Raw genomic sequence first — 144,179 nt, 5'->3', positions numbered from 1 at the left:
GTACTCTCTCTCTCTCTCTCTACTCCATAATCTCTTGTATGTGAAATCTATCTCTCTCCATTAAATAATCTACTCAAAAATCTATTTAGCTACGTCTTATTTTCTAACAGTTTTGGCCAATAAGCGAGCTAGGCATGATAGGGAGAAAGAGACACAAGAAGAGAGGGAAACAAGAGCAAGCAAAGGAAAGGCTAAGGTAGAAGACAAACAAGAAAGTATTAAGAGGCGGCGAAGAAGGAAAATTGGTCCAAAGGACTACCTCCTTGGCCAAGGTGTTGAAGACTATGATATTGTCGACGACATATGAAATCAAAAGGCAAATATATATTTTGGTCAGTTGGTGGCTTTCAATGCTAGATTGAGGAGGCAGTGGACCAAGTGTGTGAGTACGCGGCTTCCTTCTAAGAAGGAAAAGCATCAAAGCATGGTGTCATCTTTAAGGGTTGGTCACCCAGTGGATATGGTGCCAATAGTTGAAGCTATGCTGGGAAAGAAGATGGAAGTGCAAGCATATGTGGATGGTGGTGCCCAGGTGTGTGTCATGACCGAGGCTATCATGAAAGAAGCAGGTGTTAAGATGTCAGTGAATGCTTTGATCCGTATGAGGATGGCCAACCACAAAAAGGCAAGGTGTCTTGTAATAGCTGAAGATGTGAATATAAAAGTCTTGGGGATTGAGTGCTTGGTTGATTGCTATGTGATGCAAGCGGGTGAGAATGCGTATCCAATCATTTTAGGGAGGCCATGGCTTATAACCCTTGGTGCTAAGCAGGATTGGGGCACAGGCTTGATCACCATCCCCGACAAAGAGAATGGAAGGACCATTGTCTACAACATTAAGACACACGAGAGCCGTACACAGCCCTCAGTGGAGATGCAAGATACGGATTCAACGGAAACCACATCATACGATAGTGATGCTTCGTCTACATCATCAGAAGAAAGTGTAGAGGAAGGCTTGATGCAATTATGTCCTGATCTTTTTGGGATAAGTGTTGAAAAGGAAGCATCGATGCATGATGTGAAGGTCAAGGAGGAGAAGGATAGTCCAAAAGCAATTGTAGAGCCTGCCAAAGTGAATGTAAGGAGCATGCTAGGAGAGGACTTGACAGAAAAAGAAAAAAAGGAGTATGAAGACATGTTCAAGGAATTTTCAAAGCTATTCGCCACTGAATATACAGAGTTGCAAGGAGCTAAAGGAGTCGAGCATAGAATCAATCTAAAAGAAGGTGCCAAGCCAAAGGTTCAAAAGCTTGAGAGATTGGGGGTCATTCATGAGAAGGCACTTCATGAAGAGGTGATGAAGCTTCTGGAAGCAGATTTCATCTTTCGAGTGGAGGAGTCTGAATGGGTCTCTCCTGTTGTTATTGTGCCCAAGAAGAACGGAAGATTTAGGATATGTGTCGATTTCAAACCTTTGAATGCTGCCACAAAAAGAAATCATTATCCACTACCTTTTCTAGATGAAATCCTCAATCAGGTTGCAAGTCATGAACGTTACTCAATCATGGATGGATTTTCTGGCTACTTTCAGATCTTGATAGCGATTGAAGATCGATTGAAGACGACCTTCATTACTCCTTGGGGTTGTTTCGCCTACAAAAGAATGCCTTTTGGGCTGGTTAATGCATATGCTACCTTCCAAGGATGGATGAATTAGAGTGTTTGGTCCCTACTTGGGTAAGTTCATTCGTGTTTTCATGGATGACATTGGGTGTTATAGCTCAAGGGTCACACATTTGGAGAAGTTGAGGTTGAGTTTTGAAAGGCTTCAACAAGAGGGTGGGCAACTCAACCCAAAGAAGTGTAAGTTTGCTCATGCTAGAGTCCATTTGCTAGGACGTGTGGTTTCCCAAAATGGAATAGAAGCTGACCCAGAGAAAGTTAAGGCTTTATTGCTTATGGATCCGCCCAGAAACACAAAGGATTTGGCATCATTTGTGCATAAGCTCAAGTACTTGTCACGTTTTTTCTGGATGCTATGTCAGTATGTGTATCCTCTCCAGAAATTGAGTCAAAGAGTTCAAGGGTTTGAATGGAATGAAGACATGCAACAGGCTTTTGATGGCATCAAGGAGGTATTGTGTGCTTTACCAACAGTGAGTCCTCCCGACTTGCAGTCGATTTTCTATGTATCTATTAGTGTGGGGTCAGTAGCTTTTGGGTCGGTTCTCTTAAAAAAGCAAGGAAGGAACTTCAAGCGAGTTTATTTTGACAGCAAGATGAAGAATGTAAGCTAGTTCTCCTACACGGAAATGGAACAGTGGGTATTCACCTTGGTTCTTGCTTGTCGTAGGTTTAAAACCTATTTGTTGCCCCAAAAGTTCTATGTGCTCACCACATCGAATCTTTTTCCGGATGTAGTACAACATTTAAAGCCTAGCAAGCGCATCTTAAAGCGGACTTTGGAGCTTCAAGAGTATGAGTTTGAGTTTAAAGTGGATCATTCTGTTAAAGCTCACTTGGTAGACATAGTCGTACATAAGGGGGGCGAGCTTCCATCTTACCCAAGGGTTGACAAGGATGATAATGAAGAGGAAGTAGATATTACAGATGCGTATACAATGATGTTTGATGGTGCATACAGGAAAGTTCTTCAAAATGCAAGTGGTGGGGTAGTCATTAAGAACCCAAAAAGCGATGTAATCTTTTCTAGAGCTTACAATCTTGATGAAGCTGAAAGTAGCAATGAGGCCGAGTATCTCACGCTTTTCCTTGGGTTGAAGCAGTGTGTTGATTTTGGACTGAAGAGGATCATTGCAAAAGGGTATGCATTGGTAGTCATGAATCAGTTGCTTGGTTTGTGGAATGTTAAGAAAGACAATTTGAAGAAGTGGTTCTATGGCATCAAGAAGCTTTTGCATGAGTTTGAGAAGATACAGTTTAAGCATGTTCCTCGTGAGCAGAATAAAGAAGCTGATGAGTTGGCTAGGGACAAGTTGGATGCCTTGGTAGCTCCTTTAAAGGTCAAGGAAGCCTTGTATGCAGGAAGGGAATAATTGCAAGATGTAGAAGTATTTCTTGGTAAAGGGCAATGTCCAGAGGGCGTGTCAAAGGTTCAGCGTAAGAGAATAGTTGCAAAAGCAAAAAACTACACATTGGTAGGTGAGGATCTCATGCTTTATGGCAAGGATAGCATTTTGAGAAAAGTGTCGTACAAAGAAGAGATAGGCTTGATTTTGGTGCACTGCCATGAAGAAACAGGCCATCAAGGCAAGGATCAGGTTGTCTTTCGTGTTTTGAGAGCAGGTTACTATTGGCCCTCTATGATGAGAGATGCTTATTTTTTGTGCAAGTCATGCCATAAATGCCAAGTGTTTGCAAATCGGAAGCTTTTGGCTGAGCCTCAGAAAGCTATAATGTCTTTTGATGCATTTGCAAAATGGGGAGTAGATGCTGTAGGTCCAATGCCAAGGACCAACAATGGTAAAAGGTATATCCTTGTGGCTGTGGACTATTTGACAAAATGGGTGGAGGCAAAAGCAGTAAAAGATGTAACAGCAGGAAGAGTGGCCTCTTTTTTATATGAACAAGTGTGTTACAGGTTTGGAGCTCCTATGGTTATCATTTTTTATCGTGGACCAGGGTTTAGGGGAAAACTTGTTGCTGCTCTCATGGAGAAATTGAAAATTCAGCATAGGCATTCTTCCCCTTACTACCCACAATGCAATGGGTTGGTTGAGAACTGCAATGGTCAAATTGTGAAGATGCTATCAAAGTATGCTAGAGAGCATCCTAAAGAGTGGGACTTGGACTTGGAAAAGTGTTTGTGGGCTTATAGAACTGCGTATAGAGTGTCAACACAGTTTACACCATATGAGCTTGCTTATGGAAAGGAAGCTCTTATGACCATACAAGTACAGTTGGATTCCTTGAGGTTGTTGCGTAGAATGCAAGGTGAGCATAATGACAAGCTGCAAGAAAGAATTCTTTCTCTAGAGTTGCTGCGAATGAATAGAGAGAAAGCCAGTGATTATTATCTTCAACAAGCAGAGACAAGGATGTAGAAAATGAATAAGAGGCTGCCAAAGAAAATTCTCACCTTGCATTCTGCGCAACAACCTGAAGGAATCCAACTGCACTTGTATGGGCATAATGACAAGCTACAAGAAAGAATTCTTTCTCTAGAGTTGCTGCGAATGAATAGAGAGAAAGCCAGTGATTATTATCTTCAACAAGCAGAGACAAGGATGTAGAAAATGAATAAGAGGCTTTGAGAGAAAGAGATCAAAGAAGGAGATTTGGTGATGAACAATGATTCTCGCTTGGATTTTACTTTTCAGAAGAAATTGAGGGACAAATGGTTGGGTCCATACAGAGTGAAGCATGTATTTTCTAATGGCACCTATGAGTTGGAAAAATTCTCTGGTGAACGTTTGCGCTACAGAATAAATGGTTATAGACTGAATAAATATTTTGCAAGGGATGTGGTTCCATATGCAAATAGTCTCTTGGTTGAGCATAAATGCTCTACCTAGAAGGTGCGCAATGATGATAGACCGCTTTTGGCGTGTACAAAGTAGCGTTTATATGCATGGTCATATGTACAAAAAGATGTAAATACATGCATTCGGGATCTTTGCAAAGTGGTTTCAAGTTCAAAAAAAGATGCAACGTGTACACATTGTGAATAGTCAGGTTCGTGAGCTAGCAATCGAACACATGTACATGCCTGGATAGGGTATCGGGGCCTTCGATATGGTTCTAGGTGGCTTATTTTGGCTCTATATAATGTGTTTGAGCTTTCCATAATGTAAATAATGCAAGTGACAAGTGTGGGTACTCTCATCCCGCTCGAGAAGTTTGACACATGCGGTAACTGTCTATTTGCGGTGCCTGATCTGCGATGATACATGCATCGCCCTAGAAGTGGTCAAAAATGGAATGTGGGGATGTGGAAATGTGCTTTGGGTATCGAGGATCAAGTGTGCAAAATTTGGTGAATTTTGGAGTCCGCCTGGGGTTTTTCCTGCGAAAAATGCTCGCCAGGGGTCAAAACTAGCCAAAACTGGGCCAAAAAAGGTCAAAAAATGGTCCAAAAAGGTGTGAAATGGCTTCAAATTTCCACGTCACTCATGGTGCCATGATGGTCCAAGCCGAGGGAGGACTTTGGAAGAGATATATCAACACTTTCACCCCTCTGTGTGTGGGAGGAAGTAGGGTTCCTACAGGTGGTCTAGTGCAGTCCCGTTGCGTTCGCGTCCTGTTTTCGAGTGTGTGGAGGAGTGAATGAGAGCTTTCTCTCTTCAATTTTGCACTTGGGAGAGTCTATGGGAGTTCTGATGTTTCCATGGATGTGTGTATGCAAGGAATTGAGGGAAGAAGGTGCAGCTTTCTGCAAGAATATGTGACCCTGTATCGGTGCCATTAGGGTTGGCGCTACTCCAAAGAGTCCAACAGAGTGGAGTTTGGTGAAGTTTTTGCAATGGTTTGAGAGTGGCCTTTTGTGGCTGGAGTTTTTGGGTTTTTGATGGTTTTTCTTATATTTTTTGGTCACCATCAAGTGTGATTTCAAGTGTTGATCACCTCGACTCACCTTGTAGTGTCTGTGGGCAGGCAAGGGCTTGTAGGTCGAGGCGTTTGGAGTTTGAATTGAGCTTGTGGGTAGAGTTTTTAGGGAGCTTTTGAGTGGTAGTGAGTGAGGTGAGGAATTCAAGTAAATTCCTTGTGTTGTGTTGAGTTGTCTAGGTGTGTGAGTGTGCGCACGACATCTTTTGCTCCATCAGCGTCATCTTTAGCTTAGTCACCAGTAGCTCCAGCATATGCTTGCTTGCCTTCTCTTATTTTTGTGAGCTTTGGAGAGTGGCAGTAGGATGAAAAATTCTTTGGGAGTGCTCGTAAAGCTTAGTCTACTCAGTTTTTTGATTCGAGCTCATTTCGGCCTCCATTTCCACTACAGGTAATACTACGTAGGCTATTTTGTCATTTTTTGCAAAATTTGTGTCACTTTTGTTTTCTGCATAATAGGTCCCTTATAGTCTTCTATGGTTTGTGCTATATAGCATGTGTTGTTCCGGCTTCATTTCTCCTCTTTTTGGGTAGTTTTCACATCAGGTGCAACATTTGCCATGGCTGACAACAACACAAATGGGTTCAAGATGTTTGCTTTTGAGGATAGATTGGATGGGGACAATTACCCTATGTGGGATTATATAATACAAGATGTCCTTGTGTTAAAAGGTGTCTAAAATATTGTGCAGGGCATTGATGTACGTCCTAGTTCTCAGGATGTAGCGATATGTTGAGGATGTTGCACATTTTGGTTTGCCTACGGCTGTTGCCTATGGATGAGCAAGCTCGTTGGGATGTACAAGCTCGTGCATTATATTGTGAAGTGCACTATTACTCCTCACATTCATTCAACAAAATATGCAAAACAGGCTTCTGATATTCTGGTTGTTCTTTATGCAAGTCGCTATAAGGCAAAAATTGCATTGCTGCGTAAAGAGCTGGAGTCAAACATTATGCATGAGGATGATGATATGGATACTTTCCTTGCTGATGTTAAGGATATCAATGAGCAACTTATTTTTGCAAGCGAAGTCGTTTCTAACAGTTCACTTGTGCAGATTGTTCTTAATGCTTTGCCTGATTCTTACCAGACTTTTGCTAGTACTTGGGAGACTTATGACCCAAGGAAATCCAGAAGTTGTCAAGTTTGATGCATTATGCACATGCTGTTGCAAGAGTCACTTTCTAGAAGAAAAAAATAGGACTAGACAGCGTGCAGTTGAACGATCCCTTATTGCTACTCAAAGAAAAGGTAGTAAGAGCAATGTAGCCACTTCTCATGGTTCTTTTATGAGTGGCAAATCACCTATACCTAATGCTTCTACTGGCAGCAATTCATCTAAAATTTTGGTGAAAAGGTAAAAAAACGATGCGTTTCCATTATTGTAAAGGTAATGATCACTTGATCAAGCAGTGTCCTAAGTTGAAGGCCAAAGAGGCTAAGAAGATAGAGGTTGGTTCCACTACAAATGCCGGTTCCACTACAAATGTAATTATTGTTGAGTCTTCTGTGAAGGAGATAGTGATGTTGATGTTGATGCAGAATGGGCTTTTAGTGCATAGTGCACTTATGATCCTTCTCTCCATGATGCATGCATGTCAGTTGTTGCAGATTCACATGTGTGGTATTTTGATAGTGGTGCTACAAAGCACATTACGTCACATCGTGATTTGTTTATCCCTCTTGAGTCTGTCCCTCATGGGAATTCAATCACTTGTGCCAATAATGCCTCTTATCCAGTTCATGGAGTTCGAAACATTGTGCTTACTACTATAGATGGAAGTTCTTTCACACTTGTTGATGCATTGTATGTACCTGGGATCAAAAAGAATCTTTTGTTTGTATATGCACTCGCTAGACTTGGTCTTGTAGTCAAATTTGTGGATGATAAATGTACAGTACATGATCCCAATTTTGGTGACAAAATTGTTGCATATGGAATTTTATGACGTGCATGGTATAAGCTTACTTGGTTTGACAACTGTGGGTAGAATTTTGCAAATGCAATTGTGGATTCTAAGGCAATTTCAGATATGAAAAACTTTGGCATACACGTTTTGGGCATCTGAATTTTGCCAGTTTGCTGTGTTTGCAAAAATTTGATATGGTTGCTTCTTTGTTGCCTCTTGAAGCACCTATTAAGCATGTTTGTGAAGGCAGTATCTTGGGAAGATGCAGTGTTCAAATTTTCCAAAGGATGGTTCAGATAGGGCCACATGCAAGTTGCAGCTTGTGCATAGTGATGTTTGTAGGCCCATGCAAACTCCATCCTTGGGCAATACCTTTACTTTGTGACTTTCATTGATGATTACTCCAAGCATTCATTTGTGTATTCACTTAAGGAGAAGTCCAAAGTGTTTTTGTGCTTCTTATGCTGCTACTTGCATGCATGGTTTTCCTATAATCAGTCGTTGCCAACCTTCATGAGACATTTGGTTGAACTTTGCTAGTGCCTATGTGGCACTAATGAATACCCTTGAACCATGTACATCTCATGTATACTCACTCTCTCTCTCTCTCTCTCTCTCTCTCTCTCTCTCTCTCTCTCTCTCTCTCTCTCTCTCTCTCTCTCTCTCTCTCTCTCTCTCTCTCTCTCTCTCTCTCTCTCTCTCTCTCTCTCTCTCTCTCTCTCTCTCTCTCTCGTATGTACATCAGTCTAATCTCTACTTAGTAATCACTTAATCTCTTAGTAGTCTCAAAGGAAGGTTTATTATTTTGTAGATAATACATATAAAGAAAATTATTCCTTGAATCAAGTGGGAATGATGGCAGAAGTGGGTAATTCCAAGGTTGAGAAATTAAATGGAAAGAATTCCAACATTGGAAGATGTAGATCAATTTCTAGCTATGGCTGAAAATGTCTTGAAATGTACTATGGGCACCCTTTGTTTTGATCGAGGGGGGCAGTATATGTCTCGTGAATTTAATGCATTTTTGGCTAGTCATGGGATAAAACACCAATGTACAGCTTCATATACACCTCAGCAAAAGGGTGTTGCTAAGAGGAAATTCGGGTCTCTCTCAAAAATGGCAAGATGTATGGTCGAAATTCAAGCTTTACCACATTTGTTTTTGGCTTGAGGCTATTATGTTTGCCACTTATGACTCAAGGAAATCCAAAAGTTGTCAAGTTTGATGCATTATGCACATGCTGTTGCAAGAGTCACTTTCTAGAAAAAAAAACAGTACTAGAGAGCGTGCAGTTGAACAGGCCCTTATTGCTACTCAAAGAAAAGGTAGTAACAGCAATGTAGCTACTTCTCATGGTTCTTTTATGAGTGGTAAATTACCTATACCTAATGCTTCTACTGGCAGCAATTCATGTGGGAATTTTTGTGAAAAGGTCAAAAAGATAATGTCTTGCCATTATTGTAAAGGTAATGATCACTTGATCAAGCAGTGTCCTAAGCTGAAGGCCAAAGAAGCTAAAACGAAAGAGGTTGGTTCCACTACAGATACCGTTCCACTACAAATGTAGTTATTGTTGAGTCTTCTGTGAAAGGAGATCGTGATGTTGATGTTGATGCAGAATAGGATTTTATTGCAGAGTGCACTTATGATCCTTCTCTCCATGATGCATGCATGTCAGTTGTTGCAGATTCACATGTGTGGTAATTTGATAGTTGTGCTACAACACACATTACCTCACATCGTGATTTGTTTATCTCTGTTGAGTCTTTCATGGGAATTCAGTCACTTGTGCCAACAATGCGTCTTATCCAGTCCATGGAGTTGGAAACATTGTGCTTACTATTGCAAATGGAAGTTCTTTCACACTTGTTGATGCATTGTATGTACCTGGGATCAAGAAGAATCTTTTGTTTGTATATGCACTTGCTAGACTTGGTCTTGTAGTCAAATTTGTGGATGATAGATGTACAGTACATGATCCCAATTTTGGTGATGAAATTGTTGCATCTGGAATTTTATGTCGTGGACGGTATAAGCTCACTTTGTTTGAAAAGTGTGGGTAGAATTTTGCAAATGTAATTGTGGATTCTAAGGCTATTTCAGATATGAAAAACTTTGGCATAAACGTTTTGGGCATCTGAATTTTGCGAGTTTGCTACGTTTGCAAAAATTTGATATGGTTGCTTCTTTGTTGCCTCTTGAAGCACCTGTCAAACATGTTTGTAAAGGCTATATCTTGGGAAGATGTAGTGTTCAAAGTTTCCAAAGGATGGTTCAGATAGGGCCACATGCAAGTTGCAGCTTGTGCATAGTCATGTTTGTAGGCCCATGCAAACTCCATCCTTGGGCAATTACCTTTGCTTTGTGACTTCATTGATGATTACTCCAAGCATGCATGTGTGTATCCACTTAAGGAAAAGTCCAAAGTGTTTTCGTGCTTCTTATGGTGCTACTTTCATGCATGGTTTTCCTATAATCAGCCGTTGCCAACCGTCATGAGACATTTGGTTGAACTTTGCTAGTGCCTAGGTGGCACTAGTGAATACCCTTGAACCATGTACATCTCATGTATGCTCTCTCTCTCTCTCTCTCTCTCTCTCTCTCTCTCTCTCTCTCTCTCTCTCTCTCTCTCTCTCTCTCTCTCGTGTATGTACATCACTCTAATTGCTACTTAGTAATCACTTAATCTCTTAGTAGTCTCAAAGAAAGGTTTATTATTTAGTAGCTAATACATATAAAGAAAATTATTCCTTGAATCAAGTGGCTAATACATAAAAAGAAAATTATTTAGTAGCTAATACATATAAAGAAAATTATTCCTTGAATCAAGTGTGAGTGATGGTAGAAGTGGGTAATTCCAAGGTTGAGAAATTAAATGGAAAGAATTCCAACATTGGAAGATGTAGATCAATTTATAACTATGGCTGAAAATGTCTTGAAATGTACTACATGCACCCTTTGTTTCGATGGAGGGGGGCAGTATATGTCTCATGAATTCAATGCATTTTTGGCTAGTTGTGGGATAAAACACCAATGTACGGTTCCATATACACCTCAGCAAAAGGGTGTTACTGAGAGAGGAACATTGGGTCTCTTACAAAAATGGCAAGATGTATGGTCAAAAGTCAAGCTTTACCACATTTGTTTCGGCTTGAGGCTATTATATGTGCCACTTATGTACTTAATAGGTGTCCTACGAAATCTTTGCAATCTATGACTCCATATGAAGCATGGCATGATAGAAAGCCACCTATTGATCACATGTGCGTTTTTGGGTGTTTGGCTTATGCTTAGGTTCCACAAACGCAATGCAGAAAATTGGATGATCAGGCACAAATAGTGGTTTCAAAGTTGTAGTGCAGTTGCGAGCAGGGGAAACACATAGAGTTTAGGATAGGACTAGAAAGAGGGAGCAATAGAAGTGGATGGCTAGAAAAACGAAGGGAAGTGGGTCCCAATGGAAACTAATCCATGTTGATCAAGGGATGTCTCATGAAGTATGGGCAAGTATGAAGTATGATTCATCCAAAGGGACTTAAATATAAACCTTCAAAGGATAAGGCTAAGGAGGTTTGGAAGCAAGGAAAGTTGGATGATGGGTAAGCAAGACAGGTAAGCGCTTTGCTCACGATCAAAGCATCAAGCACTTATCACAATGTGATAACATTAAACAAACTTAGTGGGAAAATCTTACCTACTATGAGTGCAATCAACCACAATCACTAGAAATTAGAAAGGAGAACGAGAGGGAAGACAAACCTAGGGGGAAATGTCCCGGAACAAAACCAAGCATTTTGGGGGGGGGGGGGGGGGGGGGGGGGGGGGCAAAACATAGAGGTAACACTTAGCATTATTCTCCACAATTACATTAGAGGGGTTCATGAAGGGGCTTCTAAGAGCTACATCAGTCCACTGTTTAAAATCGAAGAACCTTGGGTTGAAAATCAAAAATTCCATCGGAGGGATTCATGTAGAGGCTTCCAAGAATCACATCAATATTTCTTAGTGGTCGAATATCAAGATGCTCCACTATTTAAAATCAAAGAGCCATTGGCAATTGGAATTTACATTAATGAGCATATCTCTTTTGTGGAAAACCCATTTTCCAAGCTCTGCTTCAATATTGCTTTCTCAGTCATGTTTCCAAGAAGCTTTTAAGATCCTATTGTTTTCATCTACTTTCTTCTTTTTGCAATCTTTGATTACATGACTTTGTTACTTTTTAATTTTCTTCTAAGGACCACTTTCCTTTTGCATTTTTTGTGAATGCAACATCATCCCCACCTTGCTCAGTCTCGAGTCACAGCTCTTTCTCAAGAAACATTGAGCTCAACTCCTCAAAAGTAAGAGGTTTTGGATGAGCTTGAGTATTAAACTTGTAAGATAAAATTACAGCAAGTAGAAGGAAAGTAGAGAAATATTGTAAATTAAACAATGGAAAGATACAATGTGATGGCATGTGTTTAGTTCATTTGAATTATCTTGTTCTGCTCTCTAAACTTGTTCATTCATGCATCAAGCCTTTGGTGCTAGGCATGTCTGATTTTGTATTGTCCAATTCTATGCCACTTGATCATCTCATATCTGAAGTTATGAACCACTAATTAGATTTGTCAACTCATTTGATACTCAGATTTTGTATCTAATCAACATGAATCTAGCTCTAGAATAGCAATCAAGCTCTAGCTCATTCAATTTTTGCAATCACAATGGTGAGCTATACTCTTGACAAAACTAGTTTTCAATCAAAGCTAATCAACTAGTCACAATGGGTATGTCATCCAGCAAGAGGAAGGAGAGCCCCCATAGGGTATGCTCTGTGTCAATGATAATCACATAGTATTGTTGCTAAAGGATTACAATAGGACTATGTTGATCTTCGGTCGTGCTCTTAGAGTGAGGACACATAAGTGTACCCAACCATCATTGAAGTTAAAGCACACCAAACTTCAGAATAGTGAGTATTTGAGTAGAGCATCTTTAGAGAGGCCTGAAAGAAACTCACATTCACACAATGCTTGCCATTCTTTCAAGAAAGAAAAGGCTAAGGAAGAAATTGATGCAAGTGAATTAGTGAAGCTTAGACACATACATTCTGAATCAACAAAGTAGCACTACAAACGAAATGAGCCTAAAATAGTTACATAGATGAAGACTGATTATGGAGTCAAGCCCCGTTATTATCAAGATAAGACTAATGACCAAAAGATTGCATTCCCAACATTTAGAGGCAGCAAGAAGGATGACCTTGATGTCCATATCCAAGCCTTTGAAGAATATGTTGACCTCAACCATATCGGTAAAGAAGACTGGGCAGAGCACTTCCCTCATACACTGAAAGATGCAGCTAGAAAGTGGTACTATCACTATCCAACATGTCTAAGAAGTTGCAGCAAGTTGAAGAAAACATATATTTTGGAGTATAGCAAGGACAAAGGGGATGAAGGCATCCTATGTGATTTAGACAAAATATAGCAGGGTAAATTGTCAGTAAGGTGTATAAAGAAAATTAATGAGCTCACTAGATAGTTGCATGTTCCACTATCTAGAAAAAAAATGAGAGACTCAATTATTAGTAGGTTCAAGAGCAAGAACTTAAGGGAGAAAGAAATACCATATCCAACCAAGAAATTCAATGAGTTGGTTCAAAGAGTTCTCAAACTAGAACAACATGCCAAGAAGAAGAAAGGCCAAAGATCTAGAACTAGCTCAAGTTCTTGTGAATCCTCTTCAGAAGATACAATGTCAAGCTCCAATCCATTTGATGATGATGATAAGCACTATGAAGAACCACTCAAAATCAAAAAGAAATATTCCTAGAGAAAGAAATTGAGGAATCTTCAAGACAGATCCCTAAAATTTCAAAGTCCGGACCTTCACTTGGAAAGGTAGAGACCTCGTGTGTCAGATGAAAATCAAACTAGCATCGCACTAATGAATGCATTTAGTGTACATACTATAAAGCTTATGGTCATCTATGGAATAATTGCAAAATCATAGATCATTTTAAAGAAGCAAAAGATGTTCCATTATTTGCACTAACCAATCCTAAACCTATTCAGCAAGAACAAGTTGTTGAGAACCTAGGCAATGGAGCCAATACTAGTAGAATGGCTGGGAGAGGAAGATACTATAATATCTCTAGTAGAGATAGATAAAGAAGAGATTTTACCAACAGCTAGAATTTTAGTTTTTATACATGTGAGAAGTAGGAGCACTTTTTAGTGCAATGTCCCAAAAATGTGAAGGCTGAAGTGACCAAGGGGAAGACGGGAGAGCCAATACCAATGCATGCAATCACTAGGATCTCTAGTGTTGTCATCAAAGAAATCCTAGAGGAGTTAGGCACTCAACCCAAACAAAGCAAACAAAACCAAAAGTGGGAGAAGCAAAGGGAAGTGTTGAAAGCAAAAGGAAAGCCAAAGAAATGGATGAATGGTAAGAGCAAAGAGTTTTGTCTACTCGGATAAGTCAATATTTGGAGCGAAGAAAGCCAGAGAAACTAAAGTGCTCATAGGCCCAATCCATTCAAAGTCATTTTCTAATATATATATATATATATATATAGAGAGAGAGAGAGAGAGAGAGAGAGAGAGGCATGAAGGATGGCATGTTTGGCACATCATGTTTTAGTGAGAGATATGGCTTCCAAGTATTTTTACATAATTCCCATATCCCTAATTGTTTTCATTCATCATAATACTTATATATTCCACATGGAGTTTAGAAGACTTTAAAATACTCCCTCCTCTCTCTCTCTCTCTCTCTCTCTCTCTCTCTCTCTCTCTCTCTCTCTCTCGCTCTCTCTCCAAGTGAGGGAAAGCAACCAAGCATTAGGTGGATTAACCTTGAGGCTAATACAAAGATTTTTGAATGTTGGATACAGATCACATTGGGGTTGTGGATGTCTAGGATTTTTCACCTTCTCTTAAGGATATGTCAAATATAGCATTGGGTCGAGAGGAGGTGGTATCTATGATTGCCATAGAAAAACCTTGATGACGAGACAAGGCGATCAATTTGGATGTGTTGATTCTAAACAAGAAAAGGTTTCTTGGCCACATTGATTTGTGAGTGGCCATGGTGATGTCTATCCAACCTCTCCTTAGCCAAGATTTGACAAGAATGCTTCTCATTTCCACATAGAAGTCCACCCCTTTGGGCAAACAAAATTTATGTATTTTTGCTTTGGAAGTATATGTAATGAATTTTATTTTATGATATGGGTAAATGAGCTATCAGTTATATACTTTTTCATCAAAAAGGCAGAATAAACGCTATTTTCATGACTTTTTGGTGAAATTTCCCCTACTGTTGATTAGGTTGCTACAATTCTTGTCATGATGCATTTGCCTGTCGTCGATGGAGGCCAGCTCTAGCATGGAAAATCTTAGGCATCTATAATGAACAAGTGTCGAAAAGCAAAGAAACAAAGAAAATGTGGCTAAAAGAACAAAGCCTTGGGCTCAAACCTTTGAGAGCTACATGCCAGCTCTAAACTTTCAGTGAAAGCTGGACAAAAAAAGCAATTGATTCATAGAACTTGAATGAATTTGTAGATATTGGACATTATGTACTAAAGAAAAGATTCTACAACTAACACGTCATGCCAAGTTTGACACGATATGGGTTTTTAAACACTGCTCATTTTTAACAAGTTTCTTTAACCATTGATGTATTTCATTCAATTGCTTGATGCTAATGTGTTGTAGAGCAAAGTGGTGCCCGATGCCAATGTGCGTGGTTGAGCTGGTTAATAAAGTTGTTAGCCATAAATTCAACTATATTAAAAAGTACATTTGCACATGAGAGTTGAAGTTTTTGGTGTAATCTCAATTTTTCAAGCCTGTCATGCCTTAAGAAATGGTAACAAGAGTATATCCTTGGAAGACCAGCTTATTTTAGTTATGTGAAGATTAATTATTTTGATAGGTCAATATTGTCCAAGGCTAGTTATCCTTTGTATAGTTGACTTTATGTACTAGCCCAGTCACTGGATAGCCCAATTTGTATTTTGTAGCAAATTCTCGAACATCAAACCGCTCAAACAATGTTATGTCATCTACAGCTTGCTCAGCCTCACCCTGCATCAAACAAAACCCAGATTCAAGACTTGGGAAAAAAAAGTCCAACTTGTTGCATAAGTGAGATATATATGCAGTACGAGTTCTAATAACTACCTTCAAAAAAGGTACATTAAAATATTGCAAATGGAAAATTGTTAATAAAAATAAGCACGAACAATGACCAAAGAGTAAGAGGTCACAAAAAATTTAATGTTGTATATTCTGTGAGTTAATAGTGTTTATTTTCCTTAGAAAATGACAATAATAGTTTGGAGGTTTGCATAATATGGCAAAATGACGTTAATTTATCTAACTTAGCACAATCAATGACCAAAAATCACAAAAGAGTTGTATTGTACAAATTGACAATAAACAAACTCAGCACAAACCTCACCGAAACCCGGCCGGGGGGGGGGGGGGGGGGGGCAAAAATGCAAGCATAGCATGTGAGTTCAAAATGAGAGATTTTTATTGGGTAATTTTAAAAAAAATAAATGTAATTTTAAAAAGAGGTTTTAATTATATTTTGAAAAAAAAATTGTAAGTTTCTTTACAAATGGTTATTTTATTACCTTAGAGCATGTAAATATAAGGATTTTTTAATGCCCTTTGAACGCACGTGGTGTAGGAGATTTTTTGTAAGTGCCCCTTCCCCCCTCCCCAAAGAAAGGCACGAACAATGACCAAAGAATAAGAAAATCACAATTATGTGTCTTGTATATTCATTGATATAACGATAATTATTTTTTATAAATGAAAAAAATAATTTGTATCATACATTTAATTTTTCGAAAATGAACATCCTTAGACTTACCTGTCTAAAGACAAGATTGTAATAGTGATGTATACCAATGTCACTATTGGCAAAGTAATAAGGTTTGTGTGCACGAGTATAAGGCACCACAACTCTTCCATTATCAGCAATGTCTGGTCCCAATAGAAAACACACAATATTGACAATCAAAAATTTAGATGTATCATAAATTTTCGTAACCTCACAAAGATGTATCAATTGTTATATTTTCTTACGTATCACAAATGCCAAAAGTATAGTTACTCACGCTCATAGGACTTTATGGATCCTTGAATGTCTCTTACAAGCCAATGCAAACTTGTTTTGGCAATTGGTTTTTCTGGTGTATACTCATCAACATCCAGAAGCATGTAAGTATAATTGTCATTCCCTGTTAAGTCGCCGCCTGTTATAGTTACAAAGGGTGTAACCTTGGTGTCCTTTGAATGGAGAATATCCCCATTATCCAGACATGAGTACTTGTTATAGCAGACATATAATGTGATATTGTTTCCGTCATCGTAAGCATCAAGCCAAGGGAGCATGATAGTGTCAATTAAGTTGAAGCCTCCGTACATCTTCCCTACTTGCTCGGAATATTGGAAATTGAGGAGAGTAGTGAAAATGAGGATAATTGAGGTGGTTTTGATAGGCATGTTGGCTTTGCAGTTGCTGTGCCCGAACTATGGGTTTGCGGGTTTCAATTAGAATGAGTTGTCAAGCTATGGAACGAGTAGAGGACTTAAAAGCCACCATATACAGAGTATATGGTTTTGAAATCTTGTAAGAAATGAAACCCTTGGGAACCATTGCATTACCAACACCACCATCCTTGTTTTATAATGTAAGCTATATTGAAAGCCACAAAAGTTTTGTGCACTTTGTGTGCATGGTTTAACACACAAGGAGCAACTTGTGAAGAAAGTTAAGACGAATGATACTTGAACTTAACCTACGTGAATGTGTACAAGGAACATCTAGGTTTTTCTACACAAAGTTGAATACAATTTGTGTGCATTGCTTTGCCAATCAATAAGACAATCAAATCCAAATTCTTGTTATGCTCGTCACACAAATGTGCTCTTCAATAAGTGAATCACATGTGAGAGACATTACTTCTGCATTAGCTTGTCAATATGCTCAAGAAAGTCATCATTTATGATAGTTTATGGCTTCGAACTTTGAATTTCCTCGTTGGAGGCACTATCGTGGGTGCTTAAAGTCTCAAGTTCAAATCCTAGTGGCATTCATCTTATTCTATATCAACTCAAAAACAATAACATATTGTGCACACTGGTGACCATATGAAGATCATGTGCATGCACAGAGACATGAAACGGAGGTCCTTAATTTCGGAGAGTTCACTAAAGTATATGTAACATAGCACGTGAACTCAACATAAGGGATTTCATATTTTTGTAAAAGTTATAGAAACATGTGTACATCACGCCTAAAAAGGGTACTTTGAATCCATTTTGGTGAAATCCCTATAACGGACTCAATATCTTATGGTTATGGTTGGAAATCCCTATGTGGTAGAGAAGTGGGGAGATGTTATCATATGGACCAATAAGGGACTCAATATCTTATGGTTGGAAATCCCTATGTGGTAGAGATGTTGTCATTAAATAAATACAAAAGGAAGATGTGCCAAAAGGACCACCTATCATTCAGCTAGAACATTATGTTTTAATCATTTTGATATTATTGAATGGAAAATGGAGGGCATGCCCATCAAAATGCATTATTAAAATCCAATGGAGACATCACCTTTAATTTAAGGATCTAATGAATTTCTTGTCAACTTTTTGATTTTAAACATACTTTTTTTCTTGTAAAATTTCTTTTCATTTACACACAACTTCTAACTAAAAATTATACATTATCTTTAAATGAAAGAATTTTTTCACCACTAAGATTTTTTTTTCAACTTTTTGTTCTGATATGCAAATGTCACCTTATTACTTTAGTGCATGTATTATTATTAAAGATTAGGTTTAAACATTTTCAATGTTCATATCTATCCTCAAGATATTATGGATTTCTTTCATTTAATAGTATGCATCATTTTATTGTGTAAATTTTTTTATTGATATATTTATACAAGAATTAGATCAACTTCTAAACTCTTACTAATGTTTTATATGCTCTATATTTTCATGAGGTCAATTATTATAACACTCATACATAAGGGCATAAGGAAAAGCAAAGATTTTTGGTGCAATTCCTTTACAATTGAATTGAATTGTTGGTGTGTGGCATTTGAATGTTTTTGGATTTTTTGTATGCATATGGGAGTGTCCCTGCCCCCTCACTCTCTCACTTTGTTGGAGTCGAGGTAACTCTCACTCTCTCTCACTCTCTCTCTCTCACTCTCTCTCTTCTGTAGGCCGCCGTAAATCTTTACTTCTTTGTTTTTTTGGCAAATTGCACAACTCTCATGCAAGGTGATAAAGAACATCCGTGAGTGCCAACAGGTCACTTGGCCGCATTCAAATTGATGATCCTCGTCACCAAGATGAATGCTCAAACAACCAAGCTAGCTCCTTTGAATTATTCTTTTAGAACGCAAAAGTAAAGTTTCACCTTGCATAATTCTAGTAAATTCTATACATTCATACATGCATATACACACATATTTATATTTATATATACACACACAAACATATATTAATGAGTTTTTTTTTACTCTCTCTCTCTCTCTCTCTCTCTCTCTCTCTCTCTCTATATATATATATATATATATTATATATATATATATATATATATATATATATATATATGTGTGTGTGTGTGTGTGTGTATGTATGTATGTATATATGTATGTGTCTGTGTGTGTGTATGTATGTATGTGTGTGTGAGCGCAAACCATGTTAGAGGGAAGAAAAACCAGTGAAATATGTGAGAACTTCGTTTGAAAATCTTGCAAATTTAAAAAAAGTTCCTAGTATTTCCGGTGTGTTTCTTTGCGAGGAAACTCATCGCTTAATAAAAGAGAAATTCTCGAGCAATGCTTCACCTTATATCATTCTAGTTAAACTCAACCGAATGATTTTATTTCTTTTCTTAATTTAGGAAGTCACCATGACACGTGGCAGAAGTAGGATAGTCTAGCAGTGTCCTCTGCAGTCACAGGCACGCACAGGCGGAGAGAGAGAGAGAGAGAGAGAGAGAGAGAGAGAGAGAGAGAGAGAGAGAGAGAGAGAGAGAAGCAAGGGAGAGGGAAAAATGAAATGAAATAATGCTTGGCCGCCTGTTCCACAGAGAGAGAGAGAGAGAGAGAGAGAGAGAGAGAGAGAGAGAGAAATGAAATAAAATGTTATATTAAATAAGAGTAAGGTTTGGAGACGAATTGCTTCATTAGTTTTAGACATAATTGCACTTTTTTGTGATGTGTCTCAGCTTAATATCTTGCCGTTTTCAATTTCCAAAATGCCGGTTCACGGCAAGGCGAAAAGGAGAAATTCCGCACCATAATAGAAAAAATTTCGCCCCATAATTTCTAAAATTTCCTCTTGGAAAATTCAAGGAAAGGAATTTTGTATGGTCGGGACTTGGGAAAAGATGGACCATGGCGGGCGGTTGTTGGCAACTGAGCTTAATATCTTGCCGTTTTCAATTTCCAAAATGCCGGTTCACGGCAAGGTGAAAAGGAAAAATTCCGCACCATAATAGAGAAAATTTCGCCCCATAATTTCTAAAATTTCCTCTTGGCAAATTCAAGGAAAGGAATTTTGTATGGTCGGGACTAAGGAGAAGATGGACCATGGCGGGCGGCTGTTGACAGCTGAGCTTAATATCTTGTTGTTTTCAATTTCCAAAATGCCGGTTCACGGCAAGGGGAAAAGGAGAAATTCCACCCCATAATAGAGAGAGAGAGAGAGAGAGAGAGAGAGAGAGAGAGAGAGAGAGCAGACTCAGTGTAGCCTGCACCTGCACGCTTGAAAAGAGAGAGACACTGGCTGCACCTGCGCACTCGGAAAGAGAGACAAAGAAAGAGAGAGAGGCGGCCGGCTGTTGACAGCTGAGCCTCCGGACAGTGCTCAGCTGAGCGCAGAGAGAGAGAGAGAGAGAGAGAGAGAGAGAGAGAGAGCAAACTCAGAGGCGGGCTGAGCGCGGAGAGAGAGAGAGAGAGAGAGAGGAGCAGACTCAGTGTAGCCTGCACCACCTGTGCGCTCGAAAAGAGAGAGACACTGCATGCACCTGCGCGCTCAGAAAGGGAGAGAAAGAAAGAGAGAGAGGCGGCCGGTTGTTGACAGCTGAGCCTCCGGACAGTGCTCAGCTGAGCACGGCGAGAGAGAGAGAGAGAGAGAGAGAGAGAGAGAGAGAGAGAGAGAGAGAGAGAGAGAGAGAGAGAGAGAGAGAGAGAGGAGCAGACTCAGTGTAGCCTGCACCTGTGCGCTCGGAAAGAGAGAGACACTGCCTGCACCTGCGCACTCAAAAAGAGAGAGAAAGAAAGAGAGAGAGAGGCGGTCGGCTGTTGACAATTGAGTTTCCGGACAGTGCTCAGCTGAGCGCGGAGAGAGAGAGAGAGAGAGAGAGAGAGAGAGAGAGAGAGAGAGAGAGAGAGAGAGAGAGAGAGAGAGAGAGAGGAGAGAGAGAGAGAGAGAGAGAGAGAGAGAGAGAGAGAGAGAAGGCTCAGCTGAGCCTCCGGACAATTCTCAGCTGAGCGCGGAGAGAGAGAGAGAGAGAGAGAGAGAGAGAGAGAGAGGAGCAGACTCTGTGTAGCTTGCACCACCTACGCGCTCAGAAAGAGAGAGACACTGCCTGCGCCTGAGAGAGAGCGAGAGAGAGAGAGAGAGAGAGAGAGAGAGAGAGAGAGAGAGAGAGAGAGAGAGAGAGAGAGAGAGAGAGAGAGAGAGAGAGAGAGCAAACTCAGAGGCGGGAGAGAGAGAGAGAGAGAGAGAGAGAGAAAGAGAGAGAGAGCAAACTCAGAGGCGGGCTGAGCGCACGGAGGAGAGAGAGAGAGAGAGAGAGAGAGATAAATAGATAGATAGATTTTATTATCGTCCTCGGAGGTCAAATATGACCTATGGGACCAAAGTTACATGTGATGTAGTATGTGTATGGTTGATGAGTGACTCTCGATGCTTCAAAATTGTAGTGATGAGAGTCGCAATGGAGAGCCCACACTTTGGCTGGGAGAGGAAAGTGTGTAGGTCTAAGTTATGGCTGAAAATGTGAGAGAAGCAAGTTCGAATGTGATCAAAAGCTGAGCACTCTAGTAGTGTGTGGTACTCAGACTCTCGAACTTGCAATGAGCATAATGTGCACAATCGATTTGACTCTTCTCCATTGCCCTAACGCCCTATCTCGCATCGAAGGAAATGGGAGCTAAGCCGAATTGCCGCGATAGTGCGTATCGCGGACAAGGGAATAGGCTCAAGCATATAAGTGTGAGTACGGTTTCCTCTCTCAGCGAAGAACATGGTTTTGTAGCTGGGGGCAATATAGGTGGTGTAATGTATGAAGCGTGACCCACTGGATTTCTCCCAAGCCGTAATACATTGGCGTTGTAGAAAAGCTTCATTCACTTGAGAGTCAATTGAAGCATCATGTAGCAAGTGTAATGCATCCCATCTCCCAAACCACTTCTTTATGTCTTGCATCCATCCCGTGCTCAAGATCTTGCTTTTATGCGTCTTTTGAACTTTTTTGCTTGCTTCCCATGCAATTGTAGGACGTCGATGTGAGGGGTTTTGACGCATCTTTATCATGTACTCCACAACCCTTTCCATGCCCATAACCTCAATTGGAAGAGATCCCGACTCAAGAAGTAGGAGCATATATGGTGTTTGTGTCTTATCTTGGAGAAAGTTTGTAAGAAAACGCTTTTGGACATTCTCAAACTCTTTCCAAGTAGACTTTGAGATGCTCCCGCCCCACACTTCAACTCCATAAAGAAGAACCGGTGTCACCAATGCATCAAAAAGATACTTCTTGAGAACCCAGCACTTGATGTTTCCCGCATTACACATGTTCTCAAATGCATAATATGCTCTCTTTCCCGCTTCCAAACGACGCATAGCACATTCATGCCACTTGTGATTGGATGGAACCTCAAGGCCAAGGTACTTAAAGCTCTCAAAAACTTCAAGTGTCTCGTTGTTGTACACAATGCATGGCTTCTCCTTATGGTTGGTTTTCACAAGCATAACCTTTGTTTTGGATTCATTTACAATCAGCCCACTATGCAAGCAAAAGTTCTCAAGGACAACCATAAGCTTTTGTGCATCTTCTAAAGTGTGTGCTAGAAGCACTACATCATCCGCATACAAGAAAAGCATGATTACCGCATTGCAAATAGTGACCTCTTCAATGCCTTCTTCTTGCATAAAGTCAAGTACCATTTGTTCCAATTGATCGATGCATAGACCAAAGAGAGTTGGTGACAATGGACATCCTTGTTTAACCCCAATAGTGCTTACAAAAATTTCTGAAATTTCTCTTCCCATGCGCAATTGACAAATCACCTTCTCATAGATTCGAGAAACCGCAAGCATAAACTCACTTGGCACTTGGAGTTCTTCCATCCTTCTCCACAAATTGTTACGTGGAATCATATCAAAGGCTTTCTTAAAGTCCACAAAACAACAATACAATCGCTTTCCTTTTAACCGACTTTCCTCCATGAGAACACGAAGAGTGACAAGATGATCAATGGTGCTATGGCATCGACGAAAACCCGCTTGTCCCTTTGCACGCTTGTCATTCTCTTCATCCCAATCACTCAATTTCATCTCCATTATGCACCCGAACAACTTTGCCATAAGAGACCCAATCATTATAGTCCGGTAGTTGCTTACATTCTTTACATCCCCTCCTTTATGCAAAGGCTTAATCCAATTAGTACTCCAATCATAAGGCATACCATGTTGAAGTGCAAGGTTGAACATATCACACATCCACTCATGGGTAAAATCTCCCGTCCATTTGATCATCTCCGGCTTGATACCTTGAAGATCTCCCGCTTTGCGAGTGGCCAACTTTTCAAGCCCACCGCATACATCCTCAATAGTAAAAAAAGACGGCATACATGGGAGTGAACCATAAAATGGCATTTTTTCAGTATTTTCTTGCTCATATAATTGCCTACAATGTGTGTACATATCCACTAGACTCAAGTTACCAAAATTCTCAACCCGCTTGCCTCTCAAGTTTCTCCAAAATCTTCCACATGCATGTGCCTTTTCTTGGACTTGAAATTCTTGTTGCTTTACTTCCCATCTTCTTCTCTTCTTTTGAATCAATGCCTTGTATGTATGCAAATGACTTTGATAGTTGTCTTTGTCTATATTTGCATCAAGCTTTATCAAGGACTTTCGAGCATCTTGACATTCTTTATCAAACCACCTTTTACGTGATCTATCTTTGTTGATACCATGGAGATGATTTATGGCAAAGAATTCTTCCGCACAAGAACAAATAGCTTTCTTGAAAGCTTCCCATTTAGTTTCCAATGGTGCATCACATTGAAGCTTTGTCATCCATAATTTTTGCTCAACCATTTCAATGTACATTGGTGCCCGTTTGAAATCCATACATAGTGATAACTTCTCTTTCCTTTGGCTGAGATTATCATGCTTAGTTGCTTCTCCGCATGAAAGGTCAATACATAAGGTGCGATGGTCGGATTCCGGGGTCCATTGACCAAACATAAAACTCTTTATGCGATACATGATGGCTTCAGAGAGTAGCATATAGTCAATCACACTATCCCCATTATGTCTCCTACATGTAAATCCATTGGTTCCACTCCACAAAGATACACCATTGGCAATGAGCATACCCATGCTATTACACATGTGTAAAAGTAACTTTCCATAGTGATCCGGCTCTTTCTCATCCATTGAAGTACGATCATACAAGTGAACTTCCTCCAACTCCCTTGAAATGTATGGCATATCAAATTGTTGAGTATCATGTTGCAATGTTTTTGTGCGAGCATTCATATCCCCAAATACAAAACATCACCTTCACCTTTGAAATAAGCAATGTCCTCTTCCAAATCAGAAAATGGTTGATCTCTATCCATGTAAGCATAAAAGGGAGAATCATGATGAGGAATGTAGCAACCGGCTACAAAAATGGGTGCTCTTTTTGGTGTCATAATTTTCAGCCATACATAACGTTTGTGCTTGTCATCTTTCACAATTGATACAAAATCTTCCAATCCTTTCTTAACCATACATGCTAACCCTCCTTGTCCTCTTCGTTGCTTGAGATTCTTTCACCACATCAATGAATGTACATTGTAATCCTCCAAGCCGTTAATCCTTTGTGTATCATGCTCCCAAGTTTCAACAAGAAGTACAACATCGGCTTTGCTTGTTAGTTCATCAATGCCAACCCCCGCATTCCATGGGTATCCATTACAATTCCAAAAGCATATTTTCAATTGTAACTCGGTCTCATAGGTCACGCATCCCTATTTGCTTGAGAGAATTTCCTCCTCCTTGGGCACATTTTCTTCATGAGAGATCTCCTTGTTTTTATTATTCTTTTCCTCATATGCCTTGCGACGCATATTTTGTTGCTTAATAGTGCGATCTTCACATACAAAACATTTTGTATCCCTCAAATAGATCCAACTATTATCAAGGATAATCTTTCGCTTGGTCTCATCCGGCATGGTGCATACAATTGGCCGTTCTCCCGAGCGAGGAGCTCCTTGCTTCCCCACTCTATGTGCTCCATAGACCATAACTCCGGACATGCCAAAGTGGGTTTTGAAGAAATCTTCAATAACAATGGCAAGAGAAGGAGGTGTCTCTAACTTCTCTTCGGGAATTCCACGAATAACAATGTTCTTGGAACGTCACTCCCGTTCCTTCAACTCCTCCACATCCACATTCTCAACATTCTTTGTTTGAACCATAGCTTGCATGAGTGAGGAATTAGAAACCACATTGCTACCACATACATCATCCCAAGACTTGTTTGTGCATACATTTTTCATGTCGCATACATCCTGGCTCATAGTGTCAAATTTCTCCTCTTTCAATACATGGTCATGCTCTACTTTGCTCATCCGCTCCTTCAAAGCATTCAAGTCCACAAGAGAGCGTTTACATTCCTTGACTTCCTCTTCAAGTTGCATCAAACGTGTTGTTTGCATCTCAAGTGTCCTCTTGAGATTCTCATTCTCAACCACAAGTACCCTTAGTGTGCCATTCTCCATTTCAAGTGCTCGTAAGTCTTCGCCTTGTTTGTTTACGGTCTCTTGCAATGATACCAAGTACGCCATGATCATGGTTTTCGATGTCGTTGGTTGGGTGGTTGTGTTGCTATCTCCACACTTAGGAGATTTTGGATCATTTTCCACAATGGTTGTGGACCTTGTTGAAGAAGAAGAACCCTTGCGAGTGTCGGAAGACATTGTATGTAAAATAGGAGATGAGAATCAATTTTGTTGAACCTGTTCACTTCGGAAATGCTGCTACAAAAACGACTTCCATAACTCTGAAAATTTTTGTCTTTACATCAATGCGTAGAGGACTTCGTGCTCTTCGATTAAGGCTATAGATCACCCAAATCGGAGTTCGGATGAAGAAGTTATGATCAAAAGAGTGGACTGTTGTCTACTAGGTCAAAAAACAGCTGCGTTTTTTGAGAGAGAGAGAGAGAGAGAGAGAGAGAGAGAGCAAACTCAGAGGCGGGCTGAGCGTGGGGGGGAGAGAGAGAGAGAGAGAGAGAGAGAGAGAGAGAGAGAGCACTCTCCGGAGACTCAGCTGAGCCTCCGGACAGTGCTCAGCTGAGCGCGGAGAGAGAGAGAGAGAGAGAGAGAGAGAGAGAGAGAGAGAGAGAGAGAGAGAGAGAGAGAGAGAGCAAACTCAGAGGCGGGCTGAGGGCGGAGAGAGAGAGAGAGAGAGAGAGAGAGAGAGAGAGAAAACTCAGAGGCGGGCTGAGCGTGGGGGGGGGGAGAGAGAGAGAGAGAGAGAGAGAGAGAGAGAGAGAGAGTAGATTCAGAGGTCGGATTTCGGCGATGTGCTCTGCACAGCAAGAAAGAAAGCGAGAGAGAGAGAGAGAGAGAGAGAGAGAGAGAGAGAGAGAGAGCGAGGACTCGCGCCTGGCTGCACCTCCGCGCTCGAAGAGAGAGAGAGAGAGAGAGAGAGAGAGAGAGAGAGAGAGAGAGAGAGAGAGAGAGAGAGAGAGAGAGAGAGAGAGAGAGAGAGAGAGAGAGAGAGAGGCGGTCGACTGTTGGACAGCTGAGCCTCCGGACAATGCTCATCTGAGCGCAGAGAGAGAGAGAGAGAGAGAGAGAGAGAGAGAGAGCAAACTCAGAGGCGGGCTGAGCGTGGAGGAGAGAGAGAGAGAGAGAGAGAGAGAGAGAGAGAGAGGAGCAGATTGAGAGTAGCCTGCACCACCTTCGCGCTCGGAAAGAGAGAGACACTGCCTGCACACCTGCGCGCTCGGAAAGAGAGAGAGGCGGCCGGCTGTTGACAGTTGAGCCTCCGGACAGTGCTCAGCTGAGCGCGGAGAGAGAGAGAATTTTAACTATTAACAGTATACATAACACATGAGATATTCTACAAAGACCTTGGCCTACAGATAAAGTACAATCTCATGTATTTCTTTCGACAATTTATCCAAAGCAAATACATCATAGTAACAGGCCATTAAAGGGTAGGATGGTCCTGTTATAGTCCAATAGTTACAAGTACAGCACTTCATCTTCTTAATCAATTGCCAAGGAGAGGAAACCCTTACCTGCATCCACAGTAAGAAAACAAACTATTCGTTAGCTTCCCGACAGCATTGCAGGTAACTGGGGTGACCTAGTTGTCATCCATGTCACCAAGGTATCAAAAAAAGAAAAATCATGCTGCTAAGGTTTAAAGTGATTAGTAATATTTTGTTTCCCTAAACTAGGATGGAATTTTGAAACAACTTTCCAGTTTCATTTCAAGTAAAAATCCTTCCTTCCGTACTTTAAAATTTAGTTTTTATCGATCAAAACAATGTTCATGCTATATCATTTGTTTTTTATGTTATTGTGAAGTCAGGTCTTAGTGTTTTCCCTCCAGATTAATCAATCATTAGCATGGCTGTCTGCCTCTACCAGTATTTCCACCATCAAAAATATTTCAAAAAGCCTATTTTAATGAATTAAAGCAATCTTTGAGTCACAGCTTTTCTTTAAAAGCCAAAAACCCAAACAGTAATGATCTGAGATTTTAGTCAGCAGACAAAAGAATTTTTTACCACCAGCATTTTTATCGTCCGGTTATGCTACCATTTAATCATATAGAGAATAAATAGAAATATATTTTGCAACCCCACTCATTCAAGTCGAACGAGGGGCCCATATCCCTCATGTGTTTCCAAAATAAATCCCTAAACCAACCATTAGACCAACCCATGTTATGACTACAGCCTGCTGTCGGTTCATTTCTACGCAATAGAATGCTCAACTATTAGTATTTTATTGCTTTACATAGCCTGCAAAATAGAAGTCAGTCGAGGGACAAACCAGTCCGTTCCCAGACCAATGTCATCCAACCGTTCAAAACACACGCTGTATCGACTAAATAGTATAGATTTGTAAGAGCCAGTCCCAAGGTCATGCAACCCTATCCCTATAAATGAAAAAGAGCATATGTATATAGTCACTCAATCAAGCTAGTGTGAGAAAATGCATCAGCACGAAAAACCTCCTAAATCCAGATAGAAAGAATATGAGCATATGCATACATTCACATCCAATCCAGTCATTCAATTGGTATATCTCTCAGGCCAAAAAAAAGACCAAAAGCTCCTAGCTATTACAAATACTTGTATGTAAAATATGGCTTTTAGAAAAACAAATAATTGCCATAGCTACCAGCGAGTAAAAATCAGAGAAAAAGAGTATGGCTCCGGCAACAGCTAAGACCAACAAAGGCCATTAAAAAATTTTCCACATAGAGTGGGGAGCCTTTAAGCCGTTCCGTTCCCAAACCAACTCAATCACCAGAATATGCTTCAGTCCTAAACAACTCATTAGGTCAGTCCATCCTATCCGTCAATCATTGCAAGACAAACTTAATACTTAAGTTTAAGCATCATAATTGTATATACGAGGCATCAGTTTAATAAACCAGCAATCCAGTCGAAAAAACCAATCATCCTATCCAACATACCACTTCCATATAGTGCCTAGAGTCAAGGTAGACCAATCCCAAGAATCGGCGGCAGTGAATATAACCAGCAAACCAGTTGGCAAAAATAACCCCAAGACCAGTAGAGGATATCTTACCCTACCATATATCAAACATCGGCAATGATTCTCACAAAACAAATCATTAGGTCAGTCCAAACTACCCGTCAAAACACTGCAAGATAGACTTAATATTTAAGAGTAAGCATCATAGCTGTATCATATTAGGCATAGGTTTAAATCACCAACAATTAGTCGGAAAAAAACCAGTCATCCTATCCAACATACCACTACCAGATAGTGCCAAGAGTCGAGGTAATCCAATCCTAAGAGTCAGCAGTCGTGAGTAACACCAGCAAACCAGTCGGCCAAAACCAGCATAGGATAGCTTACCTTACCATATATTTACCAACGGCAAGGATCCTTACATAGTCAACAATCAATCTCAGTCCATCCACTGATTAGACACATCACTACCAGATAATGCCAAGAGTCAAGGTAGATCCAGCCCAACCCCTCAAAATGAGAGAGAAGAGTAGTCCAACAGCCCGAGACTACACCTTGTCTCAAAACCTTACTTCTTAACGGATATACTGAGCCATGCAACAATCCAAAATAGAAGCTTAAGCTTTTGTAAGATATCCATAGAAAGAAAGACAACTCAGTCTGCAAAATAGCTAGGACATTATAAGAAATCATACATTACCCCATACCAAACACCGGACAGGATACAATCCATCCTTTTATTCACCACATTCAGTAGAACACCCGAACAGTGTCAACCACTACTCAGATACAAGGCCAGTACAACCTTTTAAACACATTGGATTACCCAGGACGATCCATTGAGCTATTGTGAGAAACCCAATCATACCATATCCAAAAAACCATAGAGTAAGCCTTGCTACAGCCCGAACCACAAGCTTCCATGTTCCCCATTAGAGATAGAAAGCATATTTTAATTATTTTGCAAAGTTTAAACCGAAAATGGTGTAAGCAACATCAGTGAATTACCCAGCAAAAAAACCTTCATTTCAAACCGTTATATCAAAGCATACCATGCCCAAAGTGCCATTCAACATTAAAATCACATAGGGCAATTCTGTAGATTCGGCCAGCGACTTTAGGAGCCATCACCAAAGGACTTGCAGAGATGAAGCCACTCACAATCTCAACAGTATTGAAAAAGATAGAAAGGAAACCCAATGCGGAGTGGAAGCTAAGTGAGCTTAGGCTCACTCACCTTATATAGTATTGCCAAAGAAAGTCCGCAGTCGCATTCAACTGGCCGTGGAGCCCTCTTTGGGGCAGATGGAGAGGCTGGCTGGCAGCACATTCGATTCCCCCCCCGTCCGATGCCGGGCGGTGCTCTGTGCATGCAACCCAAAAACAGTAAGCGGCGCTACCTTCTGCCATTGAAGTCATTATGATGTGATGTCACGCCTCATTATGCAATGAGATATTTGGTTAGAAAAATGAATACCCTCAAGGCGCCCAAGAAGTCTTCTTTTCACACAATAATATCAAGGGGTGAAAGAAACCCCAGGTAGTTACCATGGATGAAGAGTCGCCAATCCTTTAGCAGGATACAGAGAGAGAGAGAGAGAGAGAGAGAGAGAGAGAAAAGGGTCAGAGTAAACCAGAGAGTTACAATGTAGTAGATATGATATCCAATCCGATCTAGTCTAGTGTTTAGACCAAGCCAGAGATAGGATGTGGTAGATCAAATCCCGTTGACACCAAGTATATATATATATATATATATATATATATATATATATATATATATATATATATATATATATATATATATATATATAGAGAGAGAGAGAGAGAGAGAGAGAGAGAGAGAGAGGAGCAGACTCAGTGTAGCCTGCACCTGCGCGCTCGGAAATAGAGAGAGAGAGAGAGAGAGAGAGAGAGAGAGAGAGAGAGAGAGAAAGAGAGAGAGGTGGCCATCTGTTGCTAGCTGAGCTTTCAGACAGTGCTCAGCTAAGCGTGGAGAGAGAGAGAGAGAGAGAGAGAGAGCAGATTCAGAGGTCGGATTCCGGCGATGGGCTCTGCATAGCAAGAAAGAAAGTGAGAGAGAGAAAGAGAGAGAGAGAGAGAGGACTCGCAGTGCTCGTAAAAAACCTAGGTTTAGTGTAGTCCCACCTACAAATTTTGAAATTCACCTCTAAATTTTTTATTTGAAGGTAAGAAAACCTTCAAATATTGACACTTTACCTCTGTTGTTTCACATATGTAGGTTTGCCAAGTTTTTGGCAAGGAGGTCCCGAGGGGGGGGCCATTGCTGGAGATGGCCTTCTGCCTTTATGTAGCACAACAACCAAGGTGCACGGCAGCCAGTGCACAAAATCGCGAATGCAAGTGCAACCTGCCTCGAACGACCTGGAGAGAGAGAGAGAGAGAGAGAGAGAGAGAGAGAGAGAGAGAGAGAGAGAGAGAGAGAGAGAGAGAGAGAGCGAGGACTCGCAGTGCTCCAAAAAAACCTAGGTTTAGTGTAGTCCCACCTACAAATTTTGAAATTTACCTCTAAATTTTTTATTTGAAGGTAAGAAAACCTTCAAATTTTGACAATTTACCTCTGATGTTCCACATATGTAGGTTTTCCAAGTTCTTGGAAAAAAGTTTTTTTCGAGCATTGGCGAGGAGGTGCTGGGGGGGGGTGTTTGTCGTTGCTGGAGATGGCCTTATGCCTTTATGTCGCACAGCAACCAGGGTGCACGGTGGCCAGTGCACAAAATTGCGAATGCAAGTGCAGCCTGCCTCGAATGACCTAGAGAGAGAGAGAGAGAGAGAGACAGAGAGAGAGAGAGAGAGAGAGGACTGCCAAGGAGGTCCCGGGGGGGGTTGCCGTTGCTGGAGATGGTCTTCTGCCTTTATGTTGCACGACAACCAAGGTGCATGGCGGCCAGTGCACAAAATCTTTCTCTGTGGGGAAGGGTTTCTAGGAGCTGTAAACCCCTACAGAGTAGCAAAATCCAATTTGGGAGGCTTTTAGGAGTAAATTGGTGGTGAGTGCGATAGGGGTAAAGAGGGGCCATGCCGCCGCCGAAGGCAGCGCCGTTTACTAGTACCTTATAATTTGGTTCTGAAGACACGCTAGTTAATTTTACTATTTTATTCAATGTGATTGTCTTTGTTGGAGGTTGGGTCACTCACATTAAATGTGACTTTAATCATTATTTTATCTACAAATTTAATCTAAATATCTAGAAGAGATATAATTTGAGAATTTCGACCTCCTTCTTGTATATCTAATGTCCCAAAAGCTTAAAAAAACTATTTATACATCTCATTCTAGCATTGGGAGAGAAAGAAAAAACCAAAAACATCTTGAAAAGCCCACTCAAGATATTTCGTAACTACGTGGAATATTTTTAGTTTTACGAGGCCCATATACACCAAATTGATGGATGGCTCACAAAGTTGTTATCTTGAAAAGCGTGAATAACTACCTAAGAAATTCACTCTAGTCTAAGAGCGTGGATGGTGGGGGTCGGGGGGGACTTATCTTCTCAAAAGATATAATTGTCCCTTGGGCCACACAACGCCCAACTGCCCTTGGCGCATGGGGACGTCCCTATGCACCAAGGGACCATGCGGTCTGTCACTAGGCTGTTGGGCAATGTGTGGCCGTTGGGCCACACACCGCCCAATGGCCCTTGGCGCATGGGGACATCCCCATGCGCCAAGGGGCCACGCGGGGCCACACACCACCGCGTGGCATGTGGCCCAAGCATGTCCCCCCCCCCAACACACATGCGCGTGCGTGTGTGTGTTGTGTCAACACACACACATACACCCGTGGGTGTGTGGGTGTGCGCGCGCGCTTGCCACAGACACACACCCGCGTGGGTATATGTGTGTGTGTGTGTGTGTTTGTGCCACACACACACACACACACACACATACATCTGCGCGCGCATCACACACACCGTGTGCATACACACACACTTGTATTATTATATTTTTTATTTGAAACTTTATAAATAGCTTGCCACAGTTCTTTTTCAAGTTCTCTCCATCTCTACTTCTCTATCTTAAACTCATTTCTCTCCATCCTTCCATCTCTACTTTTCTATCTTAAACTTGTTTCTTTGTCAAGCTTTCACTTGATCTCACTTTCATTCTCTCAAGCTCTTAACTTTTCATCTCTTTTCCTCTTTCAAGTTCTCAATTTCTCATAAACCATAACTTTCTCTATTTCTTTAGCTAAATTATGAGGACAAGAAATCAATCAAAAAACAATGGTGTCGTAGATGAAGTTTATGCTACTACGTCACAAGAAGTTCCTCCGTGATGCACTCAAGAGAGCGAACAATATGAAGTCGTAAGCTCTCTAGATTGGATTGTGTCTGTCGTAACCGGTGTGGGTGAAACAATGCAATCAAGTGGAGAATTGAGCCATCATGTGGAAACTGCTACCACAACAGAAGACACAGGAAATGAAATATCATCGAAAAGCATATTTCTATGGGTTGGGTGGATTCTCATAGAGCTCCCTATGGTGGCAAACTTCCGCGCTTACCTCTATGTCAACTTCTTGGCAAACTTCCGCGCTTACCTCTATGTCAACTTCTTTCAAACCCTGCCATCCGCATGCATGATGGCCGTGTGGTGGATTTGCAACATATTTCTGTGGGTTGGATGGATTCTCGTAATGCTCCCTATGATGGCAAACTTCCACGCTTACCTCTATGTCAACTTCTTTCAAACCCCGCCATCCGCACGCATGATGACCATGTGGTGTATTTGCAACTCTCCATTGCAAATAAAAGCTACCAACTAACCATGGCAAGATTTATTATAAGTGAGCGGATTCCTGGGGACGATCATAAGCAATTATCTCGTTGTGGTCACACTTTGAGAGATCTTGCGATGTCATATGACTTGGACGAGGATCTTCGTCTTATCCCGAGCTTAGTCACATGGCCGAGAGGTACTTTGTGGTTTGGGATGGAAATCACATACTGGAGGCATGGATGCAGTGGATGAACAAGAACAACATCCCCATTGAGGAGGCACCAAGGGTGGAATGCGTGCTTGTGGATTTTCAACCCCATGAGACAGCGGAGTTTCTATTGGTTTGGGAATGATAAACAGCTAAATCCAAGTGTTTCTTTGCAAATGTAAATGCATCCTATTGTTTTTGACAATGTGTATTACATCCGAGTGTCAAACAGGGCCACAAGGGTTTTAGTCCCTCACACCACTGCGCATGATATATTCATGATGAGAAAGCTAGGGCTGGTGGACCCAACTTCACTTTTGCAGAAATTTTTGGAAAGAGAACGACTGGCAGTAGAGAGGGCTTTGAACTTTAGGGGTCTAAACAAATCAAAGTGGTTAAAATTGCCAATGGCTGACACATACGAGCAAAGTATCGTATTTGTGATATCTCAAACAAAGCAATATTTCACGTACAAAGGGCTTGAGATAGCAACAATTGCAAATCCAAAAAATGGCAACAACTTTTTTCAAAAATGTATATCATTTACAGGCTTGGGTGAGAAGACCACCAAAATGACACCATCTAGAGTGGCAGAGATTGCGCAGGCACGCATTAGCCCACAAGAGTAAGTAAACGTTTGTAAGTCATTTGAAATCTTTCTCTTTTGATTATGTCTCAATGAAAAAGAAGAATCCCTTTTCCTATGCTAGGAAGTGCCACTTAATCGACTTGCTTCAAGGTGGTGATGCAACCTTGAAAGAGAATTGCATAGGGTTGACAGAGAAGGCATGGATCCAATGGTGTCGCTATCACATGTATTGGTGGCAATTGGAAAGGTGGATCAAGTGATTATATCCTCGAATAAGTATGTTGGTGATCTTACTTGTGTCCTTTTATTTTCTATAGGAGAGTGCTTGAAATGGCCGAGAAAACGGAGGGCGAGAATCAACATATTGCAGACCTACACGAGAAGGCTGAAGAGAGGCATGGTTGCACACTCGCACACACATTGCAGAAATACAGATGGAACCACTTTGGCAAAGCCTTCAAGAAGTGAAGTGCACGGATCAAGTCCACACAAGATCCCGAAGAGAAACCCCACTTCGCTTGCACGACACGACGCATGTTCTACCGGTTGGATATCTTTGCTAGACACATTACATATGTTTTGTAGGTTACACTAATCTTGTCATGGTGGCACAGAAGATTATTTTCTGTCTTGTAGATAGTGGAGAGATGCTCTAGTATTCCCCATTCTCGAGCACCCCAATGATGCATGGTGCATGTTGGGGAGAGAGGAGACATGCTTATATCCGGACATGTGGATAGATGACTTGCGGCCAAAGGGAGCGTGGGGAAAGTGTCTTTGGTGGCTGGATTACCCGGATAAAGAGTACCCACCCGAAGAAGAAGCACTTTACATATGTATCATACTATGTAGATTTTGCCTTTGCCATGCAATACGACTTGTGTGCAGTAACCTTCATTTTTTAATTAATGGCGGAGCATAATGCTTCACAGAAGAAAGCCATTGTGATAGAGGATACACTATCTCCGAACAAAACAAAGAAATCGGCCTCAAAGAAAGACCCAAAGATTGCCTCCACATCGGTTCCGCAAGCCCCCTTGGCTGACCGGAAATGTGGGAAGAGAAGGAATAGAGCTATGGCCTCCAGTGATAGTGAGAGCGAGCATGTAGTTGAGGAGCATTCTATAGAGGTCAACGATAGTGCTCAGAGACTTGGTGCTATGAGCCACAATGTACCAACACTTTCCTTCACTCCGAGACTAGTAGGGGGCACCCAGGAGTCACCTCCATCTTCACCATTACAGGGCAGGCCTGCAGAGGAGCTTTCGGACATGGCCAGAGTGGTCGGAGAAAACCCTTTAGGTATGTGAAAATGGTTAATGTTGAGTTGTTCTCTTTAGCATTGCATGCAAGATATATTTAATCTTATGTGAGCATACATATATGCTTGTAGAACCACGCCACCTTGCAGTGCATGCTAGTGTCAAGTGTTTGGCAAAAGCTATTCCTGAGGTGTTGTGCAATAACATGTAAGCTAGGCTATTTTTCCTTCCTAGTTATGGCCACAATTTTAGTGCTAACAAAAATTTTGTGCAGACCTATGCAATCACTACGTAGATTCTTGGTCTCTCTAGCAGAAACAGGGCAGATGACCCCCAACTTGAGTTTGGGTGGCGTACATCTGATGTACATTGCCTTTCCCATACACACTAGGCCACATGCAGTTAGCATGGGTGGAGTTCCTTTATGGAACCAGTGGAATAGCGGGCTTGTGGATGTTGCATTCCTTCTCGCAATCGAGTTTCTTTGGGTTGATGGCATGGTTGTGGTGACATGTCGTGCAAAACATGTGTCCATTGTCACTTCAAAGGCAAAGGGAGCTCATCCCCAGTTGTTGATGATATTGTACATACGCCTGCCGGAGTCTAGCTACATGAATGTTCTGGACTATGTAGAGGGGGTATGTTGATTTTTGTTTTAATGTTGATGAGTATATGTGGTGTTCACATTTCACAATATCTTATTGTTAATGTTATTCGCAGGTTGGTACTTTGTTGCTAGTCATTTTTTCACCCCCTAGAGAGGGTGGGTGTCGGCTTTTGAGATATGATCAAGTGGATGGAGAGATTGCAACAAATGTACGTGGCTTCTCTGCAGATGACGACATGTTGTGGGAGAAGCTACCAGGTACGGATCCCACATAGTGGACGCTTGATCATATGGGCATGCCTTATCGTAGAGGTGTTGAGAGGAGTCCAGCGTTTGCCAGTTGCTAGAATCTTATTGGATGTTTTGACTTCATGTTCCTAAAAAATTGGAGGTATGAAAAATCTAAGGATTTTTGTTGCTTTGTAGGTGGCTACTAGGTACCTTCACAAACATCGGAGATGCTGTGTTTGACTATTTGTAGGAGTGGGGACATTGGCAACACAATGTTTACTGCTACGTAGGCATTGCATCACTTGCAAGAAGGATTGGTCAATTTTCAATGCTTGTCTAGGGCCGGCTCAATGTGCCTACCTTCCAATTTAGGCTCGATATTGATGTTTCGTAGGGTAGATAGAGCTCATGTAACTAATATCCGGAGCAGGTGACAGAGAAAATTCATCCATTGGGGCCACCTTTACCGATGCAACAATCCGGGGGGGGGGGGAATAATAGCTCCACATACAACTTTCACGGCCCCAGTCTTGGCATGGCCTGCAGCAGCAGCTGGACCATCCCCCAGTGCATTCAGTGCCTCCACATCTGAGGCCCCACCTGGAGTTGATCCATTGCCCTGCACACTACCTACAGGCCTCCCACATATGGTTCATACCCTCTACCATTTGGAGGAGTTCCCCCATCATTTGGTGCACTACCCCCATTGACACAGCCTTTGTTTCCTCCAGGAGCATATGGCCCTTCACCACCCTTATTTCATCCACCTCACCCATGATGTATCCCCACCCCATATGTATTTACTTTTTGATGCAATGGAACACATAGTTTTGGGGTTTGCTATATCAAATATACAATAATTGTGCGTGATGCACTTCTCTTTGTCTTATCAATAGTGTATTGAATGCAACCATGGAGGTAAATCATGTTTTTGTTTGATTGTAAGTTGGCCCAGAACGTGCAATCTTCAATGTTACATTTTAGTTGAAAAGTGAGTGGAAGGCATGTAGCTAATGGTTCTAGACTCTGGAATAGCCGAGAGAGGTAGATAAAGAATCATTTAGGAATCCGCTCGCCCGATTCTTAAAAAGCGCTCATCAAAAATTGCTCACCCAAAAATTGCGTCCCTTTTGTAGCAAGGGACACCTTATAGCAAGCCTCCTACTCGACAAAAGCTATAAATAAGAATTGTGTTCTCACATATTTTCACATTGTGTTGAGAATACTTTGCTGCTTTTGAGATGTTTACTTCTCCTTAGAGAAGGGAATCAAGAAGCCACTTAGAGATAAAAAAACTCAAGCCAATTTACAAGATAATTGTTGGAATTAAGGTTGCAAGGATGCACAGAGAGCTTGGAGAAAATGAAGAAGCTCAAGGCACACAACAGAGAGTGTATTGTTTAGTGCACAAATGGAAATATATGTGATCCTAAGTGTGTTCACGCACATCGCTCCCACATACATGGCAACAAATCCCCCTTAGGAGTGATGCGATGAACGAGAGCTGGCACATAGTGTATAGGGAACTGCCCTGCCCTTAGGATATGATCAATCCACAAAGGGAAACTAGCCCAAAGCATTGTGGAAAGCTTTGAACTGTCATGAGGCAATACCTTTGTGAACAGATTTGCAAGGTTGTCCCGTGTCAATACATAAGCCAAGCTGATCTCTCCCGCTGAGAGTCTCTCTCTAACATAGTGATAATGCACCTAAATGTGATTTGTGCGAGCATGAAAGGCTAGGTTCCTCACAACTTCCAATGCGTTTTTACTCTCGGGGGGTTCACTATGTTATCATGTTAATGTATAACGTGAGTTCGAAAGGAGGGGTTTTAAAATGCAAAAAAATTAGGCAATTTAACAGAGATACATTAAAATAAGGGGTTTTTATATTCAATTTTGGAAAAAAATCCTAAAATAAGAGGTCATTTTATTCATTCAGACATGTTAAAAGAGGGTTTTTTTTAAATATCCCGCGAATGCACGTTATATAGGGGGGTACTGAATGGTGAACCCCCCAAGCTTTTACTGCTAGTGTAGATTATGTTGTTAGTATCTTGTCCAACACCCAAATCAACCATAAGGTGGCTGAGCCATACACAATCAAACATAGCGTGTGTGTGTGTGTGTGTGTGTGTGTGTGTGTGTGTGTGTGTGTGTGTGTGTGTGTGAGTGAGAGAGAGAGAGAGAGAGAGAAAGGAGAGAGAGACGAGAGAGAGAGAGAGAGTGGCGGCGGGGGGGGCGGGGGGGGGGGGGGGGGGGGGGGGGAGGGGGGGGGGGGGGAGAGGGAGAGAGGTGGGGACAGGGAGAGGGAGACATGCCCTACATGAACATACCTGCCTACCATGATACATACACTCATCTATCCCATGGATTATGATGTTTTATTTCAAAAGATGGCATCACATCATCAACATCAGATAGATATTGCGGCTAGAAGATTTAGAGTACCATCAAGGTTAGGGTTGTGTGTGTGTGTTGTGTGTGTGTGTGTGTGTGTGTGTGTGTGTGAGAGAGGAGTGAGAGGGGGGGGGGGGGGGGGGGGGGGGGGGGGGGGGGGGGGGGGGGGGGAAGAAGATATGGAGGGAGGGAAAGAGAGAGATAGCGGGGGGGGGGGGGGGGGGGGGGGGGGGGGGAGCGAGCGCCTACATGAAAACTCATCCATCCCATGGATTATGATGTGTTATTGGACAGATGCGTGCATCATCACATCGATAGAGATTGAAACTGATAGATTTAGAGGAGTACTAACAAAAGCTAGGGTTGTGAGAGAGTGACGTGTGGCAAGAGGGAGAGAGAGGAGAGAGAGAGGGGGGGGGGGGGGGGGGGGGGGGGGGGGAATGCCTTCTTTTTTTTCTTCTTTAAAAGAGGGAAAGAGTGGGGGGGATAGGGGGTGCTTTGTTTAGGAAAAAAGAAGAGAGAGAGAGAGAGAGAGAGAGGGAGAGGAGAGACGAGAGAGAGAGAGAGAGGAGAGAGAGAGAGGGGGGGGAGGGGGGGGGGGGGGAAAAACATGGGGAGAGAGGGGTGGACAGGCGGGGGACACACACACACACACAAGGAGGAGAGAGAGAGAGAGAGAGTGAGAGAGAGAGAGAGAGGAGAGAGAGAAGAGAGGGCATGTGTATAGAGTGATAGGAAAAAGAGAGAGGAAGAAGGGAGTGGAGGATCCTTGTGGAAGGGAGTCGGGTTGCTAGAAGATAAGATGGAGGAAGGGAAGGCAGTTATAGGAGTAGATGGAGAGAGGAGGTGGAGGATGTTAGAGGAGGAGGTTGAGGAGGAGGAGCAAGGGAATAGGAGGACGCACATGGGCGGCGAGAGGAGGAAGGGGAGGTAGGGACGGCGGTCCTATAAAAAAAAAAGCTCGCTTCAAATCTCACTTCGTTGAGCTCGCTCGAATACCTAACTCGCTCAATAGTGGTTAAAAGCCGCGTAGGAATCCACTATTTGGACCATAGCTCTCGACGGTGATGCCCCACCTGCACGAAGCAGGCACACTGTTGAAAAATCCCTATTCTACTTACTCAATTGCAATTAATAATACCAACCATTTATAGTCATCTTGAGGACCTCTCTTCTTGAGCAAGAAAAGAGAAAACAATGGCTCCATCTCTGATACCAATTAAGATTTTATATGGTTCTAGTATTGTGGATTTCTTTTAGCGTAAAAAGTGTGAATGGAGAAAATAACATAGACATAGTTAGTATTTCATTAAGAATAGATTCCTAATGAGCATAGCAAGAGTGCTAAATTGGAGAGAGCAACAAAAACATAACACATAGTTAGATAGGCATGAACAATACTTCAAAAAGAGAGAGAAATTAAGCTATTGACAACACTTGAGATCGGATTTACATGGCCGGTCCCCCTTCCAAAAGGCTTTGTATTGTAGGTTTCCCCCATCAAGGGAGACATTTTACGATACAATACTTTTTGTTCCTTCAATAATTTGCTGGTGCAATGAAGATCAAAGCTTCAAGCACCAAGCTTACACTTGAAAAACACAACATTAATTCCCTCACGGTCTCAGACCCAAGCCCTCACACACCTTCGAAGATGGTGAGAGCTAGCGGGGTATGAGAGTAGACCTAGAGGAATAAGAAGTATTCTTACCGAGAAAGAAGTATTTCTCCTCACATAATCACTCTTAATAGCTTAGCATAGCTTCGTAATTAGCATGGTAGAGGAGATGAGCATGCATTGAAGCTTGGCTCTTGGTTAGATTTGCATCACAAAGCCAAGAGTTTGTGGTGTAGGCCTCCCTTCTCAAAAGCTTGGAGAAGATGATGAGCTTTCCATTAAAGCTTGGAGAAGGAGAGAGAGTTCTTTGCTCCACACATGAGTTGTGCGAGTGTGTGTATGATAAGGCCTTGCAAAAATCAGCCTCTCTCTCTCTCTCTCTCTCTCTCTCTCTCTCTCTCTCTCTCTCTCTCTCTCTCTCTCTCTCTCTTGGTCGACCCCTCTTGCTAATTGCTCATGCTGGCATCCCATTGGCCCCTGTAAATATTAGCCAATAATAAATTAGAAGCATAATTGCTAGTCTTGTAACATGTGTCCCCCTTTCCACTTTTGTGAGAGCTTTAGGTATTTAATAATTCACTCATTGGACTCTTAGTCTTCTAGCCAATAGGAATCAGGCAAGCCATTGGACTGCTGAATGCTCATTGGACCCCTTGGGAGATCGTCCCAATAGTCTTCTAGAGAGCTTAATTTCTATTGGTTCTTTTATCAAATGGTTTTAAATGAATTAAACTAAGTTTACTCTACCCTAATTCTCATTGTTCCACCTCTATGGCCATCCAATAGGATTTGAATGCAACTTGGGGGCAACTGGCCTAGGAACCTAACATATGTCCACTATGCTCTTTGTGTAAAGGGAGCTTGGAAGAGAGAGAGAGAGAGTGTGTGTGTGTGTGTGTGTGTTTCTCTCTCTCATCCCCTACAAAAATGGCTCGCCCCCTCCTTGATAGGGATGTGGGAAGACTTTTGAGTCTTCCCACAAGCATCCAAATTTCCCTAAGGCTTGACCATCGAGCATTTCATTTAATTTTGGAACCTTAGCTTTATGAAAGTCTTAATGGGCCGAACCTTAGGGTCTTTGAAGCCCATTGATGCACATTGCTCTTTTGCAGATGGCCCCTCTTTGGATCCCTATTTTCCCTCCTTTGGATCCCTACTGAGATCGGTCTTAGTAGCCTTACCAATATTCTAGCTATTTCTCCCCTGGTACTTCCCCATATTAAATGATCAGTTTAACATGAGAAAATCATTTAGGAGAATTAAATATTAGTTATTATGATATGGTTTTATCCATTGTAGCCACTAAGATTGCATATTTTCTAGTCCTTACATTTTTTAAAAGATCTGTAAAAGTCTAAGGTTCCAGTAAAATTTTAGTCTAGGTTTCAAGGGTCTAGATTTTTTGATTTCACAAGAACCCACTTGTTTTGAAGATGTTGTCAAAGATGAGAAATGGTGGCAAGCTATGGATGAGGAGGTGGCTACCCTTGATGCAAATGGAACATGGGAGTTAGTGACATTACCACAAGGAAAGAAGGCAATTGGATGCAAATGAGTTTACAAGATAAAGAATAATTTTGATGGCAGACTGAGTAGGTACAAGGCAAGGCTTGTGGTCAGTGGGGCTATGCACAAACGTATGGGATTGATTATGAGGATACATTCATCCATGTAGCCAAGATGGCTACCGTTCACATATTTATTGCAGTGATTGTAGCTTTAGGATGGGTGTTGAAATAGATGGATGTAAAGAATGATTTCTTGAATGGAGATTTGGAGAGGAAGTTGTGTACATGATGCAGTCACAAGTTTATGTGAATATGAGGCTATGTGACCTTGTATGCAGGTTAAAGAAAGTTCATTATGGGCTGAAGCAAGCACCTAGAGCTTGGTATGAGAGAATTGTGACACTCCTCATGTCTTTGGGTTTTGAGATGTCTAATGCATATCATTCATTGTATGTGCGAAAGAATGAAGCAAGAATTGTGGTGATATTCATCAATGTGGATGACTTGATCATTGGAGGTGATAATGTGGCTGAAGTAGACAATGTACGTGCTCTGTTTATGTAGGAGTTTGAGATGAAAGACTTGGGAGACTTACGGTATTTATTGGGCATTGAAATTGTTCACACAAAAGAGGGTGTATGGATGTCATAAACACAATACGCTTTGGAACTGTTGAAAAAGTATGGTATGGATGATTATAAGCCTCTTGCAATGCCCTTAGATCAGAGTTTGAAGTTTGGGAATAATGCATGACAATTGCTTGAGAATGCTACCATGTACATGAAGATGGTTGGTAGCTTAATCTCCTTGACTATCTAATGTCCAGACTTGAGTTACATAGTTAGATTGGTAAGCCGGTTTATGCAGTCTCCTAGGAAGCCACACTTGGTGTGAGACCCAAGCAACTACCTTGAGGATTCTCCACACTACCACCCTATTATATAATCCCTTGGTTGTCTATATCTAAAATCCCATGTCCACATCTAGCAGCCAGCCCTTGGCCTGCTGGGTCTGTAACCTCCCTGGGTTTGCCATTAGCCTTACATTACTTCCCCTTGGAGAAGTGTTTTCGTGCTCAAAAACAAAAGTGGGAAACTTCTTCTTAAGAACACTAATTTTTTTTGTAGTGGCATCCTTCATGGTTCCATCTGCACGTTTGACTGAAACACGGTTCAATAGGAGGTTCAATGAAATCAAGAAGAGCATCTTGATTTTCCACATTGTGCCCTTTTGCAACTGTCTTGTGTAACCAGCCCATATCCAACATAGCCTATGGAGTCCATTTAAAACTCACTTGAGTATGCTAAATGAAAGAAAACCTCTTCTCACTTTCCATGAACATAATTGACTAACCTAATTCATCAACAAAGGATAAATCCTTGACTTATTAGCATTCTTCATCAGTAAACAACCCCACCATAACTGGTGTTCAAGGTTGAGAAGCCGACTTAAACACGAGGAGACTAAACTTAGTCGCAAACATGCTTTGCCTTATACTAAGCAAGCTCCAAGTAGAGAGATATTTTTCCAATTGGATTGCTTGGTGCTAACGTATGCGCTTAGCATATCCTTTAGGGATAACTGCTAGTAATGAGGTCTATTTTTCCACCATTTACAAAAAGTCCTCCAAAATGAGTGGACAATGCCTTGCATTATTGCTGATTAATCAATAATTATAGGAAGAACCATTCTGGGTAACCGTAGTGAGCTAATCTACAATTACTCAAACCGAGCAATGACCTCTATTGGTGATTGATAGATTCACAATTAATCTCATAGAGATATTGCACATAGAGTGCAAAATGCTTTAGAAGCTAGTAATGTCATGAATGTGCATGCCACTCCAAATCAGCCTTTGCTAAACACTAGGGCCCATAACACCTAGTGTGCATACATTCAACAAAAAACAGATCCAAACCTACATATCCATAACCGTACTTGCCAATGCTTATGGCTAATATTATGCTCGGCTCATTGGGAAAGAATTAAATACCTCCCATGTGAAAAACATGGTAACATAATTGGACCATAATAGAATGTGAAAATTCATCACATCTAGGTGTTGAGATGTCAAGCTCAACATGTACGACTCCTGGATGACTATCACCGAGACAATCATCATCACTGGAGTGCCTTGGTGGATACACATGTCTTCGCCAATTGATACGACAGCTAGACTACACCGATTTGGTCTACCTACCAGAGTAATGGCACACTTGCCTACTCACCTCACTCATCAGAGGTTCATACTAGACCATTGTACTAGCTTCCCTTTAAGTTGTATTTTTCCCTTATGGTTTTGTAGACCTCTTATCTTGAGTTTGTGAAGAAAAAGAAGTACAATCTTTTGCCTTCGTCTTTGTGTGTGTGTGTGTGTGTGTGTGTGTGTGTGTGTGTGTGTGTGTGCTTGCAAGAGCTCAAGCTCTCTCCTTCTATCTCTTGACATGGTATAAGAGCCTGGTTATGTCTAAGGAGCTTGGAGTAGCAAGTAGGAGCAGCCTAGGAAGCGACTTCGATATTCCCGGGAGCTGTCATCAATGATCTCCGATTCAGGTGATTCCACTTGGCGAGTGTGCTTCTCAGGTTTCTATATAGTCCTTTGGACTGAGACTATGCAGCCAGATTTCTATTCCGAGCGCGTTTCGACCCCCGTATTGGAGTTAGAGTGCATTCTCATGCTAAAACGCTAACGTTCAAGATTCTGCAGATCTACATATAGGTGGTGCAAAAAGCTTTGGTTTGGCTACAGTGTGCACAAACACTGTTTAGTACAGTGAAATAGGTGTATGTATGTAGATTGTGGTTACAAGTGGTAATCGACTATTTTTAGTAGGCTGCTCAAAGACTGTGTAAAGGGTTGGAAACATGCCGTCCAACAATGATGGACTTAACCAAGTTGTCAGTGAGAAGTTGGACAAGGACAACTTCCATGCTTGGAAGTTCAGAATGACCAATTTCCTTATGGAAATTGTTATTGGGACTAAATTGGTGGAGAGCATGAGGTAGCACCACTATTGCCAGAGAAAGGTGCGACTGTTGCACAAATTAGGCATTTGAAGGTTGGAACTAGGGAGCTCTGAAGGTCATGTACTAGCTTTCTATCAGTGTACATGAACTATGATTTGGCATATACAGGATACTCAATCTCCTAAGGAGGCTTGGAACACTTTGTTGTCACTGGATGTGACCAACACAAAGGCAAGGAAGCTACAGTTGAAGACTGAGCTGAATACTATGCAGAAGAAAACCCTATCCATTAATGACTATTTGCTGAAGATAAAGAATATATGTGAGTCACTTGCATCGATTGGTGTTACAGTCGATGATGATGATAAAGTAGAAGTCTGTCTGCGAGGTTTGGGTCCTGAGTACTAACAGTTCAAAATTGGTATCCATCTTCGAGAGAACATTCCCTCATTTACAAATTTGGTGTCCTTATTGATTGTGGAAGAGAAGGAACTTGAGGAAGACTCCTCTACGCAAAGCTTGTATACAAGGTCACGTAGCCTCATATTTGCATGACCTTGTGGCTGCTCCATATACACAGTTTCCTCCAAATCTCCATTCAAAAATGTTTTCTTTACATCCATTTGTTTCAACACCCATTTTAATGTGGCAGCCACTGCAAGAAACACACGAATGGGAGCCATCTTAGCTACGGGTTGAACGTCTCCTCATAATCAATCCCATAAGTATGTGCATAACCTTTGGCCACAAGTCTAGCCTTGTACCTGCTCACACTGCCATCAACACTATGCTTTATTTTGTAAACCAACTTACATCCAATTGCCTTCTTATCCTTTGGTAATGACACCAATTCCCACATTTCATTTGCATCAAGTGCAGCCATCTCTTCATCCATAGCTTGCCTCCATTTTTCATCCTTGACAGCATCCTCAAAACATGTGGGTTCTACTTCCTCTGCAATCTTTGCCATAAATGCAAAATGACGAGCCACATAACTATCATAAATCAATCTCCACAGGATTTCTTGCTCTTTATGACCTGCATGGTCTAGGATCACCTCTAGGTGCCCTATTCCCTGCTTGCATTCTTCTTGCACCCGGAGTCTTCACAGAGGGTATGCCAAACTCCTCATCCAAACTCTACTAAGAACCACTGCTATTGCCATCATCATAACCAACACTCAAAATTGGAAACTTAGAGGCATCATCAACTTTTTCCTTTCCTTTCTTTAATACATTTGAAGAGTTTGCAGGACTCACTCTTTCACGTAACCTGCCACTCCAAGGATTCTCTCCATGGCTTGCACTAGAGGACCCTTGCAGCCCACTCAGAACTTAAGACTGCGCACCTGTATTTTCTGCAGCCACATTCTCTCTTACATCAGCCCCCAAATCATCTTTTACATCAGCATACCAACTTGCCATTTCATAAAAAACAACATCCTTGCTCACCGTCACTTTACTTGTGATAGGATTATAACACTTGTAGCCTTTCTGCTCAAGGGAATAGCCAGTAAACACACAATTTTCAGCTTTTGGATCAAGCTTGCTTCTTAGCTCATCTGATACATGCACATAAGCAATACATCCGAACACTTTAAAATCTAACACAAGCCTCATAATGTAGACACCTGTAGCAACAACTTTAGCCCAACAACAATGAGACATGTTCTTCTAATTTATCAATGCTCTAACCACTTCTGCAATGTGCCCGTTCTTCCGCTCAGCAACACCATTTTGCTATAGAGTATACCTGCATGAAGACTGCCTTTGAATTCTATGCTTTTTCACAAAACCATTGGATTCATTGGAGAAGTATTCTCCCCCTCCATCTGACCTTAGGCACTTTACATGTTTCCCAGTCTGTTTTTCAACCATAACTTTGAAATTAAAAAATTCATAAACACCTCACTTTTCTGCTTCATGAAGTAGACCCATACTTTCCTCGTATGGTCATCAATGAAACTCACATAGTATCTACATCCACACATAGATGCAGTCTTTGTTGGACCCCATACATCTGTATGCACTAAATCCAATGCATTCCTCCTTACATGCTTATCATGAGGAAATGATGCTTTTGCCTGCTTTCCAAATTGACAATCTTCACATACTTTTTGCATTTTAGCCACTCAAAACATCAATAAACCTGTAACCATCTCTTTAGTCTGCATCATTTTCAACCTCTGCAAATTTACATGACCAATACATTTGTGCCAAATCTCTATATCTGGAACAACATTTGCACCTCGTGCAAACATGGCAGCATTCACCTTGGGCACATTTACATCCAAAGTAAACAATTTTGCCCACTTTCTTTCCTTCCGCAACCAGCCTTCCATCCTTCTTATGCTCTTCGACAAAGAGACCATCGGAGTTAAACCTGATATGTAAACCATGCTCAACCATTTCCCCAATAGAAACCAGGTTCTTTGTAATGTTGTATACATGTAGTACATCTATCAAGTACTTCACTTTACCATCTGTCATAGATAATGACACATTTCCCGTATGCATAATAAAATGTGCAATATCATCCCCAGTTTCTACATAACTAGGAATTTGTAAAGTCTGCATTTCCTTAAACCATTCACCATGGTTGGTCATGTGATTCGATGCACTAGAATCCACATACCAGACATTATCACTTGATTTTGCCACATTTGTAGACATAGTATTCAGTATGTGTTGCATCACAAATAGCCTTTCGGGCTCATCTGCATTCCGAATAGTGGTTGCATATACGTTTTGCTGCCTCCTGTCTGGACAGTCACGTTCAAAGTGACCATGTCTTCCACAACCCCAACATACTACATTTCCGTGTTGACATGCATTATTGCATTGCGCATTTCCACGACCTCTTGGACTCCCCCTACCTCAAAATTTTCCTCGACCACCACCTGTGTTATGACCACGATTGTTGTTTTGCTCTTGTGCTTGGTGGTTGCCTCTTCCTTGGCCTCATCCACGACCTGTATCGTGCCCTCTTCCTCTTCCTGTATTGTTGAAAAGGACCTGTTTAGAACTTTTTCCACCAAAGAAAACATTGTATGGGTTGAAGCAAGCACCTAGAGCTTGGTATGGGAGGATTGTAGGATTTCTCATTTCATTGGGCTTTGAGATGTCTGAAGAAGACCATTCATTGTATGTGCGGAAGAATGAGGAAGGAATTGTGGTAATATGTATCTATGTGGATCATTTGATCGTCGGAGGTGATAATGTGGCTGAAGTAGAGGGCGCGTAGGCTCTAATTATGAAAAAATTTGACATGAAAGACTTGGGAGACTTGTGGTATTTCTTGGGCATTGAAATTATTCGCATGGAAGAAGGTGTATGACTGTCACAAAGGCAATATGCTTTGGATATGTTGAAAAAGGATGGTATGGCTGATTGTCAGCCAATTGCAATGCCCTTAGATCAGAATTTGAAGTTGGAAAATGATGCAGGTCAAGTGCTTGATAATGCTACCATGTATAAGAAGATTGTGGGTAGCTTGATCTACTTGACTATCTCACATCCAGACTTGAGCTACACAATTGGATTGGTGAGTCAGTTTATGCAGTCTCCCAGGAAAACACACTTGGATGTAGTGAGGTGCACTTTGTGCTATGTGAGTGCTACTTTGGATTATGCTCTCTTTTATAGGGCTAATGTGGAGTTGCAGCTCTATGGCTACACCGATGTGGATTGGGTTGGTAGTACATACAATCGCAGGTCTACCAGCAGATTCATGTTCTTGCTTGGGAGTGTTGCTATCACCTAGAGTAGCAAGAAGCAACCTATGGTTTCTCTTTAAAGTACATAGGCACAATACAGGGGTGCTGCAGTGGCGGCATGTGAGGTAGCATGGCTAGGATTGCTACTTCAGGACTTTGGAGTACAGGTACAGAGGCCGATTGTCATTTATTGTGACAACCTTAGTAGCATACAGTTGGCACGAAACCTAGTGGTTCATGCCTGGACAAAGCACATTGAGGTGCACTACAGCTTCATCAGAGAGAGGGTCTTAGCAGGCAACATCGCCCTAGAGTACGTGGCAATGGATAAGCAGGTTGCAAATATCTTCATCACGAAGGTCCTTGGAGTGGCGAAGCTACGGTGGTTTCAAGTGATGCTTGGCATACAAGAGATGACGTTGAGATTGAGGGGGATTGTTGAGATGTCAAGTTCAACATGTATGACTCCTAGATGACTATCACTGACATTCATCATCCACTGGCGTGCCTTAATGGATACGCATATCTTCGCCAATGATACTACAGCTGGACTACATCAAGTCGGTCTACCTACCAGAGTGATGGCACACCTGCCTACTCACCTCACTCACTAGCAGTTCATACAAGACCGTTGTACTAGTTTCCCTTTATGTTGTATTTTTCCCTTATGTTTTTGTAGACGTCTTATCTTGAGTTTGTGAAGAAGAAGAAGTATAGTCTTTTGCCTCCATCTTTGTGTGTGTGTGTGTGTGTGTGTGTGTGTGTGTTTGTGCTTGCAAGAGCTCAATCTTTCTCCTTCTATCTCTTGACACTAGGTACCAAATGAGCTTGTTCATTAACAGAACATAATTTTGCTACGTGTGTAAACAACTATCCATTAAAGTTGTTTAACAATACTTGCAACCTTAACAAGTGTTACTAAGTATCCGGCATTTTTTTGCCACAAAAATGGTTCTTGATATGACGTGCTCAAAATGGTCTAGTAAACAGATTTGACCAGCACCTAAGGACTCTATCACGACACATTAAAATAATACGCATCAGTGTCAGTCCCAGAGACCCATATTCTCCACATGTGGAATATGTCTCAGATAATAATGTCCAAAAAAAGAACATCCCGTGGAGGTCACTGTAAACACTCTGCGACATGAGTGAGAGGAACCCTCATTAACCTTGCTCCACACTGGCTAAACCGAACTCCATGAGTTCCTGGACCATGTTGTATCCCATGAGACAAAATGTGCCAAACAAAACCCTATCATGTAGATCCATAATTTCATAATGAAAAAATGTATGTGAGACAGTACGACCAAAAATTCTTTGCTCCTACATGACCTTGTCATGTCTCTGAAGAGACCTACTTGGAAAAATCAATCAAAGCATATTCAAAAATGAAAATAAATAAAATCATATGCGTACCTGGAGGTTGAACATAGTGTTCATTTACCCGCAGTCAAATGCACGACCAAATTTCTTGCTTGAAAAGGCCTGGTAGCACTAATTGAAATATTAATGAAAATCAAGTAGTATTGTGTTGATAACCTTGGGTGTTGCCTTGGCAATCCAAACCTTTTGATTAAAATTTGTAATGTCAAACCCCTTGGTCTGCTCAAACTAGCAGCCAACAGTGACCAACACAATCTACGGTGTCCAATAGTGATTGGAATCAACTTGGAAAGTTGAACTTTTTCACTATCCATTGACAAATTGCAAACTTCTTTCCTTGAAAGTACAACTGTGATGAGAGAAAACTGTGGCCCTCAAAACCTATGGAGTGATTGTATAGTACCTGAGTCATACCCCTAAAACTATCACTTCGAGAGACACAATCAATCTGCAACTAAGCATAGATCATCTCAAAGTTGAAACCTTATTCATCTTGAAGGAATCATATCTCTCCATGAATAGAAGAGAAAAATTGTCAACACCCTCAAACAGGAGATCACCTAGTTTGAGGCTCACTTAGCCTATTCATGTCGTTCCATGAATTATTTGCTTGATAATGAGGACATGCCTACTTGCTATCTAAAAAAACCATTATCTGTATTGCTAACACCTTGTGCACAAAAATTGCCCACCGTTGTAGTCATATACAATGATCACAACCAAATATATCAACCTCAACTATTTCTTAACAGAGTAGTTGATATTATAGCGGAAGCGTAAACCATGCTTTAGTGGAATGAGTCCATAATATTGGCATGCTATGCATGCATATCAGAAAAATAGTGTGATAAGCCCTTGGCTTCAATGACGGTCTCCAAAATGTGAGCAAATGCCATACGTGTCTCGCACAATGTGTACTAGCATGGACAATTATCACAATTGGTAATTGCGAACCATAACTATGACCTTATATCCTCTTATTGTCAAACTTGTGTGCCATTATCCTTGATCCTAAGTCAATGAATAGTAATGTGGCACCGGAATAGAAGCCTTGCTTTGCAGTAAGTCTGTCAAAGCTCTTTGCTTTGCACAACAGAGAAATCTTATTCAAATGAAAATTGAAAGAGATAAAAACAAGAGGAACTTGAAATTTTCTAACCTTGTCGCCCCTCTGATAGCAATTGTCTTCACTTGAATCTGTTCACTTGTCTGGCTTGTATCCATGTATGTCGAGAAAGTTAGTGATGTCGGATGTACCTTGTATGCCATTGTGGCTTGGTTCATACAAACCTCCAATAAAAAATAGGTAGACGTGTTGTCAAGTTTCCCTAAGTTCATATGCTACCATCATATTCCAAACTTTGGAAACTTCTAGGCAATATGCCCTAAAGTGAAGACTTGCTTTGCATAAGTTCATCTAGGCGATGAGAAGAATGCCAGAGTGATCATAGCTAACAAGTGCTTCTGTCAAAGCAAAAGAGAATCGACCTTGTCAAAATTTTATAGAGAAACGGCCTTGCCGAATCATGCAGTTTATTGAGAATCATGAGATTGCCCAATATTCAAGAGTAAGGAAGTTCAAAATTCGAAACTGAAATTTAATGTACTTATCGATTTTTTGAAATTACCGCCCTTGGCATTGAAAGTCATAGAAACCTATGGCATGATTGTGCTTTCAATGCACTTTGCATACTTATTTTTCCTGCACTCTGGCAAGTTGCAATTGCTTTGGAGCGATTAGGCACCCAATGCATATACATAGATATGGAGCAGTGCTCCTAGAAGCCTTGCTTTTCCCCTCCGCTTAATAGCACAAGGAGGACATATCAAAGAGATTGTAGCTAACAAAATCTATGGCAAAAAAATTGATGGAGACGTGCTCCTTAGATTGAACATGTACCGTGATGTACCTTTGATTTTTGACCTTGTTGAGGAGGATACCGTATGAGAGGCATATAAATAACTATAGTAATTGCACAAAAAAATTGTACCTAAGATCCAATACTGCTTGCATTCACCTTGGAAAAAACCGTCAGACCACATCGAGTTTGGAAAACTTGCCTAGGATCCATGTCCTAGCAAATCCAAAACTCTAACTAGGAGCCTACTAGCTTCGTGAATAGCAATAAAAGTTTGGCCTTGATGAGTAAGTTTTCCTTACAAGTCGCAGGCAATGTGTGACTTGCCTTTACTACTAGGAAACTTTGCCTTGTTTAAGGTAGATACCCTTGCATGCATTATCCTTGTTGGAGTCGTGCTCCTTTGTTAAAACATGAATGATGTAAAACCTTGCTCTAATCATCAAGTGCGGCATGCATCTGCAAAATAAAATGGAGATGAAGCTAAACAAAATGATACTTGCTTACCCACGACCTTGTTGACCGATTGGGTTTGCCCTTCGCTAGTCAATACTTGATTACATGCTCCATAATCAAGGCATGCCCGATGTACCTTGGTTGTATGAAACCGTACTCCGTAATCAAACATAATCGATGTACTATGGATGATCTTATGGCCCCAATCGTGGCACTTTTTCCTCGACCATTGACACCTTACCGACTGTGCATTTTGCTTTGCATGGCCCTGAGGGCCTTCACCATCCTCGCATGGCCGTGCATTAGCTGTGCTCGAGTAAAGCTCCATGAAAATTGTGCAATTTGATGATGTTATCGGCCATACTAGTAGAGGCCCTGTCCACTTTGTTGTATACCACACCCCTTTCTTCCCAAAAAAGTTTAGAGCTCTGATACATGTGTGAGACTCAAGGAACTACCTTGAGGATTCTCTGCCCTACCACCCTATTATATAAGCCCTTGACTGTCTATATCTAGAATCCCCTGTCCACATCTAATGGTCGGCCCTTGGCTTGGGTCTATGACCCCCCTGGGTTTGCCATTGGCCTTACACTTGGATGCAATGAGGTGCAAAGTGCACTATGAGATTGCTACTTTGGATCGTGCACTCTTTTATACGGATGATGTTGAGTTGCAACTCTATGGTTACACAGATGTAGATTGGGCTGGTAGCACATATGATTGCATGTTTGCCAACGGATTCATGTTTTCACTTGGGAGTGTTGCTGTCACATGGAGCAGTACCAAGCAACCTACTATTGTGAACTCGTGTTATGAAGCCATGGTGGTGCAAAGCAAGAAGAGGGACGAGAGAGAGAGAGAGAGAGGAACTCGACACAGTATGCAGAGAAAAAACACACGCTACTTTTGATTAATTTTTTCTTTCTAAAACCTTGCATATATAAGGCAATTTGCCATGCAAACTTGACTTTAATTGGATCTCTATTGCATGCCTATGAGAGGCTTTTCCCACGGGCTGACCAACGAGGGCTTTGACCCAACAATCCCCCCCTCAAGCCCGAACTAGACAGGCCGTCTCATGATACCTCGAGTTTTTGGTGTACTCGTCAACCGTGAGTTTTAGGTTTTCTCACAACCAAGGATTTCTGGTGTATCCATAACTTGGTGCTATGATAAACCCCCCCTTGAACAGATAGGATGTAGGTCAAAAAAGTTAGCTACCAAAAATGGAGTTTTTGGTTCACTGCCAAACCTTGGGTTTAAGGTGTAACCAATAACCTCATGAGAGTGCAACAAAAAAGGGATGAGAACTGATAAAATTGGGAGGTCTTACCACTTATTTTTGTGGCAGTGTCTATAACCCGTACAATTTATTTTGACTAAACAACATGAAAAGAGTTGATCTAATAAATTTCCTCATCAACAGAATATATTGGAGATTCAGTGTCTCCCTCAACCACATGAATTTGAGTTTTACCCTTTTGAAAGCACTTATTTGACGGATGATTTGTTTTACCACACTGAACACAAGGATTCTTCTTGAAACAGTCTTTCGTCTGATGATTGTTGCGCCCACAAATGGCACAAGATCTGGTTCCATTGAATGGTCGAGATGAAGCTGTTGTAGTGGCACATTTAGTGACTGCATATGCACTGGAAGTATCAGAAGAATTGGTGGGGGATACGGCATTTGAGACTGTATATGCACTGGGAATGATAGTAGAATTGGTACTAGGTACCCTGCGTTCTTCTGAAGGAGTACGAGCGGAAGTGCGACGCGAGAGAGAGTGCAAGAAGAAGAGCACGACGATATGGTGAACTCGCTCTACTGTAATGTGTAGAGCATAGTGAGTTCTTATTAGGTTTTAACAAAAGAATATGTGTACATACCTGGCGGCCCGCCCACTTACCTGGGCGACCACATTGGGCTTTATACCCCAACAACCTCCCACTTAAAGTCCAATGTGGTACTTTAAGTGTGAGAGAAGCTACTATACAAGCTAATATACAAGAGATGTAGAGAAGTGATGTACTACCCTACACCTAACTGCTTGCGAAAATGCGCAAAGCTCTCTGAGGGAAGTCCTTTTGTAAGTAGATCAGCAGGATTTTTTGTGGTGTGAACTTTGACAAGCTGAAGTTGCTTATCCTCGAGCATTTCCCTAATGAAATGATACTTCACATCCACATGCTTTGTCTATGAGTGATAAACTGGATTGTGAGCCAATTGTATAGCACTTTGACTATCACAATATAACACAGGCATCTCTTCTTTGATTCCCAAATCTGTTACTAGTCGATTAAGACAAATTGATGCTTTGCATGCCTCTGATGCTGCAACATATTCAGCCTCTGTAGTAGACTGAGTAACACAATCTTGTAATCTAGAACGCCATGATACTGCTCCACCAGCCAATGTAAAGACATACCCTGACGTAGACCTTCGGTTGTCTAAGTCACCTGCATAATCTGAGTCTGTAAAACCCTTTACACTTAGCTCCTGACTCCCATAGCATATGCACATACTCTTTGTAGCTTTGAGGTATCTCAATATTCCTTTCACTGCCTCCCAATGTTTCTTGCTTGGGTTTGACATGTATCAACTTACTACTCCCACTGCAAATGCAATATCTGGGCGAGTAGCAATCATTGCATACATCAAAATACCCACTGCAGACGCATATGGAATCTTATCCATTTCAGCCTGTTCTTCCTCAGACACCGGACAATCTTGTTTGCTAAGTTTCACATATGGTGGCAATGGAACACTCAATGCCTTTCCCTTCTCCATATTGAAACGTTGCAAAACCTTGTCAATATACTCTGTTTGAGATAACCAAATCAACTTCTTTGATCTGTCTCTCTCAATGCGCATACCAAGTATATGACTTGCCTCACCCATGTCTTTCATGTCAAACGATTTTGCCATCTTTGACTTCAAAGCTGAAATTTCTTCCAAGTGCTTGCCAGCAATCAACATGTCATCCACATACAAAATAAGGATCACCCAACTGCCATCCTTAGCCTTCTTTGTATATAGAGAGTGATCGAACTCACTACGTTTGTAGCCTTGAGAAAGCATAAACTTGTGGAATTTATGGTACCATGCCCTCGGTGATTGTTTTAAGCCATAAAGACTCTTTAACAACTGGCATACCCAATCTTCCTTGCCTTTCTCAACAAACCCTTCTGGCTGCTGCTTGTAAATTTCCACATCTAAATCACCATGCAAGAACGTTGTCTTGACATCCATTTGGTGCAACACCAAATCTAATATGGCAACCAATGCAAGAAAGCATCTCAATGTAGTCATCTTGACCACCAGAGAGAAGACTTCATCAAAGTCAATGCCTTGTTCTTGCTTAAAGCCCTTGGCAACAAGCCTTGCTTTGTACTTTGGCTGACTATCATGAGCGGTGATCTTATACCTGTAAACCCATTTACAAGGTAGAGCCTTTTTGCCCTGTGGTAATTTAACTAGCTTCCATGTCTTGTTTTTATGCAAAGCTGTCATCTCTGACTGCATGGCCAATTGCCAATTCCCGAAGTCCTTCATTTGCACTGCTTCCTTGTAACATGAAGGCTCATTGCAATCAGTCAACATGACATAATTCATAGATGGAACAAACCTATCAGGAGGTCGCGTGACACGTCCAGATCTACGCACAATAGGTGGCTCAGGCTCAGCCACAACCTGTGGTTCCACTCTATCCTGTCCTTGCTCCTCTTGAGCCCTGACATTTTGTCTTGCACGTGCAGGTCCATCTTCTTGGAAGACAACTCTTCTAATCTCCTCAACCCTCTCTGGTTTAGAATAATATTTGGATTCATTAAAGTGAACATCATTGCTGTCGACAACCTTTCTGGATTCGGGATCCCAAAGTCTCTACCCCATCTCACCAGAATTACCATAGCCTAGAAAGATGCACTTTCTACTTTTTGGCTCAAGTTTGTTCCTAAATTCCTTTGGAACGTGAGTATATGCCTCACAACCAAAGACTCTGAGATGCTTATATGAGGGCATTTTGCCTGACCATACCATCTCTGGCACTGAACCTTCTGCAAAACCTTGCTAGGAGATCTATTTACAAGATGAACAGCTGTTGATACAGCTTCAGCCCAAAACCCATTTGGTAGTTGTGCATTAGACAACATACTTCTGACCTTCTCTTGTATGGTCCTATTCATCCTCTCAACAACACCATTTTGAGGAGGATTGTAAGGAGCAGTAAGTTCACATTTTATACCTTTTGACTCACAAAAGTCCTGAAAGGCCTTTGAAACATACTCTCCACCATTGTCAGTGTGTAAGCATTTAAGCTTCTTGCCACTCTGATTCTCCACAAGTGTCACAAACGTTTTGAAAACATTAAACGCTTCATCCTTGTGCTTGAGAAAGTAAACCCATACTTTCCTCGAGTAAGAAGCTCCCCCTAGAGATAGGTTAGGCATAGGTCCACACAAATCACTATGAACAAGTGCCAACTGTGTATCTCTTCTACTGCTTCTATGCTTATGTGGTTGCTGTGTTTGCTTACCATACAGACAATGTTCACAGAATTCAAAATCATTAAATGAAAATCCAGGAAAATAACCAGAACGAGACAAGATTTCCATTCCCTTCTTGGACATATGTCCTAACCGGCTATGCCACAAAGAAACGTTCGGCTGCTCGGTTACATTGATTACATTTTTAGAGACATTTGATACATAAATCATGTAAAGTCCTCCAGACTTTACTCCATGTGCTACTGTCATAGAACCCTTGGATATCTTCCACATGTTCTGTCCAAAAGTGGTGACGTAGCCAGCATCATCAAGTAAACCTGTGCTGATCAAGCTCTTTGTAATTGCGGGAACATGTCTCACATTCTTCAGCGTGAAAGAAGAGCCATTCTGAAACTTCAATTGTACATCTCCAACACCTAAGATCTCACATGTCTGCCCATTGCCTAGCCGAACATGATCTTTAGTGGTCACATAAGAGGTAAACCACTCCTTGTTTGGAGACACATGAAGTGATGCCCCTGAGTCTATAATCCAATCACTCAGTGCATTTCCATCAGATGCTATAAGAAGAGCTGAGTCCATTGTATTCTTCAAGAAGTAGATGTCTCCTGACACTAGACTGTCATCCTCTGCAACATTGTTTGTCACATTTATTTCTTGAATCTTCACTGAGGACTTGTTCTTCTCACCATGGTCTTCAGCTTTCTCTTTGCCTTTTTCTGCTTTCCATTCTCTGCAGTCTCTTTTCATGTGACCCTTCTTGCCACAATGGTAGCATTCTATGTCACTCTTGCCTTTAGCACTGCGGGACTTGCTACGATACTGATTCCTCTTTCCACCTTTGTACTTTTCTTTGGTCCTTCCCCTGACAACTAAGGCTGTTCCTTTGCCTTTTTCTATTGTCTTTCTATTGGTTTCTTCAATAAGCAGACTTCCTTCTACACCTGCTATGTTCAAACCATCTGGAGGTGCAGAATTACTCAAAGCTGTGCGAAAAGTGTCCCAACTTTTCGGCAATGTGATCAACAGGAACATAGCTCTAACAGGTTCATCAAACTTGACACCTTGAGCTGACAACTGACTATAGATTGTGTTGAATTCATTCAGATGATTGGACATAGGTGTCCCTTCTTTCATCTTCAAGTCAACAAGCTTCTTAAGCCAGTATACCTGTGAAGCTGCAGTCTGCTTCTCATAAAGATCACTCAGCTTTAACCATGCTTGATAAGCCGACATCTCGTCTGCTACATTGAAGTAAACGCTTTCTGCCAAAGTCAGTATAATGGTAGAAAGTGCCAATTCATCCATTTCGCTCCATTCATCTTCGTCCATATCTTCTGGTTTTATCCCCTTGAGCTTTATAGGTTTTATCTTCTTCTTTTGTACCAACACGTGCCAAATCTGCTTCTTCCACAATGAGAAATTGGTTCCATCCAGCTTCTTGATATTGTAAAGAGCAGTCTCCTGTGATCCAGCCATAGGTACGCTTCACAGTAGTTTACTTTTCTGGGAAAAATTCGGCAGAGTTTCCCCTGTAAACTAACCTCTGAACCAATATCAACCTGTCAAATGAACCAAGAAAGCTTCAGATTCTGCATAAATTTTGGCAGAGTCTCCTTTGTAAAATGGTTATGGTGTACTAAAAACAGACCAAAAAACAGCTCAAAAAACACTGTCTCTCTGACACTGTAAGCTGCGGGTAAACCTGTCCTGCACCTGTACTGTCTCTCACTGTCCTGTCATTGTCCTATAAGCATAGACTGCGACAATGCCTCAACAGCAGTAAAGCAAAGATGCAATCCCAACTGTCTAACTCACAGTCAATACATCCTAGCTGCCTATCTAAGGGTGCTCGAGGGATCGCTCCAAGACCTGTATCATCGAAAGGATCTCAACATTCGAGAATCCCCCAGCTCAATGAAACCTCACTCGACCCTCAACAAAGGCTGCAGTAAATCTGACAGTACATAGACTTCCCACAAAGTCATACATCCACAAATTTCCCACTGTATGCTGTAATCGATGCGGCGGTTGTTTGCTGCGTGACTCACAGCCAGCAAACCCTCAACAGACATACATCATCTCTGACAATACATCCCATGTGGAAGTACCTGCAATGTCAGGATGAAATCTGGAATATCAAGCAACAAACACAAGCTACCTGATGAACTAGTGGATGTCGCCTAGAGTCTGTGTGTAGATGCGCCCGTGTCGTATGTGACACGCCTCCAAGAACTGTGAGCCGTCCTTCGATGTGTAGACAACCACAAATCAACACTCTGGGAGTGTCGATATCCTCAGCACCTGCAATCGTAGACCGAAAACCACAAATTTGCAGAGTCGGATCTGCACCCGCTGAGACCACGTAGTCGAAAATGGCTTGCGCAGACCTTTGTCGAAGCCGAACGGTGTCCGAGATGACCACAGGATTTGGGGACGTGTCTTCGCCTGTCAAATTTCACTCCAATATGAGCTGGTGACTCTAGCCTCCTGTAGTGCTGCCCCGAGCCTCGATCTGAGCTCTGATACCAGTTGAAGGAGTACGAGCGGAAGTGCGACGCGAGAGAGAGTGCGAGAAGAAGAGCGCGACGATATGGTGAACTCGCTCTACTGTAATGTGTAGAGCATAGTGAGTTCTTATTAGGTTTTAACAAAAGAATATGTGTACATACCTGGCGGCCCGCCCACTTACCTGGGCGACCACATTGGGCTTTATACCCCAACATCTTCTTCCTGCAATGAATTGATGATACCATCCAAGGATGGCAGCGGATCTTTCTCTTTTAAAACAGTAACAATCTGATGAAATTTGTCAGTCAAACCTTTTAACAAAATGGCTATGAGATCTTCTTTTGGTACTGAAGCTTCGACATAAACAAGTTGAGTTCTAATACTCTTTAGTCTATTGGCTAAAGCTGCAATGTTTTCATCTTCACGCATGCGGATGGAATATAATTCCATTTTTAAACTCATTTTTGAATACTTAGCTTTGGCACCGAAAAGCTTCTCTAACTCTATCCAGGCAGCACTTGAAGAATCAACATCGTCCAAATAATGAATAAAATCGTCTTCTAAGGAGGTTAGAAAGCTTGTTCGTCTTTCCTTTGTAGCTCAGTAGATAATGCCCTTGTAACTGCAGCGCATGTGCCGGATTCGTAGGCTGCAAGATGTTTGACTACGTTCCATAAGTTTTTGCGCATCAAATAGCCTTTAACTTTGACCTGCCAAGTATGGAAGCCCGATCCATTGAACTTGTCGACTTTTGATGCCATATTCAATATGCAAAGGATAGCAGCATTTTGATATGTCGCAAACACGCCTTACCAATTTAGCACTTGCAATCTGGAAATTCACCAATGCTTGATCTGCTAATCGATTGTCCGATTATTATGCTTGATCTGCTTTTCGATTGTCCGATTATTATGCTTGACGAGCACTGTGCTGCAGGGGCGAGGGTACCCAAGTGTGGGAATAGTGCCTAGCTTGAAATAGTAATTGGGTGGCCACTTGATTAAAGTGTGAAACTGGATGAAAAAAAAAAAAACCTAAACTATCATGGCGAGCTCTCTGCAGGCAACAGCGCCGTTTACAGTTTGCTTCACAACAGGCTTAAGAGGCCGAATTGGCAGGAGGTACAGGGTCGAAAGTTGTCCTTCAGCCCAGAGCGACCATGTTGACGATGGGTTTGCATGGTTTTATGCAGGTCGAGATTTGGACTGGCCCCTCTGCAAGTGGTTGTACCCGCGCTGTGCTTGTCGAGTGTTGCTTGTCGAGCGCCGAGGCCCAGTAGGGCTCTAATACCAGTTGTTGTGAACTCGTGCTATGAAACCATGGTGGTGCAGAGCAAGAAGAGGCACGAGAGAGGGAGAGAGAGGAACTCGACACAGTATGCAGAGAAGAAACACACGCTACTTTTGATTAATTTGTTCTTTCTAAAACCTTACATATATAAGGCAATTTGCCATGCAAACTTGACTTTAACTGGATCTCTATTGCATGCCTATGAGAGGCTTTTCCCACGGGCTGACCGACAAGGGCTTGGACCCAACAACCTACAATTTCACTATCGAGTGCAGAGGCAGAGTACAGGGGTGCTGCAGTGGCAACATGTGAAGTAGCATGGTTGGGATTGGTACTTTAGGACTTTGGAGTACATGTATAGAGTCTGGTTGTCATCTATTGTGACAACCTCAACAATACACAATTGGCTCAGAACAACCCAATGTTTCATGTGAGGACAAAGCACATTAAGATGCATTACCACTTCATCTGAGAGAGGGTCTTGGTAGGCAACATCGAACTTGAGCACATGACGATTGATGAGCACATTACAGATACCTTCACAAAGGCCCCTTGGAGAGGTAAAGGTATGGCGGTTTCAAGCGATGCTTCGCATACAAGAGATGGCATTGAGCAATACAATGTTGAATGTCAAGCTCAACATGTACTACTCCTAGATGACTATCATTGATAGGCATCATCACTATCACACCTTGGTGGATGCACATATCTTTGCCATTGATACTACAGCTAGACTACACCAACTTGGTCTACCTACCAGAGTGATGGCACACTTATTCATCCAGCTCATTCACTAGCGGTAGACCATTGTACTAGCTTCCCTTACGTTGTACTTTCCCTTTTATGCTTTGCAGGCTTCTCATCTTGAGTTAGTGAAGACAAATGAGTAAAAGGTTTGCCTCCATCTCTGTTTTTATGTGTGCTTGCAAGAGCTCAAGCTCTCTCCTTCTCTTTCTCTTAACATTGAGTACGTGCACGTGCATAGAAAGGTAAATAATGAAACTTTGTTAGTTTTGTTTGATAGAGTTCTCCTATCATTGATAGCCAAGGAAGTACAAGGGCGAGCATAGCCAAGGAAAAGGCAAGTTATATAGAGAAAGAATTTGGAGACTCTATTAAATTGTGGTCCCTACATGAAGAGTATATTTTATAAAGGTGATAGCAACTTCATTTGACTCTTCATCTAGACCAATGTAGACAGGCTATTTAAGAAAGATAAAAGAATTTGAGCTCAAGACAGTAAATAGGTCACTGTGATCCTCATGATGACACCATTTCTTTGTTTGAGTCAAGCAAACCAACATTACTTTACATTGTGGTATGGGACACATGTGTTGAGTATCTATATAGCTGAACAAGAATTTTCATTGGATTATTATTTTCTTTCTTTGGGTCAAGCAGATCAATATTATTGATAGAGGAGTTCACTTAGCTACATGGATTGCTTTACAATGTGTTATGGAATACATTTATCGAGTATCTATGTAACCAAACAAAATTTTTCATTGGATTATTATTTTCTTTGTTTTGGTCAAGCAGTCTTGGATCTTTGACAGACGAGTTACTTAACTACGTGTATTGATTTACAGTATGGTATGGGACACGTTTGTTGAGTATCTTTGTAGCTAAGTAGCCACTTAAGCTTCTGTGTAATTAGCTATCATTGAGGGCAATGCATCTTTGAATGGGTGGAGAAAATAGTACTCAGTCTTTCCACTCCATACAGAATCATAAACTAACAAGTACTTCAAATATCAGGACCATAACCAACATCAAAATAATCTTCATATAGAAGAATTTATGACCTCTGATGGGGTTGTCAGATTGACTACTATCTTAATAATATCCTCAGCTATAGCTATATAGTTTGTAGATATTGCAAGGGACAACATGAAGTCCAAAGTTGGAAAACAAACTAAACTAAGAAATAGTTAGTTGATCATAACTCATTTTGCACCTAATGTTGCAAGTGTTTTGCTATAAAAAATTATTTTCTAACTACACTCTTCTTCAGTGATCATTGAAGACAATGATCTCAATTAAAGGGGCGAGAATGTTAGACATTTGGTAAAACTTGGCATATTTACAAACTGACAAGCAGTCAAAGGTCAGTGAATTTACAAGGTTGAGGAATAGATAGGGTCTTTGGACAAGACTTAGGTCTTAAAGATAAACAAAGTGCAAGTGTGTGAATAGGTTGGATGGCTTGTCAAGTGTGTATTGTAGAACACAAAGACAAAGGTGTCAACATTAGCCATGGATTGTGGCAAGCAACTAGGAATTTGGCCTACGCTTGAGAGTGCTTATAAAGAAGAAAGGTTGCAAACATGGGAATAGGGGCTAATGAAAATGCCAAAGGGTAAATTGGAACCTCAAGGGCCGATTCACATTGGCTTTCCTAAAAGGGCAAGAACTTTTCTTATGTAAGTAGAAGTTGGGTGGAGAGTTACACACACGTACCTCTATTTTCATTTTGCCTCTCTCATTTTGTCTATAAGCAAAGGAAGTTCACGGTTTCAATGTATTCGTGAGACAAGTGTGTCTCACATTTGTAGAGTTTGATCAAATAAACGTATCTTTTTGGAATGATATACGATCATTGTTTTACACCAAGAGTGTGCAATAGATTTGTTTCTAGTTTCAATTTTTCACATAGTATTTTTGTTTCAAACAACATGATGTATGTATGGGTATGAGCAAGTATGAGGTGTGCTACTAATTTTGACTTTTTCCTTTCATCATTTCTATTTTAAAACACTATGAGTGTGTAGTTTGAAGTTAGACTTGATCACAAGTAGGGTTACCTTTGGCTACTCAACTTACAAGGAGTGCGAGTCCACACTATAAGGACATAAATTTTTAAGCATGGGGATGTAGGCTCAGTTATTATGCATCCATGATTGGGCAGACTGTAACATCCATGGTTGGGCACATTGTAACATCCACTAGATTGTGGAATTAAGAAGTTTTATGGATTTAGGCACTCTATGCTAGGTTGCTCCTCATTTACACAGAACAACATCACTTTTGGCATTACACTGCATGTGGAGAGTAAATGTACCCATGGACTTAGACATAGGGTACCATTTTTTTTTTCACAAGAAAGTCCAATTGCTCATTAGTCATTTGATTGATTTGGACTAGTTATAAGCATTCCGATTTCAGCAAGGAATTGCTTTAGGAGAAGGAGCTCAATAGGAGCAATCAACTTTGCATAGTTAGGGCATTTTGTTTGAGGTAGGCTCTTCCTTTATTTTGAGATCCATGCAGAGGCTCCTTTTGGCTAAAGGGACGATCTCTTTAGATGTTATTTTGATTGCAATCATATAGTTTTACAACGTGTGGTCTTGCTACGAGTAGATGGATCCATGTATGAGTACAAAGATTTGGTATTTGTTAAGTAGACTAGTAGATTTGACGCAAGTTTAGATTCAAAATTGGTGCTCTGTGCGCGTATGTCGCACGTGTCAATGCAAGGAACTTGCCGATACACTGTGTGCGAGCCACAAATGGCTCCAATCACACAACAAGCCTAAACTAGGAAGCTCAAAGATGGCGTTGGTGTGTCACTCACTGCTCTACGCTTCTTGTCGTGGAGGATTCCTCGCCGCGAAGAAGAGGGAGACGCCGCTATGCTGCACTCAACCGCCTCGCCACCGTCGTGCCGCCTCAATGCTCGATCGCACACTCTCTCTCTCTCTCTCTTGCATACACACACACACACACACAAGGAGATGAAGAAGAAGAAGAGGGAGATGGAGCAAGAGCACTCTTCAACTGCACAAATGAGAGAATGAGTGAATTTTAGGTTTAGTTGACTTTTATATGAGCTTGCCCCATTCACACTTGGGCGCCCATGCTTAGCCAATTAATCCCTTGAATGTTCCATTTGTGTGTGTCTCTCATCGGCGATCACTCTTACCCTTTTCCTATTGGACCGACAAGCCCGGTACCTGACTCTACCAAGTAAATAATACAACGTCCGTTGTAGGTGATAGGGTGTCCGTGAGCCATGAGGATTAACATGCCCCCCTTCCTGATGTAGATTCCTTCCTCAGAAGCTATTGAGTTGCAGCGCGTTCGTCGAGGTGGAAGAGCATTTGAGATGAATGTCCTTAGCCTTCTTCAGTCACTGCAAAATCAAACAACATTTGGCATAGTAATTGCATTCTCATATACAATTAAAAAGCATATGCAGTTTTAGACAGACAAATTGATTGGTAACAGAATTTTGAACCATTTTTCAACAATAAACATTAAATTTCAATATAATAAAATGCATAAACATATGTAAAGGTAAAAATTAAACAAGTATGGGGTCGCTAATTTAACGGTAGAAAGGCACTAGAGATGTCGCACGTGTCAATGCAAGGAACTTGCCGATACACTGTGTGCGAGCCACAAATGGCTCCAAGCACACAAGCCTAAACTAGTAAGCTCAAAGATGGCATTGGTGTGTCACTCACCGCTCTATGCTTCATGTCGTGGAGGATTCCTCGCCGCGAAGAAGAGGGAGACGCCGCTATGCCGCCTCAACCGCCTCGCCGCCGTCGTGCCGCCGCAATGCTCGATAGCACACACACTCTCTCTCTCTCTCACACACGCACGCGCGCGCGCACACACACACACACACACACACACACACACACACACACACAAGGAGATGGAGCAGAAGAAGATGGAGATGGAGCAAGAGCACTCTTCAATTGCACAAATGAGAGAATGAGTGAATTTTAGGTTTAGTTGACTTTTATATGAGCTCGCTCCATTCACACTTGGGCGCCCATGCTTAGCCAACTAATCCCTTGAATGTTCCAGTTAGAGTGCGCCTCTCATCGGCGATCACTCTTACCCTTTTCCTATTGGACCGACAAGCTTAGCACCTGACTTTACCAAGTAAATAATACAACGTCCGTTGTAGGTGATAGGGTGTCCGTGAGCCATGAGGATTAACATGCTCTTATGTAGAGATTTTTCATTGATGTTCTTGAGGACGAAAACTCTTCTTTAAGGGGGGAGTAACGCCAAGACAAAGGTCTTGTGCTAAGAGCCTTGGGAATGGGAGCCTATGGGGGTTCTATTCCAGGAGTGCACATTAGTAAAGGGGTTTTACATATAGCAATGAGGGTTACCTATATAAGAGTGGTTGGGAGGAGTATTAGTGTGCAATCCCAGTCTAAGGTCGTGGCTATGGGCTACGAGCTTGCATCAATCATTACCAAGCATCGGTGAGTGTATGGGGATGAGGGTGGTGTATCACTTCTAAGAACTAAAAGTTTGGTTTGTGGTATGAAAGAAATAGAGGATAGAAGAGATGGATCTACTTTAACTTTCACGATGCTTAAGTGATGGGATGATGAAGAGACTAAAGACTTTGGTCTAACTTTTTAAAATCATCTTTCATCATTCTTGTTTTAGCACCTTACTTCCACTAGAAAAATGGCTACTCATTGATTTGTCTTATGAGAGTTTCTAGATGCCATCTCCTCTCTCCTTATGCACAAGAAGTTACTATTGATACTTACATGGAGAAACTTATTACAACTATGGAGGATTATCTGCTTTGATAATGAAACGTTCAAAATGTAATTGCCACTACCTTGTGGAGGCATATAGAATGTTTGCAAATGTTTTCACATGGAGGAGGGAGAGGGACATAAGTTACCAAAACTAGGCCTTGTTTCCTCTTGGCTGTCTATAACAACGCGCGGGTCACATACTAGTTTAGGATGGGTTCAGATGGGGCAACGACATTTTTTTTGGAAGAGGCATTTTTGTGTCGTGCCGTGCATGGATCGGACCAAAAGGAGATGGCGAGTTTTGGGCCTACCCCCCCCTCCCGAAGAAGAAGACTTCCATACCACTTTTCAACGCCATATGTGGACGTGCGAGTTGAGCCGTGGCTTGCGTGATGAGAGCCGCAAGCTGTTCCAATACACCATCACTGATTCGTTGTTTTGGACTCGATAATTTTCATCTTTAGCTATGCTACGATGTCATGTGAACCACGAGAGTGGAGGCACAAAAATCACTGAGGGCTACTGCTGCCCTTGTGCGAACCCAGCCTTAGTTCTAACTTCTAAGGCAGATCTAAAGTCCTAAATAATTCGGGAATTGAGGGGGTCTTATGACTTTGGACCACTGCCACGTTTCTTTGGCCTGCGGAGTCTTTGGTCAGCAGTGGAAGCCATTTGTCCCTCCCTTCCAAGTTCCGTGTTTTTTCCGGGACATCGTAGCTTTCGTCTAAAGCTCGCTTGTGCAGGTCGCAGGAGCGGAAGTGCTTTGCAAATTGCGATTTGAAGAAGTACCTGCAGCCCACCTTCGCTCTCTTCGATTCTGTAGATTGGAGGGCCTTACAATCAAGCACTCTTGTGGACGATTTTGTGTATTGCAGCTCATTGAGCTCAGCTCACGTCAACAAATCGGGCTTGCGCATTTCTCACTGCTGCGAAAGCTTCAACTACAAGGTCTGATGAATTGCCTGTAATCATGGCAGCTGCCAAGGGGATGCTAGTATGCCCACAAGGTCTACTAAATATAGTATACTTTGTAGCCATGGCTTAGGAAGAAGCCTCTTATGATCTCATATCGTAACTTTCATAACATGCCCTTGATCTGCTAACCTCCATACTGATGGCGGGACGCAAACTGCGCCCAAATTATAGATCACAGGGCACACTTGATGTCATTGCTTCTCTGCTACGATCGAGGTTTACCACATTTATTAACTGTGGCATTCTTTTGCTCCTGATTGCAATAGCCACAGCTCTCATCTACTATGAGGTCAGTGCTCTCCACTTTATTGCTCTGTTGCAATTCAATAGAAAGGTCTATTTCCTATTCTTAGTAAAAGAGCTGGATGTATTATAGCCTTTAATATATGTCAGAAACTCTTAATAATTTTGTCACAGAGTATCAAAGCCTGACTTTCGGCATGGATATATATATATATTGTCACTTGCTTGCCTCCAATTTCAAGTTGCTATTTTTTCTGCTGCATATATTGTTGTTGTTGTATGTTTATTGGTTTGCTTAGGTTCGGGTTTGCATAATGGTGCTCACATAATCTTTATTGGATCTATTGTTCTTCATGTAAGTGCCCCTTCAAAGTAGTACAAGCCGGTAGTTTTTGTAATGGTATTACATAATACTGTCATTGTAAACGTATGCCATCTCTGAAATTTTAAAGTTAGCAAATGGAAGAACCCTTCCAGCTTGTCTATGCATTCTTTAAGGTGTTTTTCACCTTTGCATCTCTTCAGTCATAATGGGTGCTAGGCTGATTGTGTTGCTATTGTTTTCTTTTGTGAAACCCATTTCTACCTTTAGCTTTGCAAAATATGTCGGACAAGTTCTCTGTGAGGTTTCTTGTTAATGATATATTCCTTCATTTGTGATGTAGGCCAACTACGTTGCCTTGAATATTAAGACAGTAGCAGGGGACAATTTGAGACCAACGCCATGGCACAAGTTTCCACTCCCAGATTCAGACAATTGGAATCGTGCATCTAGGCTACCTACCATTTTAAAATGTAATTATTTGAGTTGCTTAAGTGATATCCTTGGCCCTATCAGTCACACTCAATTTCATTCCAATTTGATGGATCTCTGTCCTAGTTTTTTTCAATGGATTTATGAAGATCTATCCCCTTGGAGACATAACAAAATTACCAGAGAAAGTCTTAAAGCTGCTCAACAACATGCCGCTTTTCGGGTGGTTATTGTGGGAGGTCGCCTCTACATTGAGTTCTATTATGCTTGTGTTCTACCAAGAGCTTTGTTTACGCTTTGGGGCCTTTTGCAACTCTTGGAAAAGTATCCTGGTATGGTTCCAGATGTGGATTTAATGTTTGATTGCATGGACAGACCTTCAGTGAAGAAGGCTGATTATGAGCACAAGGGTTCTCCACCTCCATTGTTCAGATACTGTGGCCACAAGGAAGCATATGATATACCATTTCCGGACTGGTCTTTTTGGGGATGGTATGACTGAATTCTTATTGCTTTGAGCATTTAATTTTCAACAAAAGAAGTTAGAAGTCTTTTTGAAAGCCCCATCAAGAGGGCTTGGCGTATATTACATGGGCTATGAAACTTTTTATCTTTAGAGTATCCAGTGTTAGTTCTGAATCTAGGCATTATGTAATTGCATCTCTTCTGCCTTCTGCACCATGAAGCATGGGCTTGATGACCATTGTCAACCTGGAGTTGAGTTGAGGTGATTGAGAGGGTACTAGTACAAATTTCTGCAAAAGGTGTGTCTGCGTGCCTGAGTGTGTGGAGTTTGTTTTCATATGTGCTTGTGTCTGTGTGGGTGTTGGAGGATTTTGTGTGTGATGGGGGATGAAATTTGTGTGCATGTGACTTTTGTGAGTGTTTTTGGGGAATGGGGTTTAATGTGTGTGTGGAAAGTCTTTTTCTACTAAGCCAGGCTTGTTTAGTTCCTTTCTGTAGTTGACATCGTGTATATGTTTGTTGGTGGTGTTTCATTGAAGAATTCGGTTGTCTGGCCCTCAAGCTTAACTTGCCTTGGGTCCAACATGTTTTTTATTGGTTTCTTGAGGCTTTGTCTCTTGAGTTTGGAGGCGCCCACATGACTGTTACTCGTTGGCCTCTCCCTCTTTTATCAAAATCTGCTTAACTTGTCAATCTTGCATCTTGCCTAACATTCTCTAGGATTTTATTGCCGTGTGAGGGAGCTTGTAGCTTTATTGGCGAGAGCCAGTTTGAGCAAGTGGAGTACTGTGTGTTGTGATGCTTTTTGAGAAAATTTTAGCCTAGCTTGTGTTAGTGACCATCGGTCCTGGGTGGAAAGGCATTTAGAGGTCTGTTGATCACATCTTTGCACTCCTTGCTTGTCACTAGGAGGTGTATCTTGGTGTGTCTATCTATCTTATTTTCTCTCTTTTCCCTTGAAGCTCGTGATGATACTAGCAAGTGGACGGTACCAGGACAATGCATGGCTAGTGTGAAATGGCTAGGGCCAGTTTGCCACGAGCATGGCTTGTGTTTGAGCGAATTGTCATTGGAATCGGAGGTGTGTGCAACTGTTTATTGTCCTTGATGACCTTGTAAATGTGGAAAAGTTGGTTATTGCCAAAGCTTTTCGTTCATCTTCCAGATGCTTTTACTCTTGCTTAGGGCTTTTCTAATGTGCACTTAGGCCCTTGGTTGGTGGTTTGCCACCTTTCACCCTTTGTAGGGATTCTAGGAACATTTAGGGTTTGTGCAAGACGTTTTACCCATTTTATATGTTGTTTCCAGTTTTATGGATTTTTCGTGTTGGGTATTTTAGGAGGTTGTGCCTGACCCAAAGTTGGCTCACTATATCAGTGTAGCCCGAGTCCACTTATTGGTCATCTTGAATCATTCTACCTCTGGAGTTAATGAGTTGTTGGCTTCACCTCTCTCTCTCTCTCTCTCTCTCTCTCTCTCTCTCTCTCTCTCTCTCTCTCTCTCTCTGACTGGCATCTTTCTCGGGGATGATCTCACCCTCTCGCAGATCGCTCATATGCAGGAAGTAATGCCGGAGATTAGAGCGGCAAGGGAAAAAGGGAAGATCGCTTTTTATCGAGACGGAAAAGTGGTAATACTAGAACGACGCTCCACATGACGGTGCGAGACTTATGGGACCACACTCAAAGTAGCTGCCTGGAACTGCAATAGTCTATGCGTCTTGATGTGGGGGCCTTTGAGGATAGCTTTACTGGAAGAGACATCATCTTTTACTCTGAGACACACCAGGCCCCAGGGCAATCCATGCCTCACATTAGTGGATACAGGTGGGAGACAGCCTACAGACAGGAGACACGCTCAGAGCACAGAGGGCGGGGCTCAGGGGGAGTGGCAGTGTTATTTAGAGAGGATCTGCAGCCATTGATACATATAGCCCGCAGGGACGAGCAGGCTAGGTACATGTGGGTGAGACTGAAAGCAGAGACAGGCAGATACCTCTATCTAGCTATTTTCTACTTTCCCCCGAGTACATCAGTTTATGCATCACCCAGAGGATAGTCCCCTTTCTCTATTTTGGATGATGACATATGGGAGTTCTCTAGGGACGGTGACATTATCATCCTAGGGGACTTCAATGCTAGGACTGCCCATCACCAGGCAGTGTTTTATGATACTTCAAAGGAGATGCTAAGAGAGCTAGATGTTGGAGAGACAGGCCTTTCCAGACTATCACACGATGTGGAATGTACTGAGTATGGGCGACACCTGATAGACATGGGTACTGCACATGGATTGGCCATCTTGAACGGCCTACAGAGATTTCCTGTTTCGGGAGGTTTTACATGCTTCCCACACAGACATGGAGCCAGCACAGTAGACTATGTCATGGCACAGCCGAATCTCATCTCTAGTATCCAGGATCTCACAGTTGAGCCCAGACCGATCGGGGTGGCAGTGGATCATGCTCTGGTGTCGATGACCATCTCCTTTCAGTTCAGTGTAGCACACAGGCCACGAGTAGCAGCCCCTACTCGCTACACATTCACACGGGAGACGGATTCTGTATACATGGATGGAATATACAGACGCCTATGCACTGAGGACCCGGGGCGACCTCTGGAAGAGCTAACTACTATACTGACACAGACATTACATGAGGCAGCAGTAGAAGCATACCCACACACCCAGCCTGAGCAGAGCCGCCGATCAGGGAGCATGCCTCAGAACAGTTGGTACGATGAGGAGTGCCGCCAGACTAGAGCCAGACTTCAGAGGGAGGTGCTGTTGGGGGACGTCACTCATAGACAGTCACAAATTGACTTCCGACGCCTGGTGCGGCGGAAGAAGAGGGCTTTTTTGGCTCGACTCGAGCAGGATCTATATCAGCTATTCTTGAGTCAAGACTCGCGTGAGGCGTGGCGGCTCTTTCATGAGCAGTCCCCCCCCCCCCCCCCCCCCCCCCGCTATTTCCTCCATAGAGACCTGGGGGCAGTACGCATCATCTTTGTACACAATACCCGAGCAGCCGGCCCTCCCCAACCCCCCCGATCCATGCCCACACGCATGTGTCTTTTTCACCGCTGAGATGGTGAAGAAAGCCATTGACAGGATGAAGACTGGGAGAGCATATGATCATGATGGCCTAGTCGCTGAGCATTTCATGCATGCCAAAGACCTACTAGCAGAGCTTCTAGCAGTTATGTTTAACCGGGCCATGTGTGAGGGCCTACCAGACTCTTGGAGCCTATCTACGATCGTACCTATCTTCAAATCAGGAGACCCCATGGAGCCTGGGAATTACCGCACTATTATGATTGGGCACACACTGGCACGGTTGTATGCATCCATTCTGGAGCAACAGCTGAGTAGATGGGCAGAGAGGGAAGGGATACGTGCAACTGGGCAGGCAGGATTCAGGAGAGGCTTCTCTACTCTTGACCATATCCTAACACTCAGGGCCATCATCGAAGAAGGCAGATCTCATGGAAGACGGATCTATTGTAGCTTTGTGGACTTCCGCAAAGCTTTCGACACGATACCCAGAGCTAGATTGATGCGCAGACTACAGGAAATGGGAGTACCCACAGAACTCATTTGGGGGATCATGGCATTGTACAGATCAGTAGTAGGGCATGTACGCACCCCGGAGGGACTTTCTACACCGGTTTACTCCACTATTGGGGTGAAGCAGGGCTGCCCGCTCTCTCCTACTCTTTTCGGTATGTATGTGGATGAGGTCTCTGACTACATTGACGGCGATGGGGATAAAGGTGCTCAGTTGGCAGGGACATGGATTCCACTTTTGCTATATGCTGATGACATAGTGTTGATCTCCGAATCCCCATAAGGAATGCAACGTCAATTGGATGCTTTGCATACGTTTGCCCACGAAAGTGGTTTGTCTGTCAACCTGGGTAAAACCAAGGTTATGGTGTTTAATACCACCCCACAGTGGATCAGGAGGTCAGCACCTACATTCACATATGGCCGGGAGACTATGGAGTACACAGACGCTTACACTTACCTTGGAGTGGTTTTTAGCGGACCTGCATTCTCACTCAGAAGAGCAGCAAAGACCAGACTTACTAGAGCCCACGCAACATTGGGTAGATTGGAGAGGATGTGTTCACAGGTTCAATTTCAGGAGCCCCGGACGAAGCTCTAGCTCTTTGACACCTTGGTGGCTTCAGCATTGCTCTATGGAACCGAGATATGGGGACCTTCACTGGATCACCATGGGAGGCCGGGTCGCTCAGACGGATGGGGGAACATGGAGAAACCTCTCGGCTCTATGATCTCGCGGCTCATTAGAGCCAAGGCGTCAGTACCACGGGCCATTATCCGAGCAGAGCTAGCGGCCCCCCCACTTGTGGTGGAGGCGCTCACCAGATCAGTCTCCTTCATAAACCGCACATGGGCACTTCCTGGAGACAGTTATGCTCGCATAGCACTTGAATCCTCTCGACAGCTAGCCATACAAGGAGATACAACATGCTGATATGGGGAGATGACATCATGGTTTCAGGCACATGGGTTCAGCATAGACAGGCTGCCACCTTTCCAGTACTCATTGGATGCACCATCTCTCACTCTTACACAGTCAGAGATCACCAAGCTCATCCGCCAAGACCTGACCCAGCTAGACACCAGGAGGACATGGATACAACCAGCACAGGAATTGGGCACGAAGATGGCTTTCTACAGAGACCACCTCATCCAACTTACGGAAGATGGTTTTGTGGCGAGACCCAAATACATGGATACACTCTTGTCTCATGGGATACGATGTGCTATTGGCTAGTTACGCACATCTTCTCACCAGTTGCGGATTGAGACTGGGAGATACAGCGGAGTACCAGCAGAGGACAGGACATGCCCCTTGTGTAACATGGAACCTGAGACAGAGCTACACTATACATGCCACTGCCCCGTCTACTACGAGATACGAGGCCGCTTCCATTGCTTGTTCAGAGAGGGTTTTGGACCACTCTCAAGAGTCATGGGATACGAAGATCAGAGATGCCTGGGTTTGTTCTTGCTCGAGCTGCGTAGACACAGAGATAGCCTGATGAATGGCGAGGCTAGCCAGTCTCAAAGACGAATCACAGACTTCTTCAGAGCAGACACGGGATAGCCGCAAGAGCCACTCCCACAACAGAACTCCCCCCCGTCTCACACCAGAGGCACACTGATTGACTGAGCAATGGAACTGGGGAAATCCAGGCGCCTGCGACTGCGAAGAACTACACAGCATCGACGAAGGCTACGACAGAAAATTCGGAGCACGCTGGCCAGGCATACAAGACGCCCGGTCAGACTACTAACCATGGAGGAAATTGATGAGATTCGTCAACGACCGATGCTAGATCTCTTGTGATTCAGCTATCCCAACAAGCCGCCCATTATTCTGCTTAGTTTTTTGCCTGGCTCACATCGACCAACTTAGGACCCCATAGTATATATCTTTGTTTTGTACTGTTGTTAGGTTATTTTGTTACTCTGACTTTGTATCAGATCCACCACTTTGTAACTTTCAGGTCTCATAGGTCATTGTGGCCTTTTGAAGACGTTAATATAACATTTCATTTCATTTATTTCATTTCTCTCTCTCTCTCTCTCTCTCTCTCTCTCTCTCTCTCTCTCTCTCTCTCTCTCGTGTTCTCCCGTGTTTCTACGTTCGTGTTTCTCTCCCACTTAAAAAAAAGAAAAAAACACACACACGCTTGCTGCCTCTTTGGGATCGCACTCTCTGCTTGTAGTGTTGTTTTACTACACAACCTTTTCTAACTCTATACCTTGCGTTGAATTTCTCCATGTACCTTAGCGTTAAAAATTTTCAAACTCTGGCATACTTCATCTTTTGGTAGCAGGCAGCGCTAGAGTTTGCTGATTTCAGCTAGGTATTCTCTCTCCCCACTTATCACTCTCTATTTACATGATTGTTCTATTACCGCCCTTGGCTTGTGCTACCAGTCCCCGCTTTGTGCGTTGACATTGGATGGATATACTGTAATGAAGATCATGCTTATGGGAGCCGCACTTGTGGGATTGGCTTATGGAATGCAACGATGCTACGTGTCCTGCTATTTCGGCTTCCATGACTACTGCTTCTACATCGGCAACTCCTACCTCTTCAGTTGGCTTATTATTTACTGGATCTAGTACTACATCATCGGTTGTTACACAAGCCATCATTGATACCCGGAGTGAGACCAACCGCAAGGAGTTTTCCTTCCTTTGCATCAACTATGCAGATTTTATGATTTTCCTTCTTACATCATTTTGATCAGTACATAAGGTTATCTTGGGATTACCTGTGCAAGTTGTATGAGGCGGTTACCTCCGGTCGAATCTATCCTCTTGAGAAGTCTTTTCTTAACGTGTAGTGTTCATGTTATATGCAGATGAGGTGATTTATGGTGATAACTCAAGATGAGTGCTCAGTGCATACTCAAAGGTTCCTTTTACTTCATGAGAGAGTTCCTTTTACTTTCATGAGAGAGATGTGCATTAGACTAGATAGAGACCTAACACTACATGGGGTCCCCAACCCCCCTTCCAAGGGCTCCCCTCTATCGCTAGAGAGGTATTTGCTTTAGATTGCACAAATACTGATACAATGGTCCTAGATGTTAAGATGTTGATGGATCTTGCTGCAGGTGCTTGGATTTGCGAGGCTTGAGGGCTGAAAATTGAAAACTCTAGGGCTGATTTGGCTTGGATCTGCAAATTGACGATGAGGCAATGGCTGAAATCTGCAATTGATGATGAGGGATGGCTGAAAACTGAAAACGTTTGGCTGATCCACTCTTGCGGGGAAAATCTGCAATCGCTCATGATTGTGATGCAAAAATGCTGATGTTGATGGTGAAAAACACTGATGGCTGCAGGTGTTTGTGCAAAACACTAGGGCTGAAGGGTTCTGAAAAAATGCAAGGGTACTTGGGAGGTGCTAAGACACTTCGTGCCTCTGGTACTGGGTACTGATCTCTTTGTCCTGCAAGTGGAGGCAAAGGGCTGCCTTTATAGCCCTTAATAGACTGGGTCGAGCAGTCAAAGTGCTAGAAGACACCCACGACTTTTAAACGCTGGCTAAGTGAACTATCTAGGTTGGGTACTATTGCTACTGTATGGGAACACTCCCCAGTGTTTACACCTAGCATACACTGGCAGGCTCATGTGCAATCAAAGGGTATGCAACTAATCTAAAGTGCATGGACATACACATCCTGTGTCAAGACTCACAAGGGTGCTAGAACACTTCCTAGGCTGTCCTAAACACTAGAAGTACGAGTTAGCTTGTCCACATGCTCATAGGGTTAGATGTACACGTGATAGTTCAGTTCCCTTCTCTTTCGGCTCTTATTTCTCATATGTAGCAGCTTCAAATGTCATGTGACACATCCCAACCCTATGTGTCCGTGGACAAGCTACACCATAGTAGGGTTCCCGTCAGTTCAGTCAGTCTAGATTAGCAGTGATGTGGCACTTTTGTGAGTCTATTCGTAGACCGTGCATGCCTAGTCACTTAGCATAGATGGATATCCTCCGGTTGCACACAGCATGATCATTGGAATTCCCATCAGAATCCATTAGCATCAGTTAGGGGAATTTTCCAGTGCATTTAGCCTATTTTCCTATTTATTGGTTATTTTCACTTATTATTTTTAAGTGACTTTCCAACAAAAGTAGGTAGGGCAATTTTGCTAAGTTAATATATAAGCAAACCCAAGTTAGCACTTTCTGGCAGGAGAGGCGGCAGGAGCTTCCCGCTCAACAGGCAACTTCTCAGCAGTACCCCCCAGACCCTCTAGCGTTTTTTGACTTCCCATCCCTCGCCTGCTCCATCAGAGTCCTGGCGTTTTTGGGATACAGATATCAGCCAGCGTTTTGCTTTCACAGTGACTGCCGGCAGTAGCAGATTCTCAACGTTTCCTCTCTTGCATCCTCGCCCTCAACATCAGCCTTGTAGCGTTTTTGTTGCCTTCATCAGTACTAGAGCCCTATGGCGATTTCAGCCCATGCTTGATCGTCATCAACCCCCAAGTCACCTAGGGGTTGCAGATTCACATAGAATGCAGCAAAAGGACCCCTTGGCATCAGCGTTTTTGCAGCATTATTCCAGCGTTTTCAGCCTTGACAAAAACGCAGATTTCAGCCATTGACAAACGCAGATTCTCAGCAGAGGAACAGTAGCAGATCAGCCCCCATTCAGTTGCAGAAGTCCACCCAAGTTTAGCCAAGAAAACGCAGTCAAAACAGTTATTTTCAGCCACCGAAACAGTCCCCGAATTCAGCGATTAGAAGATCCCAGATTTCAGCCATCAAGTCGTCGTCGTCACCACCGTCGTCGTTATCGGCATAGTCCCATTGCATCAGTCCATTGCATTCGCATTGTACACCTTTGTGCAATCAAAGTAGACCACTCTCACCGACGAGAGTGGGGCCTTCGGAGGAGGGTTTTACAACCTCTCGGTGTCGTATCTCTTCTCTCTCCTCTCAGTCTCATTCACTTGCACGCACAATATCCACTCACTTTGTTCGTGATCATAGCACTCTCCACAAGACGGAAAGCTCTCTCTTTCCCTAAGAACTAAAAGGAACCTTGAGCAATAAAGATCACTAATCTTGAGAAAATACAACATTCATTCCGCTGCACCTTACATCAAAAGGTGCTTTCTCTATGTGGCAAGGTGATCACTTTGAAGGATATGGCTACTCGACTTTTGGCCAGGCTTTCCTTGGAGTATGACTCTCTTTACTAGTTCCTTGTTTCCTCTTTTCATGCTACCACTTGGGAGAATCTTCTACCTGCTTTGCAATGGATTTCTTCGCATCTTCAAGATTGAGACTCCCTTGACCTTGTTGCGGGTGACATTGCTTTAGTAGCTTGTGGTGGTGGAGTTACTACTCAGCAAGGACAACCCACCAGTGCTACCCAATTGTAGAGATGCAAATCGTGATGGTTCATTTGGGACCGGGACAACAACTACGCTTGCGGCTCCTAATGCCTTGGCCGAGTTATTGGCTGCTGGCATTGCCCTTTAGCCACTTCATTTGCCCCTTTTGCCCTGCTCCTTTTTTTTTCCTGAGAAAAAGATCCTTCTATTAGTTAATGAAAACTGCCCATAGGGCTACAACCACCTCTGCAAGAGAGGGCTACAACAATCATGATGGGGAGACTCTCCCAATGAAAAAACAGCATATGTACAATAAGGCTAAATCAAGAGATGGGAGGAGGGAAGAGCCGCACAGGTGGACGGTAGTGCCATCTGAGCACACCCTGGACCATGGTGAAGAAAAGCCCAGGACGCCAGAGTTGAAGGAAAGCCTCTGTGCGCTCCCGCATGCGGTCAGAGCTGCCCTGGAGTCTCTCGAACTCTCCTGTGAGAGTATGGATCAACTCTGGCCAAAGATCTCGAACAGTCTCTGCTGGTGGTACAGGGCAAGCCTCGAAGATGTGGAAGCAACGGGCCTGCCAAATGAACCAGAGTGTCAGGCCGCTAATGAGCTCCCAACACTCCTCTCTCTCACTGCACCACCCCTGTGGAGTAAGCTCTGTAGCAGGCTGGAGTGTAGGTCGACCCCCTTGCATCACTATCATCGTGCTGGTGGAGGATAGCTCAAAGTGAAGTGCCGGGCCCGTGAAAGTAGACCAAGCAGCTGCTCCCTATGTGTACTGCGGCCTGCCGAGCTGTGGAAAGAGCTGGCATCAATTGAAGAACACGAAGCCACACCTGCTGCTGTGCCAAAGGACAGTCCCAAAGACAGTGACGCTGACTCTCCACAAGATGGTCACAAGCTGCACATGCGGCCGAGAGACCACTATGTACAATCCAGCTCCCAACTGCTGTAGCTCGGTGTGCAACGAGCCAATGGAACAAAGTGACTCGCCTCGGCTTTCTGGAGTCCCACAACCTCTCCCAAAAAGCTGCCAAGAACTCAACTGTGAGACCCTCCTCCTGCCAATGAGGTGTTGCACAGCAGGACGAGCCTCTCTTTGCATTGCCAGTATGTGACGTCCCAGTCGAACAGTGTACTGAAAGAAAGGGACACGTAGATGGTCTGCTGAGGAGAAAGGGTCCCTCCAAAGCAACTCTCCAGGATCCCACTATACTCGTGCCAGTGGATAGCTCTCCCAAACCCACAGCCTTCAGTGGCCAGTCTCAAGAGCTGCTGGGTCGGGATCTATGACACAAGTCCTCCCGCAGATTCCCACCACTCGGATCCTTTGAAAACAGCACTCTGCCACCTGTGGAGCCTCTACTGCAACTCTGTGTATACGTCCCTCACCCTGTAGCTCGAAAAACAGGGAGGGTATAGTCTCTGAGCAAGCCCGAACTGAGATGAGAACCTCCAGTCACGTGAAGGCTCCCATCCATTTGGGCGCTGCTAACTCGAGAGGCGTGAGCCACTCAGTTGGTACTGCCTCTGAGATGTCCTGACACATGCTCTGCACCCCTCTCATGCCCTGTAGTAGCTGAACGTCTTGAAGCTCCTCTAACAAGCCTGAAAACTGTAACCAGTCACCTAAAGAGCATGCTGGACCCTCTGCCATGGGACCCCAGGAAACATGAGGCCGACTACCAACCAAGTGGCCTCTCTGAGTGCTAACCATGGGGTTCCAAACTAGGGGCTGTCTCAGGCGCTCCTTCGTGCAAGTAGGCTGATGTTGCTCCAGGCCTCTCCGCAGCTGCTCCCAAGATCGGAGCAAACTCACACAGAAGCGGTCCTCCAGTCTCCTGCTCAAGCTAACTCTGCGCATCTCTATTAAAATCCATCTAGTCGAGGATCGCCAGGGGCCTCCAGCCTTAGGCACCCTAGCACTAAGCCGTTGAAGCAAGAACTCCTTCCAGGGCTCCTCACCTAGAAGAAGTCCTCTGATGATAAACGTCCCAAGAAGGGCTATGCTGTGCTGTGCTGGGTCTATGATCCCCAACTGTCACAAAGTGATGACGTGGCGGACAACAGAAACCCTAATTTCTGCTAGAAACCCTAAAATTCCTGCAAACCGTAATTTTTGCCAAAAACCCTAAATTTCGGAAATCGCGGAGGCGGATTATTAATTTTTTTTTTTTTTTTTTTTTGGAAAATGATGAGCGACGCGAATTTTGCTTTTGCTTTTTTTAAAAAAAAAAAGAGAAAAGACTCTCTAAGAGAGAGAGAGAACTGATGCTTTTGATTTTAAAAGCTTTTGGGGCTCTGCTTTTGGGCATCCCTTGTAACCTTTAAATTAGTGGTGAGGGCCTCACTTCTCAGAGCATCTGGACGCAGAGTCTGAGAGTGAAACCCTAACCGCTCTCTTGTACTTTGATGATTGATTAATACAAAAAGAAATACCGAAAGGGGCGCCAGTCTTTGGGGCCAATATCTCTAGGCACGGAACTCCGCCGGGCCAGTGCAAATCTATTGTGATCTGTGAATTGGTTTGAAGTGGTTATTTGGTGCTGTCGCGGTTGATTCTTGACTTGGAGTGTCCAAGTTTGTTACACCAACCCTCCCTGAGAACAAGGAAGGGTGATGATCTGCCATGGCACTCTGGCCCGGGCTATTTGAGTGTCACGCCATGACCACAGGAAGTTTTTGATCAGCCTCTCTACTTGGCTGATACAAGAACTCGAGAAGATCCAACAAGAAGTGATGTACCACATAGTAGCCAACACCACCTGGTTGGCCACTACAACTCTGCCTGCCAGAGAAAGTTGCGGAGCTCCAATGTAACAACTTCCTCCTGATAGACAGGAGGAGGGGAGCAATCTACTTCTTGGGAGACAAGTCCAAACCAACCTGACAGCCCAAGTACCGAACTGCAGTCCTTGGGGGAATCCACTTGAAACCCTCACCTGGCATCCAATCGGGCGTAGGAGCAGTACCAACCGAGAAAGCCACTGTCTTTCTCCAGTTGATCAGTGCGCTAGATGCACAACAGAAAGTCTCAAGAGCCTACTCACACCTGTGAAGGTTGGCCTCCTGGCCATCTAAGTACGAGGCTGAGTCGTCTGCAAACGCAGCGGCCAGTAGCTCATCTCCCCCAATAGGGAGCGCTAAGCCACGTAAACCAACCTGTTGTGAAACCAAAAACTTGCTCATCGCCTCAGCATAGAACAGAAAGACGAAGGGGGCAAGAGGGCAACCCTGTCTGACCAAGCGTGTGAGCATGAAACGATCACCTCTACCTCATGTGCCCGTCTGTACAAAGCTGACACCCTTCTGATCCAAGCATTTAAGAAGCCCATCCTGCATAGAGTGCCCTCCAAAAAGTCCCAGTCAACTCTGTCGTAGGCCTTCTCAAAATCGAGAAGAAGAATCACCAGATCCTCACCACGGAGCCGCATGAGGGTAGAAGCCTCCCAAAAAGTAAAGATGTTGTCAAGGATACTACGATCCTTGTTTGAGTCCCATGTATAATGCTCTCTAGAAGTGGCTAAATCCTCAAACTCAGAGCCTTGGCAAGAATTTTGTAGGCTGAGTTGAGGATGGTGATGGGGCGCCACTGTCGAATCTTATCCAAGGAGCCACCCTCCTTGGGATTGAGGTAAATCAAGCCCTCACTCATGCTGTCATGCATTTTTCCTGTGCGCAGGATAAACTGAAATTCACTGCAAGTACTCCAAGAAAAAGCTGGGAGTCAAGGCATCGTCACGTGGACAGCTACCACGGGGGAGTGCTCTAAGAGCCGTGTGTAGCTCCTAGAGGAAGCTCAAGCCTTTGGCGCATCTCCTCGGTCACAAGACAAGGCATCTGTGCCCACACCTGCTCTTTGCATGCATTCTGACGCTTTGACTGAGGCTCTGCAGACAGTAAATCATGATAGAAGTCGGTAGCAACTGCACGCATGTCCTCTGGCTTTGAAGCAACTGACCCGTCGGGCCTCCTTAACTGACTGACCTTGGCATGCATATGCCGAGGTCTCACTGCCTCAAAGAAAGCGCCTGTCACTTTGTCACCTACCTGGGTCCACTGAGATGCCTGTTGATGGAAAGCAAACTCATGGCGCCTCTCCTCTGTGCTAACGAGCTCCTGGCGAGCCTACTGTAACTCCTCCTCCAACCAAGGACTGTCTGGATGCCTGTCGATGGAAAGCAAACTCATGGCGCCTCTCCTCTGTGCTAACGAGCTCTTGGTGAGCCTGCTGTAACTGCTCCTCCAACCAAGGACTGTCTGGATGCTGCTCCTGCATCCTCTGCAAGGAAGCAACGCCTCGTCGGAGATGCTGCTGCTTCTCTCTCGCTGCAGCTAGGGGAGCCGAAGACTCCTGAAGAAAGAGTAGACTAAGCTGAGCAAGTCCTGAGGCCACTTTGTTAGCAGGAGAATCCTGCATGTCTAAGCTCTCTGTCCAAAGAGCCTCCACTCGCTCTCTAAGCACTGAGTCTCAGCAAGAACCTCTCTACGATGCGAAGCATTGTGCTCCCCCTCCTCGTCTATTAGTCACTGTAAGGATCACTGGAGCATGGTCCAAAAAGGAAGTCCCTGCGAGAATGCCAACTGTCCCACCCAAGTCACAGAAGTGGTCACTAGTGTAGAAGCGATCTATTCGAGCGCCTCCCACTCTACGGTCCAAACGAGAGAAGGCCATGTTGTCTAGGGGTCTCACAAAGCTGGAATGCTGCCACACATCTGAAACCCGCAGTCATACAAAACCTCTCCCAAGCTGCAAGCTCAACTCCATGCACAGTAGTATGGCTACCACCAATCCTGTCAGAGGGTTCCTCCAACATGTTGAAGTTACCTCGCCAAGGCGGCCGGCATTCCCTCAGTACGTGTTCTGGTTAGGGACACCCACACTCTCCCGAAGGTCTTCCTACTTCCTCGAGTGAGTGGGGGTTGGTTCAGACAGAGCGTGGAGTATTCGGGCCTCCCGAATCAGTGTTTCATTTGTCGACAGATGGGCCATCTTGCGAAGGCGTGTCCACGGAGGAGACCCCGACCTACACCACATGCCCAACCCCAGCCCTCAAGAGCTGGCTAGCAGTAGCAGGCAGTGTCACAGAGTACGCAGGGAGAGCCACCCTCCGAGCCTAGGGCTCAAGCGGAGGAGGGTTGGCAGCAGGTTCGTGGTCGACGTCGGCAGGGGCCACCGCGCCAGCCTGGCACTCAGAGTGGTCCTCAGGCTTCTGCCTAGCAATAGTGGGTTCCCACGGGGAACCGATTTGACCCTCTTCAGTAGGACGAGGTCCCTGCTCCAGCCTCCACCTCAGCCTCACCCTCGACAACCCCTCCTCCCTCCGAGTCCCCCCCCCCCCCCCTCCCTCCTCCTCCCTTTGCCTCTCCATCTCGCCTTCCTGCCTTTGTCGCCCCCCCTCTCCCCCTGCTCCCTCATCTCCTGTGCTCCAGTCCCGCAGCCTTCCTATGGGGTAGGGCCTTCCTCGGCTGCTAGGAGATCTCTTGGTAGCGCCTTTGCCACAAGTCGCTTAGCGAGAGAGGGAAAGCCTTTCTTGCGACCCCCTCTTCTGGTGCAGACGTCTTCCTTTGCAGCAGTTCCTCGTGGTCTGACGAGCTTCAACATTCGTCGCCGTTGGGATTTCTTTGCCTACGACTTTACACGGTTTCTCGACGACCCCTCACCAGACCTTGAGGTAGCCTGCTTCAGAGTTTATGTATTGTTCCTTGCAGCTAGGGGGATAGAGGCCTTGGACTAAGCGGTTGGCTTCTCTTTTCCCCTATGCGGCAGGGACCAGGCAGAGTGGACTATAGACTCAGTGTTGGAGTGGCTGCAGACACAGGCCCTAGAGTTCTCTCATCACATGGGAGACCTAGGGGTTGGCTTCTCTTTTCCCCTATGCGGCAGGGACCAGGCAGAGTGGACTATAGACTCAGTGTTGAAGTGGCTGCAAACACAGGCCCTAGAGTTCTCTCATCACATGGGAGACCTAGGGGTTACAGGCTTGCTTCAGACTTTTTGGCCATTGGCCAAGTTTGTGGTGACACCTCCAGACGCAGCAAGATGTAGATACATTGTGGTTCACTTTTTTGCTAACACGCAGAGCCCGCCATGCTATGTACATATACATGAGGATTCTTGGACAGAGGAGGTTGCTTTACACACGGCTCCGTCTACTTGAGCTTGGGCTAGACACTCTTTGCAGTCACGCCTATCTCGAGGACGCTCGGATGCGGATTACTCCCCATCCAAGCCAGCCTCGAAGATAGCACGGCTAGCTGCTGCGGCAGCATCAGTTCTCTTTGCTCCCCATGAGGATCGTCTCATGGAACGTACAAGGATTAGGTGGGCCCTAGTTTCAGCATCAAAGGGGTCGACTGCGTCGGGAGCTTCAACGATGCCTTGTGGGAGGAGAGATTGACCTTCTTATGCTACAGGAGCATCATCTGTGTGAGAGCCGCATTAGACGTTGTGGTCAGCTTTTGCGTGGACGATATGAGACTTATTGGTCAGCTGCATTTGGACCTGGAGGCATCCAAGGCAGGGTATGTATGACTATTGCGGATTCTTTGCAGCAGGCCATTGTGGGAGCAGGGCTCATGTAACAAACTGTTGACGTGTCGAAACCCTAACCCTAAAATCAGAAACCCTCACTCTGCCCAAAACCCTAATTCTTCTGAAACCCTAACCCTAAAATCAGAAACCCTAATTCTGTCCGAAACCCTAATTCTGTTGAAATCCTAACCCTAAAATTAGAAACCCTAATTCTGCCCGAAACACTAATTCTGTTGAAACCCTAACCCTAAAATCAAAAACCCTAATTCTGCCCGAAACCCTAACCCTAAAATCAAAAACCCTAACATGGCGTGCTGTATGGACACTAGCGTGATTTACGAAAAGTTGGCACCTTTTGACATTGCTTTTTGGACCAGGAGCTTTTGAGTTTTGAAGGCTTTTCACTGTAATTGCTTTTTAGGCCAAGGGCCTTTAAATATGAGGTTAGGGCTCATTCTTTGGCATGCTTCGTGGAGAAGGTGCAGAGTCCGGAGTACCGGCTTGTACTGTGTTGATGCAATATAAAGAAATACCGAAAGGGGCACCAAGGTTTGGGGCCAATACTCTCTGGGGTGGAATTCCGCCACTCCGTGTCGCGTGTCGTCTCTCTCTATTTCAGTTCAGTTGTTATTTGAAGTGCTTAAAGTTTTCAGTCTGTTCTTTTCTATTGGCACGTGGCGCCCGCCTTGTGACAATGGTATCAGAGCATCAGGCGTGTGCTTTTCTGAAAGCATACCGGTCCTACAAAAGAGCAGAGCTTTTGGAATTTTATTTGAAGTATCTTGGCCAAAAGAGCAGAGCTTTTGCAATTTTATTTGAAGTATCTTGGCCCTCCAAATCGGACTCATTAGCCACTCCCACCCCTATTTCATCGCGCATCTAGCGCGCTCTCTTCTTCACCGCTCATGTCTTACAGGGCATAAGCCAATTAAGATCACTTGCAAGAGAAGGATCCAGATTTGTTTCAAGTCACTTTTTTTTCTCAAAAGCAGTGCCATGCAGATGTTGATGTCTACAACTACCAAGCAGCAAAGTCTAAGGACTTGGCAAGCTTTTAAGAAATTTTTGCCCGAAGTTAGATGGTTTCTGACATCTTCCTTCAGAGTGCAACTTATGGCAGAGTGGGGTATCTTGAAATGCTTGCCATGGAAACCCTAGCAGATTATAACTTGAAATTTCTTGACATCTCTTAGTAGATGTCTCTTCACGAGCAGATGACCTTGGAGGTTCAGTGTGATTGCTATCTCTTGGGACTACCATCGCCGCCAAAGAAACACTGTCTGTCCAAGAGCTGATGGACCATGCTGTGCTCGGCTACGACCTCATGGAAGGAACCTAACCCTAATTTTTGATGCAGGTTTCAGGATGGAAAGTCAGTCGACTTTTCGAGCTCGGTTGATGTCGAGATTGCTTTTTTAAGTTTGTGAGAATCTGTTTGAGAACTTGTTTGGTGATCTTGTTTGGAATTTGTTTGAAATGGATGGTATCTGTTTTGAACCTGTTTTGGTGCCGATTTGAATTGTTTGACTCTCGTTTGATACCGGTTTCAATGATTGGTGATTTTACTCCCGGGTGGAGAAGTGAGAAATATCGTTTTGGTATTGTTAGAACCTCGGAACGACGCAGGTCGATGCCTCAGGAGCGTTTCGTTGTATGCTTTAAAACCTCCGAATGACGCAGGCCGATGCCTGGGGAGCGTTTGGTTGTATGCTTGAACCTCCGAGCGACGCAGACTGCGGTCTGGGGAGCGTTTGGTTGTACAGTCCTCTGAGCTCATGGCCCGAACCCTTTTAGGATATTTGCGGGGGGAGTGACGAGGTAGTCGTTGAGTAGCTTCATATCGCAGATCGTTTGTCTCGGGGGAGTGCTCAACGACACTGTTTGTTGTGTCTTGTAACATGCATATGTAAGCATTTGTGTTGCATTGTGATGTGCCAATTACTGAATATTCCTAATTGGATGAGATTGCCTGGGTATGTAATTTTAGTGCATCAAGACACCCGTGGAAGATCAGTCGGTCTGGGTGTGATTGCTAATGCGAGAATATCAAGAGTTCCAATCTGGACGAAAGGAGAAGCTAACTCCTTGATCAAAGGAGCAGAAAGGAGAAGCTAACTCCTTAATAAAAAGAGCAAACTGATTGTCCCTCGGAATGACCCTCGAAAATTTTTGAGCTAACTTGAGTTGTTTTGCAGATATGCTGAAAGCGCGGACGACTACTCTCTTTCAAGAACGGGAGATGTAACAAACTGTTGACGTGTCGAAACCCTAACCCTAAAATCAGAAACCCTCATTCTGTCCAAAACCCTAATTATGCTAAAACCTAACCCTAAAATCAGAAACCCTAATTCTATCCAAAACCCTAATTCTGTTGAAATCCTAACCCTAAAATAAAAAGCCCTAATTCTGTCCGAAACCCTAACCCTAAAATAAAAAACCTAATTTTGTCCGAAACCCTAACCCTAAAATAAAAAACCCTAACCTTGATTTGCTGACGTGGCGGATTGACACATGGCCTGCTGTACGGACTCAAGCGCGATTTACGAAAAGCTGGTAGCTTTTGGCATTGCTTTTTGGACCAGGAGCTTTTGAGTTTTGAAGGCTTTTCACTGTAATTGCTTCTTAGGCCAAGGGCCTTTAAATATGAGGTTAGGGCTCATTCTCTGGCATGCTTCCTGGAGAAGGTGTAGAGTCTGGAGTACCGGCTTGTACTATGTTGATGCAATATAAAGAAATACCGAAAGGGGCGCCAAGGTTGGGGGCCAATACTCTTTGGGGTGGAATTCCGTCACTCCGTGTCATGTGTCGTCTCTCTCTATTTCAGTTCAGTTGTTATTTGAAGTGCTTAAAGTTGTTCAGTCTGTTCTTTTCTATTGGCACGTGGTGCCCGCTTTGTGACAGCTTAGTGGATCATTATGCAGGTTTAGGGTTGTCTCGTGGGCTTCCTGAACATCTATGCGCCCAATGTGGCGAGTGCACGTGCAGAGTTTTGGTCTCAAATTGTTGAGTCTCTGCCACGCAGGCAGAGCAATGGTACGCAGCTACTGAGGCTGCCGTGCAAGGTGTCTCTAGGACAATCCTAATATCTCAGCCTATCCTGGACAAAAGTGGTAAGTGCTCCCTCCTTAAACCAGGAAAGCAGACGGAGATGGGAAGGTCTGCCTCCTCTACCAAAACATCTGAAACTGGGTCAAAACCATGTCTCCACTGCCGAAAGTAGGCTGATCGGATGGTCAAGGGGCTCATCGCGATGACCTTGGACGCCATCTCGGAGGTCTCAAACTCTATCTGATAGTAGCCGCGTCCGAGGAACTAAACGTCCAAGATCTTGCCCACCTCTGCGAGAAGGCGGGCTTGGAGAAGATCACGCAGCTCTCCTCTGTTGGGTGTGGTGCCGAGAATCTTGCAGATGACGGAGGTCGCTTGCAAGAGTTCTACCTCTGCGGCTAGGCTCGCTTGCTCTGTCGGTGATAGAGCAAGGCGAATGGTGGGCTTAGCGGGGTCGGGCGAGGGGACTTCATTGGAGTTCCTTTGTGGCGGAGCTTGAGCCTCCATCTGTGTCTGCTGCTGTGAAGAAAAGGCGGAGAAGCGTCGACGAAGGGGGAAACTCCTGCCGGACCGAGCACGTCGAGGGTGCTGGCGAGGCCCGACAAGCAGGAGTGGCTAACGGTAAAGTGAAGGCAGGCGGGGCAATGGGCTAACGGCAATGTGCAGGCTGGGCGGGGCAATGGGCCGGCAGGCGGACAGGGCAGCGGCGGGAGACGGGTGGGCAGCAGGCAGGGCAACGGGCAGTGGGTGGGGCTGGCGACGCGCAGCGGGCAGGGCAGAGGGCGCAGGGGGCGGGCAGGGGGGCTGCGTGCAGGAGGAGGGGCGGAGGGGCTAGGCGGGGGGGGGCAGCAACAGCGAGCGTCTACTTCACACTTGTAGCTTGAAGATGAGTCGACATTGTTTGCCCTTCTCCTTTGCCAGTTCTTTTTTACTTGGAGTGTTGTTGGTTTCTTCTCGACCTCGATGCCACTCATTAACCTTTCTCCGTTGGTCAGAATTTTTTGCTTCAAGTAAGGGTTATGTATTTAGTTTAATTAATCAAAACAACATTCGGTCTCTTGCATCATAGTACAGTTCTTAAGTTCAGCCTTAAGTGATTAAGTATGATAATCTGTGATTAGTAATAAGGTTATTCACACGAAATATCCAGCAAAAATTGCCTTTCTGGAGCTATCTGCATAGTTTAGGTTGCTCGATATGTTGGCAGCTATTTTTGGCTATATTGACATACGGTCAAATTTCATGTAATGCAAATGGTAAAGGTCCCACCTTTTACTCTGAGAGAGAGAGAGAGAGAGAGAGAGAGAGAGAGAGAGCATGTTTTTCAGGCCGCAAATAGATATTTCTCCCTGGACTGAAGAAGTGCAAAGCATTTACAGCTCTTCAAAAGTTTTGAAGTGGGAGGATCGAAAGCCAAACGCTTATTGGAAGGGTAATCCTGATGTTGGTTCAAAAGTTCGTGAAGATCTGTTAAGGTGTAACAAAACAAAGGATAGTGATTGGGGTGCTGAGATATATCGGCAGGTAGATGACTAACATTAAGATTACTGAAAAGAAGGGTTAACTTGCAGATTTATAGTTATTTTTTGGTTGAGCAGAACTGGTGGGCTGAAGGCTTAGATGGCTTTAGAAACTCCAAGCTTTCACAACAATGTAAGCACAGGTACAGCCTTTGATGTTTGTAGCACACAACCATTCTAATTTAGTCCTATCACATGCATTCTGGAAAGGTTTTTGAAGCATATTATTCTGCTGTTGTTTCTTTTTTTCTCTTTTGCATGAAAGAGATCCTTGTATTAATCTTAAATATCTTATGAACTGCACTCCATGGGAGGGAAGCTGAATTTTTTCTGATTGCCTTTGTCCTCTCTGTAATGAGAGTAATAATTTCCCATTTTTTCCTTTTAAAGAACGTTTGAGATTTGTTTAGTGTCCAGACATCTCAGTCAATTGATTTAACTGATCTTGAAGACATTGCGACCAATACAACTTCAGATGGCAGTGTTCTCTTGAGAAAACCTGAAGATTCTATATTCTCCTAGCTGGAAAATAAGTATTTTGACCTGTAAGCTGAGATCTCACCTGACAAAAAATATCTTATCAAAATATCAGAAAAGTGGTTTGAGAGCTTTTCATTAAAATGGATATTAATCAGTCTTGCGTTATTTTTCTCTTTCTTTGTGTGTCTTGATTTTTGTTTTGTATGAGTGTTTTTAGCCCCCTCTTTTAGTTCATAAGTTCAGAATTTTGTGACCTATGAAGATATACATGTTTTATGTACAGAAGGAGAATAGATAATGGTCGCTATGTGGATGCTTAGGTCTCAGAATTAGTATTCAGATTCTTCAGCTTGTTTTTGAGTTGGGTTTTTAACAGTGTGCATTGTAGTTTTGATCCATCAAAGTAGGGATTCTCAATCAGTCTTCACCATAGCTGGATTTGGTCTTGTTAGAATTAGAGGATCGATCATCACCAGTTAAATTAATCACTTCTGGGCGATCTTAATTTTGCTGGTCACCCTTTGGTCCCAGAATGGCCGTATAAGATCACCAAATTTATTCTTAAGAGCACATTATCTGGCAGAGTCACAGATGTGCTAGACATTGGGCCATCTCCCGTTCAAAAATGACTTTTATGCATGTAGACAATGTTGATACTACTCTAGAATAGCCACACTTGTGTAAATTCCCATGAAAAATAAGAAATTATAGACATGCTCTTTTGGAAGGAGTGCGGGTATTGATTTCCCTCATTTGGGATTGGATGGTCTGAGTTCGAGCAAATAGCTTGTGAGGCTTTGAAGGTTGCTATTCATAGATCACTACTACCTGATCAGTAGAGATCGGGAAAATGTTTTGCAATAGATTAGTATTTGTTAAGAGTTTTACACCTCTCTGACCGGTCTTGACGGGGGGGGGGGGGGGGGGGGGGGGGGGGAACCGATCATAGGGAGTGGGGGACTGTTTTGTGGTTGTGCCCGGTCTATGCAATAGATTAGTATTTGTTAGAGTTTTACACCTCTCTGACCAGTCTTGACGGAGCTGCTAGTACCCTAGTTTCTCCCAGGGGTAGATCATAGGGAGTGGGGGACTGTTTTGTGGTTGTGCCCGGTCTATGTGAGGTAGTTTGCTCATTATCGGCTTGTTCCTTGTAACAGGACAGCACCACATGCCAACAGGAAAGAACAGACTGAACAACTTTAAGCACTTCAAAACAATTGAACTGAAAGAGATGCACGACACACGAGACGGGCAGTGCGGAGTTCCACCCCAAGAGAGTAGTGGCCCCAAAGCTTGGCGCCCCTTTTGGTATTTCTTTATATTGCTGCAACACAGTACAAGCTGGTACTCTGTCTCTGCACTCCCACGCGGAGACGTGCCAGAGACCGAGCCCATGGCACATATTTATAGGCCCTTGGCCATGAAAAGCCCCAAAAACTGATGCCAAAAGCTGCCATCGCATTCCACGGAAATCTGTACAGCTGCCACGTCATTAGCATAAATTGTGGAATTCCGTACACCTGCCACGTCAACAGCCAGCAGCGCGATTTGCGGGCGTCTATACAACTGCCATGTCATCATCTTTTACGCAAGGTGATTGTTGTTGTGTCTCGGTCCTGCTTTATTGTCTTGTGCCACTAGGGCCCCATCGGACGGGGTCCCATAAGTTGGTGGGAACTTCTTTTAGAATTAGGCCACACGGCTGCTTTTTTGTTGTTGCTTCTACTCTTAGGGTTTAGGCCCCTCGGCCGAGATCTTTAGGTTGGCTCCATTCTTAAGTGGCTTGTCAAGTCAACACTGTGTGACATCCCCCCTTCTTAAAAGAAGAGTAATCGTTCGCGATTACCGTATATCTGCAAAACAACTCAAGCTAGCTCAAAATTTTTTGAGGGTCATTCCGAGGGACATTCCAAGGGACAATCAGTTTTCTCATTCCAAATCGGAGCTCTTGATATCCTAGGTCATTGACTTCCCATAAAATCTCATCCTAAGGAGTATATTCTCATTTAGATTGGAGCTCTTGATATTCCGGTGTAGCAAAATTAGCTATCACACCCAGACCGCGCCGATCTGTAATGGGTGTCTTGATGCACTAAGATTACATAGCCAGGCAATCAATGGTTGGCACATCACAATGCAACACAAATGCTCACATTTGAATGTTACAAGACACAACGAACAACGTCGCTAAGCACTCCCCCGAGACAGACGGTCTACGGTATGAAGCTACTCAATGACTACCTCGTCACTCCCCCCACAAATAAAAGGTCCGGGCCATGATCTCAGAGGACTGATACCCATACCGCAACCTACTGGAGGTTTCAAGCATATAACCAAACGCTCCACACACATCCCATCTGCGTCGTTTAGAGGTTTTCCAGCGTACAACAAAATACTCCTCAGGCATCATGTTATGTTCCGCTTATAGGAGAGGGGACGTGGTCTACGACAAGGTGAGGATGGGTGTCTGATGTTCGGGCCGACGTAGTGTGAATTGGGCTAGTGTGGCCAGCCACTTTTATAAAAGGGAGGCCAAGGCCTCATTTGTAGTTATCGACCCCCACTGGCAAAGTGCAAGTGGTTAGCCGGTGAGGCTAGGATTGTGCGAGGTCAACTCGAGGAGGTGAGGCCAGGTGGTGAAACTAGCCCGTAGGGCGGTAGACTTTGGCTTTCACCCAAAACTTTACTTCAACTTTACAACACAAAGGAACTTCACGAATAAGTCTGTGATTGGAATTCAACAGTTCAAGACAAACCACGGCCTGGCAGCTAGAGCGCTACCAAGCAGACAACAACACCCTGTAGGCTCCAAAGATTGGCGGCCTTTTCGGTATTTCTTTATTGTTATTATACTTGAGAAAAACCTGTAAACTTCTACAAGCTGTCCCACTTTTATCCGGCTGAAATTCCTCAACTCTAACCCGATTTCGGCAGCATAACCACAATAGAAGTCTCCACGGACAAAATCCCAAGTAAACATTGACTTTCCACGCACTTTAGAGTACTTTGCAAAACCTGGCGAGAATGTATAGTACGCTGAAATCTTTGTTTTTGGCTTCCAATTTGCGCCAAAACACCTTTTTGGTGATTCCCTAGCTTCCCCGAAGCTCCTGGGACGTGTAGGCATCAAAACTGGTCAGAACCAAAAACCTGCAAAAAATTACAGCAAGCTGTAATTCTCTGTTTTGCGCTCCGATTCGCGTGCCGATCACTTTTCTGGGTAGCCCTTGAGCTCTCCCACTTGTAGAATCACTTGCCCCTTGAATTAGATGAGATTCCTTGCGGGAAATCTCTCTAAACTGTCCTATACAAGCACCCAAGGCCTTCTCGAGGCTCCCTGGCGATATCTTACTGTTTAGGTGCGAAACCCTAAACCTGCAGGAAAACACAGTAGGCTGGAATTTTCTGTTTCGCACCATTTTGGACGGGGCGACACGTCTACGTGCGTCTCAGAGGCTCCCGCACACAATGGGACAGTTCCCTTTCAAATCGGACGAGTTTTCACGCGAGAAAACTCTCCGTCTTCGCATTCCTTCGCGATGGAAGTGTGCATCCCTGAAGAGGATTAGCAATTAGCTAATCCGGTTCCTGTACATAAGGCTCTTGCCTTGGCAAACGCGCATAAAACCCACAGAACTGTACATGGTCAACTGAGAAGCCCAACTAGAGGGGCATTACCATAAGTGCAAAGGGGGGAGAGATGCGCGAGAGAAAATCGTCACGCTACATAGAGTAAGGGAGAAGGCAAGCTTTCCATTAAAGCTGTGAGCACCTGCACCCACTACTCACACAATGTAGCACTTCTGAGCTGAAATTAGCCCCCTCTCTTGAAATGGGCGCCTTCTCTTGCTGATTGTCACGTGACACATCCAACCCTATGTGTCACTGGACAAGCTACAACATGACTAGGGTTCAGTTCAGTCAAGTCAATCTAGAATAGGAAGTGATTTGGCACTTTTGTGAGTCTGTTCGCAGACCGTGCATGACCAGTCACTTAGATTAGATGCATATCCTCCGGTTGCACACAGCACGATCATCACCATTCCCATCAGAATCCATCAGAATCCATCAGGGGAATTTTACAGTCCATTAAACGTATTTTCCCTATTTTTGACATTTTTCACTTATTTATTAAGTGACTTTTGTTGGGAACTAGGTAGGGCAATTTTGCTAAGATAATATATAAGCAACCTAAGGCTAGCACTATCTGGCAGAAGAAGAGGAAAGTGCACAGGCAAGGCCCCCTTGCAGCAGGCGTCTCCCTCTCCCTCTCAGCAAGAATAGACCCCCATCAGCGTGGCGTTTTTCATCACCTGGACTCCAGCATTTTCAGCAAGGACATTCCGCAAGCAAGGCCCTGCAATTAGCGATTCTGGAGCAGATATTTAGCCCTCAGAACCAGCGATTTTCAGCAGCCTATGATCAACGTTTTGCTGCAGAAAAGCAGCGCTTAAGAGACCAGCCACTTCAGCGTTTTTGCCAACTTGCATCAGCGTTTTTGCACTACCATACCAGCGTTTTCAGCAAGGTAAAATTCAGCAGATAGAAGAGCAGCATATCAGCGTTTTGCATCAGCCAATTCGGGACATGAAGCCTAGCAAGCCAGCGTTTTTGCAACAGTAGCAAGTAAGCGTTCAAAAACTCGGTTTTCAGCATTTGCCTCATCCTCGTCGTCCACACTGTCGACCTCGACATAGCAAGCATTTAGATTTGCATCAGCCATTGTACCAGATTGTGCAATCAATAGTAGACCACTCTCGCCATCGAGAGTGGGGGCTCTTGAAGGAGGGTTTTACAACGTCTCTGGTGTCATATTCTCTTCTCTCTCTATCTCTTAGTCTTATGCACTTCCATTCACAGTGTCCATTCACTTTGTTTGTGTCCATTGCACTCTCTCATTAAAGAATGGAAGGCTCTCCCTTCCCTGAGAAAAAGGAACCTTGAGCACAGTTCGGAGCACTCATCTTGAGCAAAGTTCAACATTCATTCCACTGCACCTTACATTGGTATCAGAGCTTTGGCAGTGTTCTGTATCACTCAAGGAAAGAACCACAAGAACCACATAATTTTTTTGCTTGTTGCGGTCGCACGAACCCAAGTTCACTTGGGCGTGCCGATTCATAATCGTGTTTTTGAAGAGTGACAGGAAACCCAAGAAAGAGAAGGGCTTGTCCAGCCTCCTCTTGTGCCTCTTTTCAGTCATTGAGAGTGGACCGTGCACTTAGCGGCCGGCCAATCGACGTGAGGTGGGAAAAAGCAACCTTGGTGTGAGCGCAAGGCTGCCAAGGGGTGCGCCCGCGGAAAAGAGCAGAACTTGGGTGAAGAGAAGATCCTTCTCTAACATAGATTGCAAGCGAAAGAAGAACCTCAAAAACCTCAAGACCCTCAAGAACTCAAGACCCCCAAGAACCCAAGAACCCAAGACTCACAAGAGCCCAAGTTCTTCGAGAACTTAAGAACCAAGATCACAATGTATGGTCATCACTCGAAGCGGAATGGATACTTCGCAGGAGGTGGTGAGCATGGGAGTGGCGAAGAAGAGTTTTTCCCACCAGGAGGTTTTCATGACCCTCCCCCTTCTCCATCTACGCCACGGATTGTACCAAATCCTATGGAGGCTTTGGTCAAGACAATGTTGGACATGATGGCACAACAAGAAACGAATCGTTTGGCGGCCGAGGAACGACAGGTAGAGCGTGTGGCACAGAGTGAACGACGCATGCAAGAGTTTGTCCGACATGTTCTACCTCAAAGTCCGAGCCAGCCAAAGATGTTGGTAGTTCATCAAGTGGCGCAAGCCGAGATTCGGACTCCAACAAACCAATCACAGAGAAGATCCAATTCAGTAAGTATGATGGTAAGATGGATGCTACGGTTATTCATTCTTAGTTGCATCAATTTAATGCTTATTTTGCGACAACTAAGAAGACAGGAAATAGCAAGGTTTTGACGGCAGCTATGTACCTTGCCGGTGATGCCATCAATTGGTACCACGCATGGCAAGAGGCACAGTTAGCTGCGCACATAGAGGAAGCCGACGAATTCACTCCCCTTTCCTTCAGTTGGGCTGATTTCCAAGACAAGCTCAAGGCGCGGTTTATGCCACCTCAATACCTTGCACGATTGAAGGACGATTGGCGCGGTCTCAAGCAAAATGGTATGCTAGTTATGTCTTTCTCTAATCGTGTTTTGCAGCTCAGTACACAATTATGCAAATCGGATGTGGAGCGCAAGGAGGCATTTCTGTATGGATTGGATGAGTATATCAAGTATGATGTCGAGGTGCTTGATCCAATCGATCTCAACAAGGCGATAGCGATTGCTCTCGCACAGGAGATGAAGCACAACAAGGGAAAGCCTAAGGAAAACAAGACTTCCACAAGTACCTCTCAGACTTCTCTGAACCCTCAAAACGGTAAGAACGTTAAGAATGGTAACTCTTCTAACCAATCTTCCAATAGTGTCTCAGAAAAGAACTCTCAAAGTGAACCTAAGGGTAAGGCTAACACAATTGCTAAACCTAAGCTCACTCCAGATGAAAAGGTAGCACAAGGAATTTTAGGAGGATACATCACATCGGAAGAGCAACGCACTTAATCTAAGGAAGGTCGTCGTTTTCATTGTCACATTAAGGGTCACGTAAGAAGAACATGTTCTAAGCTTGACTCTAATGAATCTAAAGAACCCACTTCCTCTGTCAATGCAATAAGTGACAACACGAGTGTGCCCCAAGTTTCTCCTGACCCTCCCATTGATGAGTCTCTCATTAAATGTTATGGTCATATGACGGGGGCAGTGTTTTGTCATATTGTTTGACCCAGGCAGTATGCATGATGTGATTAGTCTCTCTCTTGTTGAGAGAGCATGCCTAGAGGTTAGTCAGGAATCTTCTCTCAAGGTTTCTGACTTCGCTCCCGGTATGGACTCTCTTATCACGAAAGAGTGCCTTGATATGTTGTTTACAGTACAACAAGCTGCTTTCCGTAGAAAATTTTTCGTCTCTCCTCTCTTAGGATGTGATATGATTTTGGGCATTCGATGGTTTCGTGAGCATAACCCTCTCATTGACTGGGCGGAAAATACGTTCACTTTCAATGCCAAAAGTGACTCTCCCATTGTCATTTGTGGAGAGCAAGCTGTTCATTCTCCATCTCTTATTTGTAATGTGCAGGCGAAAGGATTCAGGAGAAGGAGACTCTCTTAGTCTCTTCTTCTCCAAAGCATGACACATAGGATTTGCATGATATAAGCACGATGAATTGAATGATAATGATACACATGATGATTTGGATGATAAGGACAAGCATGATGATTTGCATGATCAAGATGTGATTTCTCACGAGCATGATGATTTGTATGATCAAAACGTGATTTCTCACGAGCATGATGATTTGTATGATCAAGACGTGATTGTTCACAAGGATGATGGTTTAGTTGATGTTTTTTCTAGCGAAGCTAACCTCGTTGCAGAGTCGATCAATCACGAAGAATCAATCTTGGCTCTCGAGCCTAGTCCAAAGAACCCCCACAGGAAGTACTATGTGTACGCATGATTAGTCAGCACGCATTGTTTGAGTGTTCCATTCGTGATCGTTTCCTGTATTTTAGTCAGCGTCTTTATGTGATCCCTTTTCCTAGGCATGATATCTTGTACGTTGAGCATGTTTCACTCATGAATGAGCATGGATGTATGCGGATTATTCATGAAAACTGAAAAGTATGCATTTAAGGAATTCACATTTCATGTCTTTTCCTTGGCACGACATAGTTGTAGAAAGAGCACAAGAAAGTATAAGCACCAAGCATGGGCATTCCCGTTGTGAATTGCCACAGTTGATTGATTTAGATCAGAAAGACGAGATTCGATCTCATAGTTTGCGTGTGTGTGGTGAACGGTTTGGCACTCCGTCTATTTGTTCATCTACATTGCATGCACAGTCTTTAGAGAAGATGAGATTTTTTCCACTCACTTTACATGGAATATGTATGTTCATGTTTTTGTGTTGAAAGTGGTTTCAGGAATTTTCAGCCATGGAGATTCTTGAAAAAGGAAGAAGCATGACTCTAGACGAAGTCGAAGCATTGAAGGAGCCACAGAAGCCTTTGTCGCTTTCGGCGCGGCCCAAAGAAGCAAGTGTTGCGGACCTTTATGAAGTTCAAGTATCGCATGACCCACGCATCAGAGTGGGCCGGCGAAGAGTCCTTTCCAGGATTCCAGACCCTGTTGGCGATCTCCCTCGACGCCATACAGTTTGGTACCAGTACCTCACTTTGAAAAGGAGGGGATGTCACGTGACACATCCAACCCTATGTGTCCGTGGACAAGCTACAGCATGACCAGGGTTCAGTTCAATCAAGTCAATTTAGAATAGGAAGTGATCTGGCACTTTTGTGAGTCTGTTCGCAGACCGTGCATGACCAGTCACTTAGATTAGATTCATATCCTCCGGTTGCACACAACATGATCATCACCATTCCCATCATCCATCATAATCCATCAGGGGAATTTTACAGTCCATAAAACGTATTTTTCCTATTTTTGACATTTTTTACTTATTTATTAAGTGACTTTTGTTGGGAACTAGGTAGGGCAATTTTGCTAAGATAATATATAAGCAACCTAAGGCTAGCACTATGTGGCAGAAGAAGACGAAAATGCACAGGCAAGGCCCCCTTGCAACAGGCGTCTCCCTCTCTCTCTCTCCCTCTCAGCAAGAATAGACCCCATCAGCTTGGCGTTTTTCATCACCTGGACTCCAGCGTTTTCAGCAAGGACATTCCGCAAGCAAGGCCCTGCAATTAGCAATTCTGCAGCAGATATTCAGCCCTCAGAACCATCGATTTTCAGCAGCCTATGATCAGCGTTTTGCTGCAGAAAAGCAGCGCTTAAGAGACCAGCTACTTCATTGTTTTTGCCAACTTGCATCAGCGTTTTTGCACTGCCATACCAGCGTTTTCAGCAAGGCAAAATTCAGCAGATAGAAGAGCAGCATATCAGCGTTTTGCATCAGCCAATTCGGTGACATGAAGCCTACAAGCCAACGTTTTTGCAACAGTAGCAAGTACGCGTTCAAGAACTCAGTTTTCAGCATTTGCCTCGTCCTCGTCGTCCACACTGTTGACCTCGACATAGCAAGCATTTACATTTGCATCCGCCATTGTACCAGATTGTGCAATCAATAGTAGACCACTCTCGCCCTCGAGAGTGGGGCCCTTGGAGGAGGGTTTTACAATGTCTCTGGTGTCGTATTCTCTTCTCTCTCTATCTCTCAGTCTCATGTACTTCCATTCACAATGTCCATTCACTTTGTTTGTGTCCATTGCACTCTCTCATTAAAAAACGGAAGGCTCTCCCTTCCCTAAGAAAAAGGAACCTTGAGCACAGTTCGGAGCACTCATCTTGAGCAAAGTTCAACATTCATTCCGCTGCACCTTTTCCTGATGCTTCTGGAAAATGCATCTGTGAACAAATAGATACAAAAGGGGAAGAGTTCCAGGACTACCAAAACCTGCGTATTGCTGAAAACGCAGCAAAACAACCATGTAAACACGCATCTGATGCCTTCCAATGCTGAAAATGAGCTCCTTGGTTCTAGGTAAAGTCATGGGAAGCTAAAAAATGTAGAGAAATGGATGAAAATCAGAGTTATGAGCCTCCAAAACTGCTCCAAAAAGTCAGTTACGAGTTCTGTTCTCCTAGACTTGGTAAATTGGCCAAAGAGTGCCACTTGGCACTCATGCATTAATCCCCCCCTTTGGGTTTCTCGCTTAAAAATCTCTCAACAGGTGCATTAGTTGACTTTGCAGCAGAGTAATAAAAAGTTCCCCTTGTCATTCTGAAGCTAATGACGCGAATAGATTTCGTGGCCCAAAATAGGAGGTCCCTAAATTTTAGGAGATGCTTCCATTGGACTCTCATTGGTCATCTGTCTATCTTTCACCATTGGGACCACGTCCAAAAATGCAATGTAGTCGAGTTCTCGGGTGATTTTCTCTCGGTGACCCTACCTTGGCATTGTGCCTCATTCGAGTTAGTTTGCTAGTATCCACCAACTTATCAAGTGCGGCGAGGGGACCTGGATAACTTTGAACTGAGCCTAGACACCCTTTTACTACTGGAATTCTAGTGCCGACCAACTTTCTATCTGCGGGTGAAACTATTATTTCACACTGGCCATACAATGTTCGACCATTTGCAACTTCAAAAAGAGGGTCCAAATATTAAACAAAAATCATCGGAAAGAAACCAACAACTCAAGTTAGCAATTGCCACGTCCTCGTGACATACCGTCCTCTTAAAATCGCAAACGTCCTCGATTACGTACCATATATACATGCCATAGATGGTTTAGTGTGATAAGCACCCTTTTATCATCGCATGTATCCACAAGAAAGACTGTCAAAACATGTGTACAAATGACTTAATGAGACCTTCATACTTTTGTTAAACAATGTACACTGCTATTGCACTAAATCCATGAGTACATTTGATATGCTAGTTCTATCATTACCCCTTCTTTGCAGACGTTGGGTTGGGGCATACATAGGCTGTAACCCAAGGCCTTAAGGTAAAGCTGCAATACATTTGGTGACTCTAACAGTTCATGCTCTTCCATCTACTTTGCATCCATAGGTGGATAGTTCTTGAATTTCATCAAATAGCATCTTGCAACGTGTCCCTTAACTTTTACCTGTGCAAGAGGCTCTTGCCTCTACAAACAAGCTTAATTCCACAACACTGTAGCATACTACCCACGACCAAGTAAGCTCAAATTTCAAGATGATTTACCAATGTGTCAGAGAATCCAAGCAATCGCCTCAGAGAATCGGCGAGCACCGTGCCACCTTGCAGACCCACATCACTCCCGCAGGAGATCTAGTGGCGAGTCTACCACTGTGAGACCTCTCCCTATCTCATCTCGGTTCATACTTGCAAACCCTAAAAACGCAACAGAAAATCAGCCCTAATTTGACCACTTTTTGGCAGGGCGAACGATGAGAAAGTTATGTAGGAACATGCAAAATTTCCTGTCTGTCCTGTGAAGAGGAACCCTCTTCCATAATACCCTTCCCTTTGTAGGCCATAGTGTAATCCCACATTCCTGTACTCTGTGTCTTCACCAAACCAACCGAGGCTCATTTCTTGTGGAAAAAGTGATTCTGTCTCGGCAACGGAACCATGAAACCGGCCCGTAAGGCGGTAGACTTTGGCTTTCACCCAAAACTAAAATTTAACTTTACGACACAAAGGAACTTCATGAATAAGTCTGTGAGACTGGAATTCAACACCTCAAGACAAACCACGGACTGACAACTAGAGCGCTATCAAGCAGACAACGACACCCTGTTGGCCCCAAAGACTGGCGCCCCTTTCGGTATTTCTTTATTCTTATTATACTTGAGGAAAACCTGTAAACTTCTACAAGCTGTCCCACTTCTATTGGGTTGAGATTCTTATACTCTAACCCGATTTCGGCAGCATAACCATAGTAGAAGTCTCCATGGACAAAATCCCAAGTAAACATTGACTTTCCACGCACTTTGCAAAACTTGGTGAGAATTTACAACACGTTGAAATCTTTGTTTTTGGCTTCCAATTTGCGCCAAAACAAGTGTTCGGTGATTCCCGAGCTTCCCCAAAGCTCCTGGGACCTGTAGGCATCAAAACTGGCCAGAACCAAAAACCTGCAAAAAAATTACAGCAAGCAGTAATTCTCTGTTTTGCGCTCCGATTCGCATGTCGATCACTTTTCTGGGTAGCCCTCGAGCTCTCCCACCTGTAGAATCACTTGCCCCTTGAATTAGACGAGATTCCTTGCGGGAAATCTCTCTAAACAGTCATGTACAGGCACCCAAGGCCTTCCCGAGGCTCCCCTGGTGATATTTTTCCGTTTAGGTGCGAAAATAAGTGCTTGGATTTGCAAGGCTAAGGGCTAAAAACGCAAAACACTAGGGATGCTGAATAGGATTTGCAACTGCGGGAAATCTCTCTAAACTGTCATGTACAAGCACCCAAGGCCTTCCCGAGGCTCCCCTGGCGATATTTTGCCGTTTAGGTGCGAAAATAGGTGCTTGGATTTGCAAGGCTAAGGGCTGAAAACGCAAAACACTAGGGATGCTGAATAGGATTTGCAACTGTGACGAGGCTATGGGTTGATCTGTTGAAATGGGCTGGTTGAAAGGGCTGAATCTGAAAATGCTGGGATTATGGTTGAAATCTGCAAGCTCTGAAAAACGCTAGGGCTGAAAACTGACGGCGATGCAATCTGCTGTTGTAGGCTAAAAACGTTGTCACAAACTGTTGTCATGTCAAGCCACTGAAGAACGGCGCCAACCTACAGATCCCGGCCGAGGGGCCTAAGCCTTTGAAGAAGCATAAGTAGTAGAAGAAGTTTTAACAACTTGCAAAATCTTGCCGAGTGGCCTATTTTCAAAGAGAAGTTCCCACCAACTTATGGAACCTTGTCCGATGGGGGCCCAAGTCACTAGAAGAAAAGGCAACACACACACACACACACACACACACACACACACACGCACGGCCGAGCTGATGACGTGGCAGACTGTACGGCCATCACGCGTTGATTCATGACATGGCATGATTGTACGGATGCCTCGCAAAACGCGTTGACATGCTGACATGGCACTTGTACGGATTTCCCCAAAACTTGATGGCAGCTTTTGAAGACTTGATTTGATGCTTTTGAGCTTGAAGCTTTTTATGTAAACTGCTTTTCATAGGCCAAGGGCCTTCATATGTGCAAGGGGCTTAGTCTTTGGCACTCTTTCGGGTGAAGGTGCAGAGTACGAGTACCGGCATTGTACTGAGTTCAAGTAGTAGAAAGAAATACCAAAAGGGGCGCCACCTGTCACGAGGACAGGCACCACGTGCCAACGGAAAAGAACAGAGTGAACAACTTTAAGCACTTAAAATAACAACCGAATTGAAAGATATGCACGACACACGAGACACGGAGTGGCGGAGTTCCACCCAAAGAGAGCACTGGCCCCATTCACCTGGAAGAGGGCCAGAGACCCTTTGCACATATTTAAAGACCCTTGGCCTATGAAAAGCAGTTTTACATGAAAAGCTTCAAACTCAAAAGATCTGGTTTTCAAAAGCTGCTTGTAACAGACTTGGACACTCCAAGTCAAGAATCAATAACAACAGCACCAAATAACCACTTCAAAACAGTTCATAGGTCACAATAGATTTGCACTGGCCCGACGGAGTTTAGTGCCTAGAGATATTGGCCCCAAGACTAACGCCCCTTTCAATATTTCTTTATGTATTAATCAATGTTCAAAGTACAAGAGAGCGGTTAGGGTTTCACTCTTAGAGTTGCGTCCAGATGCTCTGCAGAGTGTGTGCCCAAACCGCTTATTTAAAGTTTACAAGGGTTGCCAAAAGCAGAGCCCCAAAAGCTTCAGATCAAAAAGCCTAAAAGCAAAGACTCCTTTTTCTCTTTATCAAACTCACTTGAGTTTTTAAAAATAGAGCAAACTCTTTCTCTCTTCTCAAATCACGTAGGAAAAGCAATTGACGCAAAAGCAACTGCCACTGCAATTTTCGGATTTTCAGCCTGTTGCTAGAGTTAGGGTTAGGGTTTTTGGCAGATTTTAGGGTTTGCAGGTTTTAGGGTTAGGGTTTACAGAATTAGGATTTTCAGCAGCTCGGCTACTGGGCAGACACGCCATCACTTTGTGACATACCCCCCTCTTGAAAGCATTGTAATCGCCCTCGATTATGCCTGCAAAACAGACAGAGGCCATAAACCGTCTTAGCAAACACTGACTGTTAGTACCTACGTACTAGGAACACACATCTAGCACATGTACCAATCGACAGTCACATCACAGGACATCACATGACATTCAACATTCATTCGGATCTTAGACCATGATTTATCGGCAATGTAGCTAGCAATCGCATCTAGATCCAATTGGGACCTCATCGATGTCCGATTGACTAACCCCTATTGCAACCATGTCTATTCGAGATCAATTAGACCAAAATGCTGCAGTCATTTCGTCTATCAGTTCTTGCACTTAAAAGAAGTCAAGAACAAATCAGTATCATAATCAGGAATTCCATTTCATAAAGTCATACAGCAGAATACTGTCAGCTTTCAGTATCCTTGAGCTCGAAGAGACATCAGTGACTCTAGTATCTAAATCAAGGCATCTGTTGACAAAGGAGCGGAGTGACTCCCCTCTTGTGCATCCCACTGCACCAGATCTCCGGCCAAGCTGAATTCTGGGTTCCATTTGGAGTAGACTATGCTAAACCAAAAGCATCGAGGTAAAGTTTCACATCTGAGGAGTATCTGCTAGGTCCTCCTCCTCCATCCACTTCGCATCCAATGCAGGATAGTTCTTGAACTTAACCAAGAACCGCCTTCGGACTTTACCTTTATTTTTCGTATCCTTATGTGCCAAAATCTGTTCAGGAAGAAGGATCTCCTCGTTTTCTTCCACTTCGGGTTGCTCATCAGGCTCCCCATCATCAGGCACATCACCTTTAAAAGGTTTCAAGAGACTCACATGAAATGCATTGTGAATCCTCCAAGTATCAGGTAGTTTCAGTCGGAAGGAGACATCATTTATCTTTTCAGTGATCTGGAAAGGTCCATAGTATCGCATACTAAGCTTTGGAAAAAGCCTCTCCTTTCCCTTTTTCTTTCTCAGGTGTGCCTTCTCAAAACGTAAGAGCACCCAATCATCCTCCTTCAATTTCAAGTCGCGACGATGGCGATCCGTTGCCTTTTTCTGTTGTTCTTGAGACTTCTGCAAAGTTTCGCGAGCCTTGGCAAAAGCCGTATCTAAGTCTCGCGTATATTCATCCGCTTCAAAAATCTTATCTTTCGTGCTTAGGAAGGGTGGAACCTTCGCAGCACCTTCAACAATCTCAAATGGCGCCTTCCTCGTCGAAGAGTGTATCGTGTTATTGTAGGCAAATTCCACCAAAGGTAGGTACTTTTCCCATTGAGTCTTCTGATCCGAGATATAAGACTTCAATAAATCTAGAACCATTGAATTTGCAATCTTAGATTGCCCATTAGTCTGCGGGTGGAACGATGACGAGAAGTGCAACCGCGTGCCAATGTTCTCCCAAATTGCCTTCGAAAACAAACTCGTAAATCTGGGGTCTCTGTCGGAGACAATCTGTAACAGACTTGAACACTCCAAGTCAAGAATCAATCACAACAGCACCAAATAACCACTTCAAAACAGTTTACAGTTCACAATAGATTTGCACTGGCCCGTCAGAGTTCCGTGCCTAGAGATATTGGCTCCTAAGACCGGCGCCCCTTTCGGTATTTCTTTATGTATTAATCAATGTTCAAAGTACAAGAGAGCGGTTAGGGTTTCACTCTCAGACTCTGCGTCCAGATGCTCTGCAGAGTGTGTGCCCAAACCGCTTATTTAAAGTTTACAAGGGTTGCCAAAAGAAGAGCCCCAAAAGCTTCATATCAAAAAGCCTAAAAGCAAAGACTCCTTTTTCTCTTTATCAAACTCACTGGAGTTTTTAAAAATAAAGCAAACTCTTTCTCTCTCTTCTCAAATTGTTTAGGAAAAGCAATTGACGCAAAAGCAACTGCCAGCGCAATTTTCGGATTTTCAGCCTGTTGCTAGGGTTAGGGTTTAGGACAATTTTTAGGGTTAGGGTTAGGGTTAGGGTTTGCAGAATTAGGGTTTTCAACAGCTCGGCTCTCGGGCAGACACGTCATCACTTTGTGACACTGCTAGCGTGTTTTGCGAATATCCGTGCAGGTGCCATGTCAGTATGTCAGCGTGTTTTGTGGGACGTCCGTACGTCTTGCCACATCATCAACGAACGGAAATTGCGTGATGGCCGTACAGTCTGCCACGTCATCAATTGGGCCGTGTGTGTTTGTGTGGGCTCTACTACATGGGGTCCCATAAGTTGGTGGGAACTCCTCTTAAGAAATAGGCCCGTGAAACTTCTTCCGTTGCTTTTGCTTCTGCAATTGCATCCTCTAGGGTTTAGGCCCCTCGACCGGGATCTGCAGGTTGGCTCCGTTCTTCAGTGGCTTGACACGTCAGCAGTTTGTGACATCCCCCCTTCTTGAAAGAAAGTAATCGTCGGCGTTTACAACATATCTGCAAAACAACTCAAGTTAGCTTAAAAATTTCCGAGGTCATTGTGAGGGACAATCAGTTTTCTCATTCCAGATTGGAGCTCTTGATATCTTGGGTCTTTGACTTCTTAGAAAAATCTCACCCACCAAGGAGTCTCATTCCAGATTGGAGCTCTTAATATCCTGGGTCGTTGGCTATTGAGAAAAATTTCATCCAATAAGGAATGTTCAGTGGTTGGTACATTACAATGCAACACAAATGCTCACATATGCATATTACAAGACACGGAAACATAAAGGCATCGATGAACACTCTCCCTACAAATAACCATCTAGGTCCGGGCCACAAGCTGTTCAACGACTCCCTCATCACTTCTCCCACAAATAACCTAAAAAGGTCCGGGCCATGAGTTATAGAGGCCTTTTACAACCAAAAGTCCCCCCCAGACCGAAGCTTGCGTCGTTTGAAGGTGCTAAGAGTAACCACTACTCAGACTTCTTAATACTTCCCCTGTAAATAACCATCTAGGTCCCGGCCATGAGTACAACAACAATACTCCCCCTGCAAATAGTCACAAGGGTGCGGGCCATGAGTATAAACAACACTTTTCAAACATTCAATACTCCCCCTGTAAATAACCACAAGGGTTCGGGCCATGAGTATGAGCAAGCATTCTCAAACATCATTCTCACTACTCTACCCGGGAGTAAATCACCACGCATTGAAACCAGTATTACAACTAGAGTCAAACAATTCAAATCAACACCAAGACAGGTTCAAAACAAATACCATCCATTTCAAACAAATTCCAAACAGGATCACCAAACAAATTCTCAAACAGAACAACTTAAAAAGCAATCTCCACATCAATTGAGCTCGAAAAGATGGTTGGCTTTCCATCTTGAAATGTGCACCAAGATTAGGGTTAGATTTCTTCAATAAGGTTGTAGCCGATTGCAGCATGGTCCATAAACTCTTAAATAGTCAAAACAAGCCTTGATAGACAATGTTCTTGTGGCGGTGATGGTAGCCCCAAGATATACCAATCACACTGGACCTCCAAGGTTATCAATTCGAGAAGAGAATCTGTTGAGAGATGTCAAGAAAATTTCAAGTTTTAATCTGCTAGGGTTTGTGTGGCAAGCCTTTCAGGATACGCCACTCTACCAGAAGGTGCAATCCGAAGGAAGATGTCTGAAGGCATGTAACTTCGGCGAAAAATTTTCTTGAAAGCTTGCCAAGTCCTTGGAGTGTGCGGCTTGGTAGCTATAGACCTCCACCACTGCATGGCACTACCTCTGAGAAGAACAGTGGCTCGAAAAATCTTTGATCCTTCTCTTGCAAGTGATCTTTATGGCTTATGCCTTGTAAGACAGAGCGATGAAGACGGGAGCGCGTCTGATGCGCGATGGAGTAAGGGTGGGAGTGGCTAATAAGTCCAAGGTTGAGATACGAAGATTCTTTGATCAATTTCTCTGTGAAACTTGGAAGCGTTGTCTTGCTCTGACAGCGCTCTGTTTGCTGTTTGGTAGAACCGGTGTGCTTTCAGAAAAGCACACGCCTGGAGCTCTAATACTGGTGTCATAGGGACGAGCACCTCATGCCAACGGAAAAGAATAGACCGAACTACTTTAAGCACTTCAAATAACAACCGAAGTGAAAGAGATGCCTGACACACGAGACGGGGAGTGGCGGAGTTCCACCCCGAGAGAGCACTGGCCCCAAACGTTGGTGCCACTTTCGATATTTCTTTATATTGCTTGAACTCAGTACAATGCCGGTACTCACGCTCTGCACCTTCACCCAGAAGAGTGCTAGAGATTGAGCCCTCTGCACCTTGGCCTATGAAAAGCAGTTTACATGAAAAGCTTCAAACTCAAAAGATTTGGTCTTCAAAAGTTGCCAGCGCGTTCTGCAGAAATCCGTACAGGTGCCACGTCAGCATGTCAGCGCGTTTTGTGGGGTGTTTGTACAGTCATGCCACATCATCAATCATCGAAAATTGCATACTGGCCATACAATTTGCCACATCATCAACTGGGCCGTGCGCGTGTGTGTGTGGGCTTTATTGCTAGTTACTTGGGCCCCCATCGGACGGGGTCCCATAAGTTGGTGGGAACTCCTCTTTAAAAATAGGCCACTCGGCAAGTTTTAGCAAGTTGGTAAAACTTCTTCTGCTGCTTCTGCTTCTTCTATTGCTTCTTCTAGGGTTAAGGCCCCGCGACCGGGATCTGTAGGTTGGCTCTGTTTCTTCTGTGGCTTGACACGTCAACAATTTGTGACAAACGTTGGTGGGCTGAGTATGTTGACGAAAAAACGCCATGGATGCTGATGGTGGTACTTCGAGCAAAAATGCTAGAGATGTTGAGTTACTGTGGGTGCTCGGTGCTAGTATTGAGGGTATTGACTTATGCTTGAGAAGTGACCCCCAGGGTCACTTATATATGGGATTAAAGCTAATTCCAATAAAAATCCCACGATTTTTAAAGATGTCACTTACTAACGAGTTAATAAACTCACCTAGGCTGGGAACTGTCACAAATTGCTGAGGTGTCAAGCCACTTAAGAATGGAGTCTACTGTAGATCTCGGCCGAGGGGCCTAAACCCAAAGTGAAGAAGTAGAAGCAGCATGATGCAGAAGAAGTTTTACCAACTTGCAAAGTCTTGTCGAGTGGCCTATTTTAAAGAAGAAGTCTTACCAACTTATGGGACCCCGCCGTCCGATGGGGCCTAGGGAACCTAAAGAGATGAAAAAAAAGCAGGACCCGCTTACACACACAGATAGAGATGTGTAAAAGATAATTACGTGGCAGATGTACAGACTCCCGCGATTTGCGTTGACAGTGCCACGTGGTAGCTTGTATGGAATTGCGTGATTTGCGCTGCTGAATCTGACGTGGCAGCTGTACGGAATTCCCATGTTTGCGCTAGCTGCTTTTGGAAGGCCAGGTGCTCTGAATGCTTTTCATGTAACTGCTTTTCAAGGCCAAGGCCTTTAAATATGTGTAGAGGGCTCAGTCGCTGGCATGCTTCGGTGAGGAGGTGCAGAGTGCGAGTACCGGCATTGTACTGAGTTCAAGTAATATGAAGAAATACTGAAAGGGGCACCAAGGGTTGGGGCCAGTACTCTCTGGGGTGGAATTCCACCACTGTGTTGCGTGTGCTCTCTCTCTTTCAATTCAGTTGTTATTGAAAGGCTAAAAGTCTGTTCTTTTCTATTGGCACGTGGTGCTCGTCTCGTGACAGTGGTATCAGAGCTTCAGGCGTGTGCTTTTCTGAAAGCATACCAATCCCACCAAAGAGCAGACAGAGCAAACCTGTGCCTCCAAAGTCTACTGGAATTTTATTTGAAGTATCTTCGGGTCCCGACCTCTGACTTACTAGTCACTCCCACCCTTACTTCGTCGTGCATCGTATCGAGCGCGTTCCCGTCTTCATCGCTCATGTCTTACAGGGCATAAGCCATAAATATCACTTGCAAGAGAAGAATGAAGGATTTTTTTATTTTTCTTAGAGCCGCTGTTTTTCGCAGAGGCGGTACCATGCAGTGGTGGATGTTTATAGCTACCAAGCTGTACACTCCAAGGACCTGGCAAGCTTTCAAGAAAATTTTTGTCCGAAGTTATATGGTTTCTGACATCTTCCTTCAGAGTGCAACTTTTGGCAGAGTGGGGTATCTTGAAATGCTTGCCATGGAAACCTTAGCAGATTATAACTTGAAATTTTTCGACATCTTTCAGTAGGTGTCTCTTCTCGAGCTGATATGTAATGTGCAGCGGAAGTGAATGATGATATTGCTCAAGATGAGTGCTCCGAACTGTGCTCAAGAGTTCCTTCTACTTACGGAAGGGAGAGCCTTCCGTCCTTTAGAGAGAGAGTGCAATGATTACAAACAATGTGAATGCTACCATGAGTGGAAGTGCTGAGACTGAGAGGAGAGAGAAGAATACGACACCAGGCGGTTCTCAAACCCTCCTCCAAGCGCCCCCCTCTCTATGGCGAGAGAGGTCTATGCTATAGATTGCACAAATCTGGTACAATGGTCTAGATGATTCTAAATAATTCTAAATGAATTATTGAAATTTTAAGTGAGAGGGTTTTTCTCACTGGAGACATCCAAGTACAGAGTATTTCTAGTGTGTCATTCAGAGTAATGACGGGAGTACTGTGAAAGGGAATATCTGTTAGGCCACCAGAAACGGGTACTTCTGGTGCGTCACATCAGACGGGTGATAGGGAGCATCGGGAAGAAGTATCCGACCATCCGGGAACGGACATCTCTAATGCGTCATAGGATGGGTGACATAGAGCATCGCAAAGGAAAATGTACCGTAAGTTCTGTAGGAAAGGACTAGGTGATGGGTATTCCTGATGCGTCACAAGGTGGGTGACGGGTGCATCGGAAAGGGGATATCCATAGTCAGGAGGAATTTCTGAACTGTGTAAGAATTGTGCACAAGGAAAAGCAAGCACTTGAATGAAGATGGGTTCAGAGAAAACTTTGGAGAAAAACGGATGCTTTCTGAGAATGCAGATTGCTTTTCGGGAAAAGCAAATGCTTTCCCGCGAGGAAGTCTATGTCTCCATTGCAACTGTGCGTCTGATTGCATCCAGGGGCGCGTGGGAAGTGTTGTGAAAGTTTTGTTTTCAACTTATAAGGTTTTATTGAGTTTTTGGGCAGATTCAAACCATTTTTAAAGGTGACCGGCCGCCCACTTAATAAGTGAGCAGCCTCTGATAAATAAAGCAGTAAAAACCAGCCAACGGTTTTTCTCTCTCTTTTTCAAGCAGAAGAGCCAAAAAAAAAAAAAAAAAACTAAAAACTAAAAACGGCTGCAATCTCTACGCAAGCAGCCAATGCTCTGCTATCTTTACTGTGGCCAGGGAGCTATAAAAGCATCACACGTCCTCTCCCAGAGGGAAGACAAATTTTCGCAAGGAGGAGATGCTGCTGTAGATTTCATCCGCAAAGAAGACGTTGCCGGTGATGCCCATGGCTTCCCAAGTGTACCAGATGTCGCCAAGACCCAGTGCGCAAGTTCCCTCGCGAAGGAGTGCTTACGGAGCGTGTTTCCATCGCGACAAGCTGCTGTTTTTCTCTGTTTTTAGCCCATAAACGTTGTAGACGGGGCTGATATAAGAGAAGGAACCCGATAACACCTCTTTTGTGTGTAGGATTGGAAGAGAGGATTTTCTATGTAGAGATCTCTTCCGGAGAATTGCTTTTCAAAGAACCGAGTTACTTTTCGAGCGCCGAGACTTTGAAGGTAACGATTTTCATGTTATGATCTCTAAGTATTTGTTTGCAGGTGTACTTTGCTCTTAGGAGCAAAGGAAGGCATGAGCCTCTGTAGGAGAAAGCGCTTTGAGGAACTAGAGCCAGATCAGCCCAAGGGTTTCGTACCCGAGTTTGGGAAGTAGATCCACGGATCCGAGAGTGGTAAGACTCTTGAGATGTGATCCGGAAGTTGAAATTCCCAAGAGAAGGACTTCGTGTCCAAGAAAGCAGAGTTGTTCTGCAGGAAGAGGACTCTGGAAAACAGAGTCGGAAAAAGAGTTGCAGGGATGCCATGCCCTGAGTCTGGAAGGTGAGATCCAGAGGCGAGAACCTTGATTCTCGAGGATTTGGAATAAGGAATGGAAGATCCTTGGAATAGGGTTTTGCCATACGAATAGGAAGCTGAGGCTTCTGGGATCAGAATGCTCAAGATCCTTCAGAATCCAGAAAATATCCATGAACATCAATCCAAAACCATAGCCAAGAAATCCTGTCATTCCGGGAAGGATATGGAGGTCTCTAGACCTAGGAACACTCGAGTCAAGTTTGATACTTTTGATGGAAGAGAAGATGCCCGGAATGCTACCGCTTTAATTCCACAGTTTGAAGTTGCCTTTGCAAATGGCACTTTCTCAGAAGTGATGAAGGTGAGGCATGTGACCAAACACCTCAAGGGGAATTGCAAGTACTTGGTCGTATACCAAAGCTCTGCAAGGAACTTACAGTAAGACTCGGATTCAATTCAAGGCTGAATTTCTTGACAATTTTTTTTTTCCTCTACGCTTTGAGGAAGGTATCCAAGAAGATTGGGATCGGTTTGCCCAATAGAAACACGAGCGAGTCAAAGCAAGTATGTTTACTCTTGCCAAGGTAGCTCCACTCTTGAGACTCTCTGAGGAAAGAATCGTCCCCGCAGTGGGACCGGAACCATGAACACAAAAACAAGGAATTTTTGTTACCTCTCTTCGATGGATATGTGGCTATCCGAAGAAAGTTCGGAGTAAGGGAATTCAAAATTGACTCCTAAGATTTTCAACGGAAGACCCTCAAACTTTAAGTGAGAGGGCAGGTCTTTGATCAAAGTTAAATCTTTGAGGAACTCATAAACTGCGTATTGCTTTTATGCACAAGATATGCATGTGTGTAACTAGGACCAAGTATTTATGAGAGTAGGATCAAGTTGAAACATTGTTCTATGAGATGAACTAGTTTGCTAACAATCCAGAAGGTCAATAATTGATCTGGTATCTGGTAGTTCTCCAACAAATTACCTGCTATTGCAGGTAGGACGGCAGAAAGGAAGGAACCTTTTTGAGATTTCAAGCAGAGTAAAAGCTTTCGCTAAGCTTGAAGCCTAAACCAGTTAATGGAAGCTATGGTAGTGCTTTTAGCACAAGTGAACGAACACCCTCTTTACGAGGGAAGGAACAAGGGACAGCTACGGCCTGTGCTCGAGGAATCCAAGGATTGAAGTCCTAGTTGATTTGATGAGCGGGTTTTGCTCTAAGATCGAGCCAAGGAATTGTCAGGTTGAACGTCTTCGCTCTAAGGATCTTACGAAGGGAAGATAATTTTCCAGGTTCACCGAAACTCTAGCACAACTTAAGAATTATGTACATCTTTGGGTACATGGATAACACACGAAGATGCAACCCTATGCCAAGGTGGGTCATCTTCCAGTCGAAGTTTTTTATGCTGAACGGAATGAGATGAACCAACTTCTTTTTCAGGGATTGAACGGGAGTTTGATATACTCTCTAGAGTGCCTTTTTGCGCGCAAGGATGATCTGACACAAGAATTTCTATTTGAGATGTGTTCGGGAGAAGGAATTTTAGTTTCTCTACAGAGAAGAGGTTTTCTGATGATCGTTGATCATTGAGTACGCTATGTGCTTTTACCATTATAGTAGCAACTTTTGGTTGCGGTATATATTTCTCCATGAGCAGGTCAAGTAGCATTTACACGCTGCTGGAATAAATTTGGACTATTATGTTCGTAAGAGTAAAATTTGCCAATCATTTTAAAATGGTAAGAATTACCTTAACCACATATGGGAGATTATCATTGAGATCTACGGCGGGTTCGCCCTTAAGTGGGCCGAGTTTGAACTTATGTTCACAGAATGGTATGGCTAGAATTTTTATCTGCCTAAGATTTTGCGAGCGGTCCTAGATGCTTGCTAAGTGAAAATTTCTTGATGATTTCCGCAAGAAATAGACGCAAGCAGGCATAAAGAAAGCACTGCAGGTGGTAACAACCCGCTGGAGGAGAAACGCACGGAAAGACGTGCGGCAATGCACAAGGGATCTTCCCACCAAAACAATTGGCCTACCCAAAGCAAAGGCCCGGAATAAGAACTTATTTTGGTAAGATGGCACACTTTGTCTGCCACAGGAAGATTCACACGAGCTTAATGCTCAGGACTAATAGTGCAAGGTTATGCGCAAGCACAGACACGTAGCTTGACTTCTAGGAGGATAACTCTTCTCGGGAATGAGAAGGCGGAATTGACTTAACAAATTTTCGGATAAGGAAACTTCCGATTTGTTGGAAAGACGCGAATGACGAGTTCTTACATGGCTCGTAAGTTTGATGATTGGTGAAGGATATCCTCGAGGTACTAGAGGAATGACATGAACCGGTAAGGTAAGTATTGAATTTTTGAATTTTTGAATATCTGTTTAATTTAATTTTTAAGTTCTCTTTTGAGAAAGAACAAGCTCAACTCTCCATTGAGCAAGATTCGGAATCTTTCCGGTTTCTCCTTGGGCAGTTCAGTTGGACCTCTACAATTGAGGACAACTATTTATAAGTGAGAGGATGTTGCTGAATTGGCTTTATCTGACATAAAAATAATTCTAAATGAATTATTGGATTTATAAGTGAGAGGGTTTTCTCGCTTGGAACACCAGGAAAAATAATTCTAAATGAATTACTGAAATTAAGTGAGAGGGTTTTTCTCACTGGAGACATCCGAGTACAACGTATTTCTAGCGCGTCATTCAGAGTAATGACGGGAGCAATGTAAAAGGGAATATCTGTAAGGCCACCAGAAACGGGTACTTCTGATGCGTCACATTGGATGGGTGACAGGGAGCATCAGGAGGAAGTATCGGACCATCCGGGAACGAATATCTTTGATGCATCATAGGATGGGTGCCATAGAGCATTGCAATGGAGAATGTACCGTAAGTTCCACTAGGAAAGGACTAGGTGATGGGTATTCCTGATGCGTCACAAGGTGGGTGACGGGTGCATCAGAAAGGGAATATCTATAGTTAGGAGGAATTTCCGAACTGTGTAAGAATTGTGCACAAGGAAAAGCAAGCACATGAATGAAGATGGGTTCAGAGGAAACTTTGAGGAAAAACGGATGCTTTTTGAGAAATCGGATTGCTTTTCGGGAAAAGCAAATACTTTCCTACAAGGAAGTCTATGTCTGCATTGCAATTGTGCATGTGAGTGCATCCAGGGGCGCTGGGGAGTGTTGTGAAAGTTTTGTTTTTAACTTATAAGGTTTTATTGAGTTTTTGGGCAGATTCAGACCATTTTAAAGGTGACCGGACGTCCACTTAATAAGTGGGCAGCTTATGATTAAATAAAGCAGTGTAAACCAGCTAGCAATTTTTCTCTCTCTTTTTCAGGCAGAAGAGCCCAAAAAAAAAAAAAAAAAGGAAAAAGAAAACAAAAACAAAAAACGCTCGCAATTTCTACGCGAGCAGCTAATGCTCTGCTATCTTTGCCGTGGCCAGGGAGCTATAAAAGCATCACACGCCCTCTCCCATAGGGAAGACAAATTTTCGAAAGGAGGAGATGCTGCTGCAGATTTCATCCGCAAAGAAGACGTTGCCGGTGATGCCCATGGCTTCCCAAGTGTACCAGATGTCGCCAAGACCCAGTGCGCAAGTTCCCTCGCGAAGAAGTGCCTACGGAGCGTGTTTCCATCGTGACAAGCTGCTGCTTTTCTCTGTTTTTTCAGCCCATAACCGTCGTAGAGGGGGCTGATTTAAGAGAAGGAACCTGAGAACACACCTCTTTCGTGTGCAGGATTGGAAGAGAGGATTATCTATGTAGAGATCTCTTTTGGAGAATTGATTTTTGAGAACCGAGTTGCGTTTCGAGCGTCGAGACTTTGAAGGTAACGATTTTCATGTTATGATCTCTAAGTATTTGTTTGCACGTGTTCTTCCTCTTAGTGAGGGAGTAGGAGTAGAGGAAGGCATGAGCCTCTGCAGGAGAAAGCGCTTTGAGGAACTAGAGCCAGATCAGCCCAAGGGTTTCGTACCCGAGTTTGGGAAGTAGATCCATGGATACGAGAGTGGTAGACTCTCGAGATGTGATCCGGAAGTTAAAATTCCCAAGGGAAGGACTTCGTGTCCAGGAAAGCAAAATTATTCTGCAGGAAGAGGACTCTGGAAAACAGAGTCGGAAAAGAGTTGCAGGGATGTCATGCCCCGAGTCTGGAAGTTGAGATCCAGAGGCGAGAACATTGATTCTGGAGAATTTGGAATAAGGAATGGAAGTTCCTTGGAATAGGGTTTTGCCCTAGGAATAGGAAGCTAAGGCTTTCGGGCACCATCAAGTCTTATTCTAGTACGAACGTAGTAATACGTTCGGTTCAAGTGCTTGTATAGACTTCTCCTCAGTAATGAAGATACTATTATGGGGGGGGACCAACCCATCTTCTGGTCCCTAGTACTATGTCGATCTTCTCACTCTATCTCTCTCTCTCTGTATCCTCTGGCTTCATTGCAAAGTACAACTCGTGAGGGACCTTTGCTCTCAGACTTGCGTCCAGATGCCCTGCAGAGTGAGGCCCCAAGGGCTCTTATAAATTTAAAAGGGATGCCCAAAGCAGAGCCCCAAAGCAATTAAACTCAAAAGCAGTTGAGTCCAAAAAGCAACTGGCTCCAAAAACTGCCAAGAAAAGCATCAGCGCAATTTTTGGAATTCCATACAATTTGCCACGCCAGCAGGCTATCAGCGCTAATTGCGGGCGTCCGTACAGCTGCTGCGTCATCTGCCTGTCAACGCATTTTGCGGACAGTCCGTACAGTTGTGCCACGTCAGCATCTGTCAGTACAGTTGTCCTGTCCCCGGGTGGTCATGCCACGTCATCATTTTCTGACATATCTCCCTCTTGAAAGAATTGTAATCGCCCTTGATTACACCTGCAAAATAGACAAAGGCCATAAACCATTTCAACAAACATTGACTCTAAGTAGCGATGCAATAGACGACACAAATCCAGCACTTGTGCAAAGACGACAGTCACATCACATGACCTCACATTCTGATCACAATCAGATCACATCAGATAGAAATTCATTCCAAATCTGAGACCATGATTGCCAGCAACGTATTTAGTAATTGCATCTAGGTCCATCCCGGACCTCACTGATGTCCGATTAACTAATCCCATATTGCGATCATGCCTATAGAGATTTTCGACTCAAGCATTGTCGTGTGCGAGAAATCTTTTTCGGGGATCTCATTTCGAAGTACTTCTCTCATAAAGTCATTCAGCAGAATACTATCAACCCATCGGTATCCCTGAAACCCAAAGGGAAATCGGTGGCTTTATTCCATCTAGATAATCTGTGACAAAGGAGTGGAGTAACTTCCCTCTTATGCAGTCCTGCCTGCACCAGATTCAACCTGTTGATCTGTGGGAACTCTTGGAATAGCCACTGCTAGACCAAAAGCGTCGAGGTAAAGTTCCAAATCTGAGGAGTATTTGCTAGGTCCTCCTCCATTCATTTCGCATTCAATGTCCGATGGTTCTTAACTAAGAACCACCGTTCACTTTACCTTTCTCTTTCCTGTCGTGGAAAGCGAGTATCTGTTCTGGAATGAGTATCTCCTCGCTCTCTTTCACTTCAGGTTCATTTGGGAGCTATCACTGCTCCAAAGTGATCATCATCTTATTCTTTCGTTCTTTCTTTCTTTCTTTCGTTTCCTAAGGCGTGCCTTCTCAAACTGTAAGAGCACCCAAATCATTTTGCTTCAGCTACACATCACGTCGAATCGTGTTGGCTGCCTTCTGAAGCCGTGCTTGAGACTTCTCAAGAGCCTCGTGCACCTTGGCAAAAGCAATATTCAGATCTAGATCATACTAATCTGCTTCAAAAATCTTATCCCGGGTTTGGGGAATGTTTTGATCTACCAGCTGATTCCCTTTTCCCTTTCTTTCCTTGTGCCCTCGGACCTGTGGGTAACGTCTTTCGCTTCCCCTGTCCATTGTTGTCAATCATCGGAACCCTAAGACACACTATCATCTGATTCCTCTTTCTTTGGAATCCTTTGATGAACTTGCATCTGGTTCCCTTGGTTCATCGGAACCCTCTGATTCTGCAGAATCCGGTGATCAGATGTCATCCGGTTCCCTTGATTCATTCTCTTCACTGGCAGACTCTTGCCTTTTTGAGGTGGATACTATCCTGTCCATTGCATAAGTCAATGAGCCGGCATGCATGCGAAATTGTTGCTTAGTCATGTCCCATAAGTCCCCGAATGGAGTCAAATTGAATGGAGTCAAACTTCTGATTTAAAGCATAGTCTTGAATCTCTTTAGCGAACCACAACAAAACCGCTCAATCTGTCTTTCAAAGTAATCTTTCGAAACGAAGACACTGGCAAACAAGTATCCCAAAACCTCTCTCAGTAGTCATCCAATGTATCTTTCTCAATCGTTTTCAAGTGATGCCAAGTTGTTCATCTAATATCTAAGTTGACGTGAAAAAGAAATAGAATTTTAACCACGTTGTATGTGTTTCTCTGCGTAACTACAGAGTAGATCACCATGCCTGCACCGTTCCTTTCAAGTAAGATGTCGCCTTTTGCTCCCTGGAATGTTTTGAGAACCGCTCTTCGGAGAAGGCGAGTCAAATTGTTGTACAAACTCAAGGGCTCGCCTGACGGCTTGACTCCCTTCCTTGAGCTCCTCGGTTTCTTGTTGATCCGGTCTTTGTCAAAAGAGGACGAGCTCTCCTCCTTTGAATGGCTAGATGGCCTTCCATGCCTTCTAGACTTTGTTTCAAAAATCTACTTTAAAAGAATCTTGTCTTAGGTGCTTAGAAATTGAAGAACCTTCTTAGCATCCTCGAATACTTCAAATGGCGCCTTCCTCGTGTGTTGTTGTAGGCAAAATCCACCAAGCGCAAAAACTTTTCCCATTAATTTTTTTGATCCGAAAAATAAGACTTCAACAAATTCAAAACCATTGAATTCGCTATCTCAAATTGCCCATCTGTCTTCGGGTGGAACAAGGACGAGAACTGCAACTGCGTGCCAATGTTCTCCCAGATTGCCCTCCAAAACAAACTAGTCAACCGAGGATCCCTATCCAAGCAATGGACTAAGGCATGTGATATATTCGGAAAATCAATGAAACAAATGGTTTTGCCAAATGATCGGGCTTAACTGTCTTCTATACCATAAAGAAGGTAGTCCGCTCATTGAATATGTTGATGACTGTTGAAAAGCCATCATGCCGTCTTTGAGTCTTGGCGAGATGATGATGAAATCCATAGGAATGCTTTCTTAGGGGCGGGTGGGATGGGTAAAGGCTGTAAGAGTCCGTGTGCATTATGCCTGTCAAACTTGACATTTTGGCATACTAAACAATTGCGAACAAAGTCATTCACATCCTTTTTTAAGCCTCGGTCAGTAGAAGTAACGCTCCACACCCTTCAAGGTGGTATCTATGCCACGGTGGCCTGTAAAAGGTGGACAATGGCACTCGGTCAAGACCTTTTCCTTGAAGGGCTCTGTAATACACAACATCGTTTTCTGCATCAAATATCAATCCCGCATGGAATAGCTTGCAAGTGTCTCCCCACTTTGTATCTGATGAAAGATGTGTGCAAAGTCAAGATCTATGGTGTACTGATCTACCATATCCTCCAAGCTTCGATGATGAATAGCGGAAATAGCCAGAACCAAGGGTGTCTGAGACAACGCATCTGCCACTAAACTCTTCTGTCCCTTGAACATGGACAATCTGGAAGTGAACTTGACAGGAGGGTAGCCCATCACATCTGCTTTTTCGATAGCTACTTCTGTGACAAGAAGTAGCGTAAACTCTGATGATCCATAAGGATTGTATAATCAGCTCCGAGTAACTAGTGTCGCCACTGAGTAAGAGTATGGATCATTGCCAAATAGCTCTTTTTCATATATTTGTGCAACCATTTCAAGACGTAAAAACATCGTGCTCTCATAAGCAATTACATGGCCTTCTTGCATCAAGATTGGTGCGACCATAAGCATCACAATAAATTTCGAATGGTTTTGGAAAGTCTGGTAAGGCCAACACGAGTCCAGTAGTCTACTTTTCGTTGAGAGTCTCAAAGACTGCAACCTTTCGGTCCCACATAAAAGGAACTCCTTTCTGAGTCAGCATATGCAAAGGAGAAACTATCTCTACAAATTTCCAAATGAACCACCGATAATATGAGCACAAGCCTAGATAAGCTTCGAACCTCATGAACATTCTTCATGTTAGATGCAGCGGAATGAATGTGGTATTTTCTCAAGATTAGTGATCTTTATTGCTCAAGGTTCCTTTTAGTTCTTTAGGGAAAGAGAGAGCTTACCGTCTTGTAGAGTGCTGTGGTCACGAACAAAGTGAGTGGATTGTGCGTGCAAGTGAATGAGACTGAGAGAAGGATAGAGAAGAGATACGACGCCCGAGAGGCTGTAAAACCCTCCTCCGAAGGCCCCACTCTCGTCGGCGAGAGTGGTCTACTTTGATTGCACAAAGGTGTACAATGCGTATGCAATGGACTAATGCAATGGGACTATGCCGATGACGACGACGGCGATGACGACGACGACTTGGGCTGAAATCTGAGATCTTCTAGATGCTGAATTTCTTGGACTGTTTCAAGACTGTTTTGGCTGCGTTTTGATGGCTGAAAATGGGGGAGCAATCTGCAACCTTCTTGGGGGGAATCTGCTACTGTGCCATGGCTGAAAACTGCGAGGATCTGCTGTGGGTTATGGCTGAAACTAAAACACTGACCTGCTGCAAAAACGCTAGCAAAAAGTTGATGCTTTTGCTGTCCTCCCCTAGTGTTAGTGAGAGCTGAAGGAAACGCTGAGATGGCTGATGCTCTAGCGTTAGTGGAAACGCCAGGGCTGGCTGTGGGGAGAGGCTGAAATCGCCAAGCACAGGAAGTTGATGGCGATGGCTTCTGTGAAGGGAAACGCCAAGGAATGGGAAGGTACGGCGATGGTCTACTGTGGCGGGGGGTACTGCTGAGAAGTTGCCTGTTGAGCAGGGAGCTCCTGCTGCCTCTTCTGCCATTTAGTGCTAACTTGGGTTTGCTTATATAGAAACTTAGCAAAATTGCCCTACCTACTTTTGTAGGAAAGTCACTTAAAAATAATAAGTGAAAATCCCAATAAATAGGAAAATAGGCTAAATGCACTTGAAAATTCCCCTAACTGATGCTAATGGATTCTGATGGGAATTCCGATGATCATGTTGTGTGCAACCGGAGGATATGCATCTATGCTAAGTGACTGGGCATGCACGGTCTACGAATAGACTCACAAAAGTGCCAGATCACTGCTATTCTAAACTGATTGGACTGACTGAACCCTGTTGTGGTGTAGCTTGTCCACGGACACATAGGGTTGGGATGTGTCACGTGACACTTCAAATCATGCCAATAACGGATAGTCTCAATTTTGGCCAGGTCCAACTTTACTCCTATTGCTGAAGACGATATGTCCCCAAAAGTGTATCTCAGGGAAGAAAAAAATTCGCTCTTTTTCACATTTATAACCAATTTATGCTTCCTCAGTGCCTATAAAACTCTCTGAAAATCCCAAAAGTCGTCCTGAAAGCCGTCTTGTAGACATCTCCGGGAGAAATTCAGATCTGATGATAATCACTCTTCAGATCAATTCGGCAAGTAGAACCTTGAAGTCTGTCGAGTATATCATTGATCCTTGCAATGTGGAATCTATTCTGGTTCATTGTTTCTTTATTTTCACCTCCTGTAACTCTGTAAAGTGGCCGGTTCGGTGGTGTACTACCTGAGAATCAATCAACGTGAAGGATGCAACTCGCCTGGTACGCCCTCAGAGAAATAGTCAGCCTAAGTTTGCAGAAAATCTTGTCGTTCCTTTTCAAGGTCAAACATATTCGATCTTCAATTGTCATCGAGTAAAAGAAACTGGATTTCATCAAGTGGGATGGACTCGCCTTCAATCGTCATCGAGTATAATCTATTTGCCCTTCTCATTCGTCAAAGTCGCTTTCTTAGCCCGATAGTCAACCACGGCGTTGTTCTTGTGGTACCAAGGGATTCCTCGGAGGACATCACACCCTTCCAAAGGCATGATATAAAAGTCCTCGTGCCCTAAACACCCTGACATTGCAAACAAAATTTGCCAATGATCGGTGTAATGACAACATCTCGTCCGGGTGCCGCTAGAACTACCTTTGCCTGTGGCCTTAGCGTGTCGGGCGTAATTCCAAGTCGAGCTGCCAATTCAAGTGAAAAGAAGTTGGCCTTGACTCCTCCATCAAAGAAAGATGAGGGCTTCCTGGTCTCGCTCTTTGCCCCATGCTGTGCAAGGTTCGATATTTCCCAGCATTTGGTTGCTCATATAGCTGCCTACAATGCATGTATATATCCATAAGACTCAAGTTACCAAAACTCTCAACCCACTTGCCCTTCAAGTTTCTCCAAAATCTTCCACATGCGCGTGCCTTCTCTTGGGCATGAAAAAATTGATGCTTGACTTTCCATGTTCTACTCTTTTGAATCAATGCCTTGTATGTATGCAAATGACTTTGACAGTTATCTTTGTCCATAGTTGCATCTAGCTTTATGAAGGACTTTCGAGCATCTTGACATTCTTTATCAAACCACCTTTTGCGTGATCTACATTTGTTGATACCATGGACATGCTTTATGGATAACATTCTTAAGCTTCCCATTTAGTTTCCAGTAATGTGTCATATTCAAGCTTTGTTATTCATAACTTTTGCTTAACCATTCAATATACATTGGTGCCCGTTTGAAATCCATACAAAGAGATAACTTCTCTTCCCTTTGGTTGAGATTTTCATGCTTGGTTGTTTCTCCATAGGTAAAGGTCAATACATAAAGGTATGATAGTCTGATTCCGGGATCCAGTGGTGTGTCATATTCAAGCTTTGTTATTCATAACTTTTGCTTAACCATTCAATATACATTGGTGCCCGTTTGAAATCCATACAAAGAGCTAACTTCTCTTCCCTTTGGTTGAGATTTTCATGCTTGGTTGTTTCTCCATAGGTAAAGGTCAATACATAAGGTACGATGGTTTGATTCCGGGATCCATCGGCTAAGCGTACAACTCTTTATGCGTGTCACAAATTGTTGACGTGTCAAAGCTCTGAAGAAGGGAGCCAACTTGCAGATGTCGGCTGAGGGGCCTAAACCCTAAAAAGAACAAGTAACAGAAGAAGAAGTCCTACCAACTTATGGTGACCCCGTCCGATGGGGCCCCAAGTGACATAAAGGATCCAAATAAAGTAGGACCCACACACAGAGGAAAAGCTTGCAGATTTTCAAAAATTACATTGGCTAATGACGTGGCAGAGGAAAAGCTTGTAGATTTTCAAAAATTACATTGGCTGATGACGTGGCAAGCTGTATGGATTTTCGCGTTTTGCGTTGTTTGATGACGTGGTAAGCTGTACGGATTTCCGTGATTTACGCTTGTAGCTTTTTGGCATTGCTTTTGGACCAGGAGCTTTTGAGTTTGAAGGCTTTTCATGTAAACTGCTTTTCATAGGCCAAGGGCCTTTAAATATGTGCTAAGGGCTCATTCTCTGGCATGCTTCCTGAAGAAGGTGCAGAGTCTGGAGTACTAGCTTATAGTGGGTTGATGCAATATAAAGAAAATACCGAAAGGGTGCCAAGGTTTGGGGCCAATATCTCTGGGGTGGAATTCCGCCACTTCGTGTCTCGTGTCGTCTCTCTCTCTCTCTCTCTCTCTCTCTCTCTCTCTCTCTCTCTCTCTCTCTCTCTATCTCTCTCTCTCTCTCAGTTCAATTGTTAATGAAGTGGTAAAAGTCTGTTTAGTCTGTTCTTTTCTATCGGCACGTTGTGCCCGTCCTCTGACAGTGGTATCAGAGTATCAGGCGTGTGCTTTTCTGAAAGCATACCGGTCCTACCAAGGAGTTGGGAATTTTAGGTTTGTGCTTCGACCCCGGACTTACTAGCCACTCCCACCCTTACTTCATCGCGCATCGGGCACGCTCCCGTCTTCACCGCTCATTTCTTACAGGGCTTAAGCAATTAAGATCACTTGCAAGAGAAGGATCCAAGATTTGTTTCGAGCTGTTGTTTTTCTCAAAGGCAGTGCCATGCAGATGTTGGTAGCTACCGAGCAGCATACTCCAAGTACTTGGTAAGCTTTCAAGAAAATTTTTGCCCGAAGTTATATGGTTCCTGACATCTTCCTTCGGAGTGCAACTTCTGGCAGAGTGGGATATCCTGAAATGCTTGCCATGGAAACCCTAGCAGATTATAACTTGAAGTTTCTCATCATCTCCCAGTAGATGTCTCTTCACAATCAGATTACCTTGGAGGTCCAGTGCGATTGTTGTTCTATCATCGCCGCCAAAGAAACATTGTCTCTCCAAGAGCTGATGGACCATGTTGTGCTCAGCTACGACCTTATGGAAGGAACCTAACCCTAATTTTTGGTGCAGGTTTCAGGATGGAAAGTCAATCGACTTTTCGAGCTTGACTGATGTCGAGATTGCTTTTTAAGTTTGAAATCTGTTTGAGAACTTGTTTGGTGATCCTGTTTGGAACGGATGGTATCTGTTTTCAACTTGTCTTGGTGCCGATTTGAAATGTTTGACTCTGGCTTTAATACTGGTTTCAATGATTGGTCATTTTACTCGCGGGTGGAGTACAGAGAAATGATGTTTGAGAATGCTTGTTCATACATGGCCAGGACCCTTGTGGTTATTTGCGGGGGGAGTATTGAATGATTGAAAAGTGTTGTTTTTACTCATGGCCCGGACCTATATGGTTATTTACGCGGGCAGTATTAAGAAGTCTGAGCAGTGGCTACTCTCAGCACCTCCAAACAACGCAGGCTACGGTCTGTGGGGCGTTTGGTTGTAAAAGGACTATATCTCATGGCTCGGACCTTTTTAGGTTATTTGCGAGAGGAGTGATGAGTGAGTCGTTGACCTGGATGGTTATTTGGGGGGTGAGTGTTCATTGGCGACTTTCTGTTTCTATGTCTTGTAACATGCATATGTGAGCATTTGTGTTGCATTGTGATGTACCAACCACTGAATATTCCTAATTGGATGAGATTGCTTGGGTATGTAATTTTAGTGCATCAAGACACCCGTGGAAGATCAGTACGGTCTCGTGTGATGGCTAATTTTACTACGCCGGAATATTGAGAGTTCCGATCTGGATGAAAGGAGAAGCTAACTCCTTGATCAAAAGAGCCGAAAGAAGAAGCTAACTCCTTAACAAAAAGAGCAAACTAATTGTCCCTCTGAATGTTCCTCGAAATGACCCTCGAATTTTTTTTTTGAGCTAACTTGAGTTGTTTTGCAAGTATGCTGTAATCGCGGACGATTACTCTCTTTCAAGAAGGGGAGATGTCACAAATTGTTGACGTGTCAAAGCCCTGAAGAAGAAAGCCGACTTGCAGATGTCGGCCGAGGGGCCTAAACCCTAAGAAGAACAAGTAACAGAAGAAGAAGTCCTATCAACTTATGGGGACCCCTTCCGATGGGGCCCCAAGTGACATAAAGGATCAAAATAAAGCAAGACCCACACACACAGGATAAAGCTTGCAGATTTCCAAAAATTACGATGGCTGATGACGTGGCAGGCTGTACGGATTTCCGTGATTTATGCTGGCAGCTTTTTGGCATTGCTTTTGGACCAAGAGCTTTTGAGTTTGAAGGCTTTTCATATAAACTGCTTTTCATAGGCGAAGGGCCTTTAAATATGTGCTAAGGGCTCATTCTCTGGCATGCTTCCTAAAGAAGGTGCAGACTCTGGAGTACCGGCTTGTACTAGGTCGATGCAATATAAAGAAATACCGAAAGGGGCGCCAAGGTTTGGGGCCAATACTCTCTGGGGTGGAATTCCGCCACTCCGTGTTGCGTGTCATCTCTCTCTCTCTCTCTCTCTCTCTCTCTCTCTCTCTCAGTTCAATTGTTAATGAAGTGCTAAAAGTCTGTTCAATCTGTTCTTTTCTATCGGCACGTGGTGCGCGTCCTGTGACAATGCGATACATGACGGCTTCGGACAATAGCATTTAGTCAATCACACTATTCCCATTGTGTTTTCTACATGTAAATCCACCGGTTCCACTTCATAAAGATACACCATTGGCAATGAGCATACCCGTGCTATTGCACTTGTTAAAAGTAACTTTCCATAGTGATCCGGCTTTTTCTCGTCCATTGAAGTACGATCATATAGGTGAACTTCCTCAACTCCCGTGAATGTATGGCATATCAAATTATTGAGTATCATGTTGCAATGTGTTTGTGTGGGCATTCATATCCCCAAAGACAATAACATCACCTTTGCCTTTGAAATAAGCAATGTACTTCTCTAAATCAACAAATGGCTGATCTCTATCCATGCAAGCATAAAAGGGGGAATCATGATGAGGAATGTAGCAACCGGCTACTAAAATGGGCGCTCTTTTTGGTGTCATAATTTTCAGTCATACGTAACGTTTGTGCTTGTCATCTTTCACAATTGATATAAAATCTTCCAATCCTTTCTTAATCATACATGCTACCCCTCCTTGCCCTCTTCGTTGCTTGCGATTCTTTGACCACTTCAATGAATGTACATTGTAATCCAATCCTTTGTGCTTCATGCTCCCAAGTTTCAACAAGAAGTACAACATCGGCTTTGCTTGTTAGTTCACCTATGCCAACCCCCCCCCCCCAAATCGCGCGTTCCTATTTGCTCGAGGGACTTGCCTCCTCCTTGGGCATGTTTTCATGAGAGAAATGAAATGATATATTAACGTCTACAAAAGGCCAAAATGACCTATGAGACCAAACTGATTACAGTGGTGAGTCTAGTACCAAGTCTGGGTACAAACAAAGAAAACTAGAAACTAGAAACTGAGATAGGAGTGCTACCGACTCCTATGGGTGGCTGGTAAGCTGAGCAATGGTATAATGCCACAAAGGTACAAAATGGGGATAAGTGTCACCATGATACAATATAGCACTAGCATGAAGTCTATCCTAATCGACACTCTAGGTGTCGTGCTAGAATCCTGTGGATCCTCTGCCGCAATCTTCGTCGGTGCTGCGTCGCTCCCCTTCTCAGTCATGGTCGTCTCGATCTCCCCAACTGGCAACTCTATAGCTGAGAGAGAGAGAGAGAGAGAGAGAGAGAGAGAGAGAGAGAGAGAGAGAGAGAGAGAGAGAGAGAGAGAGAGAGAGAGAGCGAGCTTGATGATGAAGCGTTGGTTTTGCCGTTGTTGGGCGCGCCATGTTGTTTGTGCCTAACCCCACCGCCACCGTGTGCTACTGCTTGTTGCCCCGGTGCTGCCCCCCTTTACTGGTTTGCCGCAAACGCTCGTGTTGTTGTTGCTGGGCTCGGTGGCGCTTCCGCTGGCGCCTTCGAGGACCGCTTCGCCTTCAACTCTTCGTTGGCCTCTTCCCTCTGTTGCCCTTTGAAAGGTTCCATTACCTTTTTCCTCCCTTCTCCTCCCCTTTACCCTTTTTCCTTCCTTTGTTGTTGGTTTTAGTGATTTGTGTGCTGCCTATTTTTTACTTTTTTTTTGGTGTTTGCTGCCCATTCCTGGCCTATGAGATAGATGTGGGTGTGAGTTCCTGTGTGCTGGTTTGCTTTCTTTTTCTCTTTTTGTGTTTTTCGTATTTGGGTTGGGTGTGTGAGTGGGAGTGGGTGCCTGGGTGCAAGTCTTTTTCGTTTTATTTTGGTTCTTGTTTTTTCTCGGGGGTGGGTGTGGTGGCCTCTTCAGTGTGGTGATTCCCTACGAAGGCTACTTGATGGGTTTGGCCGGATGAGAGCCTCCACTCAAGTTTTGGGACCAATGGTTTCCTCATATTGCCGTGTCCCCTCTTAAGTCGTATTCACCCTGCTGGTTTTGTCGTCATCCTTGGTGGACCCTCTTTTGGTGCTGCTTTTTAGTAGTTACCTAGTGATTGACCCGAGGCTGCCTCATCTCCTTCGTAGCATGCGTTGGTGGTGCTCTCCTAGACGGGCACTGTCAAGTGCAGCGGAATTGAAAAGGTGAAGATCTAGGCTTTACACTTTCACAAATCTTTTACTTCTTTTCCTTGCGTTAGTGATTCCTTTTAGCTGGAATGTTGGTTCCTTTTACCTTTCCCTGAGAGAATGAGAGAATGGAACATAGATGTGTAGAGGGAGATAGAAAGAGAGAGAGGAGGAGAATGACACGCGATGGGGTCCCAACCAACCCTCTCAAGGGCCCCCCACATCGTTGCCGATGTACTTGATTTAGATTGCATAAAGGGAATGTACACACAATGCAATATTTCAAGTGCAAACTCTACTGACTCGAATAATGACTTTCTCCACGGTAACTCCTCAAGACGAGGCACCTCCGGGGCTGATTAGATGCACCTTTGGATCCTTCTCAATGTGGGATTGCGGATGGCCACCAAGGGGCTGATTTGCACTCCAATGTGAGAGCAATGAAGGGCTGAAAACACAGATCTCGACAAGGCCGATGATGGACAGCAATGGAGCACTCGATGCCGGCGAGGAAATGGCCGAGGGGAGGCTCGATGGGCTGCCGAAGTACCGGACCGCAACAGAGAAACTGCGAGAGCAAAGCTGAGCCGCTTTCTGGCGATGGAGAGGGCTGAGAACTGAAAACGCTGGCTGGCTGGGCTGAGAATTGCAAGCGCTGGTGCTGATCTGTAATTGCTAGTTGCCAGGGCTGAGCTTTTCTAAAAATGCTAGCTGGTTGGGCTGAAAAACATTGAGGGCTGATCTGCAATTAGCAAGCGCTAGACTCCTCTGCCACTTATGCTGAAAATGCTGAATGCCTTGCTCCCTTTATAGGTGAGATTTTCTGGTTATGAACTTATTTGGGCTTAGGTAGGGCAATCCGTCCACCATACCCAACAAATAAATCAATAAAAATTGATTTTATTGATTTATTAAAATGTTAGGCCAAGGGGTGTCAATTTGGGTGAAACTGTCACACATCTGGCCACCCGAGAATCCAATCGACGCGGGGAATGGCTTGTTGGATTCCTCTAGCCTAGAACTACATGCACATCATGCCAGATGCCCACCGCAATGTAATAACATCCGTCACAATGCGTGTACAACCATTTATGCAATAGGGTTCCAAAACTGGAAAACCTAACCTAATGGACTTGTTTGGACATGCAGGTCTTGCCAACAAGCTCACAAAATTGTCGGTACTAATCCTCCTAAAAATCTAGATTCTAGACACTCCCATCTAGGAAGAAGGGGAAAGCTGGCTCTGGAAGTTGATGAAGCATGTCCAGGTGGCACACAAAGCCATGTGCACATGACATCCCCTGCTGCTTAAGGTGAGGTATGGGTTACCAATCCGCATGGCCTCCTTGTATGAGGCTAGCAAATTCAGGTAGTCGGTGAAGAACTCCTCGTCCACCCAAGCCACTTCATGTGTCCCTCGATCCTTGAATTTGAGGAAATGCTGCTTTGCTTCCTTCTTATTGCCAAATTGAAATTGAAGCATTGGATAATGCTTCGGCTTGATGATTTTGACTAGAACAATGATCTCCGGCGGTTCTTCTTTTGGATTGCTCCTCGGAATTCCACCCTTGTGGCGGCAACTCGATAGGTCCACTGGAGAAACTCGGTGTGCCTCTTGTAGACGCTCCAAAGGAACAGCCATGTGAGGTCTCTGCTTCCGGAATTTGACCATCCTTGTCTTGAGTGCCATGAAATCCTCACAAAACTTATATGAGTTTGGCTTCTTATGAACAAAGAAAACTGGTAAACCAAAAGACCGTACCTTGGGAGGGCGAAGCCTCCTAAACAAAAAGTCACCTGGTTTTGGCTTCTCTTTATCTGGTTGAGAGAAAGTTTTACCTACGTGTTCCTGCTTATACAATTAGTCAGAGACAATGTCCATAGGTCAATGAGGATGGTGTGTAGGGGAATGGATGGGGATGGTCTGTAGGGGAATGATGCATTCTGGGGAAGTATAGAATTGACCTTGACAAAACCTTCACTATATGTGTCAGGAATACCCAAGTTCCTTGATTTTGAGTTGACATAGATGACCGCCGCTTGGGCTCCTCGACGTAGCTCTCTATTTTCTTGGACGTGAGAGATGAGAGGGAGAGAGGGAATACCGCTCTCGCCTCGAATGAGGACGGGCTTCGACACATTATCTTTGATGAGAAACGTGAGCTCATCCCAATCGATAATGGGCTTGAACCTGCGAAACCACTTAATGCCCAAAATGATATCACATCCTGCAAATTTAGAGACTACAAAACGACGAGTGGATTGGATATATTGAATGATCAATTTGACATCATCACATTCTTGAAAGATTGAAGCGTCCATGCCTTCAGGAAACCCTTGCATCGGGAGGGTGGGGATAGGAGAAGTCTGAAGACGTTCATGTTTCACAAGAGATTCACTTTTGACATCTTGAGGACTTTCAAAATCAAATAAGTCAATGACTCTTTCACCATTAACATGTTAATAACATTTCATCCTTCTCGAAAGTCCCCTCCTGCTTAGCTTCTTGCTCTACCACACTCATAGCATTCACTTGAGGGGTAGCATCAGAAGTTGACGCAATAGAGGTTTCCTTTTGAGATTCTTTCTTAGGACACTCCCTTTTCATGTGACCTTCTACATGACAATGAAAACAACTATGTTCCTTTGCATAGAATGCCTGTTCTTCCTCAGTTAATTGACCATCTAAAACTCCTTGAGCAATCTTTTCATCAGGTGTGAGTTGAGGCATATCAGATTTTCCTTCTTTACCCTTATCCTTAAATTTATCGCTCTTTGATTGAGATTGAGAAGAATTGGAAGAGTTCTTTTTATTGTTACCATTCTCATCAGAATTCTTGTCCTTAGACAAGTCGTGAGAGGAAGAGTTGCCATTAGCTAAGGTCGTCTTGAGCTTACTCTTGTTGTGCTTCATCTCTTGGAGTTGAGTTAAGTGTATAGCGTCTTGCAATAACTTTGGATCACCGGCTTCCTCATCCAACTTGATTGAGCGGTTCAATCCAAAGAGAAAGGCCTTTCCTCATCCAATTTCCACAATTGTCCACCTAATTGAGACACACTGTTAGCATACGACGTGAGAGGTTTACCTTGTTGAGACAAAGCCCAAAAATCCTCTTTCAATCGCTTCTGGTACTGTGGAGGCAAGAAGCGAGTCTTTAGATCCTACTCAAACTCCTCTCAACTAAGCTCGAGAGGGGGAACAAGGAAAGACTCGGTACAGGTCGCCTTGTGGGCCTCTTCCTCCTTCTCTATCCACTCATCCCTCCAAGTGATGGCATCACCCGTGAGATGCATGGAAGCTAGGAGAACCTTGTTATTGTCAGACTTTTAAACAACCGCAACATAGGATGTAAATTGATGCAATCAAGAATAAATGACAATAGCATCCATCTTACCGTCATACTTACTAAACATGATCTTCTCGGGAATTGGTTCATTGGTCGTCTATGTAGCATTGGTCGCCTCCGCAATGGTCTTGGCAAGCTTTTCATAATCGGGCTCCAAAGAAGGGGTATCGGATTGCACCGCCAAGGCGGAGATGAGATCACGCATGGATTGCCTTTCTTGCCTTCGGGCCTCGGTGCCTCCCGTCTACTAGCCTCGGCTTAGGCCGCCAATCAACGTTCCTCTCGCTCCACCGCTTCCGCATGCTCTAATCGACTCGCCTCCGCTTCCAAACACTCTTGTCGTCGAGCTTCGTCTTGCCGCATCATCATCTCCATCATCATACTCATCATAGCATCCATGGGATTTGGTGGCAAAGAGTGAGGGGTAGGGGGAGGGCTCATGGGAGGATCCGTAGGTGGAACTTGCTCGCCTTCTTCATTGGTGGAGGTCTCCATACCGCAATGAGTCTTGACCATGCAAGGATTTCTCCTCTTGGTTCAAGGAAGGTCACATATTAATCTTCGGGAGACTATCTACCCCCTCGTCGGCACACCCCGCGTGCAATAAGTTTACAATTGGTTGCTATTTTCCGATGCTCAAGGCGCATGGTTCACACGCAATGGTAGGCCTACCGTTCCAAGAGAGGGCTGCCAACACAACCAAAAACACGAGAGAAAAAAAACTTTTTGGGGATTAGCGGATTAGCGTAAAATCTTCAAAGCTCTGATACCAATGTCAGGTGCAACGGAATTGAAAAGGTGAAGATCTAGGTTTTACACTTCCACAAATCTTTTACTTCTTTTCCTTGCGTTAGTGATTCCTTTTAGGTTGAATGTTGGTTCCTTTTACCTTTCCTTGAGAGAGGGAATGAGAATGCAGTAGAGATTTGTAGAGGGAGATAGAAAGAGAGAGAGGAGGAGAATGACATCCGATGGGGTCCCAACCAACCCTCTCAAGGGCCCCCCACACCGTCGCCGATGTGGTATTGCTAGATTGTGTAAATGGAATGTACAGGAAAGGTAGGAGATTGTTTGGGCCTCCTTTGGGAACAGGTTGACAGAACCTGCTTTATGTTCAGCTCTCAACGTAGCATACATGTATCCCTTGATTGAGTATAACAAAGATGTATAACCTTTGACTCGTGTGCTCCAAACACTGGATAGGTCCTCTACGCCTTGTCAACGAGGTAGGAACAACCGCTTGGGCCTGGTGCTGAGAAAGAAAGTGGGCAAGAGTGCTATCCTTCCGCGAGCCTTTGAGAGTCTGGCTTTCATGGTGTGAAGCTGAAGGTAGGCAAAGTGTGTGAAAGCGGAAGCAAGGGGTTAACTTTAGCTGCCTTACTGGCATGAGAATTCGATGCAGCACTGTCCAACTTAGACTTCTTCGTGCAATTCCTCGGAGTATGTCCTGGATCACCACACTTGCGGCAAATCACCTACTCCTTGGACCTTCCACAGATCCAAAAGTATCATCCTTTCGTTGCTTTTGCTTTTGCTTTGCTATCCTGGATGACTGTCCAATCAAGGTTCGAGGGTCCCCTTCAAATCCAGAGCTCCATAACTGGTCCACCTGAGCCAACATCGTGGAAACAAGCTCCTCCCAAGTCAAATCAGTAATTGTTGCTGAATAAAAAGCACTAGTACTCCGATTTGAGATGGGTCATCAAAACAATAGCGATATGATATATCTTATGAAGAGATCAGCTTCCTTGCCTTAGAATCATGAGCTACATCTCGTACATCTAATGAATGTGATATTTCGTAATCTTGGACTTCTGACACTCCAAAGTCTGCAAATGTACCTCTAGGTGTGCTCTCTTCATAGACATCATCCAATTGTTAACTTTTTCTAAGTGGTTCAAGATCTCTTGAGCATTGATCCTACTCCGAATATGTCCAAGAGCCTGTCGATTACGATTTAGGAATATATAGAAGAGCGGATCCTAACATTCAACTGATCCTATTGAGTGTTGATACTTCTCAAGCTTCTCCTACTCCTTGTACGAGAGGGTACGGTCGTTAGTAGCGAATCTCGTCATTGACCATCAACATATGGTTATAGGCCTCCAACACCGCCTCCATAAGCACTTTACAATCTTGGTAGTCGGTGGTGCATCTAGCTTGTGATTTGTGGAAACACTAGCAACACAGGAACCTTCGTGTCGAGTAAATCTTTTAACTCCGTATCATGAGTAGATCTCAAATTCTCCAAGGTAACATCTACTGTGTCGTCTCCACCACGAGAACTCTCTAGAAGATTTTTCTTGGGTGCCCACTGCCATGGTCAAGATACTTCAAGGTCACAAGAGAATCCTCCTTAAATAGGGATCAAGGTTGAAAGCGACCTCCCATGAAAGAGATCTCCAACCTCCTCTGCAAGGTGCATATAGGCTGTCTGAAGTCAATCCAAGGACAAATCCCTCTTTCTGTGAAAATGCAGCTACAAACTCGTCCTCCACGACAAAATTGAAGCAAAGCACTGTCAGCCCCCTCTCAACACAATGCAAGGCCGATGTCGTCAAGTAGTGGCTATGATACCATGTCAAAGTGCAGCAGCAGATGTGGTGGCACGGGAGCACGGAAGAGAGAGAGAGGAGGAGAGAGAAAAACGGAAGAGAGAGAGAATGGACAAGCCCTGTGGGGCAATCTCTGCAAGCAGGAGGGTTTTCAAGGGCTCTGCACATCTGCTCTCTAGGGGCCCCCCTTCCCCCATAAAGACGTGCAGCCAGGCTGCCTGACCCACAAAAATACTTGACGACACCATAAACTGGGAAATGTGAGACCGCCCAGTGTCACGAGCCTAAAAACAGGATACCCTTTGTAAGTGGTGTAAACACTGACGAGACCGGACAATACCTGGACACTGCCCAAGACCAATGCACATGGGAATGACCTCATAAGGTCAGTCACAGCCACAAAGAAGCTCTCTCTCCCTAGATCTAGGCAGGAAACCCAAGGGATGTACGAATTATGTCATTCTAGGAAGATTGTTTGATGGGATGTATCAATATTAGTGACATTGATGATTTTTGCTATGCACTTCTTTATATTGTGATATTTCATAAATTTGGTCTATTTCTCTTGTTTAAGTATACGTTCTCTTTTCTGATGCTATCCAGGTATAAGATATACACTGAAGGGCACGCATGGTCAGTGAGCTTCAAATACATATTTGCGTGCGATTCACCTGTACTTGTGGCTATCCCCACTTATCACGAATTCTTCACCAGAGGGCTTATTCCTACAGTACATTATTGGCCAATTAGACGAGATCGCTTGTGCCCCTCCATCAAATTTGCAGTGAATTGGGGTAATGAGCACCCAACAGAGGTATATATAAACAACTCTAGCAATGTCTAGCTTTTACAGATGTAGCAGGCCTATTCTAGCAATGTCTGACAGGCGAATTTCTTGCATTCACTAGTTTCGATTACTACTTTTCTTTTCATCTCTGGAATAACGTCTGTTGTGATGACGTCAGACCATTGCCTTCCTAGTAAAATAGTGTGATAAGCTGTAGATGATAGAATATGGTCCCTATGAAGGTTAGCTATGCTCTGTGCGTAGTAATGCACGACAAGCCTTTCTGCAATCAACTTTACTGTTTTTCATGTTCATCGGATGGTAATTGGTGTCGTGTTTTCAGGCCAAGGCAATAGGCAATGCAGGGCAAGAATTTATATGGAGAAACCTCACAATGGACTATGTGTATGATTATATGTTCCATTTGCTGAGTGAGTATGCAAAACTACAAAATTTTAAACCTGTAGTCCCTTCAACCGCTCGATTGCTTTGCAAGCAGGCTATTCTTTGCTTTACGGATGATCCCAAAATCAAAGAGTTTTTGAAGGCATCTGAAGCAGAAGTTTCAACTTCACCACCATGCACACTCACACCGCTGAGTCCAAAGTTTCGAGCTGACATGGAGGAGAAGGGCGATAATGCCACCAGAAGAATATGGAGGTTGGAGAAGATGGCTTCTAGGAATAAGTAAACACCCATGTACAAAAAGCTTGGTGACTATCGATGGGGGAGATGAACCGCACGAAAGTGCTTGTCAGCTTCCAAATAGCTACCACGCTTTGTTTTGGGAAGTGATGGGATGGGATAAAGTGTCGTGGTTTCACATAAATGTAAGGTAGTAGATCTGGTCTCCCCCGAAAAAAAATGTACATGAAAATTAGGGCAAAATGTTTTTTTGGGTCCTTTTCCTTTTTATTTCTTGCTATGAACAGAGAGGGGAACCTTCTGCGTGTAGGCAGGGGTAAAGCATAGCCAGTTTTGAGATTCATGGCTGAAAGGGCAGTTCCATTATATGTATCGCATCAGAATGCTGAGGTTCAAATAAGGGAGCATTTTCCCTTTTACAAGTAATTTCCATGATTCGATGTATCCATCGTTGGTAATGCTTAGCTCACACTTTGCAATGCTACCATATTTGCATCTGGTTTCATCTGGCTCCTAGCTCAGATAAACTAAGAGAAATGTGCACATTGAGAAATTTTATGAGAAATATCTCTATACCCACAGTTTTGTACAAAAATGTCGCATTTAGAGCATGGGTGGATTCCAGGTTTTGGGGCGGGGCGGGGCGGGGCGGGTGGGGAGGGGGCTCGGTGCCATTTTTTGCCCGCTAGCTCACTCTTGGTTTACCCTCACGATCATGCAGCAGAGATCAAAGTCGTTTGTCCTCCCTCAATTTGAGCCCTTGGTCCCCTCTAAAGGGGACCTTTTGCCATATAGTGATTATGGAGGATGAATTAGTGTGCCATTCATGGCATTAGCATGATTAGTATGTGGTTAGTGTATAGTTTAATTAGATGCAAAAACGACTTGATTAATGCACACCAAAGAGAGTACAAGAGTGCCTTTAAGTAGAGCAAAAAGAGCATATCCACTTAGGCACAAATGAAATAATGGAATCCTATCTTCCACCTAAGATTGCGGACTAAAAAATTAACACATAGGCTTATGACGTGGATAGGGTATTCACACAGTTTGAAGTGCAACAAAATTTTGCATTCCAATAATCCTCCTTGTGGGTTTTGTTGCACAAAAGATAGTAGCAATGTAACAATCCTCCCCTCAAAACACACAAGATAAGGTACACAACTTCCCCATCACAATGGGTATAGGCACACAAAACCCTAAACAAGTAGGGTTTGGAACACAAGAATCCCCCAAGTACAAGGTGGGACACACAAAGTCTCCCCCTACAACACAAGTAAGAGTATATGAGGCACGAATGAATGCTTTATAATATATTGTTGATGTGGACAACCACAAGATTTTCTTTGTCTTCGTTCTCGTCGTCATCATCAGAGTTGTCACAAGAAGCCATGTTGATTTTATATTTTCCCTTGTCTTTGTAGTGATTGTTGTTGCTTGAAGCTCTTTTGGTTTGATTGGGTATCTGTTGGAATTAGGGTTACAAGAAAACACATACAGCTTGGAGAAGACGAAGGAAACTCAAGGCACACAACAGAGTGTTTTACTTAGTGTGCAATGAAAAGATAGATAGCCCTAGAGTGATGGGTGTATATACAATGCACAGGGGAAAAACTTCATAGTGATGGAAAAAATGCCTTGGTGGTCCTTGTCTTTATGTAACTTGTCTGACATAAGGTAATACCACCATCACACTGCTTAACTGTATGCCCACATAATGATGCAACAGCCCCAAATCTTTCATCTTGAAAGTAGCATCTCAATCAGCCTTAAATTCAACAATATGTCTCTCTGGTCCAGTGATCAACAAATCATCCACATAGAGAACGACAATGAAAAGTACATCACCTTCATGCTTTACATACAATTTGCTTTCTGTTGGACTGGTACAAAAGCCTCATTTGACCAAATGAGTGGCAGCTTTCTCATACCAAGCACGAGGAGATTGCTTCGACTCATACAAAACTTTGGCACATTTCTTGTCCTTTCTTGACAAAACCACGAGGTTGCGTTACATAAACTTTCTCAAATATGTCACCATTCAAGAAAGCAGTAACAATGTCTGATTGATGTACATCCCAACCAAAATGAGTAGTCAACACACATAGAGAACACACAAACTCATACGACAAGTGGGAGCAAAAGTCTCTTCATAATCTATGCCTTTTTGCTGTGCAATGACCCTTTGCAAAAAGTCCAACCTTATAGCGATCAATCTCACCATCCGGCTTGTTTTCAACTTGTAAACCCACTTTGTACCAATGGCCTTTTTGCCAGGAGGCAAATCACATAAAGTCCATGTGTCATTTTCTGTAAGTGCATCATATGCAACAATTTCATCACCAAAACTAAGATCATGTACTATGTATGTGTCATCCACAAATTTGACTACAAGACCAAGTCTAGCAAGTGTAGATACACACAAAAAATTCTTCTTGATCCCAGTTATATACAATGCATCAACAAGTGTGAAAGAACTGCCATTTGTAGTAGTAAGCATAATCTTTCCAACTCCCTGAACGAGATAAGAGGCATTGTTGGCACAAGTGATTGAATTCCCATGAGGGACAGACTCAAGAGGTAGACAAATTATGATGTGAGGTAATGTGCTTTGCAGCACCATTATCAAAATAACACATGTGAATCTGCAGTAACTGACATGCATGCATCATAGACACAAGGATCATAAGTGCACTCTGCACTAAAATCCCATTCTGTATCAACATCAACATCACTTGTCTCCTTTCATAGAAGACTCAACAATAGTGTAATTGTAGTGGAATCAGCCTCTTTCTTCTTAGCCTCTTTGGCCTTCAACTTAGGACACTGCTTGATCAAGTGATCATTAGCTTTACAATAATGGCAACATGTCTTCTTTTTGCCCTTTTTACTAAAATTCAAGATGAATTGTTGTTAGCAGAAGCATTAGGAACTGGTGATTTACCACTCATAAAAGAACCATGAGAAGTGGCTACATTGTTGTTACCACCTTTTCTTTGTTGGGAAAGTGACTCTTGCAACAACAATGTGCATAATGCATCAAACTTGATAACTTTTGGATTTCCTTGGGTCATAAGTCTCCACGTAGTAACAAAAGTCTGGTACAAATATGGCAAAGCATCAAGAATTGTCTGCACAAGGGAACTGTCAGAAATGACTTCACCTACAGAAATAAGTTGCTCATTGATATCCTTGACACTAGCAAGGAAAGTGTCCATATCATCTTCCTCATGCATAATCTTCGACTCCATCTCTTTACACATCAATGCAATTTTTGCCTCATTGCGACTTGCATAAAGACCATCCATAATATCGCAAACCTATTTTGCAGATTTCACTAAACGAATGTGAGTTGTAATAGTGGGCTTCATAGACAACACAATCGATGCATGTGCATGCGCATCTTTTACACCCCAACAAGCTTGTTGAGCCGTAGGCAAAAAAGCTCTAGCAACAGCAATCCTGTCAGCAAAACCTGCAACATCGCCTACATCCTTAGAACAAGGATGTACATCAATGCCTTGCACAATATTCTAGACTCCCTTTGACACAAAGACATGTTGCATCATATAAGCCCACATAGGGTAATTGTCCCCATCCAAAACACATCTATGTTGTGTCAGCCATGTCGAATGTTGCACCTGATGTGAAAACTGCCCGAATAAAGGAGAAACGAGGCAGGAACAACATGTACTATATAGCACAAACCGTAGAAGACTGTAAGGGACTTGTTATGCAGAAAACTGTATAGATAGGAATTATGCACAAAATGACAAAATAGCCAACACAATACTGCTTGTAGTGGTAACGAAGGTCGAAATGAGCCCAAATCAAAACTTTGAGGAGACCAATCTCTACGAGCTTGCCCAAAATATTTTTCGACTTGCTAACGCTCGCCAAAGCTCATAGAAATTGGGGAAAGTGAGCAGGCGTGCGCTAGAGCTACTTGCGACTAAGCCCGAGAGGATGCAACCTGCTATGATACCAATTGTTGAAATTAGGGTTGCAGGAAAATACATACAGCTTAGAGAAGATGAAGGAAGCTCAAGGCACACAACATAGAGTGTTTTACTTAGTGTGCAATGAAAAGATAGATAGCCCTAGGGTGATGGGCATATATACAATGCACAGGGGGGAAAACCTACTAGTGAGGGAAAAAATGCCCCGGCGGTCCTAATCTGTTCATACACATCACTACCACGTGTATATGGTAACAATATCTAAAATACATAGCGCAGTGGGTTGTTTAGCTACAATTCTTACAAGGGTTGATTTAATAGCAATCTTTAGATAGGTGGTGGTCCCTCTATATGATGAACGTAATGTATGCTTCTCCATTGGTTGCCCTTAAACTTATTTTCAAAATCTTGCAAAAAGTTTATGACATCTTCAAGAGATGGGATTGAGTCCTTTTCTTTGAGTACCATCACAATCTGACCTTACACTTCATCTGGTAATGATTTGAAGCACTACGTCTTGATCGTCGTCATCCACAACAAGACTCTGAATGTATGTGAGTTGACTATAGAGACTTTTATGCCATTTCACAAGGTGGCTATAGCTTCATTTGGTTCCATGTTAGGCTATAGAGATCGACATGTGAGAATTATGCTTAGTGCTTGTTCATTTCGTGTTTAATAATGTGCCTGTAAAGCTTGCGTTTATGCTCTCTCACCTTGTTCAAGTGGCTTGACAATAGACCATAGGGTTCTCTTCATAAGGTAGCTCTTGATCTTAGTATGCCATGTGTGGAAGCCTTGGCCGCCAAACTTATCAAGGTTTTTGTCATTTTCCCCCATGATTGTGCATTCCCATGGTGCAATGAGAGGAAGGTCTTACCCAAATGGGCAATGTCTAGTCCTCTACAAGATTGAGCAAAAAACATGGATAGGTATCATACACCACAACTTAATAAGCCCAAAATACAAGCTTGATTTCTTAATCACTTCATGAGGGTAGTGGTCTATGGACGTGCCCTCAATGAGATAATTAGGAACTAATCAGAGTCTTATTAGAAGTATGAATGACGATTGTTATGGCAAAGAGAGGGTGTCAAACAATCTAGCATAGAGGGTATGAATGTACGAGGATTGATTATAGTGATTAGGATATTCTAATCACTATCTACACTTTGATACCACTTGTGTATGGAGGATGGATTACTCTGCCATTCATGGAATTAGCCTAATAATATGTGGTTAGCGTAGAGCTTAATTTTAGAGACAATTACACAATTGAGTAGATGCAAAAATGACTTGATTAATGCACACCAAAGAGAGTACAAGAGTGCGCTTAAGTAGAGTAAAAAGAGCATATCCACTAAGCGTAGATGAAATCATGGAATCCTATCCTCCACCTAAGATTACTGACTAAGAAGCTGATACATATGCTTATGACATGGAGAGGGTATTCATATGGTTTGAGGTGCAATAAAATACTGCACCCCAACAACAAGGTCCCCCCCGCCCCTTAATATCCAAGATCCAATCACAAATTAAGCCACCATCCATGGATAATAAAAAAGCATGTTGGTATGTAGATGCATAAAGTGCATCTCCATCCAAAGCATGAGAAATATCCTTGTCCTCTACCTATACATCCTCTTTCTTCTTATTGTACTCCTTAATAGACCTCCTTTTCTTTTGGTGTATTGGCATCTTATTTGTTGCCTCATAATCCTGAAGCACCACCATTAATGTGCCCCCAATTATTATAATGCCAACATACAAAGTCTCCATGACTGCGAGACTTGCCTCTCACACGACCACCAACATAATATTTTCCACACATCATGAGCTATCCCTTACACATAATGTCAACATAAATGATCTTTAAAAGGTACCAATGCATCCAAATTATCCCAATTATTGCCACATGTACCTAGGCTTCAAGGACTTTCCTTATAAAGGAATCAATAAATCATGCCTCATCATCAATACATCAAGCATATGCTCTTTCCACATCAAGAAGTTTGTACCATAGAACTTTTTCAAGGTATAGAGACCCAAATCTATGCATTCATCTATATACTTGGCTCAAATATAAGCTCATCTATATACTTGGCTCAAACTGCAACCATACGCAAGAATACAATCAGCCTTAATGATTCAAAAATGGCTCCAATGCAACCACAAACAAAATTGATGCTACCCAAATCACCTCAAATCTATAAAACTTTAAGTACGCAAGTGCACTTACATAGCTACCAAATTTCTTTTACAACATTAATTAGTCAATTCTAAAGCATGAAACAACTTGCAACCATTAGTAAGCAAATTGAAGGAGATGAAGCATGTGCAATTCTCAACAGTGTGGATACACATAATAATGGTTGTGAACAAGTGATTATTACATTGAAAAATGTACGTGAAATGGATGTGCCCAAAATTGAAGAAGTCCTGCTTGAGAAGTTATAGGAAAATGTGTCAACACTTGGTATACACGTCTAAACAAGTCTTCTATAAAGCTAACACCTCAAAAGCTAAGATCACATGTTCAATGTGCTCGAAAAATGATCATGATGCCAATAACTGTTGAAACCATGGAAAGATAAAGTGCAACAAATTGGGTCATACCAAAAGACAATGCTCGGATGAAGAAGCAAATATTTTCCATGACACCTTCATCAACATGATCAATGGTGAGAAGCATCAAATCCTGCAAATGTTCCTTCTACATTTTTTGATCCAAAAAATATGTATATTTATGTTGAATTCACCACATTTTTCATGATCATAATAAGGGCTTCAGTACATGAGTTCACATTGCTCTAGTACACATGTTAACTTTAATTTTCTTGTACATTTCATCCATGTTCTCAACATATTGATATGCCTCAAAGATCTTGTCCTTTGTATGCAAAATGGGAGGAACCTTTTTACCGTCTTCAACAATCTCAAAAGGTGCCTTGCCAGTCGACGAATGCATCATATTGTTGTGCGCATACTCAAGCATAGGCAAATACTGTTCCCACTTGCCCTTATTATCTGACACATAGCATTTCAGGAGACCAAGACATTAGAATTAGCCTCTTCTGATTGTCCATTAGTTTGTGGATGAAACGAAGACAAAAACTTGAGCGTAGTGCCCATGTTCTCAAACAATCCTCTCCAAATCAAACTTGTCATGCAAGGATCACGATCACTGACAATCGATTGTGGTATACGATGGTAGTTAAACACATTGTACATGAACAAGCGTTCCATCTGATCATATTTAATTTTCTTCCTAAAAGCTATAGAGTAGTATCTTAACCCTTTGCAAGCTAACCTAACTATGAGAGAGGAAGTTTGGCCAACTGGCCAAACCTCATGCCTAGACATTACCATGTGTTATGAAGCCTAATCCTTTTGTGTTAAATCATCCACACTACTACATACAATGGAAGCACTATGTATAATTATGTTGAAATTACTATATTTTTAATGAGCAGATAAGAGCTTACAAGTTAGGGTTAGGTTTTAAGGTTTGGGGCTTTGGTCTTAGGGTCTAGAGTTTAAGAATTAGGGATTAGGGCCCTGAGTTTGGGGCCTATGGTTTAGGGTTAGGGATTTAAATTTGGGGCATAGGGCTTAGGGTCTAGGGTTAACCTTTTCCTCCAAATATTAATTTAATGGTCATCTACTCTAGTGTTTAGAGGACATTATTGTAACTTTAAGTAATAAGCTGTTGTAAACCTACATTTTAAATGGCACTGTCTAATCTAGAGGCTAGGCAAGCATTTAGGGGAACAACCTACACTTTTGATCACTTTACTTAAGTTATAGGCTAAGTAGGCATTGGGGGGGGGGAAGCAAATAGGTGATGCATAAAGGGAAAATCCTTTGGAGGAGGAGAGCAAAGGGCATATAACACACATGTAAAGCATCCAAGCTAAGGCCTTGTTTTCGATGCAAAATATGTAAGTCAATATCAAAGCTTATTGAGCTTTCGAGTTCCAAGTAGGTGTATTGTTATTTTTCATGTTTATCTTTGAATTCATCATGTTTGTCAGCTTTATCTTTGAGCCACATGGTTTATATTGCTGCTCTACATTCAATGTTTGATCTTATTGTGAATCAAATGATAGAGATATAGTGTGATCTATTAATGACATATATGATTTTACTAAGTAAACATATATCAACTACCACAACATGCAGTCAAAAGTTCACTAGTGAGGTACTCACCATGTTTTTGCCAATATGTACTGTGATGTATGGGTTCACCTATACTTTGTTCATGGGGTATGTTGTCACATATTGAACTCAAGTATTTTTTTTAAATGGAGCGATTACTTTTTGTAGTTTCTTTTTTGTTGCATACTTACTAGCTTTCTATTCACCCTCTTTGATGATTCTCTGTTGTTCCTTATGTTTTCTCTAGCAGTCATCGCAAATTATCTCCACTTTCTTGGTGAATAATGATACTCACCACTTGTATTGGGATTTAACCATAGACTTATTTTTCTTATACTTGAGTTGATGCTACCTTATTTACACATAAACCTAGAGTTGTTAGAAGCTCACACCATTCTAGAGGCCCACTTGAGTACATATGCTTCACCCTTAGTTGACCTCTCTAGAACCAAATCTTTCTTTCACATTTTAAAGCCCTGTTAACCCATGATGCCATTATTATTCTTGTTCATATTTTTAGTCATGGGCCGGGCTTATCGGTTCCATAGGTTTATGGTCAGAGTTTGGTGATCACCGATGATAGGTGCACCAGACTTATTTAGTGTTGATTGGTCGAATGTGGGCACTTGTATGTGAAAGGGACGGTCGGACTCATAGATAAGGATTGTAAACCTAGGATGTTCTCATTCAAAAAGTACAAAGCTTACTCTTGCTTTATCCTCTGTGTGTGTGTGTGTGTGTGTGTGTGTGTGTGAGAGAGAGAGAGAGAGAGAGAGAGAGTGTCAGGGCTCTAGAAACATTTTTTCGGACCCGGCTTTGGAACCTTTTCACATGCATATGGACATGTTAAATCTAAATTTGAAAGGGATAATCACAATAAAATTCTTATATTATAAATAAAAAAATTATAATTTGAACCGGCTTGAGAACCTTCTTGCTCAAATTTGAACCGGCCATCTTTCATTTTGAACAGGATTTGGATAAAGCGAACCTATCTTTTCCTCTCTATGGGTGTGTGTGTGTGTGTGTGTGTGTGTGTGTGTGTGTGTGTGTGTGTGTGAGAGAGAGAGAGAGAGAGAGGACGTAGGCGATCGAGCAGCATTCTTTCTCTTGATGCGTGCAAGATCCCCTCAGCAACATCAGTGCAAGAGGTGAGTGACACGCCATCTGTAGTCATAGAGCTTGTCTGTGTGCATAATTTGTATGCTTGCAACCCCTATAACTTCTTGTACACGGTGTTTAGCTAGTTCCCCCTAGTTGAAATTTTTTATGCCATTGCCGGGGAGGCGCTCAGCGCCAAGCTCTAGCTATAGCCTGCATTCTGTGTTGAGACTATTTTTTGCATGTTTGAAAGGTCGGAAGTGTGTGGTGTGTTGTCTGTGTGTGCAGATTTGGATGTAGTGATGATGGTCGTTCTTATGTTTTTTTTTTTGTTCCATTTCTTTTGTATGACAATGTCAGTTATTTTTTGTTTTCTACAAATATAGGCTTAATTAAGTTTGCATATTTCAATTTTTCTTGTTAATGCAAGTTTTGTTGAGGTCAATTTCTGAGTTGTTTCCTTTGAAAACCAATAAAAAGAAACACCCTATAATTACACAAAAAAATCCGACTCCAACTAGTCCCCGTGTAGGCGAGAAAAAGAAAAAGGCCCATTGGCCCTTGCCTTGGTCTCGGTCTTGATTTATATTTATAGGAAGTAGGATCCTCCATAGCTTCCTTTCAAGTGAAGGAATTGTGTGTCTCATCTTTTCTTTTCTTTTTTCCAAAACTCACAGTTGTGAGTGATTGTATTAGAATGTCATAGAGAGAATCACTAAATTGCCTCAAGCCCATGCCGAGCCTTGGGGTTCTGAGATTACATTAGGATTCAAGTTGGCAAGATACTATCAAGATCACTATTCAGGGCTCATCCAAATGGCCCTTGTCGCCTTGAGCCAGTCATCCGAGTTGTGGCTTTTACCTATCACATATATAAGCTCCTCACTTTCTTGTACAATCACTAAGAAGCTAGCCACAAAGAGGTTGTGATCAAAGACGTGACAATTCTTGACCTCCCAAATAGTATAGAAGAAGCAAAATCTAACAATTTGGGTGGAAACAAGAAGGGCAAGATTTTGAAACTGCTTCCCCCCTAGACACAAATCCTTCTTGAAGAAGCCTATCTTCCATGTTCTTTGTATCCACTTGCACACCTTCCCCACCATTCATTTGATAATCATAATGTCCATGAAAAGGTGTGTGAGGTCTTTGCTAGCCCCTCGGTACACGATCACCTATCAGATCTTATGCCTCGTCCCTGAATCTTGAAGCCCGTCGGCAAGGCCCCCCATAGCACCTTCCACAGAAACACCTTC

General features: G+C 43.3%; 3 protein-coding genes across 4 annotated transcripts; 1 reads left to right on the top strand and 2 right to left on the bottom strand.

Annotated features, from left to right (window-relative positions):
• Window positions 1-15,176: 15,176 nt before the first annotated feature.
• On the bottom strand, window positions 15,177-17,097 carry LOC147431571 (protein TERMINAL FLOWER 1-like). Its single transcript, XM_086494601.1, has 3 exons — window positions 16,551-17,097; window positions 16,304-16,416; window positions 15,177-15,507 (listed from the first exon to the last, which is right to left on the bottom strand). The coding sequence occupies exons 1-3, from the start codon at window positions 16,936-16,938 to the stop codon at window positions 15,373-15,375; spliced, it is 636 nt and encodes a 211-aa protein (XP_086350727.1). The 5' UTR covers window positions 16,939-17,097; the 3' UTR covers window positions 15,177-15,372.
• A 27,333-nt stretch (window positions 17,098-44,430) lies between these two features.
• Window positions 44,431-45,454, bottom strand: LOC147431570 (uncharacterized). The gene is made up of 3 exons (XM_086493684.1): window positions 45,373-45,454; window positions 45,087-45,214; window positions 44,431-44,625 (listed from the first exon to the last, which is right to left on the bottom strand). Exons 1-3 carry the CDS (start codon window positions 45,452-45,454, stop codon window positions 44,431-44,433), a joined length of 405 nt encoding a protein of 134 aa, XP_086349810.1.
• Window positions 45,455-66,442: 20,988 nt separating this feature from the next.
• Window positions 66,443-134,151, top strand: LOC147431569 (uncharacterized). 2 transcript variants are annotated; one of them, XM_086494126.1, is made up of 7 exons: window positions 66,443-67,068; window positions 67,688-68,268; window positions 88,054-88,249; window positions 88,324-88,388; window positions 132,877-133,087; window positions 133,404-133,465; window positions 133,560-133,820. In XM_086494126.1, the coding sequence occupies exons 1-7, from the start codon at window positions 66,919-66,921 to the stop codon at window positions 133,603-133,605; spliced, it is 1,311 nt and encodes a 436-aa protein (XP_086350252.1). In that variant the 5' UTR covers window positions 66,443-66,918; the 3' UTR covers window positions 133,606-133,820. The 2 variants fall into 2 exon arrangements, with proteins under 2 accessions (XP_086350252.1, XP_086350251.1); XM_086494125.1 differs by having other exon boundaries at window positions 66,446-67,068; window positions 133,404-134,151.
• The last annotated feature ends 10,028 nt before the right edge of the window (window positions 134,152-144,179 follow it).

Source organism: Adiantum capillus-veneris, chromosome 21 (genome assembly GCF_014529385.1).
Source record: "Adiantum capillus-veneris isolate H3 chromosome 21, ASM1452938v2, whole genome shotgun sequence".
Lineage (NCBI taxonomy): Eukaryota > Viridiplantae > Streptophyta > Polypodiopsida > Polypodiales > Pteridaceae > Adiantum > Adiantum capillus-veneris.
Note: the sequence above shows the minus strand (reverse complement) of the source record. Positions and strands in the feature narration are given on the sequence as shown.

What these genes read in the sequence shown, in the direction of transcription:
- LOC147431569 (XM_086494125.1), top strand. Translation starts at nt 66,919, where the DNA reads ATGGCGGGACGCAAACTGCGCCCAAATTATAGATCACAGGGCACACTT. An exon ending in CAGCTCTCATCTACTATGAG is followed by an intron (nt 67,069 to 67,687) that starts GTCAGTGCTCTC and finishes TTTGTGATGTAG; the next exon opens with GCCAACTACGTTGCCTTGAA. An exon ending in GTAATGAGCACCCAACAGAG is followed by an intron (nt 133,088 to 133,403) that starts GTATATATAAAC and finishes TCGTGTTTTCAG; the next exon opens with GCCAAGGCAATAGGCAATGC.
- LOC147431570 (XM_086493684.1), bottom strand. Translation starts at nt 45,454, where the DNA reads ATGGATGAAGAGATGGCTGCACTTGATGCAAATGAAATGTGGGAATTG. An exon ending in GGATAAGAAGGCAATTGGAT is followed by an intron (nt 45,215 to 45,372) that starts GTAAGTTGGTTT and finishes TGTTTCTTGCAG; the next exon opens with TGGCTGCCACATTAAAATGG. An exon ending in ATATGAGGCTACGTGACCTT is followed by an intron (nt 44,626 to 45,086) that starts GTATACAAGCTT and finishes TTTGTGCAACAG; the next exon opens with TCGCACCTTTCTCTGGCAAT.
- LOC147431571 (XM_086494601.1), bottom strand. Translation starts at nt 16,938, where the DNA reads ATGCCTATCAAAACCACCTCAATTATCCTCATTTTCACTACTCTCCTC. An exon ending in ATCCATAAAGTCCTATGAGC is followed by an intron (nt 16,417 to 16,550) that starts GTGAGTAACTAT and finishes TATTGGGACCAG; the next exon opens with ACATTGCTGATAATGGAAGA. An exon ending in ACAATCTTGTCTTTAGACAG is followed by an intron (nt 15,508 to 16,303) that starts GTAAGTCTAAGG and finishes TGTTTGATGCAG; the next exon opens with GGTGAGGCTGAGCAAGCTGT.